This window comes from Mesoplodon densirostris, chromosome 6 (genome assembly GCF_025265405.1).
Source record: "Mesoplodon densirostris isolate mMesDen1 chromosome 6, mMesDen1 primary haplotype, whole genome shotgun sequence".
NCBI lineage: Eukaryota > Metazoa > Chordata > Mammalia > Artiodactyla > Ziphiidae > Mesoplodon > Mesoplodon densirostris.
The window spans coordinates 29878483-30022661 of record NC_082666.1 but is presented as its reverse complement, the minus strand read 5'-3'; the positions used below and the strand labels follow the sequence as shown (position 1 = coordinate 30022661).

General features: G+C 37.3%; 1 protein-coding gene and 1 pseudogene across 3 annotated transcripts; both read right to left on the bottom strand.

The window, feature by feature from the left end:
- Positions 1 to 9917: 9917 nt before the first annotated feature.
- On the bottom strand, positions 9918 to 10398 carry LOC132492118 (large ribosomal subunit protein uL24-like; annotated as a pseudogene).
- Positions 10399 to 55214: 44816 nt separating this feature from the next.
- Positions 55215 to 111192, bottom strand: SMC2 (structural maintenance of chromosomes 2). 3 transcript variants are annotated; one of them, XM_060101113.1, is made up of 25 exons: positions 110648 to 111191; positions 109561 to 109789; positions 108788 to 108937; positions 106650 to 106772; positions 105988 to 106026; positions 102802 to 102912; positions 102552 to 102596; positions 101039 to 101272; positions 100652 to 100801; positions 97462 to 97695; positions 95865 to 96024; positions 95236 to 95353; positions 94104 to 94242; positions 93601 to 93720; positions 86414 to 86618; positions 84337 to 84472; positions 81423 to 81547; positions 74529 to 74722; positions 73349 to 73492; positions 69956 to 70150; positions 67847 to 68047; positions 65384 to 65500; positions 62120 to 62280; positions 58904 to 59051; positions 55215 to 58005 (listed from the first exon to the last, which is right to left on the bottom strand). In XM_060101113.1, exons 2-25 carry the CDS (start codon positions 109726 to 109728, stop codon positions 57847 to 57849), a joined length of 3576 nt encoding a protein of 1191 aa, XP_059957096.1. In that variant the 5' UTR covers positions 109729 to 109789; positions 110648 to 111191; the 3' UTR covers positions 55215 to 57846. The 3 variants fall into 3 exon arrangements, with proteins under 3 accessions (XP_059957096.1, XP_059957098.1, XP_059957097.1); XM_060101114.1 differs by lacking the exon at positions 55215 to 58005 and adding an exon at positions 58049 to 58648 and having other exon boundaries at positions 110648 to 111192; XM_060101115.1 differs by lacking the exons at positions 106650 to 106772; positions 108788 to 108937; positions 109561 to 109789 and having other exon boundaries at positions 110657 to 111190.
- Positions 111193 to 144179: the final 32987 nt, after the last annotated feature.

Genomic DNA, 144179 nt, shown 5'->3' with positions numbered 1-144179 from the left:
ATATTTTTATATATAATCCCTTGTAAATACTTTTCTATGCTTATGTCTTTAAATTTAATGCCTGAGAATAGATCTGGCTGTTACAACAACACTTCTTCATGCTTTTCAGGGACTACTTTGTTAAATTGATTTTCCTGTTTTCAAAGAAAATATTAGTTTTTGTAGAAAATTTAAGTGCTACAGAGTAAAAAGAAACCCCCTCACCATCACTTCCGCTAATCTCATCACCCAACTATAAGAAGAGCCAGTATCAACATTTGGGTGGTTATCCTTCCAGAATGCATTTTACATTTGTAGTTAGTTTACATTAGTAGAGACTTTACTGTGGATAATTTCATATAGATTAAATCATATCATGCATACTATTTTGCAGCTTGCTTTATTAAAAAAAATTAAAGTCATGATATCTTTTAATAGAAATGAATGCAGAGTATGTCCTTATGTGGTTGTAAGTTATTTAATGTCATTTATTAATGAGCACTTTAATTCTTTTCAGTTACTTTTTTTGCTATTTCAAGTTGCAATGAACATTCTTGTACCTTTGCATTTTCACTCTTGTCAGTTTATCTCCTTTTCTCCCTTTAATCTCAAAGTAGTTTTCTCTTAAAATATGACTCAGGTGTTCTCGCCATTTAAATGATATGGCTATAAATACATAGGGTGTTAATGGTCTGTCTCAGGATGTTCTGGACCCCTATATCTCCCCTTGGTTTTCTTTTCTGAGGAAGTCAGTGGGGTCAGATGGGGTCACAAAGTATCATCTAAATGAGTAAGAAGGGAAATGGGGCATTACAACCCCATCCTGTGAGACAAATGGGTACATAATGAATAATTCCATTTATATGAAATTCTAGAAAATGCAAACAAATCTATAGAGACAGAAAGCCAATCATCAGTTGCTGGTGATGGTAGAGGGTGGTAAGAGCAGGGCAGAGGGATTATGAAGGAGATGAGGAAGCTTTTGGAGGCGATGGATATGTTCATACTCTTGATTGTAATGACAGTTTCATAGGAGTATTCATATGCCAAAACTTAATAAATTGGACACCTTAAAAATGTGCAGTTATTGCATGGCAATTATAATGACAAATTATTGATAAATCTGTTAAAATATGACAAAAGGAATATTAATAATGAACACTGAGAGCTTTCAAATATACACAGTTGCTAAATTATCAACTAATATTACATATTTACATTTTGCTTTTAAATTTACAAAGAACTTTAATTACATTTTCCCATTTGATCCTCACAACAGTTTTGTTGAGTACACTGGACAGGCACTCTAATCCCATTTCACAGATGAGAAAACTGAGACTCAGAAAAGTTAACTTGCCCAAGATTAAAAAGCTACAAAGAATTGGGTCTAGACTTTTACCTATGCTGTGCTGACTTTCCATTCTGTGCAGCCTTTATGATAACACATTGTCTCCCCCTCACTGGTTACACCTTTGATCCCTCATTTTCAGGATCTCTAACTTGATACTGCATTAGGCAGTATACAAATCTGGAGCTATCATTATAGAAAAATCAATACCAAAACATACACAGTTTTTACCCCCAAAGAATTTACAGCAGGGACTCAAAGATATATTTGTACACCGATGTTCATAGCAGCACTATTTATAATAGTCAAAAGATAGAAGCAACACAGATGTCCATTGATGGATGAATGGATAAAGAAAAAATAGTGTCTACATGCAATAGAATATTATTCAACCTCCAAAATGAAGGAAATTCAGACACGTGCTATATCATGGATGACCCTTAAGGACATTATGCTAAGTGAAATAAGCCAGTCACAAAGGGAAAACTGTTGTATAATTTCATTTATATGAGGTACCTAGAATAGTCAAATTCATAGAGACAGAAGGTAGAATGCGCTTCCCAGAGATTTCAGGGAGAGAAGAATAGAGACATTGTTTAATGGGAACAGAGTTTCAGCTTTGTAAGATGAAAAGAGTTCAGGAGATGGATGTTGTGATAGTTGCACAACAATGTGAATGTACCTGGTGCCACTGAACTGTACACTTAATAATGGTTAGATGATAAATTTAAGGTTATATGTATTTTACTACAGTTTAAACAAAATTTTAAGGTGAGTTTTTAAACATACTCTTTATATTTATTTGGAAACTCAGAGACCTAGAAAGCATGTGTGGGCTTATTACAAAAAAAAATCCCAAAGTATCAGTTATTTACTTTGTCGCTGTTCTCAAAATTTACTTCTGAGACATAACATAACCTGTTAACAAAATCAGGCTACAGAGAGCCTATCTCCATACAGAGAGGGAATGAAATATAGCATATGAAATGTTCTCTGCCTCATGCCTGCACTCTGACTGGAAATCCCATAATTTGGAGCCTTGCTGAATTGGAAAAGTCAACTACTGTAGTTGGTCAGTTCTACCACAATTTTTAGCTGTAGTTGCCCTTCCTGTTTTCCCCTCTTGACTCCTTCTAGTTCATTCTCTACATAGTAGCCAAAGAGCTTTAAAAATACATTATGGTATTATGCTAAGTGAAGTAAATCAGAGAAAGACAAAGACTGTATAATTTCACTCATACATGGAATCTAAAAAAGTTAAACACATAGAAACAGAGAGTAGAAGGGTAGTGGCCAGGGGCTGGGGGTGGTCAAAATGGGGAGATTGGTCAAATGGGAAAAAAATTTAACATAAGATTAATAAGTTCTGGGGATATAATGTAAAGCATAGTGACTATGGTTAACAATACTGTATTATACACTTGAAATTTGCTAAGAAAGTAGCCCTTAAATATTCTCACCCCCCCACACACACACAATATGGTAACTAACTAACCTTATTGTGGTAACCATTTTGCAATATATATGTGTATTAAATCATAATGTACACCTTAGACTTATATAATGTTATATGTCAATTACATCTCAGTAAAACTGAAGAAAATACATAATTTTATGTCAAGTCACTGCCTAATGTCTTCGTATTTTGTGTAGAATAAAATCTAAACATCTTACTGTGGCATATAAGGTGCTGCACCATCTGGTCCTCACTATCTGGTCCCTTTGGAGCAGCTTGTAGCACTCTCTGCCTCTCTAGCATCCCCTAGACCACTGACATTCTTTCTTTTTTTAAACACATCAAGGTCCTGCCACAGGGCATTTGCACATGCTATCGCCTTGCTTGAAAGGCTCGTTTCTCCACTTTTCAAATGTATTCTTCCTTGTCCTTTGGATCTCAAATATTACTTCTTCACAGAAGTCTCTCCTGAATACCTTATTTAACATGGGCCCACCCATTATTCTCTCTGTTCCCTCTTTGTTAATTTCATGACATTTAACACAATTTGTAATTATGTCATTAGTTGTTGACTCTTTTTCTGTTTCCCCTGACTTGAATCTAAGCTCTTGAAGGGCTGGAACTATATTTAGTTTTGTTCACTATTGGCCAGAGCTCCTAGAAGAAATTTGGCACATAAGAGCAAATCAATACAAATTTGTTGAATGATTGAGTGAATAAAAACAAAAATTAAATACACCCTAAATACCCATCAATAGAGGAATAGGTTTTCTATAAAATACCATTCTATTGTTTAAAAGAATGAGAGATATTCCACATAGTATTGTTAAATGAAAAAAGCAGGTTACATAACAGTGCATTCAATGCAGTAATATTTTTAATAAAAATGTGTATTTATATGTGAGTATATATACACCTATATGTATATATGTGTGTGTATGTGTGTGTAATTCAGAGCACCTACAGAGGAAACTATTAACAATAGCCGAAGAAGGAAATAATACTGTAGAAGGGTGGGAACTGGATGATGAGAGACTTTAGTTTTTTTTTTCCTTTAATTTTGCTAGAGTGAATTTTTACTTCTGTGAGTACATTCATGTTTTTTGTATAATTTAAAAATTATTATATTTTTGTTTGCTGATACCTTTATTTAATATGTTCAATTTAATTTGGGAAATTGGATAATCAATAGGTGTGAAAAGTTACCAGAATCAATATATGGTGCAAATGGGATGCTATATGTAGAGATTAAGTAATTTCAAGCCCCTAAACTAAAATTGTTAGGTAAGAATAAATTTTCAATATTGGAAACACTAGGGGTAAAATAATTACACATTTTTGCTCATTCAAGAAGATAAGTTATGTGCTATTGTCATGAGATTTCAGGCCTGAAATATTGATTTTTTATACCAATAATGAATAAATATATTTGAGAGTTTTACATTTTATTCAGCAGTGCTTCAATTGGTAATGAAAACAGAGACAAGACATCAGAAGATTTTACAACCAAGAAGAGTTGTGTCCATTCATTCGTACACTTGATCAGCTCTGTCACATTTACTCAACTTCCAAAAAATAAGCAAACAAAAAAAAAGAGCTTTGTCTATTTTTATAGTCTGTTGGATCAATGTGGGAAGAATGCATATATCCTTTATATAACTGCCAATTCAAACAGAATTGCAGAAATGCAATTCATGATTGATTCCTGAAAGAATTATCACAAAATATAGGTCAGAGGGAACCTCAAGGATTCCAACCCACTGCCAGCATTTGGAAACTTGCACTTTCTTGCCCAGAGGAGGCACAAGTGCAAGACAGCTTCAGGCTCTCAAGGTTAAGCATCAGACAGCCTTGAAGACTTTGCAGTTTTGAGCTTGAGGCCACTTCTTTTTCCAAGTTCTGCCTTCAACTTCTTTGCCTCAGGAATTAGAGTCTTTTCCTGCATCACTGTCACCTTTAACATTGTCATCACCAACAGATGTGCTTCTTTTCCTAGCCTGGCTACAGAGTAGAACATGGTCTCCCAAGAACCTACTTTCCTTGATATTCTGAGAAGAGTATAGTCTCTGTACCCTTGGGCATGAAATAGCTCAGCAACAATGCCTCAGAGTCACAGGAAGAGCAGGAGTAGTGTAGGAGAGCATCCTATGGTGTACAGGAAAGATGGTGGTATAAAACCATATATAAAATTTTAAGTCTCCATCGGTTCCAATGGGCAGTTTCCAGCTCAGTCTGGATGGCCACCAACTCATTAGTGTTGAGTTCCATGAACATAGATTTCCAACAGGCATTTTCTTATTGAGACAATTTGAATATTAAAAGTATTTTCCCTCAATTCCTGATTATAGGAAGAACAATCTTCTTCCTCACTCCATGATCCCTGCATCTGACCATGAAATAAAGACTATTATTCTCTTGAAAGTATTAGGAGAAACTATTCTGGCCTCCCCGCCTCACTCATGCTCCCCGCAGAAGGAAGGCCTTAACTGAATGGGAGGAGGTCACCAGGGTCACTGACTTCTGTAAGGAACATAAAGGTTATGTTCATATATTCATTACCTTCTCCTCTCCTGGCCCCTCCCTGCAGTAAGCCTAGTAGCTGATTATTTACCAAAAATAGAGCTGATGTTTTGATCCTTCCAAACTCTATTTCTTAAAATGTTCAGAAACGTAGAGGAGAAATGTCTCCATAGAAATGTTCATTGCCTTCATGGTTTAAGTCTCAGATTGATGGATGTCTGTCTCAGATCCACAAACCACCGAGGAATGTGGATGTTTGAGACCGAATGAGGTAACAATACATTTAAGTAATGTTTATTGAACTTAGCACAGAAAAGACACTTACCAAACAAAACTAACAAAAAAATGAATGAAGATATAAATAGCTCATATTTATTTAGTGAGCATAAACTAAGTGCAAGATGCACACACAATTGGTAACATACCACATCAATCAAGGTCCTTTCCAGAAACGAAATTCCACTCAGATGGTTTCAACTCAAGCGTCTTTAATAAAGGGACTATTTACAGAGGACTGGGCAAAGTTAAGAGAACTAACCATGGATGCTGAAGCACCCAGGAGTAGAAATAGGCAAAAGCCATTCATTATGATACTTAGGCCTGAAGGACACAAGGAAGAATAGTGTTGCAATGGCCCAGTAAGAGCTGGCACCCTGGAGGAGGGGCCGTGGGACGGAAGGAGGAGGGTCAGATCTATTGCCGTAATTTGCCAGAACCAGGACCCTTAAGCAGAGAGAAAACAAAGGAGAAAGACCAACTGCTTCTCCTTTTCTCCTGTCTCCTTTCAGTGTGTCGCATTGACCAGAAGCAACCAGAAACTAGCCAGCCAGGGAGTCTGGGTGATGCAATGTGTAAGGATCAGCCTTAGGGCACAGAAGAGGGTAGAAAAGAATAGAGAATGGGTCAGTCAGAGCAAAGTGGGGAGACAGAAAATGGAAAGCAGTCAATACAAATGTGTAAAAAGAATTATCTTAATTTTCAAAACTATCTTGTGAGATAAATACAGTTATTCTCATTGTAAATGTTAAAAAAAGTGAGTAGAGATGGTAAATAAATTGTTCAATTCCTGAGTCCACAGGCTTAATAACTAAACTATTCTAGATGCAGAGTATATGCCCCAAAATGTTTGCTTCAATAATTAATTAAGTAGGAGCTATATTTGATATAATTAGGCATACATTGTCTTTATAAATATAAGCTAATTAACCATAGTAATTATTGGTCTGTAAAAGAGGGATGACTTTTCTCCCCTGAGATACCAAATGCCACTTAATTAGGATTAGGAAACTACTGAAGGAACATTCAGGATTAGAGTTGAAAGGCAGAGGAAGCAGAGATTCACTAGAAGTGAAGAACTCTGAAAGGCAGGTTTTTCTCAGGCAGCCAACAGAGCATAAGTCCTCATTGAGTTTCCACAAACATCTTTCCTCCTCATACCTCCGGCATGATTTAGGCAAACGGTGTTAATCTAGTGCCTGAGCACACAGTTCATGCCCCGACTCTATACTCTTCCATGTGCTATTCCCTGGGCCTGAAATACCTTTGTTCCATTTCTTTTCCTGATCTTATTTTTCAAACTTATTTTTCAACTTATTTTTCAAAGCCATCTCCTCTGTGAAGTCCTCCTGAAGGCTGGGGATGTGTCTTGCACTCCTGTGTACTCCTCATGTCTTACAAATAGCCTGAAACATATTAGACACTCCGTGAATGTATTTAAATTAATTAAACTAAGGAGAGAATAAGAATTGGGTTCTGAAGATTGCAGACTTTGGGGGGAAGCAATATAGAGAGACACAGGACTAAAATGGGGTAGATATTAGAGGTAGATTAAATTGATAAAAAGAGCCATCAATAAAGCTAATTTCGGGCCTCCCTGGTGGCGCAAGTGGTTGAGAGTCCGCCTGCCGATGCAGGGGATACGGGTTCGTGCCCCGGTCTGGGAGGATCCCATATGCCGCGGAGCGGCTGGGCCCGTGAGCCATAGCCGCTGAGCCTGCGCGTCCGGAGCCTATGCTCCGCAACGGGGGAGGCCACAACAGTGAGAGGCCCGCATACCGCAAAAAAAAAAAAAAAATAAATAAATAAATAAATAAATAAATAAAGCTAATTTCCTATACAGCACAGAGCTGGACTGTGTTCCCTTGAAACTGCCCACAGCACCATGTGGAGTTCTGCTCAGTGTCTGCCACCCAAAGTCTCCCTGTATATCCCTTTGTTACTTACTGTTTGAAGAATTATGCACATATGTTTCTTTACCTTTCTTATCTTTACATTTTATCTTCTCTCTTATAATTTATAGCTAAAGTTGCATTGAATCAGTTTGATCACAAATATACACTATTCCTTCCCTAACAGAATGGCTACATTTTACTTTTATTTTTAAAAATTTTAAAGATCTTACTGGCTTTATTCAGTGATTCATGAATCAGGCAGTATCCAGCCTAACAGACGGAAAGGAGCTCCAAGGAGAGTATAGGTGGAAGGGAGCATGAACAAGGATGTTCTACTAGCAAAAAGTAGATTGGCAGCAATGTCACTTTCCTTTAAGGGATGGGGTCTATCAGGCAGGTTACTTAACTAGAGCTGATTACGCGATTCCTGATTGACTGGTTTAAGATTGCATTTCTGGGAGAGCCGAAACTGTAATTAAGTCTCAGTTTGGTGAGGTGGGGCTTAGCATAAGTGACTCCATTTGGGGCCCGTTGTCTTGTTTTTATCAATCCCCCCCCCTTTTTTTTTGGCCACACCATGCGGCTTGCGGGGTCTTAGTTCCCCAGCCAGGGATCAAACCCATGCCCCCTGCATTGGGAGTGCAGAGTCTTAAACCCTGAACCGCCAGGGAAGTCCCTCAATTCCCACTTTTTGATGAGACTCTCAGTCTGAGATGTGATCACAATTTGGCATTGGCATTACTCCCAGCTACTGCTCTAAAGTTCTCTTAAGTTTTTGCTGAATCTCTGTGGTGTTTACAGGTCGCTACACTGGGTTCACTTTCTTTAAGTCAGTCATTCTCTTCATTCCTTTTCTGATGTTCTAGTTTTAGGGAAATCCTTTGCTTGCTGGTTAGTGGTTGTAAACATGCATTTGAAGATTTTGAGAGAATACAAAGCCCCAGGGAAACTACTGTGATTATCGTAAGCGGGATAATTCCTAATATCTGGCGTGTACTTTGGAGCAGAATGGCTACCTTTTAATATAACCTTTTTATGAGTCATTATTCATCTCAAATTTGACATTATTAAAAGCTTCTTTTGCTCCCAACTCCACCCACCTCTCCCCACACCCAGATTTATATGGAGTTGATTGCTATGTTAGCTAAGGCATCAGACAAGGCATGGAAGAGGCTATGATGATGAATAAGATATGGTTTCTGACACTAGGAAGTTTGGGCTGTAACAGGAAGAGTAAGAAAAGATGTGCAATAATTGATCTAAAGAATATAATTTTTGAGGTGCAGAAATAATTGCTAGGGTGTAAAGAGACGAGAGAACTCACTTCTGATAAGGAGAATAGGAAGGGCTACACGAAGAATACAACATCTTTTTATTTTTATCCAGTTTTGAAATTGCCATAGACTTTAAGTTTATGAACCAAGGAGCAGATAGGAGAATGATGGGTTTTTTCCTACCTCTTTTAAAGGGATTAGAAAAGGAATGGCGTTCAAATTTAGGGTGACACTGGAAGAAAGGGGAACACAGTGCATGCCATAGAGGGATGATTTATAAAGTTATTCAATTCAAGGGAAGCAGATGCTCAGAGCCTAACATGACTCAGGAAAGTCATAAATCTCTCCCCTTTTCACCCTGGGCCACCATATTGCACATCAAGAGACACCATACACGTCATATTCTATGTACATGTAAAACAGTCAGGAGCCTCCAGGAGTCTTTTTCCTTATTGCTTTCTCATGAAATTTTAATACCACAAAGATGCTGTGTGTCTTTTATGCACTGTACATATATCTGTGCTTCATACCTAAAAGAGTAAGATTTTTTGTTCCTTCCCTTACCTGCCCCCCATCAAAAAGAACAAATCTTCACCCTCTTGGGAGTGATACCATCTGTGTTGAGAATGCTTGATGGGAAAGCGTTATCTATTCATGTTACAGGGGACATCTTTGTAGACCATAATGTGAATGGTTCTGCTGGAGGGGAGAAACCCAGATCCCCCATACCACTTAGAATCTCCGGAGAGATTAGACAATAATTAAGTGACACTATGACAGGCAAATTTGATTTTTAGACATTTTAATTTCAATCTCAAATATTAGGTTATCTTAGTTGACATCTAAGTCACACCACAGGTACTGAGAAGAATTCCCACATCTTCACAAGGCTGATGAAACTTTCCTGAAAGACTGTAAATCATCCATCACAAGGGCTTTTGAATGTGTAGCAGACTTTAATGAAGGATTAAGGCTGCTGCTGATCCTCAGACTTTCCCACTTAGGACAGCCCCCCTCACTTCCTGATTCTGCATCTCAAGTACCTTCATGAAGATTCATTAGCGTCATTATTCTGAACTGGCTTTGACATATCACTTTCATTCTCACTTTTCCTACTCAACTTTTTCATAGAAGAGGTGAGTATAGAGATTTCTTTTTTTTTCTTTTTTTTTCATTTTAACAGTTTTTAATGAAAGTTGTATGCAAGACTACTTCATTCCTGCATCTTCTCAATTGTTTCTTCCTTATATTTGCCCTTTTCCTTTCCTACTTGGTGAGATTTGACTTTATGTTCGAGGATCTTTTTGCGGTCTTTGTCCAGCTTTAGTTTGGTGATAACCACCTTGCTGGGGTGAATGCCCACATGGACAATTGTGCCATTAGCCTTCTCCCGCTGCACTCGTTCAGTGTAGATGACATATTTCTTCCTGTAAACTTGGACTACTTTGCCAATTTGCTGCCCTTTGTAGTGCCCTTGTACAACCTGAACTTCATCATCCTTCCGGATGGCATGGATCGGACATTGTACTTCTGTCTCAGCTCTTTAGAAAGAGGGGAAGACATAATCTTCCTGCGAATGTGGGAAGGTGCATTGAAATGCCTTTTCCGGTTCTTGCTTCAGTCAGAAGTCACAAAGGGATTGAACTTCATTTCGGCCACTAGCGCTTCAGCGATGGCCACAAAAGGGCGAGATTTATGTTCTTGCTGATGTGAATTGTCTCCCAAATACACAGAGATTAAAATGTGAGAGTGGTTATTGTTCATTACAGTTTTATTTATTTTATTTTATTTTTTTAATTAAAACTTTTTATTGTAGTGAAGTATATAACATAAAATTTTCCATTTTATCCATTTTTAAGTGTACAAATCAGTGGCATTACTTGCATTCACAATGTTATGCAACCAATCATCACTATTTCCAAAATTTTTTCATCACCCCAAGCAAAAACTCTGATGATTAGGCAATAACTCCCCATTCCTCCCTCTTCCCATCTTTAGTAATCTCTATTCTACTTTCTGTGTCAATTAATTTGCCTATTGTAGACATTTCATATAAGTGGAATCATACAATATTTGCCCTGTTATGTCTGGCTTATTTCACTTTGAACAATGTTTTTAAGTTTTATCCATGTAGCAATAGGTACAAGAACTTCATTCCTTTTTACAGCTGAATAATATTCCATTGTATATATATCCTGCATTTTGTTTATCCATCTGCTGATGGACACTTGGGTCGTTTTCATCCTTTGGCTACTGTGAACAATGTTGCAGTAAGCATTGACATACAAATACCTGAGTCCTGTTTTAAATTCTTTGACATATATACCTACAAATGCAATTGTTGAGTCAGGTGGTAATTCTACGTTTAGGTTTAGAGAATTGTTTTCCACCATTTTATATTCCCACCAGCAATGTACCAGGATACCAATTTCTCTACATTCTCACAAATACTGTATTCTTCTTTTTTTATATAGCTATTCTACTGGTTGTGAAGTGACATCTTATTGTGGTTTTGATTTATATTTTTTCTGATGATGAATGATTTTGAGCATCTTTTTAAAAATTATGGTAAAAAACACATAACATGAGATATCCCCTCTTAACAAATTTTTAAGTGTACAGCATTAATGTTATACATAAGCATTAGCACAATGTTGTACAGCAGAGCTCTAGAACTTTTTCATCCTGTGTGACTGATACTCTGTATCCTCCTTATAGTTTGTTTTTTTTGCGGTACGCAGGCCTCTCCCGTTGCAGAGCACAGGCTCCGGACGCGCAGGCTCAGCGGCCATGGCTCACGGGCCCAGCCGCCCCGCGGTGTGTGGGATCCTCCCGGACCGGGGCACGAACCCGTGTCCCCTGCATCGGCAGGCGGACTCTCAACCACTGCCCCACCAGGGAAGCCCCCCTCCTTATAGTTTTAAATAACATTTTTTTCCATTACGGGGAGTCATGTATCATTATAGATATTTTAGTTAAAAATTGAAGAGGTAGTGTTTGGGATTACTAGCCAGATTCTGTTTTTTGCTTTTTCTTCCCATTTTTCAAGTATTGTTCTTTGTAATGCCAAACAACAGCAAAACGCTTTCACTTTTCTTTAATCGAATGATCTGTCTTGAGAATAAATTGGTTTTTCAAGGGCCTATTCAAACATTAAGACTCAGTGGTCACATTCAAGTTTATTAAAGAAAATTCTCACATAGAACACAAATCTAGACTCTGAAACCTCTAAACCTCTGACCCTTGGAAGATGTCAGTGGACCAGGTTCAGGTGATAATCTAGAACCACTGCTGATATTTTCACCAGCCATTTTCCTCCTCGATATTAGCCAGAGACCTGGTCTACACCATACTCATCAATCTCCTTTCTTGCCTCGATTTTTGTGACATTTGATTACCATAAGGTTGGGAGATTTTAGTTCATAAAGTTTAAATGATGTGTCCGCATTGGAAAGGAACACAAAAGTACCCAAGAAACTCTTCACTTTAAAACATCCAGCATTTCGTACAGTGTAATTCCTTCCTTATCCCCTGAAGACAGTTTTGATTCTATCGCACCAGGCCTTCAGTAACTTCAAACTGCTGTCAGCAAAAAGTAAAAATTCCTTAGCATGACATACAAAGTCATCTCAGCCTCATCCTATCTACATTTATGACCTCATTCCAAGCAAGCCTTTCTCTTACTTTTCCTATGTTACTGGGCTTTTCTAAACTAGACTTTTTTTTTTTTTTCATTTCTCTGCCTCTCTGCTTGTCATTCCTTCTGTCTAGAAATTACTTCTCATGCTGATCACCAACAATTAACCCCTGACACCTCCCTTAACAAGTGTTTACATAACTAGTCACCCTTCTCTAATGCCCTCATGCTTTACATGTATCTCCTTCACAGATCTTTTCCAATTTAATTGCAGTTATTTGTTTGCAGGCTCGCTCCTGCAAATAGGCAGTCTCTTTTTAAGGGAATGTACAGTGCCAACTAAGTAAAGTGCTTATGACACTATGCATTTATTTATTTATTAGGCTGAACTATATAAAGCTGCTGATATTTAACCATTTTGACCTAAAAAAATGACAATACTTATATTATTTATGACCTACCTCATTCTAAAAATACCTCTCAAAATCCTGTCGAAAATACACTGAGACAGACAGTATGCTCACCAAACATTGCATTTGAACCTCTATATTTCCTGGCTCCCTTGCTACTGGTTAGGGCCTTACAGCCAGGCCTGGTCAATAAAGCAACAAAAAGGTGAACAGAACTGTGTCCCTTGGTGGCTGAAACAGTGAAAATAGCATGTGCATTTTTCCAGGTGCTCTTCTCTTGCTATAATGACCAAAGTGACTGCATGTTCCAGACAGTGCAGCTACAGATGGTAAAACTTTTTACCTTGGGCTGGTAACTGACACATGTCACAAAGCCCTACACCAACCTATAATGTACATAAGCAAGAAATAAACCATGGTTGTGTTAGGTCACTGGGATTTCAACTTTAATTTCTGGCTAATCTTACATATAAACAAATGAAACAAAATAGACAAGGAAATGAGGGAAAGGGACATAAAGATAGAGAAATAAAGACAGGACAAGATTAAACCCAAAGTTTAATAGAGGGGTACACTGGGAGTTTGGAATTGACATGTACACACTGCTATATTTAAAATAGATAACCAACAAGGACCTAGTGTATAGCACAGCAAACTAAAAAGAAAAAAAAAAAAAAAAAAAAAGATTAAACCCGAAGCACCAGCCATTACCTACAAGAGGTATGATATGTATTTGATTTGAGCTTCCTCGTGGTCCCCAAAAAAGAAGAAACACCATCTCTTGCAAAGTTCAGTGTCTCCAAAAAATGAAAACTAACTTATAACAGTGCTTTAAATTCTGGATATATATTGAATGAATGAACTTCTTACTATCATTATTTATGTGTATACTATATATCAGGAAAATAGAAAATAGCAACATTATCTCTGGAACAATTAAAAGAGTCTTTATGAGAGTGGGTCAGAGAAACCGCTCAACTGTGCTGAACCTCGCCTAACACTAGATCAATTACTTTTCTGTCTCCACAGGTATTAACCTTGAATTGCCAATTAGCAAATGATTCTAAACAAAAGGATGCTGATGTTTCGGTAAACCACTCACTTTGTGCCTGCACCTTTAATACGTTCTTTTTAAAAATACCATTTTAGACAATGCTAAACTGCATGTTAACAAATCCACAACAAAGGATTTTACATTAAAAAATTCTTAGATCAGAGGTGAGAATAACACCTCCAGTAATTTTGTGAGAATCATAGGTCACAGAGACTGACAGTAAGATGTTAATGACTTTATTCTGCAAACTTTTGCTGAAACTAAGACAGTAATTATCTGAGTTGTTATCTCTTCAGTTACACATTTCCAAATTAAGATATAAAGGCAAAATAGTTATGCACTAAAAATATGTTTGTATAAGCATTTGAATTAAAAGGCTTGTGAGATTATGGATCATTTTTATTATCTTCTTTATACTTTGCTTTTTTCAAAATATTTAGTAATAAGCTACATTATTTTTATAAGCAGAGAAATGCATTTTTAAATATATAAAATTAAAACATTTTGGTGTTTTTTTTTTATTAGTCTCTGCTTTACAACAAAGTGAATCAGTCATACATACACATCTGTTCCCACATCCCCTCCCTCCTGCGTCTCCCTCCCTCCCACCCTCCCCATCCCACCCCTCCAGGCGGCCACAAAGCACCAAGCCGATCCCCCCGCGCCGCGCGGCTACCCCCCACCATCCATCCATCCCACGACCGGCAGTGTATACACGTCCATGCCTTTCCCCCGCCCCGTCACAGCCCCCCCCCATATCCCCAAGCCCACCCCCAGTAGGTAAGTGTCTCTATTCCTGTTTTACCCCTAAGTTCTTCATGACATTTTTTTTTCTTAAATTCCATATATATGTGTTAGCATACGGTATTTGTCTTTCTCTTTCTGACTTACTTCACTCTGTATGACAGACTCTAGGTCTATCCACCTCATTACAAATAGCTCAGTTTCGTTTCTTTTTATGGCTGAGTAATATTCCATTGTATATATGTGCCACATCTTCTTTATCCATTCATCCGATGATGGACACTTGGGTTGTTTCCATCTCCGGGCTATTGTGAATAGAGCTGCAATGAACATTTTGGTACATGTCTCTTTTTGAATTATGGTTTCCTCAGGGTATATGCCTAGTAGTGGGATTGCTGGGTCATATGGTAGTTCTATTTTTAGTTTTTTAAGGAACCTCCATACTGTTCTCCATAGTGGCTGTACCAATTCACATTCCCACCAGCAGTGCAAGAGTGTTCCCTTTTCTCCACACCCTCTCCAGCATTTATTGCTTCTAGATTTCTTGATGATGGCCATTCTGACTGGTGTGAGATGATATCTCATTGTAGTTTTGATTTGCATTTCTCTAATGATTAATGATGTTGAGCATTCTTTCATGTGTTTGTTGGCAGTCTGTATATCTTCTTTGGAGAAATGCCTATTTAAGTCTTCTGCCCATTTTTGGATTGGGTTGTTTTTTTTGCTATTGAGCTGCATGAGCTGCTTATAAATTTTGGAGATAAATCCTTTGTCAGTTGCTTCATTTGCAAATATTTTCTCGCATTCTGAGGGTTGTCTTTTGGTCTTGTTTATGGTTTCCTTTCCCGTGCAAAAGCTCTTAAGTTTCATTAGGTCCCATTTGTTTATCTTTGTTTTTATTTCCATTTCTTTAGGAGGTGGGTCAAAAAGGATCTTGCTGTGATTTATGTCATAGAGTGTTCTGCCTATGTTTTCCTCTAAGAGTTTGATAGTTTCTGGCCTTACATTTAGGTCTTTAATCCATTTTGAGCTTATTTTTGTGTATGGTGTTAGGGAATGATCTAATCTCATACTTTTACATGTCCCTGTCCAGTTTTCCCAGCACCACTTATTGAAGAGGCTGTCCTTTCTCCACTGTACATTCCTGCCTCCTTTATCAAAGATAAGTTGACCATATGTGCGTGGGTTTATCTCTGGGCTTTCTATCCTGTTCCATTGATCTATCTTTCTGTTTTTGTGCCAGTACCACACTGTCTTGATTACTGTAGCTTTGTAGTAGAGTCTGAAGTCAGGGAGCCTGATTCCTCCAGCTCCGTTTTTCGTTCTCAAGATTGTTTTGGCTATTCGGGGTCTTTTGTTTTTCCAACAAATTTTGAAATTTTTTGTTCTAGTTCTGTGAAAAATGCCAGTGGTAGTTTGATAGGGATTGCATTGAATCTGTAGATTGCTTTGGGTAGTAGAGTCATTTTCACAATATTGATTCTTCCAATCCAGGAGCATGGTATATCTCTCCATCTATTTGTATCATCTTTAATTTCTTTCATCAGTGTCTTATAATTTTCTGCATACAGGTCTTTTGTCTCCTTAGATAGGTTTATTCCTAGATATTTTATTCTTTTTGTTGCAATGGTAAATGGGAGTGTTTTCTTGATTTCACTTTCAGATTTTTCATCATCAGTGTACAGGAATGCCAGAGATTTCTCTGCATTAATTTTGTATCCTGCTACTTTACCAAATTCATTGATTAGCTCTAGTAGTTTTCTGGTAGCATCTTTCGGATTCTTTGTGTATAGTATCATGTCATCTGCAAACAGTGACAGCTTTACTTCTTCTTTTCCAATTTGGATTCCTTTTATTTCCTTTTCTTCTCTGATTGCTGTGGCTAAAACTTCCAAAACTAAGTTGAATAAGAGTGGTGAGGGCTTCCCTGGTGGCGCAGTGGTTGAGAGTCCGCCTGCCGATGCAGGGGATGCAGGTTCGTGCCCCGGTCCGGGAAGATCCCACGTGCCGCGGAGCGGCTGGGACCGTGAGCCATGGCTGCTGAGCCTGTGCGTCCAGAGCCTGTGCTCCACAACGGGAGAGGCCACAACGGTAAGAGGCCCGCATAACGCAAAAAAAATAATAAGAGTGTTGAGAGTGGGCAGCCTTGTCTTGTTCCTGATCTTAGTGGAAATGGTTTCAGTTTTTCACCATTGAGGACGATGTTGGCTGTGGGTTTGTCATATATGGCCTTTATTATGTTGAGGAAAGTTCCCTCTATGCCTACTTTCTGCAAGGTTTTTATCATAAATGGGTGTTGAATTTTGTCGAAAGCTTTCTCTGCATCTATTGAGATGATCATATGGTTTTTCTCCTTCAACTTGTTAATATGGTGTATCACATTGATTGATTTGCGTATATTGAAGAATCCTTCCATTCCTGGAATAAACCCCACTTGATCATGGTGTATGATCCTTTTAATGTGCTGTTGGATTCTGTTTGCTAGTATTTTGTTGAGGATTTTTGCATCTATGTTCATCAGTGATATTGGCCTGTAGTTTTCTTTCTTTGTGACATCCTTGCCTGGTTTTGGTATCAAGGTGATGGTGGCCTCGTAGAATGAGTTTCGGAGTGCTCCTCCCTCTGCTATATTTTGGAAGAGTTTGAGAAGGATAGGTGTTAGCTCTTCTCTAAATGTTTCATGGAATTCGCCTGTGAAGCCATCTGGTCCTGAGCTTTTGTTTGTTGGAAGATTTTAAATCACAGTTTCAATTTCAGTGCTTGTGATTGGTCTACTCATATTTTCTATTTCTTCCTGATTCAGTCTTGGCAGGTTGTGCATTTCTAAGAATTTGTCCATTTCTTCCAGGTTGTCCATTTTATTGGCATAGAGTTGCTTGTAGTAATCTCTCATGATCTTTTGTACTTCTGCAGTGTCAGTTGTTACTTCTCCTTTTTCATTTCTAATTCTATTGATTTGAGTCTTCTCCCTTTTTTTCGTGATGAGTCTGGCTAATGGTTTATCAATTTTGTTTATCTTCTCAAAGAACCAGCTTTTACTTTTATTGATCTTTGCTATTGTTTCCTTCATTTCTTTTTCATTTATTTCTGATCTGATCTTTATGATTTCTTTCCTTCTGCTAACTTTGGGGGTTTTTTGTTCTTCTTTCTCTAATTGCTTTAGGTGCAGAGTCAGGTTGTTTACTCGAGATGTTTCCTGTTTCTTAAGGTGGGATTGTATTGCTATAAACTTCCCCCTTAGAACTGCTTTTGCTGCGTCCCATAGGTTTTGGGTTGTCGTGTCTCCATTGTCATTTGTTTCTAGGTATTTTTTTATTTCCTCCTTGATTTCTTCAGTGATCACTTCGTTATTGAGTAGTGTATTGTTTAGCCTCCATGTGTTTGTATTTTTTACAGATCTTTTCCTGTAATTGATGTCTAGTCTCATAGCATTGTGGTCAGAAAAGATACTTGATACAATTTCAATTTTCTTAAATTCACCAAGGCTTGATTTGTGACCCAAGATATGATCTATCGTGGAAAATGTTCCATGAGCACTTGAGAAAAATGCGTATTATGTTGTTTTTGGATGGAATGTCCTATAAATATCAATTAAGTCCATCATGTTTAATGTATCATTTAAAGCTTGTGTTTCCTTATTTATTTTCATTTTGGATGATCTGTCCATTAGTGAAAGTGGGGTGTTAAAGTCCCCTACTATGAGTGTGTTACTGTCGATTTCCCCTTTTATGGCTGTTAGTATTTGCCTTATGTATTGAGGTGCTCCTATGTTGGGGGCATAAATATTTACAATTGTTATATCTTCTTCTTGGATCGATCCCTTTATCATTGTGTATTGTCCTTCTTTGTCTCTTCTAATAGTCTTTATTTTAAAGTCTATTTTGTCTGATATAAGAATTGCTACTCCAGCTTTCTTTTGATTTCCATTTGCATGGAATATCTTTTTCCATCCCCTTACTTTCAATCTGTATGTGTCTCTAGGTCTGAAGTGGGTCTCTTGTAGACAGCATATATATGGGTTTGTTTTTGTATCCATTCAGCCAATCTGTGTCTTTTGGTGGGAGCATTTAGTCCATTTACATTTAAGGTAATTATTGATATGTATGTTCCTATTCCCATTTCCTTAATTGTTTTGGGTTCGTTATTGTAGGTATTTTCCTTCTGTTGTGTTTCTTGCCTAGAGAAGTTCCTTTAGCATTTGTTGTTAAGCTGGTTTGGTGGTGCTGAACTCTCTCAGCTTTTGCTTGTCTGTAAACGTTTTAATTTCTCCATCAAATCTGAATGAGATCCTTGCTGGGTAGAGTAATCTTGGTTGCAGGTTTTTCTCCTTCATCACTTTAATTATGTCCTGCCACTCCCTTCTGGCTTGTAGAGTTTCTGCTGAGAGATCAGCTGTTAACCTGATGGGGATTCCCTTGTGTGTTATTTGTTGCTTTTCCCTTGCTGCTTTTAATATGATTTCTTTGTGTTTAATTTTTGACAGTTTGATTAATATGTGTCTTGGCGTATTTCTCCTTGGATTTATTCTGTATGGGACTCTCTGTGCCTCCTGGACTTGATTAACTATTTCCTTTCCCATATTAGGGAAGTTTTCAACTATAATCTCTTCAAATATTTTCTCAGTCCCTTTCTTTTTCTCTTCTTCTTCTGGAACCCCTATAATTCGAATGTTGTTGCGTTTAATGTTGTCCCAGAGGTCTCTGAGACTGTCCTCTGTTCTTTTCATTCTTTTTTCTTTATTTTGCTCTGCAGCAGTTATTTCCACTATTTTATCTTCCACCTCACTTATCCGTTCTTCTGCCTCAGTTATTCTGCTATTGATCCCATCTAGAGTATTTTTCATTTCTTTTATTGTGTTTTTAATCGATGCTTGATTCATCTTTAGTTCTTCTAGGTCCTTGTTAACTGTTTCTTGCATTTTGTCTATTCTATTTCCAAGATTTTGGATCATGGAAATAGAATCTTGGATCATCTTTACTATCATTATTCTGAATTCTTTTTCAGGTAGACTGCCTATTGTCTCTTCATTTGTTAGGTCTGGTAGGTTTTTATCTTGCTCCTTCACCTGCTGTGTGTTTTTCTGTCTTCTCATTTTGCTTATCTTACTGTGTTTGGGGTCTCCTTTTTGCAGGCTTCAGATTCGTAGTTCCCGTTGTTTTTGGTGTCTGTCCCCAGTGGCTAAGGTTGTTTCAGTAGGTTTTGTAGGCTTCCTTGTGGGGGGGACTAGTGCCTGTGTTCTGGTGGTTGAGGCTCGATCTTGTCTTTCTGGTGGACAGGTCCACGTCTGGTGGTGTGTTTTGGGGCGCCTGTGGCCTTATTATGTTTTTAGGTAGCCTCTCTGCTAATGGGTGGGGTTGTGTTCCTGTCTTGCTAGTTGCTTGGCATAGGGTGACCAGCACTGTAGCTTGCTGGTCGTTGATTGAAGCTGGGTGCTGGTGTTGAGATGGAGATCTCTGGGAGATTTTTGCCGCTTGATATTATGTGGAGCTGGGAGGTCTCTTGTGGACCCGTGTCCTGAAGTTGGCTCTCCCACTTCAGAGGCACAGCACTGACTCCTGGCTGCAGCACCAAGAGCCTTTCATCTACCCGGCTCAGAATAAAAGGGAGAAAAAGTAGAAACAAAGAATTAGTAGAAGAAAGAAAGAGAGAGAGAAAGAAAGGAAGAAGGAAAGAAAGGAAGGAAGGAAGAAAGAAAGAAAGGAGGGCGGGAGGAAGGACAGAAAGGAAGAAAGAAAGGAGGGAGGGAGGAAGGATAGAAAAAGAAAGAGTGAAAGGAAGAAGGGAGGGAGGGAGGAAGGAAAGAAAGACAGGAGGGAGGGAGGGAGGGAGGAATGAAAGAAAGAAAGAAAGGAAGAAAGGTGCGGAGGGAGGGAGGAAGGGAAGGTAGGAAAAAAAGAAAGAGAGAAGATAAAGTAAAATAGAATAAAGTATAAAATATAGTAGCGTTATTAAAAATGAAAAAGTAATTATTGGAAAAAAAAAAACGGACGGATAGAACCCTGGGACCTATGGTGGAAGCAAAGCTATACAGAGAAAATCTCACACAGAAGCATGCACATACACATTCACAAAAAGAGAACAGGGGGGAAAAAATTGAAAATCTTGCTCTCAAAGTCCACCTCCTCAATTTGAGATAATTCATTGTAAAAAGAGGAAAGGGGGAAAAAGTCTGAAATCTTGTTCTCAAAGTCCACCTCCTTAATTTGGGGTAATTCGTTGTAAAAAGAGGAAAAGGGGGAAAAATCTTAAATCTTGTCCTCAAAGTCCACCTCCTCAATTTGGGATGATTCGCTGTCCATTCATGCATTCCACAGACGCAGGGCACATCAAGCGGGCCGTGGAGCTTTAATCCGCTGCCTCCGAGGCTGCACAGAGAGATTTCCCTGTCTCTTCTCTGCTCTCACAGCTCCCGGGTCTCAGCCTTGGACCTGGCCCCGCCTCTGCGTGTAGGTCGCAGGAGGGCGTCCGTTCTTCGCTCAGACAGGACGGGTTTAAAGGAGCCGCTGATTCGGGGGCTCTGGCTCACTCAGGCAGAGGGGAGGGAGGGGCACGCAGTGCGGGGCGTGCCTGCGGCGGAAGAGGCCGGCGTGACGTTGCACCAGCCCGAGGCGCTCCGTGCGCTTTCCCGGGGAAGTCGTCCATGGGTCCCGGGACCCCGTCAGTGGCGGGCTGCACAGGCTCCCTGGAAGCGGTGGTGGACAGTGACCTGCGCTCGCACACAGGCCTTGTGGCGGCAGCAGCAGCAGCCTCAGCGTCCCACGCCCATCTCCGGGGTCCGTGCCTTCAGCCGCGGCTCGCGCCCGTCTTGGAGCTTCTTTAAGCAGCTCTCTTAATGCCCTCTCCTCGCGCACCAGGAAACAAAAGGGAAGAAAAAGTCTCTTGCCTCTTCGGCAGCTCCAGACTTTTTCCCCGGACTCCCTCCGGGCTAGCCGCGGCGCACCAACCCCTTCAGGCTCTCTTCCTGCCGCCAGCCCCAGTCCTCTCCCTGGGCTCCGACCGAAACCCGATACCCGAGCCTCAGCTCCCAGCCCCGCCCACCCCGGCGGCCGAGCAGACAAGCCTCTCAGGCTGGTGTGTGCCTGAGGGCACCGATCCTCTGTGCGGGAATCTCTCCTCCTTGCCCTCCGCACCCCTGTTGCTGTGCTCTCCTCGGTACTCCGAAGCTTTCCCCCTCCGCCACCCGCAGTCTCCGCCCGCGAAGGGGCTTCTAGTGTGTGGAAACCTTTCCTCCTTCACGGCTCCCTCCCACTGGTGCAGGTCCCGTCCCTATCCTTTTGTCTCTGTTTATTCTTTTTTCTTTTGCCCTACCCAGGTATGTGGGGATTTTCTTGCCTTTTGGGGGGTCTGAGGTGTTCTGTCAGCATTCAGTAGGTGTTCTGTAGGAGTTGCTCCACATGTAGATGAATTTCTGATGTATCTGTGGGGAGGAAGGTGATCTCCGCGTCTTACTCTTCCGCCATCTTCCTCTGGATCTCCATTTTGGTGTTTTGATCCAGCCTGTTCTCAGTGCTGTCTACGCACCCTCTCTTCCTCATTCACAGCCTTGAACTTTAAAGACAGGGATCGTATCACACTTGCCACTTATTACCCCCTTTACTACCTCTATCTTTCAAAGCGTGAGGACAGAAGTTCTTGGTATAAATAAGCTGGATAGGTCTATAAAATACAAACACCTCTGCATTCCCACCGGCAAAGTTCTTAGAGGAGACCCCTAAGAACTCCTGCTTCAGCTAACGTGCCCCAGCATCTCATCCTCAGCAATGCAATGTCCCTGTCTATTTAATACAATCTGTTATCTCTTTGCTCAAAGCCAAAACCATTCAAACTCTTTCTATGCCCTTTTTATCCATTACTGAAGCTACTCTAGTCGTTTCCAGAAATGCACCTCCAATTCTATTACCCTCTTCAAAGCACATGGCATCTCTGCATGGCAGTCAACTTCTCATACAATGCTTTAACAAAGCAGAGAGAAGAATATGAGTCCTTTTGCATATTAGTTGATATAACATCTGGAACACCCATATTTTCATTTGGTGTTCAATAAGCAATTATAAAATCAATCTATCAATAAATTATACCATATTACAATAATCTCTTGCTCTATCGGAAACTTAGGAAAATAAAAGGAACAGCCCTGTTCAAACCATTAGACCCTCCATGTTTTGGGTAGACAATATTTGTGTGCACTGCACACACACACACACACACAATCCTCCAGGTAGGGCTGAGTAGCTCACCAAACAGTCCTCATTTTGTCCTCCCAAATCTCCAGCCTGTTTCTCCTGAAGTGTAGTATCACAAGTAATTTGTCTCTGATCCAAAATAAAGTCTCTATACTTCCAAAGTTCAGGCCCTTTTGTTTCCATTACTCCTGAGAGCCAATTTATCTCTGCTACAAAGGAGCTACCTGGCTTTTCCCAGAAGAAATGCAAAAGACTACATCATTAATACTTTGATAGAAAGAGCTGGTAGTATATTTAGTTGACACAACCTTCTGGAGGGCAGTTTTGTGATAAATACGATGTGTTAAACTTCTGCATAAACTATGACCACCAAATTTTACTTCTAGTAATTTATCCTAAGGAAATAATAGTGGATGTGTGCAAAGTTTGCTTAAAAAATGTTTATTATAAAATTATGATGTTTCTAGAAGAAAATATTAACAGCTTTTATTTCAAGATTAACAGCTTTTATTTCAAGGTAATATGCTTATGTCTTTTATTTTCTTCTTGATAGGTTTTTTAAATATATATGAATGTTCCTATAATAAAACTGTAATCAGACATAAGAATTCCGTTTTCTGATCTGAGGATAGGCCTTGTCCACAGGCAGTCAGCAGGACTGAGTGACTGATTCAAATAATTTCACCTTTCATGTAAGAGTTTTCCCTCCAGAATCAGAAGAAGGGTGTTGTCAAGCCACAATTCATTTAATAAGTGTTCTTCTAAAGTAAAAGAAGGCCACTAACCCACACTGCTGTAACAAGCAGGTTATTTTAGAAAGTCACTTCCCACTTGAACTATCTGCATTGGGAACTAATTGGGTTTGATTTACTATGTGTCTCAACAGACCTTCCAGCTCACAGTCTAAGCTGTTAGGTTTGCCTTGAAGTCAGTAAACCTTGGGTCCCTCTAGTTCTCAGTCTGGGCCTTGGGCATCATACAAGCATCATTTACCTTGATTGCCTCAGTCAGTGGCCTTTCCCTTTAACTCACTAGAGCTTCTGGGATATTTTCTTTTTATTCTCCACAATAAAATATCTTTCACAATTGAGATCTCAGAGCCTCAGATAAGAAACCAGTTAAGGTATCAAGCCATTTTTCCGTAACTTGAAAAGATATTATTGCTATGATCTATTGTTTTCTTTCAACAAAATTTCCTCTCTGAGATCCCTGTGTATCTCTTGGTGCCTCTGATTATTCCCGATTTTGAATAGCAGCATTATAAATTTAATACAATAGATATATACTGAGAGTTTATGCCACTATTGCTTTGGAGACCATGTGTGTAAATTGAACTGGTACCCCAAATTTATAAAATGTTACCTTCTAAATATGAAGCCAATATTTTACTTTCAATATTTATTTTACATTAGAATTGCTACAATTCACTTAAGAGGCAACTTGGTAAGGAGGAAATAACCTATTAGACATTTAAGTCATAGGTTGGATCCTGGGTCTGTGGGTTCTAGCGAGTCCCCATAGAAGAAACCCCTATATGAACCATGTAAACAGCTTGAAACATCTCATTTCTGGGAAGGCTTGCATGCTATGTATTTTAAGAGAAAAACATCCAAGACAGTAGTAGAACTACCACTTGAGGAATAGGCACCTGAGAATATCATAAGACATCACTTCTGAAAGTGCTCTCCAGCCATCCTTGGAGGCAAAGCCCGTGCTAGCTAACAAAGTGCTTTATGAATGCCAGAATGTTCAGTGAGACTGGTGGCTCCCTGGAAGTAGCTGAGGTTGTAGCAATGATTAGGACAACTTTGGAGCCTTGGGCTATAGCAACAAAGGTATTAAGTGCAGGCCTTCATGGAAGACATACCTATGTGGTTGTTGACTGAGGTTCCCACAGACACTGAACAAAGTTCAAGGAGGCTGTAAAATCATGGAGGTGACATCACAGAGTTTGGCACACAGTAAGAAATCAGCGTTCATTTTCCTTCCCTTCTCATTCTGAGATTACTTTATGTCTAATATTTACTGTATAATCTTCCGATAGCTTTTCTCCCTGAAGCCCCCAGAAAAATATACTGCATCTTTCTCTAGAGTTATCAAAATATCTTCTCTCAGCTAGATACCCTCATATGTTTTGGGCTAAGAAGTGGGAAAAAATGGCCTTTGGAGTCAGAATACCTGAATTTTTCCTCTTTTACTATTCTCTAAGTTTTAATGAATATCTGTGTTAGAGTCATTTTTCTCTAATATGAAGAGAACATTGATTAGAGCAAAGCTCCTGAACCTTGCTCCATCCAAAATATAATGAGAGTAGCTACCGTGTGACTATTGCTGCCGTTCTCATTTTTCAGATGAGGAAAATTTGGCTGTTAAAGGTAAAATACAACTGGACCAAGGTCATGTAGCTAATAAGCAAGAGTTGGAATGTCAACTTCTGATTCTGAAGCTTATGCTCATATCCACTATGCCGTACAGCTCCTCGGCAAAGATGGAAACTTATTCTCTTAGGGAACTATCAAATAATAAAAATCGAGTGAACCAAAAGTCACCTTGCTCGTTAAGATAAGAAGTACACACAATATAAAAATGATAAATCAGTGAACTTTTGTTTACAACCTCAGTGTTCCATGAGAAAACTAAACTCATCAATCTTCCTCCCAACTAATCTTTTCAACATTAATAATTTCCTAAAGTAAATTACAAACTGGGAATTAATTTAATGAGCTTTTCTTCCTAATGACATAAGCCTCATATCATCGTAGTTTCCAAAGCAAATTGCCATTTAAGTTATCAAAAGATGTGGACTGCAGCCCTCTATGGAACTCGGAGTTAAAAACAGAATTTAATAATTAGAATTTATCATTGAAGTGGCCACTTTTCATTCTCCAAAAAAAAAAGAAAAAAAATTAAGTATGTTAACATAGCCATCAGCCTCATTTCCTTAGCAATTTAAGGATGTTTGTTTCTTGTCGTGTGTTACCTGCACCGCAAAACACATGCTGCCAATATAAAATATGGCTTGTATACATTTTTAAATACACAATTATAATTTTCAATGAGCCCTGTACAAGAGGTATACTGCTTCATGTCATTTGCATAAAATGTCAGTCAAACTGGCAACTAGTTCACCCTTTTGCTGTCCTTGATGCAGAGCACAGAATGCTAAGTCCCGCACTGCCATTAGTGATGACAATCAGAATAAAAATCAGTCACCCACTTTTAACTTAAAGAAGAAAAGATTTAATTACCTCTGATTTGTCAAATCATTTCACAGAGTAACGATACCACTAATAAACCATATTAGGCCTACAAAGGGACCAGAATTCCCACCATAACATTTATGGGCAAGCCATTATATTTGAGGAAGAGGAGGATTAAATAAAAAGGTTTGGATACTTTTTTTTTTTGCGGTACGCGGGCCTCTCACTGTTGTGGCCCCTCCCCCCGCGGAGCACAGGCTCCGGCCACGCAGGCTCAGCAGCCATGGCTCACGGGCCCAGCCGCTCCACAGCATGTGGGATCTTCCCGGACCGGGGCACCAACCCGCGTCCCCTGCATCGGCAGGCGGACCCTCAACCACTGCGCCACCAGGGAAGCCCGGTTTGGATACTTTTTAAGTATATTAGTACTTGAAAAGGTTTAAATAACTTGAAGTATCATCTTTCCTGTACTGTCTGTTCATTTGTATTTTAATACCCACTCTGGACAAGATGTTTTGATAATGGGAATGAGCGAACAGTTTAAAAAATTGAGTTCTCTCTATGCTTAGGGATAAGCAATTTACCAGAAGTTTATAGGAGAGGTGGGACTATGATGGTGAGGGATCCTGAAACGTATGAAGAAGGGTTGAGGAAACTGGATTTATTTAGCTTCAAGAAGATTCAGCAGAGGACATGCTAGATGCTTTCATTATTTAAATTTATTAAATGTGGAAGTGGATTAATAAACAAAACAAAGGCAAATTGTCAGAAGACACAAGGGGGAGACTTGGTAAACGTCCGAGTGGTGCGTGACTGTCTGCTCAGGATACCGCTGGAAATATCCAAACATAAGTTGAGGTTGAGAACACTATAGGGGGAAAAAGTATTGTATACAAGAAAAAACTAGGTAGATGGCCAGTAATGTTTCTTTCAGTCCCAAATTTCTCTGTTCTAGAGCTTAAAAAGACACAGACATGAAACTACCCAAGAATAATTTTAGAAGAATATAACAAGAATTAACAAATGCAAAAGAGAAAAATTCACACTGAGTGTGAAGTATTGTCACAGGCTGGGTTTCTCCAGAAGGTGACTGTAAGACTGAGTTTAGTTTGCTGAATGCTTATCAAGGAGCTTTCCTGGGGACAATCCCTGTAGAAGGGACGAAAAGGAAATAGGATTGAACAGAGAGAAAGGTCAAGCTAAGAATTAGGACCAGTGACAACCTCCACCTACTCCAAAAGTTTCTCTGGAGCTCGAATACCCCTTAAGAGTTGTCCTGAGTTGGGCCAAGATGGCCAGGCCTCCATACAATTTTATCAGTCATTCACTGGATGTGATTCCCAGGCAGGAATGTGATCTTGAGCAAGGTTACTCCCTGCAGCTGAGGTCAATCCTGAAAGAGCGGACAGCTGAAGGCTGTCAGCCAGCAGCACTTCCAACAATTGGGGCCTTAAGTCCTGCACTGAAGGGAGATCCAGGGGACATATCACAGTGTCCACCAAATCCACCCTTTGTGCAAATAGCATCCAATTTCTCGATAAACAATCTGCAAGCAACTTCCATAGGATTCTAGCAGACCTCTCTTCTTAAATGAACTTTATAGCAGAGGAAAGTTAGTGGGAGGACAAACTACAGCCCCTGCAGCAGATCTCAGAGCCACAGCTGGTACTCATTGTCTCCCTCACAGCAGACCAGCACTCTCCATTTTAGAGGCACCATCGGTAGCAATATTAGCTCACTCAGCAGTGGTAAGTAAAAATCCATACTCTTGGGCACAAGCACGTACCCCTTTGCACTGTGTGCCCCTTGTGGTCAGGTCCTGTGAACCAGAAGAGTCAGGGATGCGGGGGCTGCTGAGGCCGAGGGCACCCAGGTGTTTCTCATCCCAGGACTCCCATGCCGACCCTCACCCCCCACTCTATCCCCCGAGATCCTGCAATACTGGGCTTCCTCTAGGAAGAGTGGTCGTGGCGGCAGCACCTCGGGCCCGCTTCTGCCCTTCTCTGATCCTCCCTGACCCCTAGCGCGTCCCAGTGCGGCCTCTCCCTGCCCCTCCAGCAGGGCCCCTACTTACTCCCCGCTAAGCTACAAAGCGCAGCCAGAGGGCTCCTGTTTGCCTTCCTGGGAAGCGCCACACTCCACCGCATTGCCCCCACCTGGCCCTGGGCCCGGCCCTCAGGTGCCACTCGGGGTATTCAAAAAAGGGGAACATTTGCTGACCGGGAGGCTTGGGTGGAGCCAGCTGCCCCGTCGCGGCGTGCTGGCGGTAGGGCTGAGTCAAAAGGAAGGGCGGCGCTCAGACGCCGTTCTGGGGAAGGCTCGAGGAGCAGGCAGCGACGGTGTCCTGAGACGAACTCAAGACCCCTCGCAGCTGCTGGGAGGAGAAGCTGCCCCGAGGATGCTCTGAGCCCGTGCTGTTGGATTGCTGCGGCGCCATTGGACCCTGCTAGAGGTAAGCCTGTGCCGCCGCCGGTACCCTGGGGCTTTGGCCCCCGGCGCACTGGGCAGCCTGGAAGGGGATGGACTCCCCTGCTTGCCTGTGCTGGTCTCTGCCGTGACCAGGTCTCAGAGGTTCCTGCCCTCGCACTCCCATTGGGACCAAGCCTTGTCCCTCTCTCTTTGCCGGGACCATGGGGCGGCTGCCGTCGCAGTGTGACCCTGACCGTTGGGTCAGGGGGAGTTTGTTGTGGGGAAATCCCTTTGCCATGGTTTTCGGAGATTGCGCAGGTGCGGGCAAGGGCAGGAGGGAGAGGCGCTGTGTAACAATGGCGGACTACATGTGGCGTGTTCAACAGCGGGCTAGCTCATCAGGGACCTGTGCTTGATTCTTGATAGAGCATTTTTATCTTAAAAAGGACTGTTACGGGACCCACCTGACTTTGGGCGAGTCTGAGAGAGCTGAGCTGATGACGTGAAGTTGAGGCTGTAGTCACTTGGTACCCCGCGGTTAGGTGCTCCATCTCAGCAAGGGCACACGGGGAATTGTTTTTCTGAAGATATTAAAGTCTCTGCTGCAGGTGGTATGGCCTTGCCCTGTGGTTCTGGGTTGTGAGTATCCCATTGGGAGGTTGTCATAAATTCCACATGGTATCGTTTCCCACAGCTGGTAATGCCACAGGGTCTGCCTCGTTTGTTTTAAGAAGCAAGGCTGCCTCCATTGAAGCCTGGCCTCGCTACGGAGCTTTTCCTCTTTGGGTCCCACTCAAAGCTTCCATGTCATTTGGTGTACATGTCAGTACAGTGTTCCCGGTTATTGAATGCCCTTGGAATCTGAAGAGCCCTACCAGTCATCGTGCCTGTTTCTTTGTATTGGGAGGTGCAAGACGCAATAATTTATCTTTTACTTTGCAATGTCCTGGAATGCCTGTGCCCACTACAGTTTCACTGATGTGGCCTACCCCTGAGTCGTTAGGGTTTATCTCCCACTCTCTGGAGCACAGGTATCTTACCAAGGTCTCTGATATGCCACTTCTCACTCATCTCGCCCAAATAGCATGTGGTCATTGATATAGTGGATCAACATGGTATTTATTTTGCAAGAAGTTAGACTAAACTCTAAATTTGTACTGTTGCCTGTTATCTGAATTCAAACTATTTTTGATCCCCTATCCCGATAGTTATGGGAAAGAGTGCATTTGATAAATCAATGGCTATATTCTGTGTACCTGGGGCTATTTTAATCTGCTCAAGCTAAGATATCCCACCTGGCATGGTAGTTGTAATTAGGGCTATTCCTTGGTTGAGTTTGCCATAGTCTAATGCCGTTTTCTAGAATCCATCTGGTTATTGCAGAGGCCAGACTAGTGAAGAAAGTGTAAAACTGGCTGGAAACACCAACTCTGTATTCTGTAGATTGTTGAGTGGTGTGCATCTCCATCAGTCAAATGGGATGTAGTATTAATTTTTTTTTTTTTTTTTTTGCGGTACGCGGGCCTCTCACTGTTGCGGCCTCTCCCGTTGCGGAGCACAGGCTCCGGACACGCAGGCTCAGCGGCCATGGCTCACGGGCCTAACCGCTCAGCGGCATGTGGGATCTTCCCGGACTGGGGCACAAACCCGTGTCCCCTGCATCGGCAGGTGGACTCTTAACCACTGCGCCACCAGGGAAGCCCTGTAGTATTAATTTTGATTTGCTGCGTTGGAAGGGAGTTTTACAGTATCAGAAGCTTCCCTTTAGAATTTCACACCGTAACACCTTTTACCCCACAGGCCAAGCATCCATTGTAGGTGTTGTGCCATTACCAAGGATGCCTATTCTGACTATATTTGGGACCAGGAAAATGACCACTGGTGGGTTCAAGCACCCAGTGAATCCTTTGACACAGTTTTCATTTATTACCTGGCCTCTATAGGCCCCACTTTGACAGATCATGATAATACTTTAGACTTCCAGGCATCAATTTAATTCAGACTCTTTACCCATCATTCCATAAAATGTTTACCTTCCCCTAGGACACAATTTTCCTAGCACATAATTGGGTCTTCTTTGTTAATTTAGTCTGAAAATCTTTGTCTTTTGGTGTGTTTATACTATTTTCATTTAATGTAATAATTGATATATTTGGATTTTGGCTCACCATTTTCTTATTCTCTTCATCTTTTTTTTTTCTATTTCTTGCCTGATTTGTTGTGGATTATTTGAATATGTTTTAGTATTCCATTTTAATTTATGTGGCTTTTTGATTGTATGCCTTTATTTAGTTTTCATTAGTGATTGCTGTAGGGATTACAGTATATACACCTAATTTTTCAGTCTACTTAAAGTTAATATTTTACCTCTTCAAGTGAAATGTAGAATCCTTATGGCTACATAGGTGTCTTTACCCTACCTGCTTTATCTTGCAGTTGTCATGCATTTACATGACAGGAAGTTGTGGGGAGGGACTAGGACATGAACAAGAAAGTAATAAACTAAAGAAGAAAGACTAAGCAAGAAGGAGCAGTGCAAAAGTACCTAGCTTCTTAATATTGATAAGTTCTACTAACAGAAAGACAAATTCAATTCTTAGGGATTTTTTTTGGAGAAGTTTTCATTGAAATTAAAGCTCGTGTTTTCATTCCTCCTATCAAATGTAAAATATCCACACTAAACAGGCTCCTTATTTCATTCATCAGTATGCTGCTTTTCAATTTTGGCCATGGCTAAGAAAGGCTTGGAGGCTGACAAGTTGGGATGGGGGTGGTGCTTTGGAGAAGATATGTATGTTTAAGATCAGAAGACCCATCAAAAACCCCATCAGACAATTTTATAATTTTTGCTTCCAATAGTCATAGGTTTTAAAGAACTAAGGAAGTTTATTTTGTATATTTATTTACTGTTTCTGTGTTTCTTCTTTCTGAAGTTCCAAGTTTCCCTCTAATGTCATCCTTCTGCCTACATAACTTCTTTCTTTTAGAAAAGGTCTCCTGGAAACAAATTCTCTTTGTTTTATTTCATCTTAAGATGTCCTTATTTCTCCTTTATTTCTGAAGGCTATCTTATCTGGATATAGAATTCTGGGAAGATAAATTTTTCTCTTTGAACTTCAAAGACATTTTCCCACTGTTTTACACCCCTCATGGTCTCTGGTGAGAAATCTGAGGTCATTCAAGTTGGCATTCCCCTATATGTGATATGTTGCTTTCCTCTGGCTAATTTCAAGATTCTTTTCCTCATTTTTAGTTTTTGTAGTGTGACTATGATGTATTGGGATGTAGTTTTCTTTGCATTTATCCTGGTTAGATGTCACCAAATTTCTTGTATCTGTTTAATTATATCTTTCACCAAATCTTGGAAATTTTAAGCCATTGTTTCTTAAAATAAATTTTCTGCATTGATTTTTCTCTTCTGTCTTTCTAGGATTCCACTGATGTATATGTTAACTTTCCAATCTGAAAAAAGTTCCAGTTTGGAAAATTTCAATTGCTCTGCCTTCAAGTTAATTCTTTCCTCTGTCATATCCATTATGCAAGTAAGCTATATGTGCTTTTTGTTAATTCCATTATTGTATTTTTCAGTTCTAAAATTTCCATTTTTTTCCTTCTTTATAGTTTCTACTTCTTTTTTGAGAACTTCTATCTTCCCATTCATTTCAAGAATATTTTCCCTTCATGAGGCATGATTATAATTTCTGCTTTAAATTGTTTGATAACTCCAGCATCTGAGTCATCTCAGGGTTAGCATATGTGAATTTTCTAGCATCTGTGAGTTTTATTAAGATTTTACAGGTACTTGTATATCAAGTACTTTTCAATTGTATCCAGAACTTTTTGAATATCATTGTTAAATTCTTCAGAGAATGTTGTTGGCATTTTGTTTTAGCAGCAACCAACCTCATTAGTTTCAGATGCAAGTCTTAACCTGTATCTTGTGGGCTATAGTTTACATGTCAACGTAGTTTTCAAAGTTTATACAGTGCTATTTGTGCCAGTCTGGGAACTCATCAGTGGTTTAAACTCTAGTGTAACAGCACATCTCAGGTTAATTCCATGCTTATGCAGTTTAGAGGGTAAGCCTGTGGCTTTATACACAGATTTAGGGATCCCTTACTACAGATCCTTCCTCTCTGTGATTTCCCCCATACTCTCTGACTTCAGGAAATCCTTTTTGCTGACCCTTTAGCCACTGGGCTGAAGTTTTAGTGTCCTGTTCTGTTATTCACTTCCTTTTATTGGGTCTACCTCAGCAGCAAACTGGTGAGAGAAAAAAGAGAGAGAAAGATAACCTGAATTTCCCCCACACTCTTTGGACCACAGGAACTTCTCTTCTGAGTTCTTTTTATCAGAAAGAAGAATTTTATCTCATAGTTTTAGGTGCCCGAGTGGCCACAACTCCTATACTTGCTATGCAAGTGCAGCTTCCTGACTGGGGCTTGCATAGGGCTGGGCTGGGTGAGTTTTTTTAAAACTGGAATTTCCTATGCCAATCAAAACCACAGTGAGATATCACCTCACACTCCTAGGAACGCTGTTATTAAAAAGGCAAGAAATAACAAGTATTGGCGAGGATGTGGAGGAAAGGGAACCCTCATATACAGTTGGTGGGAATGTAAATTGATGGGGCCACTGGGGAAAAGAGTATGGGGTTTCCTCAAAAGAATTAAGAATAGAACTACCATACAATCTAGCAATTCCACTTCTGGGTATTTATTCGAAGAAAATGAAAACACTAATTCAAAAAGGTATATGCACCCCTATGTTTATCACAATGTTATTTACAATACCCAAGATATGGGAACAACCTAAGTGCCCATCAATGGATATGAATGGTAAGGAATATATGGTATACATTTATACGGTGGAATACTACTCAGCCATAGAAAGATAAAATGTTGCCATTTGCAACAATATGAATGGATCTTGAGGTTATTATACAAGTGAAATAAGTCATATAGAGGAAGATAGATACTGTATGATTTTGCTCATATGTGGAATATAAACAAATAAATAAACAAAAAAACAAAAGTAAATAAAACATAACAAAAAAACCCCACATAGATACAGAGAACCAAGTACTAGTTACCAGGGGTAGGGGCTGAGAGGAGAATGCAATGGGTAAAGGGGGAAAACTGTATGTTGACAGATGGCAACTTAATTTTGGATGGTGAGCATGCTAGTGTATACAGAAGTCAAAATATAATGTACACATGAAACATATAATGCTATAAACCAAAGTTATCTCAATAAAAACAAACCCACCCACCCCCCCAAAAAAACTTAAATTTCCTGTACAACTATTCTATAGGGCTCCCTTTCCTCATTCTCTGGACAGAAAAAGAGAGAATTTCTTGGTGATTTTTCTGCTTATACTCACAGATTTGGGATGTCTTAAAACCTAAGATCATGGGAGTCATGGGAAAAGAAAAAAACAAAACAGGTGACTCAAAGCTGTATTAGTTATTCTTCATGTTTTTTATTTACCTCCCAAATCTGCTTGCTGTTATTTACTTTTGAGAGTTCTCAGTTAGTGCCTTTATGCATTTTGATGAGGGGTTTTAGTTTTAATAAGTTTGGGAGAAATAGGGTGGATTGTGTTTACTCCATCTTGATGAGAATTCAAACCTCAAAAAACTGAAGTTTGAAAAATTTAGAAATAGATTAATGTGAACCTCACAAAAGAATGTTACGTATTACTAAGTCATTACTATTCTGATAAATTAGGGTCATGACATTTAAGAAACCTAAAAAATAACTGTAAGGAGCATTCAATAGTTTTTTTTTTTTTCATGTTAGGCCCTTTTTACTTGGCTGGATTTGAATTATCCTGTAGTTTCTGTTCTTCTCATGCATTAAATGATTTCATCACTCCTTGACATAATAAGGACTGGAAGTGGTTTGTTTGACAAATGATTCATTTGACCTATTTATGAATAAGTGGAATTGTTTGACATTTCTACTACAAAGAGTAAAGGTCTTTTAATTTTTCTGTATTATTTTTCTTCTTAAGTGAAATGACTTTTTTTTTTTTTTTGTGGTACGCGGGCCTCTCACTGTTGTGGCCTCTCCCACTGCAGAGCACAGGCTCCGGACGCGCAGGCTCAGCAGCCATAGCTCACGGGCCCAGCCGCTCCACGGCATGTGGGATCTTCCCGGACCGGGGCACGAACCTGTGTCCCCTGCGTCGGCAGGCGGACTCTCAACCACTGCGCCACCAGGGAAGCCCCGAAATGACTTCTTAAATGCTAAGAATTTTAGTCATTTTTGAGAATAAATTGCTTTATAGCAAAAATGGTTTTAACATCTATATTTCATAGTAAATTACATAATAGCATCTACATGCTCTATGCACAACTTAAAAAATTTTAAATGCATTATAACAAGAAAGAACATTGGCTGTAAAACTACCCCTTGATGATGCACTAAATTCTAAATTAAATACTTTTCATAATAGAAAGGAACAATTTAACTTTTAATAATGGCCACACCTCCTATAATTTCTACATTTTCAAATTCACATGAATATTTTAATCTTGATAACGAAATTTAAATTTTAAAAAATCTTTCTCTATTCCACCTCTTACTAACAATCATTCTAAGCAAGTTACTTCGTCTGTTGTTGCTGCAGCTTCTCTGCTATAACATTGGAACAGCAGCCACCACTTTACACGACTGTTGCTAGGATTCAATGAGGATACAATGTCTGTGAAATTGACAAGCATAGTAATTTGTAGTCACTAATGGTTCTAATGTGGTATTGCTTCTCCATACTACCACCATACCTTCTCATGATCAAACTCACCCACTGTCAGTAGATGACATTTGTGCTATTCTTGGTGTCCCCGGCTGGACCAAGTATAACCCCTCTGATCCCATCATGTGGGTGCTCTTAGTAGAATCCTCGTGTGTTCTCCATTTAGAAGAATGTACTGGGTGAAAACATTACTGTCAGTTTCTTAGTGACCAGTTGTTTTTAGGAAGGCTATCAGGACAAGCTTGGTAATGGTGACATTACCAAGCTGAAATGAGCCAAAGGGACAATTGAATTATTTTCAGGAGTGCAAAGGGAATCATGCATTCAATATATATTTCCTGAACTCCAACTGTATACCAAGAACTGGGCTGAGATCTAGAAATTAAAATGCAGAAAAAATATGCCTACCCACAGATTTGTGGAAAAATTAGAAATCCCTAAACTAGATTATAAGTCCTTTCAGGATAGGGATCTTGTTTCATTCATCTTAGTGTTCTCAGCATTTAGCAGACTTTCTGACATATGATAAAGTAGTAAGTTAAATTTTTGAGTTAACTTTCATGGCTAATTTTTATTTCTAGGTAGCATCATCTTTAGCATACCCTGCACCACCCTCCTGATCTAAATTGAGTCCCCAGAGTCCCCAGGTATTCCTGTCACAACTTTCTGACAGGAAAGGAATGACAATGGAAATCCTTTCCTATTTCTATTTCCTTATTGGTACACTAAGACAGGAGACAGACAGACACACAGCGGGGTTAAACACTATAGAAACCTCTTCTAAAGTAGTGCTTTACTTTTTAAAATCTATTTGTATATTTTTAGGGTCACACCCTTTCCACAAAATATAATCCCAATAGTAAAAACTGAAACTGTTTTGATAGACTCGGGACAGGATTTCAAAGCCTCTTGGCTTCTCTCAACCCCGTGGCAGTATATCTAAGGAACCCTGTGGAACCCAATTTGAAAACCATCCTCCTAAAGAGGTACCACTACTTGTCATATCAGATGCGAAGAGTGTCCTGTTGAACGGTGTCTGCACAATCTAGCTTTTCTTCAGTGCCTCCCATGTTCTTTTATGCAAAAATCTTGTCAGAACAACGTATGATCATTACCCTGAGCAAAAATCACAAATTCTATTCTTTGTTACATTTTCATTAAAATAGTAAGAGTCAGAGGCCTGCCATATAACAAAGGAGTTCGTGATCCTATCTGTCCTGAAAGCAAACGTATTCCTCGCAGCTCCTACCAAGTCTTTTGGGTTATAGGGAGGGTCGCAGCTCTGTGGAAGATTTGCTTAAGCCTCCCTGTTGATTATGGTTTCTCTAAGTATGTTTCAGTGAGATATGGTAAATCCTATTCTCTCTTCACTTCCTCGTTTTAATCCATACAGCTCAGAGTTCTCATCTCGAAGGGCTCCATAGGAACAAATACAAATACAGGGAGCAGATTAAGCCCATTGTCTGAGGGAGTAGTGGGAAATAATTGAGTTTGAAATAAGAATGTGGATTAAAATATATTACATATTCAAAGGGTTTTAAACTGCTGAGTAGAGCCCCCACTCTGCCCTACCAGGAAGCCTGGTCAGAGAGCCCAGGCAGACGAGGAGTCCATCTTACAGCCCTGCCCCTGCAGGAGACGCCAGAAGCCCTGCCCGGCTGTGGAGCCTGAACCCGGCTCCACCTGAGCAGGGAGCCTTAGAGCCCAGCCTATGGTACCCCTTCAATGAGCGTTTCTTCCAACACCACCAACCAATTAACTTAGTTCTCTATGGACACTGACCTAATGTCCCACAGATTTAACTCAATTCTGACACTATCCACCTGGAGGTAGCATTAGATTCCACAGGCAAAGGGCTCAGTCCCAGATGACCGCCCCCACTTCAGATGCCAATCACAAGTTCAAGTCATTACCGATGCTTCTGACTGCCTGGTTATAAATCAGAGGTCCCCACGACCCCCTCCATGGGTTTGATTAATTTGCCAGAGCAGCTCACAGAACTCAGGAAACCAGCGTACTTACTAGATTACTGGTTTATTACAAGAGGTATTAAAGGGGACAAATGAACAGCCAGATGAAGAGATACATAAGGTCAGGTATAGGGAAAGGGTCACAAAGCTCACGTGCTCCTGAGCTCTCCCAGCACCTCCACCTGTTCACCAGCCTGGACGCTCTCCCACATGCATCCTTTTGGGTTTTTACGGAGGCTTCATTACATCGGCATGATTGATTGGTTATTGAACTCAGTCTCCAGCCCCTCTCCCCTTCTCAGAAAGGAGGTTCCAACACTCTAATCACAAGATTGGTTCCCCTGGAACCAGTCCTTTATCCTTTGGTTACCTAGGGGCTTTCTAAAAGTCACTTCATTAACATAACAAAAACACATTTAGGGTTCTCATCATTTAGCAGAAAGGGGTTTAGGAGCTCTGTGCCAGGAATGGGGACAAAGACCAAATACATATTTCCTATTATAAATCACAGTATTACAAATGCCCAACCATGGGGGAGCCCAGCCTACAGCTCCAACCAGCAGCCAAGCCCAGGCTAAGGCCTTGCAAATGCGGAGTAAAGCCTGCTGCCTCACCCAGGCAGGCAGCCCAGCCAGTGAGCCCACCAGGCCACAGAGCACAGCCTCCAGCCCTGCTCAACAGCAGGGTGTAGCTGGAGGCCCCGCCAGATCAGGGAGCCCAGCAAGTTACCTGAGGCCCCGCCCAACGGCAGGCCCCTGCCTGATCTCCAAGCACAGCCTCAGGCGCTGTCTAGTCATGAAGCCCTACCCACAGCCACACCTGAACATGGAGCACAGCCAATGGCACCACCCTTTAGGGGAGCACAGCCGGAGGCCCCCAACCAAGGAGTGATTCTGGAGACAGGAGTGCAACCCCACCCACCCAATTACACTGTCCAACCCAGGGCACCTCCATGCCAGGGAACACAGTCTGTGACTCTGCTCAATCAAGGCTGAGTGTAGTCCAGCTAGGGGCCCCGGCTGACTGCAGAGCATAGCCAGTGGGCCCACCTGACCATGGAGCCCAGCAAGTGGCCATCCCCCCACCCCACCTCAGAGCACAGGCAGCAGCCTTGCCCAGCTAGAGCCCTGCCTGTGTGTGAATGCTCCCAGCTGACCCATCCAGCATCCCAAGCTGAACGGACTGGTGAAGGTCTTTCCCTGCTGAAGCAAACTTGTAAAACTGGAAGAGGAGATTGCTTCCCCAAATGTCATGAGATGTTGTTCAAAGAGTACAAATTTCCAGTTATAAGATGAATAAGTTCTGGGGATGTAATATATTACATGATGGCAATAGTTAACATCGTATTTTGTATTTGAAAGCTGCTAAGAGAGTAGATGTTAAGTGTTCCCACCACACACACACACACACACACACACACACATACACACACACACACACATACACATACCAGAACACAAATGGTAATTATATGAGATGATAGATGTGTTAATTAACCTTACTGTGATCATCATTTTTGCAATATGGACATATATCAAATCACGTGTACACCTTAAACTTACACAATGTTATATGTTAATTTATCTCAAAAAAACTGGGGGAAAAAGTAAATAAGTGTTTAAATCTTTTTATTATGTCCGTACTAGACTGGCAGTTGGACCAGTGGGGGAAAAAATGGAGAAAGCTTGTTGTTTGATGCCTTCTGTAATTCATAATTCATTTCAGCACTTCCCTCCCTCTTTGCTCCTCTGTTGCCTCAATCCCCACTTCCCAGAAACTTCTTTCTCCACCACTGCCCACTCTCTTACTCCCCAACAACTGCTAGAATTGATTTCCCTTGGTTTTAATCCTTAGGCTTCATTGGCAACCAGAATACCTAGTAGATTAGTGATAAACCCTGTTGTCCCTTAGACTCTGAGTTGTGACCCTCCTTATTCACTTCCTCCTTGGCCCAGTTCCTGGGACTGAGTTTCCTTCTTATTTGCTATTCATGTTCTGCTTTCCTGAGAATGGTGTTCTGTAAATGCCCAGGACTACCTCCCTTTACAATAATGTTTCCCCTCCTGAACAAGTATCCGGGAGCTGACACAGTCCCCAGCCTCTGGGTAGATGTGTTCACTCTGATTAAGCTATATTCTCATGATTTGTTCTCCCTTCTTTACTATGTTATACTTAACAAGATGTTTATTAAAGTAAAAAACTTTAGGCAAAAACAAGAGGGCTGGGTCCAAAACACCAAGGATTTAGAAAAAGTTTTTATGTATCTTACAGGGACAAGATTTGGGAGGAGACTGTCTACATGCTCAGAGAAGTTGGATAAATTGTTCTGTTAGGCATTGGAGAGAGAGAGAGAGAGAGAGTGTGTGTGTGTGTGTGTGTGTGTGCGTGTGTGTGTGTAGAAAGAAGGCAAATAGCTAAAAAAAAAAGCCCTCAGAGGTGTCTTGCCTTTAGTTAAACCCAGCAATGATTTTTACAAAATGCTACCCGGTACTTTTCTGATGAGAAGCTTCCATATTACTCTTGTGACTCCAGGGGTTCTGTCATATCTGGGTTTCCCTTGCTGTGCCCATAACTGCCTAATTGGCATCTGCAGGTGACAGAATAAGGACTGTGCACCCTAATGCCTTCTAAAAAATCAGCCTATTTCAGGGTCAGTTTTTCTAGGCCCTGCCCCACTTCCTGTGCCCTCCTGAACACCTATCTTGTACTGACCCCAGTATGCCAAAACCAGCAGAAATTTATAGCCATGTCAAATGTTTTCACACATAATATAAATGTTTCTGCTCTCTGATGTTGAGCAGGCCATAAAACATATTCAGCACTGTTATTTAAAGTTCAACTTGACCTGAGTCCCAGGTAGGCTGGGGTGAGAAAATTCAGACATGAAAAGGTTACTAGTAATTTTTATGGATCAGGAAAGCTCATTTAAGTGATTAATCTGGAGGACAAGAGTAAAAACTATCTATAGATAAGTTATATCACGACAAGACAGTGCACTGAATAACCCTAATCTACATAAACTATGCTACCGTGGAAAAATTTTATTCTTTTTCCCTTAGGACACTCTGAGGTTATTATGAGCCATATTTCTGAAATATTGTGGGATTTCATTTGTTTGTTTATGGGCTTATCCCCTATTCACACAAAGAGGAGTACAGCGTTTGAGCAAAGGAAAAAGGAAACCGTATTATAGAGGCCACATTTTGAATTCATTTTATTTGAGACTAGAGATAGGTGAGCTATAGGTATTCATGGTGTCTTGTTTATCTTTGCCAAAAATGGACTTCGTAAACACCAAAGTCTAGTGACTAACAGTTCTAATCTTTTTTTTTTTTTTTGGAGTTAATAGGTGGCTGTATCATGATAGTTTTTTTTATTAGTTTCTGCTTTATAACAAAGTGAATCAGTTATACATATACATCTGTTCCCATATCCCTTCCCTCTTGCGTCTCCCTCCCTCCCACCCTCCCTATCCCACCCCTCTAGGTGGTCACAAAGCACCGAGCTGATCTCCCTGTGCTATGCGGCTGCTTCCCACTATCTATCTACCTTACGTTTGGTAGTGTATATATGTCCATGCCTCTCTCTCACTTTGTCACAGCTTACCCTTCCCCCTCCCCATATCCTCAAGTCCATTCTCAAGTAGGTCTGTGTCTTTATTCCTGTTTTACCCCTAGGTTCTTCATGACATTTTTTTTTCTTAAATTCCATATATATGTGTTAGCATACGGTGTTTGTCTTTTTCTTTCTGACTTACTTCACTCTGTATGACAGACTCTAGGTCCATCCACCTCATTACAAATAGCTCAATTTCATTTCTTTTTATGGCTGAGTAATATTCCATTGTATATATGTGCCACATCTTCTTTATCCATTCATCCGATGATGGACACTTAGGTTGTTTCCATCTCTGAGCTATTGTGAATAGAGCTGCAATGAACATTTTGGTACATGTCTCTTTTTGAATTATGGTTTTCTCAGGGTATATGCCTAGTAGTGGGATTGCTGGGTCCTATGGTAGTTCTATTTTTAGTTTTTTAAGGAACCTCCATACTGTTCTCCATAGAGGCTGTACCAATTCACATTCCCACCAGCAGTGCAAGAGTGTTCCCTTTTCTCCACACCCTCTCCAGCATTTATTGCTTCTAGATTTCTTGATGATGGCCATTCTGACTGGTGTGAGATGATATCTCATTGTAGTTTTGATTTGCATTTCTCTGATGATTAATGATGTTGAGCATTCTTTCATGTGTTTGTTGGCAGTCTGTATATCTTCTTTGGAGAAATGTCTATTTAGGTCTTCTGACCATTTTTGGATTGGGTTGTTTTTTGCTATTGAGCTGCATGAGCTGCTTATAAATTTTGGAGATTAAACCTTTGTCAGTTGCTTCATTTGCAAATATTTTCTCCCATTCTGAGGGTTGTCTTTTGGTCTTGTTTATGGTTTCCTTTGCTGTGCAAAATCTTTGAAGTTTCATTAGGTGCCATTTGTTTATTTTTGTTTTTATTTCCGTTTCTCTAGGAGGTGGGTCCAAAAGGATCTTGCTGTGATTTATGTCATAGAGTGTTCTGCCTATGTTTTCCTCTAAGAATTTGATAGTTTCTGGCCTTACATTTAGGTCTTTAATCCATTTTGAGCTTATTTTTGTTTATGGTGTTAGGGAGTGATCTAATCTCATACTTTTACATGTTCCTGTCCAGTTTTCCCAGCACCACTTATTGAAGAGGCTGTCCTTTCTCCACTGTACATTCCTGCCTCCTTTATCAAAGATAAGGTGACCATATGTGCGTGGGTTTATCTCTGGGCTTTCTATCCTGTTCCATTGATCTATCTTTCTAACAGTTCTAATCTTTAAAGTGTAATAGTATTTAATTGCTCTGATAAAAAGTTAGGTTCTAAAAATGTTTAGAAGTATGTGAAGCATTGTAGTTACTCTCTTTATTCTAAACCCATACTAAAGAAAATGGATTATTCACAAATTGTACTAAGGTGCTAGGAAAACATAGATGAAAATATTATTCTTGAACTCAAGTAGTTTATGGTCTAATTTTGGGATTTAGAAATATAAATAAATACAGTTCAGAGTCAAAAGGGCTATACTAGAAGAATGTTCAAAATCCTAGAAGCACGAAGAAAATCATGACAAAGCAAGTTATGCGTAAGTTGGGCTTCGAAGAATGAGAGTTCATCAGGAAGAAGAGCTGCACGAGGGCTGGGGCATGAATGAACATGCCTATCACGTTATGGCTGCAGCGAAGGACCTGGGGGTGAAGGAGTTGTGTGGTGGAGACTGAACCTGAAGCAGAGACCACGGTTACAATATCACTGTGCTTGGATACTTAGTTTGTGGATAACAGGGAATACATATAGTTTTAAAAGAAAGACGTAATTGGACCATCCTTCATTTTAGAAGAATACTGGAAGTAGTGTGAGCAATGGACTCATGAAGAAATAGACAAAGGACAGAGACATGTTGCAAGGCCATAGCAAAAATCTAAGTAGTAAAATTTACTGTCACATTTAACATATTTTCAGTGTTGGAAAGGTCTTATCAAAGGCAGAATTATATGTTTGCAATTAAATTTATAAATGCTTTGAAAATTATTTAACAAACATTTACTAGATACCTGCGTCATGTAACAGGCATTGAAAAAACAGAAATATATAAGGATGTGTGCAAATATTTAACTATAATGATGTTCATCACAAAGTTACTTACAACAAGACCTGGAAACAATCAGAGACCCACAATTATTAGATTGGCTAAAAATATCTATTTTTCTATTTTATACACACACAAACATATACACTATACATATATATATAGTATATGTATACAATTTATTTTTTAAAAGGCACATTTTTGTACATTTTCTTCCCTTTTACAAAATATCATGAACAATTTCCATAATTATTTGCCATCTGAATGTAAATGCATTCCTTCATAGTTATAGCATATATGTATACATGTAACACACACGTAAGTATTGAGATATCATATAAAAATGTGTACTATAATTATGAATGCATTAAGTAATACACATAATTTAACATTTTATAGTAAAAGAACATGAAAACATTTGCAAACAACATAGGTTGTTCAAGAAAAAGTTGTAAAAATATGCACCTTTTTAAAAAAGAGTATATATTCCATACTTACAGAAAGAAATACCAAAAGTGTATACATGACAATGTGAATTGGTTATAACTGGGTAATAACATTGTGAGTGATTTTTATTGTCTTATATGTGTTTTCAGTAGTGAACTACATATTTTTGTAAAGAGAAAATAGTTTTGACCGGATATAGTCAAAACTTGTCCATCTCTTTATGAGGTTGCAAAGGCCAATAAAACTTGCACAAACTATTCTATGACCTATGAATGCAAGGTGAAATGTGAATATGTTTGCCTGGCTATACATGATGGTTACTTATAAACTCTTAGCTAGCAATATCTGAATCTTACCTCTGTCCACACTATTCCTGCATTTCTGAATGTTACCTTAGCAATACACCAGGGTTGTTTATGTCAGGCTAAGTCAGCCTGTCCTCAAATTCTTGGCATAGAAATCTTGATCATAAATCTAGATTGCATCTGAACAGCATGCACTTAATGTTTAAATGCACACATAGAGTTAATTTGGCCCGTGGAGCTGACTTTTTCTTCAATAGTATGTCAGTAAATTGGGAGCTAAATTGTTTCTAATTTTATTTTAATACTTCTAATAAAATTTAGAGCCCCAATAAATTTAAGGTACCATAATTATAATAAGCTATTATTATAAAGAAATTTTATTTTGCATGAAATACAGATTTGTGACCACTTAAAAATTAGAATGTAGACTTCTAGTGGAAATGTACATAGTAAACATCACTGTGCTGTATAACTTCTTTGTTTTATGGAACTCAACTGCGCTTTGTAAGCCTAACCTAATTTGAATTCTTTTCAGGTAGTTTGTCAAACAAATAAAAAAATTAGAAAGAAGGAAAAGCATTTAAGTTAGGCACCACTGGAATACAATTTGGACTATATGCAATTTTAATTGCTTTCTCAAATGGTTATCAATTTGACTGAATGTAGGATTCATCTGTTACAACTTTTTTTCCGTGTAGATTCTATTTAAGTATCTTTTGATATATAATATTGTGAAGGAGATATAAAGGCCAGTCGGAGATTTTTCCTTCATAAGACATTTTTGCCAAAATGCTAATGAAGTTCTTTATTCACACTTAAAAAATACATGTTTATACCTTACTTACATTTAATTTATATATTTATATATTATTTATAGATACATTAAACATTAAACACTCAGTGAAACCTTTTAAGCTCAAGCCTTTATTCACTTCAGAAAAATATTCTTCCCTTACATCTTTATTTTCTAGGAAATTTGTTCCTGACACTTCTTTAGGAAGAGTATTAGGCCCCTTTTGGCTAAACTCTGTTATTTTCAATTACTTATTTTTCTCTTTTTATGTCCTTTTTTTTTTTTCAGTAACTAAAAGAGTACATTTTCCATAATATTGATTTGGTTTTTCAGACTGAGCTTAACAGTTTCTAATGTAAATTTTAATTTTATTTGCTTTTTAGGATCATTATATTTTTTCTTATCTCATGCAGTTTATTTTTATTTGTTTGCTTCTCAGCACAATTTTATTCCAGGCTCTTCTTTCATTTAATCATATCTTTCTTATTTCATAAAGTTTATTTTGTTTCATAAATATTGAGAGAAAAGGAAGCACCTAATTCCTGATTTTCTTGACTTATTGCTTTAAAAGTTTTAAAGTGTATTTTCTCTACATTTTAAGTAATTTATTCCTTTATTTTATGTTGCAGAATCATGTTATACACTATATACTGTTAAGTGATTTTGGGGGGGGTAATTTATTTACTTTACCTATTAGAAGTGTCTGACAGCCTAGTGCTTACACATATATAGGCGGTTATTTATTTCTTGGACATCCTCACTATACGCTTTCATTACTCTTAGAATCTTACTTTCATTTTTAGATGGATGGCTAATAAATTGATATAAATGTGTATGATCAGCTCAGATGTGGCTGACTGGGAAACAAAATAGAGTCATGGATAATTCAAGCAGGGAAGTTACATATTATTCACTAGGCTTCTTCTGAGTTGAATCAATTTTCTTTACATAACTTTCTTTGTGTCCCAGCATCCAGGTCAGATACAAACTACGGTGGTTTCTAGTTTCTTAACAGTGTTATCCACATAAACATTATTTTTAAAACATGAAGTATACTACATAACAATATATATACTTATCAATATTATGGATGAATTATTTGAATATAAAAAACACTCATAAATACCACTATCCTTTGTGATTTCATGTTTTGCACAGTACCTTCCAAATCTTTTATGTACTCTTTTAAAATTTTATATAGGAAGAAAGAAAGTAAACATATGTAGTATTCTCCTAGAAGCAATCATAAATAAGGAAAAAATGCACATTTGTGTTTTGACCAAGAAAGCCTTTCTAAGACAGCTGGGACCTACAGAGTTGTGTTCCTCCCTCAGGATATAATTTTCTTTCTTTCTACCCAGAGGGCAGTGAGGCAGGTCAGTGGACCATGGCAAAATTGATTCAGTATTGTCTAAACAGAGTTCAAAGTATACAGAAGCTATGCTATTCATTGTTGAACCTTAAATAACTAGATGTATGGAAAGCCACAGAAAACTTGACATGAAACACTGCCTTGAATTCTTTTGTAAAAATAATTGAATGGCCTCAGAGACAAACTAATGTTCTATGTTTACAATAAGAGTGACATAAAAGAATATCACCAATGAGAGAAAAACAAGTGTGAACCAGTACTGTATCATTCAATTGAGTCTTGTCATAGGCTAAAGTTGATTTGCCTTGTATAGCTTGTGAGAAGTCCACTATACAACAATGATAGATGGATTACAATATTTAATTGAGGATGCAAATAAGTAGAATGCATGATGGAATTTCTTCTTAAACCAATTAAATAGAAAGGTCACTTCCATATATTGTAGATCAAAAAGAAACCTGCTCAAATAGAACCTTGAAACTTTATGATACTGACACAATGGAAAGGGAATTGCTAATATTATTTAGGAAAGAAAGACTGAAACAGAAGTGGTCCAAAGGCATTATTCTAGAAATAGGAGTGTGGGTGGGGAGGGGGGAGGACTAATTTTCTTTTTAATGTTTAGATATAAAATATAAATTGAGTTTCTTCTGCCCTGCACATCCATTTTTCTTATAACTTAGAATAAATAAAAAATAGTTGCAAGATGGCGGAGTAGAAGGACGTGCACTCACTCCCTCTTGCAAGAGCACCAGAATCACAGCTAACTGCTGAACAGTCATCTACAGGAAGACACTGGAACTCACCAAGAAAGATACCCCACATCCAAAGACAAAGGAGAATCCACAGTGAGATGGTAGGAGGGGCACAATCACAATAAAAATCAAATCCCACAACTGCTGGGTGGGTGACTCACAAACTGGGAACAGTTATACAGTTATGTGGAATCTAGAAAAATGGTACAGATGAACCGGTTTGCAGGGCAGAAATAGAGACACAGATGTAGAGGACAAACATATGGACACCAAGGGGGGAAAGCTGGGGGTGGGGAGGTGGTAGTGGGATGAATTGGAAGATTGGGATTGACATATATACACTAATATGTATAAAATAGTAAGTAATAACCTGCTGTATAAAAATAAAATTCAAAAAAAACCCCACAAAAACATAAAAAAATAGTTAAAATAAGTTTAATGATGTAATTTAAGGTTTGAAAATGAGAGAATATCCAAGTGTAATTCTAAAAGTCCTGCACTGCTGTTAGTGCTTTCTAATTTTGTTTCATATGCATGTAGAATGGAAAAGCTATATGTGGTTTGAGGCATTTTTTGCTTTCTTGGGAAATGGCAAATAGCAGAAGTGTTCAACATATAACTTCCCCCACCATGTTTTCTAACAAGAGTGATCTACGAACTGATGCCTCTCCCTCTCCAAATAATTGCTGCCTTCTCACTGTATTTTCTGAGTCATACCAAGCAAAAAGATGGTGCGGGTTTTAATAAGCTCACTTTGAAACATTTTAATATTAAATAATATATACATGCTGTAAGAAAACACCAGTTGAAATGGAGTGCTTTCAGGTGCAAACAGGAATTTGTATTAAGAATGATAATTTGGGTGAGAAGCTAAAAACTAGAACTGAAATATCTCTGAGCGTGTGTTCACAGGAAAAAAAAATGTAAAAACATGAAGACTGCTAATTGCAATTTCAGTGGAATCTGTCACAACCTGCACAAGGCTAAAACAGGTCTTTGCACCAGCACGTTAATTTGTTGTGGTCATCTGAAAGATTCAGTGCTAAGAAATTCTTCCATTGTGGTAGTTGCTACATTTATAAACTTAATGTGCGACAAGCCTTTTTATCTGGATTATTTGATAATGTTCCCTGTGACATGTTGGAGAGCATCATTGCTTTAAGGGATTCTGCAATAACTAGATTAGTTGGCATTATTCTCCCAAAGTTTGGATGTTCTTTTAGAGAAAGAAAGCATTTATGAGTCGAATTCCTTATTAGAATATTTTTACTTAAAAATATTTTTACTTAAAAATATTCTAAAGGTCCAAATTTCCTTCCCAGACAAGCAGAGGATGCAAGGCTTAGCCTGGGCTGTAGTTCTAGAGACAGGCTGGACCTGGAAGTGAGGTAGGAACAGGCCTTTGGGGGAAAAAAAAAGCTAGTATTGGGGGAAAATTGTCCTGTAGAAATACTGGCAAATGATCTACCTACAAGAGCATGCCATTAAACACCAAAAGGCCAGGCAAAAGTGGGAGAATCAGGTTTGTCAGCAAGACTTGAGCGGATAGGTTCAGGAGGGAAGGAGTGCCTGAGGCAGGCGTGAAAGGATGAGAGGCTCCTGAAAGTGACTTGTTGATTCTGACTCTCTCTAAGGCTTAAGAACCTAAGCGGAACCTTATTTCCATCCCGGGTTACTGAGTTAGGTTTGTTGTCATTGTCTGTAGTTTAGACAGAGCGGGAGGCACCAAAAAGTGTAGTCTATTTAATGTGCCTGGAGTTAAATAGTTAGTAAATTGACGATTTTCACACCATGAATTCAAGTTTGAATTTATCAGACTTCCAGTTTAGTTAGAGACGGTGCCTTTGTAATAAAAAGCAAATCAGAAGGCCTAGATAGCTTTAGGTGTGGTTCCTTTTCCAACAGTTTTGCCTAAAATGCAGGAACATCTTTTACCTGCCTTTGTAGTATTTTTCTCCCATTCAGGAACATTTAAATTATGTCTCTGGTTATTGCTCTTGTTAGAATTGTGCTAAATTTTCTAAATTCTAAATGGGGCTACAGCCACTTTGAATAATTTTTGTCCGTTTTCCTTTTATATTTTAGGAGTTTCAGTTTTATTCTCCTGATATCTGATTAGATTTTCTAGCATCAATTTTCCATTCAAATTAATTTGTTAAGAGGACAGTTGAGAGTCAAATAGACTTTTCTCAATCCAGTCCTAGACTGCCTTTCCAGCTTTGTTTTTTAAAAATTGAGGTGAAACTGACATATAACATTACATTAGTTTCAGGTATACAATATAATGTCAATATTTGTATATATTGCAAAATGATCACCACAGTAAGCCTGGTTAACATCCATTGCCATACTTAGTTATAAAAATTTTTTATGAGAACTTTTAAGATCTCTTATCAAATTTCAAATTACAATATAGTATTAACTATAATCACCATGCTGTACGTTACATCCCCGTTATTTATTTATTTTATAACTGAAAGTTTTTACCTTTCGACCGTCTTCACCCATTTCGCCCATCCCCCACCCCTGGGAACCACCAATCTGTTCTCTGTGAGTTTAGGGTTTTTTTGTTTTGTTTTAGATTCCACATGTAAGTGAGATCATATGGTATTTGTTTTTTCTGACTCACTTATTTCACTTAGTATAATGTCCTCAAAGTCCATCCATGTTGTTGCAAATGGCAAGATGTCTGTCCTTCTTTTTCATGGCTGAATAATATTCCAGTGTGTGTGTGTGTGTGTGTGTGTGTGTGTGTGTGTGTATCACATTTTCTTTATCCATTCATCCATCAATGGACACTTAGGTTGTTTCCATACCTTGTCTCCATATGCTAGTGGGAATAGGGTTTAACATGTTTTTTGTACCTTATATGTTTCAAGAAAGGACAAACATGTACCATTGTCTAATTTAATTTTTCTATCATCTTATCAGTTTGATATTATCAATTTCACATTATGAAAGAGGCATAATAAATAGGTTGCATTACATTTGACAGTTTTACAGGACTTTGTGAAATTAAAAATTAGACCCAAAATGGGAGAGCTATTCCAGCTAGCTTTCCTTAGTCCCAAAATAACAGGCAGGAAGAGTGTTCTGAAGCTGTCACCTTTCAGGAAGGTGGAGAAGCTTTATCCTACATAAAGTATAGTAGAACAGAGATGTGAAGTACTAGTAAAAATGCTGTGAAAAGAACCTTGCCTTTGTTAGAGATGATCCTCTATACAAATTATGTAAGTATATCTTTGATATACTATAGTGCAATCTTTTTCAAACTGCAATTTGAGGATCTCTGGGGAGCAATCTCAGGATACGTTCTCAGGTCTGTAATGCCTTCAGTTAAATTTTTGTGCTTTTATTTTGGTAAGTTTAAAAATACATACATACATATTTGGGGCTCATCTCAACAGCTTGCACATTAAGCATTGCATGGTGATTTTATTTATACTTCTATAAACAATCTTTTTAGCATGAAGTAGAGGTATTTTAATAGGCTATGAAATAAAAGAACCGAGGTGTTCTTAATATGTACACCCAGCAGGTGATGAGAAAATGACATTATAGCGTGCCGTACAAGGTTTTATAGTGGTGAAGAGTGAGGAAAGTGGTGGGAAAATGAGTCATTACAAGATTCTCATTAACATGCTGCTCTTCAGAGTCTCGCTCTAAGCATTAACTATTTCACCTTTACCTGCATAATTAGACATTATTGAGCTAAACTTTGTTTTTGTGGTGGTACTTATTTTGTATTTTTTGTTATTTTACAGTTTTATGAGAATGGAAGGCAAAAGGAGTTCATTTCAAAGTCATACATATTTAAGTAAATCTTGTGTGTAAAGTTTTTTTTCCTTTAAACAGTTTTTACATTTTAAAATATTTTAGAAACAGTTGTGTAGTTGAAAGATCATGAACCTTGGCGTTAGACATATTCAAATTCTGATTTTGCTACACCTTAACTGAGGAGGTAAATTAACTTCTCTTAGCCTGTTTTCTCATCTATGAGAATGATCACAGCAACTTTGTTGTTACATCAGGTAACAGGTGAAACTATGTGCAATGTATGCTTGTTTTCTTCCTTGCTTTTCTCTCTTTATCCTGAATCTACTTTGCCTTCTCACGTTTTCAATAGCAACCCACCAGGGAAGAGCGTAGGCTGTGGATTGGCAGTGCAGTGCAGTTTTGGTACATGTAGCCCTGGTGGAAATTACTTGAGAGAGGGAGTGGAAGATAAAGCTAATGTATTGGAGTTATTTATAAAAGTAAATTATTCATGCTCTTTCTGGTCCCCCAAAGCACGGGTAGTCAGGGTATGTTTAACACCTGCCTCCTTATGCTAAGCTGGAAGCACTCTCAGGATAAAAGTCTTTTTGAGATCTTTCTTTTTCTTTTCTTCAAATTAACATCTGCTGTGGATTTTCAATCCTAAGTAATTAACAATGAAGCAAACTTCTATACCTAAGTTACTAAGGGATTTAAAATTATGCCTTTGACTAAAGTTGATGTGAAATAAAACCCTTTCAACTTTGGACTACAACAGTTTAGACAATTTATATACTTTTCACACCTACAAAAACATCAGTATAATAGGAAATAATAGATAATATATAAAAGTGCTGATACCATCAATTCTTTTAATGCTTTGGAGGAAAAAATCTCTAGCATGAAATCCTGGCTTATAAAATTTTACTGTGACACTTCATTAACAAGCATGGTTACATGACAAAATCCTACTAGTAACTTTTCAGAGTGACTGTGGGTCCATCTATCTCATTCTAGTTAGATAATCCATACAGTGTGATAATGAGTTAATGGTCTATTCCATCTTTAACTTTTATGATTCCTTATACTCATTAAGCAAATAATCTTTGAGATCAAGGCACTAATAGGTTACGAGCTCTAAAGTGAAGCACTCAGCAGTTTATAATCTACTAGAAGAACTAAGACGTGTTCAGTTACTACAACTTTGGACTATTTTTTGATGCCATTTGAAGGGGATGGGAATAGAGAAGTATCCATAGAAGTGGTGACTTTTGAGCAGAATCTTGAGGAATGGGTACACTGTCGGTAGGATGGTACAGAGTAACTGTTCCACGTGGAGAGAAGAGCATGCGCAAAAACGTAGAGATAGAGAAGAAAGCTGTGTTTAGGAGTGGCAGCTGTTGCAGATTGGGTGGGGTAGGGCTCCTTCATACACAGTTTAAGATAGGCTGTGATTAGAGGGCTTAGAATGCCAAAATGTCTAAACAGGGCAGCAGTGTGCACTAGGACCAATATGCAGAATGGAGCAAGAGTGAGCCTTGAGATTTAAAAGAACTTTAGATACTTAATGACCATCAGGTAACAGAGCTCATCCTATAACCCTGCTAAGTGGTAAAGCCTCAGGCCATTGAAGAAAACTCTGGTCCTTAACTGGTGGCAAGAAAAGGGACCGCTTATGCCTACCATTCTGTCACACTTTTAGGGATTAGTAGCCATACTATCTCACTAAACCCTTAGGACTACTCTGCAATCTTTGTTCTCTACAATGGATTTAAATATATCACTCCTTGCTCCCACCCATGCATGACATGTGACATAAGAATCTCACCTATGCAAAATAATGTGTTCTCTCAGCTCCAGGTACAAAGCAAGGAGTATACCTACCTTACAGTTTGTTACATCATAATGGCTAGGAGTATGGCTCTTCAGCTAGACAGTCTGAGTTTAAATCCTGCCTCCACCCCTTTCTACTTATACAGCTTATTCAAGTTTCCTGTCTAGAGTTGAGAATAAATACATAGTTGGGAAGGGGAGGAGTATTAGATAATGTAGATATTCTTTCTTGAAACTAACAACAAAATGCAGCAAGTGACAGCTTCTTAAGCCAGTTGCTCTGTGGAATCTGAAACTGTATCAGAAGTTCTCCTGCCAGGCTTCCCTGGTGGCACAGTGGTTGAGAGTCCGCCTGCCAATGCAGGGGATGCAGGTTCGTGCCCCGGTCTGGGAGGACCCCACGTGCCGCGGAGCGGCTGGGCCCGTGAGCCATGGCCGCTGAGCCTGTGTGTCCAGAGCCTGTGCTCCGCAACGGGAGAGGCCACAACAGTGAGAGGCCCGCATACTGCAAAAAAAAAAAAAAAAAAAAAAAAAAGTTCTCCTACCTTCTAACACTAGAATCACTGGTCTTTCCTGTAATTAGAATGGCTATTTTACCCATCCATGATTTTGTAACATCACACATTAGTCACTGGAAAATACCATTCACTGAGTTATGCAGATCTTCAAAATGTTAACACATTTCATAATACAATATCTAAAAAAAAATCCCATGTGTTAATATTACTACCAGTGTTATCAGAGAAGTCTAGTATTGAGAAGATGTCAAGTCCACAATGAGGAATACAAGGTTGCCAAAATTCTAATTTTCATTTGAGAGCTACAATTTTATTATTTGCAACAAAGATGTCAGGTTCTTATGACAGGCTTACTTTGTTCATTTTTGACAAATGTCTACCAAATACCATAGACTTAATAACTATAGTTTGTCTTAGTCTATCTGTTCAAGTACAAATGGAATTCCATGAAAAGGGTTACTTCAGACCCCAACTGAAATAACTGCATTTCTGAAAAAAAACATCATGTTTTGATATGTGCTTTATACATAATTCTCATTTTATCACTCAGGTTATTGAAGACGTGTACTCAGGATGTTGAGATATAACTTTTACAGCTTCATTAAATACACTCAAGTGAAACTGCCATTTTTAAAAAATTCAAATAAATGGCAGTGAAGAATGCAATCAGTACTACTTGTACAGTGTGTGGCACTGCCTTGATTTATGCCAAGTGACAGCAGTTTTACCTACCATTGCTTTTGCACCATTTATGCAAATATCCAATGTTAGTTATAAGTTCTTTATACATCTTATACTCAATTCTGTCAACTCTGTACACTGCAAATAATTTTTCCTAGTCTGTGGTCTTTTTGTTATCTTTTGAAGAGATTTTCAATTCAATTTTAATGTTCCATTTGTCTTTTTTTTTTTTTTTTTTTGCGGTATGCGGGCCTCTCACCGCTGTGGCCTCCCCCGCTGCGGAGCACAGGCTCCGGACGCGCAGGCCCAGCGGCCATGGCTCACGGGCCCAGCCGCTCCGCGGCACATGGGATCCCCCCAGACCGGGGCACGAACCCGTATCCCCTGCATCGGCAGGCGGACTCTCAACCACCTGCGCCACCAGGGAGGCCCCATTTGTCTTTTTTTTATGGTTTGTTTTTTGACCTAGGAAATCTTTGCCTAATCTAAGGCCACCAAAATGGTCTTCTAGAAGTGTTTTAACTACTTTTGGGTCTATGACTCATTTTTAGTTACTCTTCATGTATGCTTGTTTTTCCAAATAAGTATGTCAGTATCATCTTTTGAAAAACTTGAAAATGGCTTAACTTTTATAGATGTTGTTAGATTTGGCTTGCTAATATTTTCAGGATTTTTGATCCTATGTTCATGAGGACCACTGTCCTGTTATTTTCTTGTTTTGTAATGTCTTTTGTCAAGTTCTAGTATCAGACAACACTGGCCTCATAAAATAAGTTGGAAGTATTCCCTCCCCCTCTACTTTCTGAAAAACTTTGTATAATTATGCTTGGTATTATTTCTTCGTTGAATGGAAAAATTTATAAGAGGAACTATATGGGATTGGAGTTTTCTTTGTGGGAAGATATTTCATAATAATTTCAATTGTATTCATAGATGTGAGGCTATTCAGGTTTTGTCTCTTGTGTCAGTTTTGGTGAGTTTTATTTTCCTAATTGTTCTGTCTTAAGTTGTCAAATTTACTGGCATAAAAATGGTCATAATTTTGCATCCTTTTAAGTAAGGTAAGATCCATAGTGTCAACTCTTCCTTCATTCCTGATATTTGTGATTTGTAATTTCTCTGGTTTACTTGATTGGTCTAATTAGAGATCTACTGATGTTGTTGCTCTTTTGAGAAACAGATGTTGGTTTCATTGATTTTCTCCATTCTTCTGTCTTACACATTGTTGACTTTTACACTTTATTATTTCTATCTATTTAATTTGGATTTATTCTTATCTAGAAAAAAGATTAAGAGAACTTTAGACCACTGAATTTGTATCTTTTTAAATTTTCTAATAGAAGTACTTAAATCTATCATTTTCTAACAATTTTTTTTAAAATTGAAATGATACAAAGTATGAGCCCTGACCATAACAAAATTAAACTAGAAATCAGTAAAATAAAGCTCCCTGGAAAATCTCCAAGTATTTGGATATTAAGAAAAACACTCCAAAAAAAATTCAATAGTCAAAATGTAAATTAGAAAATCTTTGAAGACAATAAAATTGACAAATCTCCAGCAGGACTGACAAAGATAAAAAGAGAAAAGACACAAATTACCATTATCAGGAATAAAACAAGCGATATCAATTTAGAACTTGAAGACATCAGAAGGATAATGAGGAAATGCCATAACCTCTATACACTAATTTGACAGTTTAGATGAAACAATTCCTCAAAAAATACAAGTCACCCAATATAAAATAGATAATTTAAATAGCCCAATAACTATTAAAGAATCTGTACTCATTTTACCACCCCCCCTCCCCAATCTCTAGGCCCAGATGGTTTTGCAGGAAAATTCTAAAGAATTAACACCAATTCTATACAACCCTCCAGAAAACAGAAGAGGAAACATTTCCAAATTCATTTTATAAAGCTAGTATTTACCCTGAAACCAAAAAGTAGAAGAAAAAAAACAAAAACAAAAAACCCTACAGAACAATGCCCCTCATGAATATTCACAGAAATCATGATCAAACTATTAGCAAACAGGATCCAGCAACAGCTAAAAAGAAATATACATCATGACCTAGTGGGGTTTATTCCAAGGATACAAGGCTTGTTTAATGTTCAAAAATTAAGCAATGTAAATTTATAACATTAACAGGTGTAAAGAAAAAGTCATCTGGTCATATCAATGCAGAAAAAGCATTTGAGAAAATTCAACACCCATCCATGACAAAATTATGATCAAACTTGGAATAGAAGGGAACTTCTTTAACTTGATAAAGAGTATCTACCAAAGGCCTAGAGATAACATTATATTCAGTGGTGATAGATTGAATGCTCCTAATTTTGGGGAAAAGGCAAATATGCCAGCTCTCATCACTCTTATTTGCAAATGACATGACTGTGGGAGTACTGGCCTGTTAGATTACTCCACCACATGGAAGAGGGATTCTCAAGTCTTTGCTTTTGCATTTGCTGTTAGCATACATGAAATACCAAAACAAAAATACAAGGAATCCTTTCTTCAAATGTTGGCGGTTCTTCCTAAAGATAATTTTCACATGTTGTGCATACTAGTCATCCAGACCTCTTTTAAATTTACTATGTACAATTAATGCAGATGTTTGAGCTGTCAGAGAGGTAGTGTATAATAGGTTCTAGAGACCAACTACTAAGATTTGTATCTTGGCTCTGCTATTCACTAACTGTATGAACACTGTGGGCAAGTTTCTTAACTTCTCTGCTCAATTCAATTTCGTCAGTTATATAGTGCTGATGACAACAGTTACTTACCTCACTGGATTATTACTAGGATTACTAGGATTAAGTGTGAAAGTGTGCAAATGAAAATAGTGTCTGATGTATAGAAAAAGCTCAATAAATATTAGTTACTCATATTATTGCAGATGTTTGAAACAAATGTTCCCATTCCCCTTAATGTGTTCCCTCTAATCAAAGAATAATGACATTACTCACAAAAATTTAATGTTTGGGGATTTCCAATACAAAGCAAACAAATAGAAAACTTGTTAGCAGAGGAAACAAAATTAGTACATATGCAAAATATTCAATCCCGTAAGTTACTTATAATTCAAATAGCAATTAAATACCATTGTATAACTAGTAAATTAGAAATATTAAAATTAACAGCCAGGTCTGACTAGGTTTTAGTCAACAGGCATACTATATTGGTGACAGTGTGAACTGATGTAATTCTTTTTGGCAAATGATTTGCAAAACATTTGAAAAGAATTATACTTACGTCTATTGCATGTGATACTGGACTTCCTGTAACTCAGCATTTTCAGCTTTGTCTCCTTCTCCTCCCACAGTGGACAGAACTAATTCCATATTGTCTTTCCAATGTGCCCCACAGTATTGGTTACCTGGGTGTTATCTGACATGCTCAGATATGATATGAGGATGAAGGATGAGAAGTATTAAACCCAGGCCAGGAAGTATGAGCATACATTAGGAAAAGAATACCACAAAGAACTGAGACTCAAGTATTAAGAAATGTGGGGCCAAAATAACATACCCAAGGTCAGATTAGATCATGTCAGAACTTTCAAGATTTGGAGTTTGGAACACATGGTTCTAGGGACATACTAAGAGATACTAAGAACCATATATAGTATTCTTACAGTGTTTATTAGTGCCATCTTTTGAAATCTTAAAGGAAATTCATGGTTTTAAGCTGGAAAGCAGAGGACACTAAGAAATATAATAATCATCAAATTTTGAGTCCTTTTGGTAGAACAGATGGATCTATTTATTTATATATATTAGCTCCTATATTCTCACTCACCAATAGATTGTTATTGATTGGATTATGAAAAGGCTGACAAAAATCTTTGAAATTAGGAGACTTCAGATAAACTTGCAACAGAGAGCAGCATGCAACATACCTTTCTCCCAAGATTTTATTAAAATACTCATATTTTTAAAAAGACAAGACTGCACAGACCAATTACTAAGCATACAGAAACATGATATTCAAACATCATTAAAATGACAGAAGTCTTTTAAGATCTGCTTCCCATCTGAGTCTAAATCAAGGATTTGGCATTGTCCTCAAGGAACTAACCACAAATAACTCAGTCCATGCCTAATAGCTTTCTTTGTGTTCCTTTTGTTGGTCCAGCTACTTGCTTTATAATTCTTCCTTACCTGAATGACATTATTAGCAATAGAAAACACACAATTATTACCGTAGGAATTAGCTAATTATTAAAAGCTGATTATCAGCTATATTTATACTATAATTTAATTTCATCTGTTTCTTTGTAATTTTGCTTTTACATACAAAATTTACCACCAAATATGTATCTCTGGCTCCCTAATATATAAAAGACTTGTGTAAGAAAAAACATTTGATGACATACATAAAATCACAATCCCAGTAACTGGACCATAGTTAACACTAATTCAGAACAGAGGAATTTATGCTCATTTATAAGTGATTATATAAAGGAAGAGAAAATGGGTTAGGTAACAAAATGATTAAATTTTTTATATGAACAAATTACATGAATCCCAAGTTCTTAAAAAGTTTATGTTTAAAAAATAAGTCAAGGTGAAAGAATAAATTTGTACTTTTAACTTCCATATGTGATCATTTGGGTCCTTTTGCCTTGGATTTGGTTTCCTTCGGAACTTTTCCATTTTGACACTGAGTAAATCTGGCTACTGTAGAAACACCATCCACAAACTTGGTTTTGAAAAGGACGTTTGCATTGTTGAACATACCTTCCTTTAGGGACACCACAATGAACTTTAGGGAAAAAGAAAAACAGCATAAAAAGTACTTTTGGCAGTATCCTTGAAGAAGTTCACTCTTTTTATACTGAGGTTAAGAATCATTTGGAGATACTGTGATTTTGTTATTGCTTTAAATGCGTGGCTCCATGCATATGCACATCCTCAAATGCAAGTAACAAATAGTTATTATTAGGCACCTCAATGAATTCTTTCCATAGGCAGTTTTAGGAGTCTCTTAATTTTACTTTGAGTACTTCATTACCCAAGTTACTATCTTCTGCTGGTTGGCTGCTTGTTGCTATCTTCTCCAGTTAGTATCACTAGTCTTGTTGCTAGCTCTAAATGCCACTGTTAGCTGCTAAAAAACTGCCACAATAAATACACAGTCTATGATAACTATGGTAAGTGAAGCCTCCCAGAATTGTTCAATGCATTATCTATACAATCATATTTAGTAGCCTTAGTTCATGCAGCAACAGTTCAATAAAAACAAACTGTTTTTAGCTTCAAGGGTTTTTTAAATCACTTTCTAGGAGGAATGAAGAGTACCCCATCAAGTGCCACATGATTTTCTGATATATTTTTCAGGTGTATCCTTGAAACAGTCTTGTTTTGATTGTGCATCTTCTGGCAGCTAGCTAGAGAAAATAATTACCCTAAAAAATTCCAAATTACAAAAAAATTAGATTCTCATGTTACAACCTATAATTTATAATTCCAGGCTCTTTTCTTTAATAAGAGACAAAACCCTCTTTCCTTCTATACCCATTTGAATAGAAATATATTTAAAGAGATACATAACACCTTAGTATTTCCTCAATCCTGAATATCTTATTTATATTGACCATAACTAAAAAATAGTTTTAGAAAACAAACACTAGAACTATTCTGAGACTTTTTTTGGTTCTTACCTGAGAATGTGTGAAATGAGTACGTAGCATCTGTCCAATATTCTGAGTATGAGAAAGATCCAAGGCTGCATCTACCTCATCCAGGATGTAAATTGGGGCAGGTTTGAACAGCAGCATGGACAGTATTAATGACAAAGCCACTAAAGACCTAAGAAAAGAAGGCCGAAAGAAAAGCTGTCAGAACTTGATTTTACCACTTTTTACCAAAGCACTGAAGCAAATCTGCTATCCTGTTACTATTATGAATAGTGCCGATTTAGCTGAAAGATAGTTATAGAAAAAAGAATCTTAAGTTTCAAACTTGAAAACTTTTGTTTCATTAAAATGTTTTTTACTTTAGCTTTCCATTTTTCCCTCTCTTCAACAAGTTTTATTTTGAATAAAACAGGTATATATTCTTCTTTCCTGTCAGATAATTAGGATGTTATATTTGGCAGTCAGATAATTAGGATGTTATATTTGGCACCTAACTTTAAGAAAAGATCATATTAGTGTTAATAGTTTTCTCTTTCTCTCCCTAAAACTCTTTTTCAGTTCTTTTCTACATCCCCGTTAACTATAGCTGTTTTTGTTCTAGTCTGGAATGAAGAAATATAACAATTCTTATATTTTTCTTAAATATTTCATTAAAAAGCCTTGTTTATTGTAAAACAAATGTTTAGAATTATTTAAGAATAGTATTAAAATTACAGTAACATCTGTAGCACACTTAATTCTATAACTTCAAATATCTCCTGGCATGCAGCACTGCAGTAAATAGTCAGTCTAATGCTTACTGTACTCCAATAGGGTGTTTAATAAGAAACATGTAAGTGGGGAAAAAAAATTGTGTGTATAAGTAGAGGGGGTCTAGGAAGGTGAAACCAAAATTTCTAGCAAAGGAAATGAACTAAACAGTACAATAAAAACCTAACAAATTGATCTTCACTGCTATAGAGGGTAGCTGAGGTCACTCAAGAAACCTAAAATTACTTTTCAGTGTCTTTCTCTGTACCAAATATTTAAGGCACTGAGCTTAAAAACAACTCAACAGTTAAACTACTATGCTGGATTATGGTATATCTGAAAATAAGTTTATATCATCTTAATTATGGAAATAATTTTTAGGTTCCAGTAAGAAAATAGGCATACATTCTCTATTTTCCTCAAAAAATTTTGTAGGACTTTGGCAAAAACAATTAAAGATGCTGTGATCTAAATTGTGGAATTCAACTTTGATTGACAGGCAGCAGAAGCTGTCTTTTTTGACTTAAAATATTTTGGAATTTTATCAATAATGAAAAAGAGTGGACTTCTATTCATAAAAATGACAAAATATTTCATAAGAGAAATTAACAGGTCTTAGTATTTTCTACATCCATAAGAGAAGAGTTACATGATGGCATAGAGCACATGAGAACAATTCAAGAACTGTGGACTGTACATCCTGCAGGGGAAAAAATACAAAATTAATAAGCATCTTCAATTATATTGATAGTCACAATTTTCTCTCAGGAGGTTTTAATTATTTGGCTCTCTGAAGTTAAGAAGTTAGGCCAAATGACTTTCTAAGTTTCTCTCAATATACTGATTGTCTGAATCACGTGTAAGGCTGGGAGAAACTTCCCTGAAGCCCAGAACATGCCATTTCCAGTACTCTTCTTTCATTTATGTAGATCCAAGTTTCCATTTGGTATCATTTTCCTTTCACCAGAGAACTTCCTTTAACTTGTACAGTTCTGCTGGAATCAAATTCTTCCTTTTGTTTTTCTGAAAAAATATATTGCCTTCAATATGAAGAATATTTCTACTAGATACAGAATTCTAGGTTGACACATCTTTCTTTTAGCACTTTATAGATGTTGTTCCAGACTTCTGGCTTGCATAGTTTTTTGGGTTTTTTTTTTTTAACATCTTTATTGGAGTATAATTGCTCTACAATGGTGTGTTAGTTTCTGCTTTATAATGGCTTGCATAGTTTTTAACAAGAAGTCTAAAGTCATTCTTCTTTGTTCCTTGGCACTTAATATGCCTTTTACCTCTGACTGCTTTTAAGATTTTTCTCCTAATCACTGGTTTTCAGCAACTTTATATGACATGCCTTGCTGTGTTACTGTATGTGCAGGAAGCAGGTGTGTGCATTTATCTTACCTGAGGTTCACATAAATCAAGTATGTGGGTTTACAGAAGTCATCAAATCTGGAAAATCTGGGGCCATGATTTTTTTATGTTTTTTTCTGTTTTACCTCTTCCTCTCCCTTTGAAACTCCAATTACATGTATGTTAGATCTCTCAATATTGTCCCAAGGGTCACTGAAGCTCTTTTTGTTTTTACAGTTTTGTGTTTCTAAGCTTGGCTTGGCTTGAATAGATTCTATTGATATGTTTTCAAATTGAGTCATCTTTCTTTTATTCTGTCGAATCTGTTGTTAATTTTATGCAGTAAACTTTTCCTTTCAGGTATATTTTTTATCTCTAGAAGTTCCACTGGATTCTTCATTGACAGCTTCCATTTCTCTCATCACATTCTTTTTTTCTTGTAAGTAGTTAATGTAACTCTTTAACCTCCTTGTCTGCCAGTTTCATCACCTGTCAGTTCTGGGTCTGTTTTTCCTCTAGGTTATGAATCATATTTTCTTGATTTCTGTCTAGTAATTTTTATTAGATGCTGAACACTGTGATTATGTTGTTTAGTCTCAACTTTGTTGTCTGTCTTTAAAGCATCTTGGGCCTGCAATGAACCTTTGCTAAGGGGTGTCTAAAATAGCCTTCACTTTAGGGGTAGTGAAAATGTAATTCTAATGTGTAGCTCTCTGGGGCTTCCCCAAATTCTAATCTGTTTCCTTCATTTAGTAAGACTACTGGGCTTTGTGTGGGTTTCCCTCCCTGCATCTGCAGTCAAAAAATTGCTCCTAGGGAGAAAGCTAGGGTAAACACTGGACTCAGCATCTTTGTTTCATTTCTCTCAGGTATCTCCTGGGTTATCCATTTTCCAATGTCTGAAAGTAATTGTTTCTCATGTATTTTGTCTAGTTTTCTAGTTGCTAATCCTTATTTCTACTTTGTTGCCTACTATGTTAATCAAATGTCCTAACTAAAATTTGTAGTCTCACATATTAGGCTCCTTAAATTCTACATGCAAATATAGCAAAGCAAATCTGAAATAAAATTAGGAGGCAATGAGATGTTGGACTCTAATAAAATAAGAGGATTATTGCAAAGGGATTACTTACTCACCTCTGACCACCACTAAGTTCAGTTAGGTTTTCTTTCCAAGTATTTCCTAAAGCAACCTTAAACTCCAGACCATCCAATACATTTTGCCCTTCTGGTGGTGCAAGCATAGCATTAGCACCGGGCAAAAGAGTGGAAAAAATAGATCCAAAGTCCTTGTTCACCTGGATAAAAAAATGATATTAAAATATCAGAAGGTTTTCCAAGAACCAAATGATGTGTATATATGCAAACCAGCAGGAGCATTTTGTTGTCTGTTACCCTAGCTCTGAGGTTGGCAAGTTATGGTCCATGTGACAAATCTGGCCATGCCCGTTCATTTATGTATTGTCTATGGCTGCCAGCAATATAGTCTAGTGGTTGCAACACAGACTATATGGCTCTGAAATACTTATCTGTCCCTTTACAGAAAGAGTTTACTGAGCTTTGCTCTAACTTCCAGGGGAAACTAGAGGCTATACCTCTAACTCTACCATGAAGTTTTGATACAACAAAAGGCCATGGTTGCCGGAATCCTCAGAGACACACAATTGGATAATATAGGAGATTGAACTTTCAGCTGGAGAAGAAAAACAAAAACTTTTTGGCATAAAATGTTCTCTTAAAAAATTTGTTTTCTGCTGACTGGTATGGTAAGGCCTGTGGTTATCAGCTAACTTTAAGAAGGCTAAGATCAGGGTGAAGTCTAGGAGAAAAAGAGGCATGAAATCAAACCAGATCTGTTAAAGGTGTTCAATGGTTCTTTTCTATGCTTCTTCTCAAAGCCAAAGAAGTTAAGGTATCAAGGGACAGGAACAGGATTGAGCCCCAAAAGAAAAAGGCTAAAGAAGCTATTTGGCCTATTCCCATAAAGGCTCAGCAGAATATTACACAGAGATTTAGGACCAATATTCTAGACTGTAACTGAGTAATTTTTGTGCATACACACTTGATCAATGCCTTGAGAATTCAGCCATCTGTCTTCAAAGACATGACTAATAATCTTAGAGAGTTCAGCAGACAAAATTGAGAATGTATACATGCACACACACACGAGGATTTGACATCCATGTTCTCTAGGGAAATCTCCACCTTCAAGTATAAAATTCAAGTGCAAATACACTTTTTATGAATATTTGTAGTAATAAGGAAATCTCCTAGACATAAACAGTCTCCCAATGTAAATTTACTAAGGAACACATATCTTAAGAACAACTGCACACATGCTAATACCCTACACAGAGAAAGTAGATTCTAGTTTTATCTGGGATAGATTTCCAGAGCTAGGCAAGGTTCATCACAATGAGGAGAGGATCACTGTCTTTTCTAGGAGAATGACTGACAGAAGATAGCATAGTATTTATACACACCCTGTTCTTTTTTAAATTTTTTGACCAGGCAGGAGAGAGGCAGCTCAAAACTAAGACTACTAATTGCTACTAAATCCCAAAGATGACCATGGATCCCATGTGGAAATTCCTCCAAAAGGGAAAAGACAAACTTATCAGTTAATGGGTAGAGAAGAATATAGATAAGAAATAAACTGAATTTTGAAATTCCAATAAGGCTAAGAAGGAAACAAAAAAGCAAAAACACAACCAGTGCCTAAAATACTCTGGCTTTGTGAATCAACTATACTTGAAGCCATAAGGAAGTAATGTAATGCTGATAATAATAGTACCTACTTCATTAGGTTACTTTGAGAATTAAGTGAGAAAATTAATAGGAGAATAGTGCCTGACATATATCATAAGCACTCAATAAATTTACTTGCTTTGGGAGAACTTTAGAGACTGGGGAAAAATCAGTTTAAAAGATAAATTTGTACTCACACTAAATCCAGGAACCATGGGGAAAACAAAAGACAGGATCTCTCAGATCTAGTGTTAAATCCACATATTGTCCAAAAATAATGGGGCCAACTTTTTGCAAGCATTTTAAAAAAGACAAATACTACAGGGAGACTGAACAATGAAAATAAGTTGTAGAGCAGGAAAAACAACGCAATTGAAAGACATAATTGTTCTGTCATTACCAAAAATAAAGTTCCCGAAGAATTAAAAAGAGAAAAAGAGGTAAGGTGCCAGTTAAATCCCAGAGGCCCAGGCTTGTTAAAGTACCAAACAGCATAGTAACTATGGAATCTTTTGAGGAGGAGTCTTTTTCTATGGTAGATACAGGAAAACTTCACAGAAGAGGCTAAGGAATTATCCTAAAGGAGACAAATCTATGCAGCCAGGGAAGTAGAAATAATAGTAAAGAACCTTGAAATCTGCCAAAGTTGTCATAAAACAAAACAAAAATGGTAATCGGGCTTCTGTTGCATATGAATCCTGGAAATGAATACTGAACTTCCTTGTGTATTACCCAGTTCTACTTCTTAAAAAGCAACAAAAGGCAATTTTAACTTTAGTTCTAATTAGGAAAAGCGAATTCCACCTTTTCTACCTTTTGACTGTTAGGATATTAGGCTATTTCACCTTTCTAAGCTTGTTTCCTCATTTGTAAAATAGAGATAATAATTATCAAAGTTATGGAATTAAGATAATTCATGTAAAATGACAGAACTGCTCTTAATTATAATATAATTATATAAAATTAATATTACTTTATAATTATGTAATTATTAATGTATAAAAATCCTTTGCTAAAAACCTAAGAATGCCTAATACTTATGAATTCTGAAATGCAATTAATTTATAAGTGGTAAGAAATACACAATCTTGCTATAGAAACATTCTTAGAACTAATATTTGACCTCTGTGAGTCTGGGCAAGAGAAGCTGAAGAGCTAAGAACTGAAGGGGTCCTTTGGAGAGATTTTCCAACAGTTAGAGCTTCCCCAATGTGAAACAGATAATGCTTCCAGTTTTAAGCAGAGGATAAGTGGGACTATAGCAGATATTTGGAAGAAACCTTAGATACTGTCCAATATTAGAACCTATGATCTCATAAGAAGGAAAGAGGGTAAACAGTAACCCAGACCCGGCAAACGATGTAAGAAGGAAAAATGTAGAAATCTAGAAAATTAGAAATTTAATATAGCTTAGGAAGCAGAGAAGTAGACTATGAGAGCATGATGGAATGACACAACTTACCTTTGCAAATCAGTAGTAAAGTCCAAAAGGACAAAATGCTTTAAAAAGCCTGCAAGGTTTTAATTAAGGTCTGAGCTGTGCTTCAAACAAAAATTAGCTATTACAAATTCATCTTAGAGTACAACCCTATTGACTTTATCTTTCATCCTTTCCTCATACAGAATAAATGATACAATTTTTGGCTCAAATACCTTTTGCCAAGCAATATTTAGGGCTTGGTTTTTCTTCTGGTCAAGGTCTTCTATAGTTGCAAGGATTTTGGATTTGTCATTTTCTACAATTCTCTTCTTTTTCATCAAGTCATTATACTAGTAAGATAAAAGGCATACTTAATTGGGAAAACACAATTTCCTTTATATTCTAGAATTCAGTCAAGAATAAAGAGATTTCATTATTTTTGTATGCAATATATACAACTCCTATTTACCAAAAAGATATACTACATTGAGTTATAATGTAAGCCAAATTAAGGAAAGTAAATATATCATCTATATGTAAAATTCAATTACTATAACTGAGAATTTATAGGACAAGCTGTTGAAATATTTTGACTCCACTAATATTCCCTTATCTTCCTAGCAGCCAAGGCAAAAAGAAAATTTGTCATATGTAAACTCAAAAGTAGCCCTGCATGCTTAAGAAGCAAGGTCAGTCTTAGCAGTGACACATATAAAATTTTAATTCTTCACCATGATGTATAAAGTCCTACATAAATTGGATCTTATTTATCTCTGAATTTTTGGCATCACACTCCTCCCCAGCCTCCAGCCATATGGTCTCTTTTTTTCAGTTTCGTGAACATAATAAGCTCACTGTATGTATGTAGCCTTATGGCCCCTGCATTGTTCTTCCTCTATTTCTGACATAACAGGTGCCTCAAGTTTCCACTCAAACATCACATCCTTAAAGTAGCCTTCCCTGGTTAATGTAGAAATTTACTGAAAAAAATTCTGAGGGAGGCAACAGAGGGAGAATAAACCATGAGCAGCAGCAAAACTTTCTAAAAATCCTTTTAACTTATTTCTCCTCAAAGCCTCACATTTCAAGGGGCTTCAAATTCTCCGTGAAAAACTCCAAGGAAACTCTAGTTTCCTTGCCATCCCTCTCCTTTGTGGAGAGGAGGTTTTAGGAGCTTGGCCATATTTTTATCCTATTCCTTGCTAATTCCATACAGTTTCTTATATGTGGTGACACAAAATATAACAAAAAACAAAAGGCCAGCTGCTGATGAACAATAGAGCCTTCCTCTCTGGTAAAGAGATGGGAGTTGGTAAATTCTTTTAAAAAAATATTAGCCCCAGTTATCATTATCTAATGGAAGCAAACAAGTAAAAGTAAACAAGTTTCATGATGTTAAGCAGCTCAAATTCAGAAAAAATATTTCCTTTCCAAAAAGGTGCCATATATTGCAAAGCTTTAATGGAGAAATGTAAACCAGCAGGAACATTTTATAGAGAGATCACAGCATGTGCATTATTAGACTGTTCAGCATCTAACATAATATAGACTCTCTGTAGACACTAATGTCAATAACAATTTTTAAAAACCTGTTACCAAAAAATTTGTTAAAAGTGATTGAGCTCATAAGTATTTCCATCTTTACAGAGCTCTCATTAACTCTGTTATACAAATTCAAACAGAATTTTACAGAATTAAAGAAGGTATAATATAAAATTACTCAGATTGCTATTTCCTATGGAGCCATCAAGAATAGGAACTGCTTTCTCCTTTGGGTTTTCCTAGGGACATGCAGACTATAAAAGGTAGGGGAGATGGATAACATTATCAAGTAACTGAGAGCATTAAAACAGAGAAGATGCTGCTGCATTTACAGATTAGTAAAACAGTGTTTATGTATATAACAATCTTAGCCATTTACTTATGTGATGGCTCCAGTATATACTGGAGTCAAAGGAAGACAGGAGCTATGGAGTGGCTGACCGTGAGGAGGCAGACAGCAGGACACAGGTGTCCCCCACTTTTTGAAAGTTTGCTTTACACCCCTACTTTTATAAGAAAAGGTAAAAAGCACAAATAGTGTTCAGCATGTGTCTTGCAGTGGCCCTTAGAGAAGCAGCACACACCCCGAGAAGGGAGAGTGGCACCATCAAGCTCCTCACAGGGAACACCATTAAGCATCTCAGCATTAAGCCACCAGAGCTTTGAACTGTGTCGATGAGCATCTGTGCTTTATCTCAGTTTATTTTGTGCATCTGTTAGCAAGGTGTGCCCTAAGGTAATTGCTTCTTTGCTTTATACCATTTCACAGGAATAGTTTCACAGGATTGGTGCTACTTTTGGACAGTGGGGGAAACCTGCACTCTATTTTTCAAAATCTTTCAAAAAGGCAAGTGAAAGAAATGATAGAAATGTGAAGAGCTAACATGACCAAAAATGTTGTTTTTATTTACATCAAAAATAAGAAAGGAGTTGGAAAAGTCATTCAAGGTAAAACAGAATATATAACTGATGATGCAAAAAGAATGAAATAAGAAAAGAAATAACTGAAAAGGGAGAAAGAGAAAATGCAAAGAAAACAAGTTATCAAAAGCATCAAGTAAAAGATTGACTCTAATAATTGCCTCAGGTTATATGAAGCCATCAATGCTACTCATATTCTGAAGTGGCCAAATAGTCATAGCAAAGTGACTTACCCGCTCTTCAGCTTCTGTCAGTACATTCATAGCTCTCATATTGACATTTCTTCCTAGTTTCTCCTTCATTTCTTGCAACTTATGAAGTCTCTGACCAGCTTCTTTTGGGTTGTTAGTTTTGAAATCATAGGTGCTATTGGGTTGCCCAAAGAGGTGTTTCTCTGCATTAATCCAGTCATAATCTTTCAACATTTTGGACACCTAGCCACATGTGATAATGATAATAGAATGATATCATTGCTTACAAACCTTTATTTAAAAATTAGTTTCTTAAATATTTACTAATTTTAAACCAAACATTTGGGAAAAAAATCCCACAATGACACATTTGGAAAAAGTGAGATTCACTGTTGACAGTGAACCTATAAGTATGAATATTTTTACCTGGAGGATAGGTAAGAAACTTGAGACTATATAGAAAAAGATCTTCCAATTACTCAAGCATGAGAGTAAGAGCCAACTCAAGAGAAATAGTTACAAAGTGTGTGTGTGTGTGTATACACACACATACACATATAGAACATCTCCATTATAATGAAATACAAGATGAGGCTCCAGATTTTACCAAATTCAATCTATTGCTTCAAAAAAACAACTTGTGAAAGTCAAAAGTCTTATAAGAATACTTAAGTCAAAGATCTGGTAAAATCATGGAAGCCTAATCCTGAGTGATATCTAATAATTCTTCTGGAAATTATAATCTAAGTAAAAAACTGTCCTAAGTATTGACTCTATCCCCTTGCCACCCTCTTTTGACAAGGCACAGTAAAATACTTCTGCATATAATATAACCAATTAAAGTTTTTTTAATTATAGTGCTTAAGGAAGACTTTCTTCTATTAGAATTGTTCAAGGTTGGTTCTGACTGGTAGAATCTAATCCTCATGAATTATCCTTATTAATTCCATAGGTACAGTCTCACCACTAGAATCCAAAGTAAAATAATCATTTCTTTCCTGCTGATCTATAAGCTCTGTGAACACATTCTGTGTTCATGTTGCTCATTCTTATATCTTTAGTGCTTGGCATAGTATGCAATAAATATTTGACAAACTATGTATTTCAAAGAATCCTTGACTTTTTAGCAGTTCCACTTACAAGTCCTTCCTTCTACCCCCTTCCCTTAACTGTAAATAAAATCCCCTAGCAATCACCAATACTAGCATTTTCAATTATAAAAAAACATTAACAGTAATATTAGCATTGGTAATAATTCAGTGAATCCACTAATAGGAGGCTACTAGGAAAGCAATACTAATAAAATACTAGGATATTATGACGTGGCCATAAAAAAATGTTTTTTAAACCAAGTAATGAACCTGAACAGATACTCATGGCTCTTTCAGAGAGGGTGGAAGACTGTTTTGTATGTTCTTATCTTTTTGGAATTAAATCTCTTGTATTTTTATGATGTTAAAAAGATTTAAAAGGCACCAAACTGTTACACACCAGTAAGAAAACATGCTGAGTGAATTACTAAGACCACATAAATGCAATCTCTTAACTAAACAACGAATTTCTACAAAACCATGTATTTTCTCTAAAGTACTTAAGGCACTGTGACACATAAAAGAAAAAAACTTCAAGAGTGACCAAAAAACTCTGGGATAACTTCAAAAAGATAACCGCTTGGCAAAACATCAGATTTCAAATGAGGCTGCTAAAACTGACTATACCCGATCCTCATAAGGGCATCCAGAAACCATTTAAGACGTTATTTTAGAAGTTGCCTGTGTATATTTCTCTGTGAGTTCCCTAAATTCAATTTGCAGTAAGGTAAAGAATATATATATTATTACTACTAACACATTAATAACTAGTTCTATGAGCAACTGGGGATAAAAACCAGTCATTTCCATAGGAGACCACTAAATATTTGGTTAAAAACATCTTGGAGATGGAATAAACACCTGAAATTAAATTTAAAAATAAAACATTTTTGCCTCTTGGTGATTGCTGAGGGGCAGTTAACATAGTTGTAAGACTCAAAATTATGTTACACAGTAGTTCTGCCATTTATAGTAAGGTCTTCATTGAGCAGTTTACCAGAATATTTCAACACAGAGGCAAAAATGTGCTCAAGGGTAAAAACGAACAACATAATCGTGCCTTTGCAGCAGCATCTTCAGCTTCCCGTTTATGTTTGCTGATGTTGTGGTCCAGTTCCTTGATTTTAAGCTGAAATTCATTGTTTTGCTCCTTATGTTTTGCTACTTCTGCATATTTAGCTTTAACTATGCTGTCTTGGGCTGTTATCACTTCTTTTTGCTTGGTCACCTCTTCTTGAGCTTTATTTACTAACTCCTAAAACAGATAATTAGAAGACAACATATAGCAAGGTAAGATGGAGACATTTTTAGTTTACTGAAAGATCATCTAACAGACTTCTGGGCAAGATGGCAATGTGATTACAGACAGGTAGTCATCTAACCCTCTACATTTTATATCCCCATTAAAATGACTAATGAATTTACAGGTAAGTGAAAACTTGTATTAACACTAGAAAAAAAAAAAGGATGGGATGTATTGTTGTTCACGCTGAAAGCAACAATGTTTCTGCAAGATACAGTGTAATTGGGATCACCTCAGGGAGGGGGACTACCCCCCGCCCCGGGAGGTGGTCCTGCGCCATCCGCCTGTGAGGTCTCTCAAAAAAGTGGCATTTTGGGGAGTTTACAAGATAATCTGACAGACTCCCAAATGACATTTCTTAGGAGGGGCAAAGAACAGGGGTGGAAGCAAGTAAGCTGGCATTTGTTCCTTTCCCTTCTACAGAAGTAAGCCATAGGGACTTTACCAGTGGCAGTAGAAAGTCAGTGTTTCGTTCTAGCAGAGGGATCAAAACGGAGATAGGGAAGAGGAAGAGAAACTTTTTTGAAGAAATGGATCTGTGGCACAAAGGAAAACTCCTTGCTTTGACTCTTACTATCCCCCACCTCCCGAGGCTGAAGTCATTCAACCTCCAAAGTGATAATGACAGCTGGGATTTAGTCTATCAACTCTCACCTCCTCCCCCTCAAACCTCTTTGCTAGATCTTAAAAGTCCTTCTGGTAAAGATATGGTCACAAACTCACACAAATGTCTGAAAACAAAAAAACCTAGCTCGACTCAGATTTAGGTAGAGGGAAAACAGATAAGTAGAACAACCTGCTAAAAGACTCTGAGGAAGAACAGATCTCTGTAAGTGATGAAAAGCACCAGTAAAAATTTAGGAATTTTTTAGGCATGCTCATTAGAAAACAAGATCATTTTGAGCAGTAAACGATACTTGACATTATGGTTAGGTTATGAATGTGCCATAAATGCTTTAATTTCCTTATAACGTTTAATTTGTCTCACTTAAGGTCCTTTGCAGGAGGAAGATAAGTCACAGCATTCAGCTAAAAAACCCAAAACAAAAACCCATGACAAAATCGTGTTTATGAAGAAGATTCCCTCATGCCTACAGGTTGAAGATTGCATCGCGGGTATGACTGTTTCAATCTTTACAATGTTAAGAAAAAACAAGGAAATCTATCACTTAAAATTGAGCAAAAATAAAATTTTAGTTTTGTTTGAACCTAATTAGTTAGTAGGCAATTTCTCTTCTTAGTTCCCTGAGAGTGTCCTTAGTTACTCTTATCAGCAAATGGAAACAATTTAGAATGTAAAGACTGAAAGAACCACCTTTACAAACTAAGTGATCCACTTTATAGTTTTCCATAAAGAGAAATGGATGCCCTCTTAATAGAAATATGTACATGTTTTGGTTTTATCTTTATTTAGATAAAGGAAGAAGTGGCTTATTTTACTTCCACATTTCTCTTTAGAAACATGACATCTAATTTTTAAAAATTCCACAACATGATGTCCATGAAAGATGGTAGAAAATATGGAGAAACGAGATGAAAAATGAGATTAAAAGACAAGTCAGAAGGCAGAAAGAAACTGTAGAAAGTGTAATCAGCAACACAAAACACAAAGCTGAAAAGCATTTTCTATCCCTTATCTTCAAAAAGAGTAAAGAATTGTTATTCTGCTATTGGTATGATAAATAATGTGTTAAAAAAAAAAAAAAAAACTTGAATTTAACCACAAACAGAATTAAGAGGAAGGAACTACTTTCTAAAACACTGCATGCTACAACAATTAAAACAATCATCTCAAGGGAAAAACAACAGAAAATGTAAAAGCTGATGACAAAAGGCAAAAACAAACTTTACTATAATGTAGGTAAAATGGATGGAACTCCCCTGTTAAAAGCTGTTATATTTTAGTTAACATGAAGATCAATGATATATTACTTACAAAAACAGTATCTATATAGCCACACAGCAGAACACTTAAAAATGAAAGTTATATTGAAAAAACAAAAGTGGGTACCCTTTGTACAGCATGGTGACAATATTTAATAACACTACTGTATATTTGAAAGTTGCTAAGAGTACATCTTGAAGTTCTCATCACAAGAAAAAAAATTCTGTAATTATGTATGGCTACTAGACTTATTGTGGTGATCGTTTCACAATGTATGCAAATATTGAATCATTACATTGTACACAGGAAACTAATATAAATGTTATGCTAATTATATCTCAGTTTTAAAAAGCAGGAGTAGAAATAATATGAAATAAAACAGAATTCAAGTTCAGAATTAAAAAAAGGGTTAAGAGGGTATCCAATACTCATGAGGGACCATTTCTAATATTTGTAGGTAACAGAAATGTCTTCATAACATTTGAAAGCCCCTCAGCCCCAAATCCACCCTTTACTTCCTGCTTCTGAGATGGGGACATTTCTCCCTTGCCAGATGCAACAGCATGAAGCCTCGTCAGTAAAGGATGCTATAGGGTCACTGTAGAAGGAAGGGGCTTTACTTCCTGGTCCAATGTGCTTTTCTCAAAGGCAAGCTTGTCGTGCAGGGGCTAGCAGCTTTCATGGCTTCCCCTGGCATCCCAGCTTGTCCGCAGGCTGGGCACCTCCCCATGGCATCCTGGAAAGCTATTTCCCAGCAAGTGCCCCTGTGTAGCACTTTCCTATGCATGATTTCCCCTAGTACTCCACCAAACTCCACCACCAGTGGGCCACAGTTATCTTCTCCAAGTAGATGTGGTTCTCAGCCCTGCAGGTAAAATGGGGCTCCTTTCCAGATTTGTTCCTTCCAAGGGTGCACTGCCTCAGCCTTATGGGTAACGCTGTTCCCTGTATCTGCTGTTTGTATAGTCTTTAGAGTTTTCTTTATCTCTTAGCAATCAATGCTGCATCATTCCAAACTCCTGTTATAGTTAATAATTTTTATTTAAACTTTGCCTGGTCAAACTACTGTGTAGTTTTTGTCTTCTGAATAGACCTGGACCAAAACTATTAGTAATATTTCAGGTCTTTTTCTGGATTGGTAATCATTTTAACTCATCATGACAGGAGTGAAGAGACTGAGACCTCTAAAGTCAAACATCTTCAAGCCACCATTTCAGAAGTAGATTAACATCTGTAATTTCTCTAATACGGTTAGTAAATCTTACCTTATTTTTAGCCACTTCAGCTGCCATTACTGTAATCTGACCTTCATAGGATTTGATAGCTTCATTTACAGCTTCAAGCTGTTGTTCATTGGATGCATGCTCTCTCTTGAGCTCTTCTAGCTCCAGGGTGATAGCTTCAACTTCCTATAAGAAACACAGCATCTGGGCATTCAACAGGTTATTAACTACTGAAAAATAAATACATGCATGTCAACAAAATTAGTAAGATTCTCAAGCAAGTAAGACCCATAGCTTAGTTACTCAACTACCAAAACATGTAAGCTACTTCCAAAGAAGAAAGAGGAAGGGAAATTTATTTTTCTATATTAAAAAAAAGACAAATGTACATACAATTTTTATGGGTTCAAAGAACTTTGTATAAACTATATCCTTTATCCTTTTATTCCTATAGGGATAAACAATATACAGTTCTACATAGCAGACAAATTAACAGAGTTAAAGCCTTTTAAAAACAATTATTCAGTGACAAAAAAATTAGTTTCTTAACTTTCTTCTTTCCCATTATAGCCTTTAGTTCTTTAGAAAATACTGTGCAAGCTATGAAAGAATCATAAAGTGGGTTAAAAAACAAACAAACAAAAAAACTATGAACAAAAGTTAGACTTAAGTGAAATTGTACAGAATAGTGATTGAGCACAGCCTCTGTAGACAGAAAAACGCAGGTCAAATTCCAGCCTTGGCACTATCCAAAAGATATAATCAGATATCACCAGTCTATGATCGAATAGCACTTTGTATATATAACATGCCTGGTCTTACATCATTCTTTCACAGTGTATGTATGTTCACAAAGATGATCAAACAGAAATGTCAACAGTGAATCTCTGATACGACACAGCTCTGCGTACATGATATAAGCTTTGTTCCACTCTTGAATGAAACGTTTACCAAAAGGCAACTTTGCTCTTTCTCCAAAATTAGCAAGCCAATGCAACCCCTATTCAAAATTACCTAACACTTAATTCCAGGGTTTCAGAGTAAAGCATATTTTAATTTGACCCATAAGATGTGTAATGTGTCTCCTAAAGAAGTACATCTCACTTTTGGATTTTGTGATAAATACCGATGAATAAGGCCAAGGCCAACCAGTGGTGCTCTACCACCTTCAGTTCTACTCTGATGTTAAAAGATTAGTTCCATTTCAAAACAAAGTTATTACCTGTTGTTTTTCTTTCATTTTCTTGGTAGAAGCATCTGCCTTAGTTTTGGCACAATCTAGTTTTTTCTGTGCATCCTTCAGTTCTCTCTCTCTTTCAGCTTCTGCGTTTTTCATTTTATTCTCCAATACTTCATATTTTTCTTCTGCTTTTTTTTGAATTTCTTTGGTGTTTTTTAAGGTCTCCTCACTTTCCTCTGCATCATAAAGCAGATAAATATGCCTATGTGAGGTCTTCCAACAACTATTAACAGGTATAGATATTAATGGCTTACAAATTCAACTTTTAATAGAAGAAAAGGTATGGAAAGTTGGAGCCAAGAGTTAAAAAAAAAATCAACTGTTCTAAACTTATTCTAGAAATGGTATATTGAAACACAGATCATGCCTAAAAGCCATACTTGAAATATCTAATGATCTGTAAAGAAATTATTTCCAATCACATGAAATTGAGTAACATAAACTTTACCTACAACTTAACTTATAAAAAGATCACAGACCATCTTTTTTTTTATATGACTGTATGCTTCCTAACATCAGAACTGAGTGTGTAACTAACTATGGTATTTTCTTTTTATTTTAGTTAAAAGAAAGCTTACACAGCAAGGTCCTTTTTGACCCACCTCCTAGAGAAATGGAAATAAAAACAAAAATAAACAAATGGGACCTAATGAAACTTCAAAGCTTTTGCACAGCAAAGGAAACCATAAACAAGACCAAAAGACAACCCTCAGAATGGGAGAAAATATTTGCAAATGAAGCAACTGACAAAGGATTAATCTCCAAACTTTATAAGCAGCTCATGCAGCTCAATAACAAAAAAACAAACAACCCAATCCAAAAATGGGCAGAAGACCTAAATAGACATTTCTCCACAGAAGATATACAGACTGCCAACAAACACATGAAAGGATGCTCAACATCTTTACTCATCAGAGAAATGCAAATCAAAACTACAATGAGATATCATCTCACACCAGTCAGAATGGCCATCATCAAAAAATCTAGAAACAATAAATGCTGGAGAGGGTGTGGAAAAAAGGGAACACTCTTGCACTGCTGGTGGGAATGTGAATTGGTACAGCCACTATGGAGAACGGTATGGAGGTTCCTTAAAAAACTACAAATAGAACTACCATATGACCCAGCAATCCCACTACTGGGCATATACCCTGAGAAAACCATAATTCAAAAAGAGACATGTACCAAAATGTTCATAGCAGCCCTATTTACAATAGCCTGGAGGTGGAAACAACCTAAGTGTCCATCATCGGATGAATGGGTAAAGAAGATGTGGCACATATATACAATGGAATATTACTCAGCCATAAAAAGAAATGAAATTGAGCTATTTGTAATGAGGTGGATGGACCTAGAGTCCATCATACAGAGTGAAGTAAGTCAGAAAGAGAAAGACAAATACTGTATGCTGACACATATATATGGAATTTAAGAAAAAAAAATGTCATTAAGAACTTAGGGGTAAGACAGGAATAAAGACACAGACCTACTAGACAATGGACTTGAGGATATGGGGAGGGGGAAGGGTAAGCTGTGACAAAGTGAAAGAGCGGCATGGACATATATACACTACCAAACGTAAGGTAGATAGCTAGTGGGAAGCAGCCGCATAGCACAGGGAGATCAGCTTGGTGCTTTGTGACCGCCTGGAGGGGTGGGATAGGGAGGGTGGGAGGGAGACGCAAAAGGGAGGGGATATGGGAACATATGTATATGTATAACTGATTTAATTTGTTATAAAGCAAAAAATAAAAAATAAAAAAAACAGAACTGAGTGTGTAACTAACTATGGTATTTTCTTTTTATTTTAGTTAAAAGAAAGCTTACACAGCAAGGTCCTTTTTGACCCACCTCCTAGAGAAATGGAAATAAAAACAAAAATAAACAAATGGGACCTAATGAAACTTCAAAGCTTTTGCACAGCAAAGGAAACCATAAACAAGACCAAAAGACAACCCTCAGAATGGGAGAAAATATTTGCAAATGAAGCAACTGACAAAGGATTAATCTCCAAACTTTATAAGCAGCTCATGCAGCTCAATAACAAAAAAACAAACAACCCAATCCAAAAATGGGCAGAAGACCTAAATAGACATTTCTCCACAGAAGATACACAGACTGCCAACAAACACATGAAAGAATGCTCAACATCATTAATCAGTAGAGAAATGCAAATCAAAACTACAATGAGATATCATCTCACACCAGTCAGAATGGCCATCATCAAGAAATCTAGAAACAATAAATGCTGGAGAGGGTGTGGAGAAAAGGGAACACTCTTGCACTGCTGGTGGGAATGTGAATTGGTACAGCCACTATGGAGAACAGTATGGAGGTTCCTCAAAAAACTACAAATAGAACTACCATATGACCCAGCAATCCCACTACTAGGCATATACCCTGAGAAAACCATAATTCAAAAACAGTCATGTACCAAAATGTTCATTGCAGCTCTATTTACAATAGCCAGGACATGGAAGCAACCTAAGTGTCCATCATTGGATGAATGGATAAAGAAGATGTGGCACATATATACAATGGAATATTACTCAGCCATAAAAAGAAATGAAATTGAGCTATTTGTAATGAGGTGGATAGACGTAGAGTCTGTCATACAGAGTGAAGTAAGTCAGAAAGAGAAAGACAAATACTGTATGCTAACACATATATATAGAATTTAAGAAAAAAAATGTCATGAAGAACCTAGGAGTAAAACAGGAGTAAAGACACAGACCTACTTGAGAATGGACTTGAGGATATGGGGAGGGGGAAGGGTAAGCTGTGACAAAGCAAGAGAGAGTCATGGACATATATACACTACCAAACGTAAGGTAGATAGCTAGTGGGAAGCAGCCGCATAGCACAGGGAGATCAGATTGGTGCTCTGTGACGGCCTGGAGGGGTGGGATAGGGAGGGTGGGAGGGATGGAGACGCAAGAGGGAAGGGACATGGGAACAGATGTATATGTATAACTGATACACTTTGTTATAAAGCAGAAACTAACATACCATTGTGAAGCAATTATACTCCAATAAAGTTGTAAAAAGAAAGAAAGCTTACAGTTTACTTCATAAGCAAGCTTACTTAGTGTTCCTTGCTCCTTTATTTTTATTCAAGGAATCTCTTATTAAAGTAGAGAAGCACTGTGAGAACATGTCTAGGATGAAGCATAGTAAACATATTACCTCTAAATTTATAATTTTAAAAATAAAAAAGTAAGATGATGATAGAATGAGCATGTTATGGTCACAACTGACATACGCTGTTAAGCGTTAGGACCTAGGTACAAATATAACCCTAAAAGCCATGATTAGACAATTTCCTATACTACTTTTCATTGTAGAAATGTCATTCCAAGAAATCAAAAGAGAAATAAAAAAATACTTTGTCACAAATGAAAATGGAAATACAACATACCAAAACTTACATCATATGTAGCAAAATCAGTTCTAGCTATGAGTGAAGTTCATAGCAAAGTTCATAGCCATAAATGCCTACCTCAAGAAACAAGAAAAATCTCAAACAGCTTTACACCAAAAATCTGTTGTGTTTCTATACACTAAATAATCCCATTTACAACTACATCAAAAAGAAAAAGAAACAAAGCCCAAAGTTAGCAGAAGGAAGAAAATAACAAAGATCAGTGTGGAAATAAATGAAATTGAGACTAAAAAGAAATAGAAAAAAAAATTAATGAAACTAAGAGCTAGTTCTTCAAAACTGCCAAACTTTTAGCTAGACCTAAGGAAAAAGAGACTCAGAGTCAGAAATAAAAGATGAGATGTTACAACTGATACCACAGTAATATAAAGAATCATAAAAGGTTACTATGAACAATTTTACACCAACAAACCAGACAATCTAGAAAAAATAAATTACTAGAAAAGACAACCTATCAAGATTGAATCATGATGAAACAAAATCTGAAAAGAGATTATAAGGAGATTTAGTAAGTAATCAAAAACCTCCCAACAAACAAAAGTCCAGGATTAGACGGCTTTACTGGTGAATTCTAACAAACATTCAAAGAAGAATTAATACCAATCCTTCCTTCTCAAATTCTTCCAAAAAGCAGACAAGGAAGAAATTGTTCCAAACTCATTTTGTGAGGCCAGCATCATCCTGATATCAAAACCAGACAAGGACGCCACAAGAAAAGAAAATTACAAGCTATTATTCTTGATGAACACAAATGCAAAAATTCTCAACAAAATTTTAGCAAACTGAATTCAACAATACATTAAAAGGATCATACACCATGACCAAGTAGGATTTATTCCAGGGATACAAGTATGGTTCAACATCTGCAAATCAGTCAATGTGATACATAATATTAACAAATGAAGGATAAAGTCATTGTCATCTGAATAGCAGAAAAAGCATCTGAGAAAATTCAACATCTATTTATGATAAAAACTCAAAATAAAGTGAGTACAGAGAGAACATACCTTAACATGATAAAGGCTATACATGACAAGCTCACAGCTAACATCACACTCAATGGTAAAAAGCTGAAGGCTTTTCCTCTAAGATCAGGAAGAAGATAAGGATCCTTGCCTACTCTCCACTTTCATTTGACATAGTGTTGGAAGTCCTATAGCAATTGGGAAAGAAAAAGAAATGCATCTAAACTGGAAAGGAAAAAGTAAAACTGTCACTATTTGCAGATGACATAAATAGAAAACCCTAAAGACTCCACCAAAAAACTGTTAGAAATAATAAGCAAATTCAGCAAAGTTGTAGAATACAAAATCAATATATAAAAAATCTGTTGTGTTTCTATACAATCCCATTTACAATTGCATCAAAAAGAAAATACCTAAAAATAAATTTAACTAAGGAGGTGAAGGACATGTACACTGAAAACTAGGAAACACTGATGAAAGAAATTGAAGACCGAAATAAATGGAAAGATATTCTGTGCTCACGGATTGGAAGAATATTGTTAAAATGTCCATACTACCCAAAGCAATCTACAGATTCAAGTCAATTCCTGTCAAAATTTCAATGGCATTTTTCACAGAAATAAACAATCCTAAAATTTGTATGGAACCACAAAAGACCCTAAACAGCCAAAGCAATCTTGAAAAAGAACAACAAAGCTGGAGGAATCATACTCCCTGTTTTCAAACTTTATTACAAAGCTAGAGTAATCAAAACAGTATAGTATTGATATTAATAACAGACAGATCAATGGAACTACTGAATAGAGAACCCAAAAATAAACCCACACACACATGGTCGATTAATTTATGACAGAGGAGTCAAGAATATACAATGGGGAAAAGACAGTCTCTTTTATAAATGGTGGAAGGAAACTGGACTTGCAAAAGAATGAAACTGGACCACTAAGACCATACATAAAAATTAACTCAAAATGGATTAAAGACTTGAACATAAGACCTGCAACCATGAAACTCCTAGAAGAAAACACAGGTGGTAAGCTCCTTGACATAGGTTTTGATGATTTTTTGGATTTGACACCAAAAGCAAAAATGAACAAGTGGGACTACATATCAAACTAAAAAGCTTCTGCACAGCAAAGGAAACCATCAACAAAATTAAAAGGCAAACTACTGAATAGAAGAAAATATTTGTAAATTATATATCTGATAAGGGGTTAATATCTAAAATATATTAACTCATACAACTCAACAGAAAAAAACAACCAAATCCAAAAACAGGCAGAGGACCTGAATACACATTTTCCACAGAAGACATACAGACGGCCAACAGGTACATAAAAAGATGTTCAATACTAATCACCAGGGAAATGCTCATCAAAACCACAATGAGATATCACTTTGACCATTAGAATGGCTGTTATCAAAAAGACAAGAAATATCAAGTGTTAGCAAGAATGTGAAGAAAGAGCACACTTGTACACTGCTGGTGGGATTGTAAATTGGTGCAGACACTATGGAAAACAGTATGGAGGTTCTTCAAAAAATTAAAGATAGAACTATTGTATGATCCAACTTTCCACTTTTGAGTATTTGTCTGAAGAAACCAAAGACACTAACTTGAAAAGATATCTGCACCCCCATGTTCACTGCTGCATTATTTACAGCAGCCAAGACATGGAAACAACCTAATAGTCCACTGATGGATGAATGGACAAAGAAACTGTGGTATATACATACAACAGAATATTATTCAGCCATAAAAAAAAAAAAAGGAAATTCTACCATTCGCAATAACATGGATGGACCTTAAGGGCATTATGCTAAGTGAAATAAGTCAGAGAAAGATAAATATCATATGATCTCACTTATACGTGAACTCTTAAATATCCTAGCTTGTAGATACAAAGAAAAGATTGGTGGTTGCTAGAGGCAGGGGTGGGGGAGGTGAGTGAAATAGATGAATTTTTAATTTTATAAAAGAGAAAAAAAAATGAATGAAAATACTAGTGAGGGAAATAGGCCTGTGAATATTGTCCTAAGGAACAAGACAAATTTAAAACTACCATATACAATTAAATTCTGATTAAAGGTATAATATAGGTTCTTAAAATTTGGGACAGGTAGCTATAAATTGAATTACACATTAAAAAATTCTATATAACAAAAATACTATAAACATAAAACTAAAAGACAAGCACATAACAAAAAAGATATTTGTAATGTGGTGACCTATAAAAAAAATCAGGACTCTTGTGTATGAGAACAATAAAAACAAGCTATGAGCAACCCAATAAAAAAAGGGCAAATTAATAGAAAATTATTAAAATATTTAAATTGAAAAATATTTTTTAAAATTAAAATATTTAAAGTAATTAATGCAGATAAATATACAATAAACACAAGAGCTGCTAAATACCTAAAGTAAGGTTATCAGTAGAAACAGATTAGCACAGAATGTTTTTGTCTTACCAATGATTTTTTTAAGAGCATCTAATTCTTCTTGTTGCTTGTGATATGAGCTTTGCTGAAGCTTGGTTTGTAATAAATCTGCCTCCTCAGTTTTCATCTCCCACTGCTGTTTTAGTTGGCGATACCTTAAGAAAGAGAAGTTTATAATAAATGACAACAGTTTTTCTGATGTTAGAGACATGCTTTTAAATAACAGGCTCTTACCCAAAACAAACTCATACAACATAATATAAGATGCCACTGGTTACAAGACTCGTTTTGATAACTTCCGCATTTCTGAGGCATCAATTAAACTCGTTTGACTTGGTTACTGAAGGTAAACAACCCTAAATGACCAAGACCAATTATAACTATCCAGAGAAATATTCTTAATTTTAGAAAATACTAATAATCTTTGAATAAATAGGTTTCCTTAAAAATAACTCCTCCCACTGATCCTTATCAAAAAGAAAAACTCCATAACAGCTCCCCATCACAGAAATAGAATACATAACAATTATATATTTCAAAAATTTTGTTATCTATTAATCCCTAGTTTCAAATGTTAAAAAAATAATATTGTTCTCTACATTTTGTAAGGAGACTGGTAGTTTAAAATGGCACAGTACTGAACTTAAACATTTGCAAAGCACTTTTTTTGCAAACCCTATAATTCTCCCCCAGTTCTGGATGCTTCAAGTTATTTCTTTGGAAGGTATTTTGCTAATTCAGCTGCAGTGAAATTTTAAATTACAGTAAATTCAAAGGTTGCTTGTCACTAGAAATTCATGAGGTTTGAGGAAAAAGTAAGGAAGCAACTTATAAAGCATAAGTACTCCCTTGAGTATTCTTCTCTGAGACTGCTTGACAGCATAATTTTAACTTCAGTCATTTTCCAACTCATTTAAAAATGTAAAGTGTAGAAATGTGAAAAAAGATATAAGCTATTTTCCTGATATGGTCTATGAAAGAATGGCTTTAGTTGACCCTTCCACTCTCATTTTTCCAAATCTATTTCTCTTCCTTAACCTCTGGGCCACAATTAGTCTACAAGACAACTCTGCAGAATAAATGATCCAGTATTGCTCAATAAAGTTAACAGTTCCAAGCCAAATGTGACCACAAACTCATTGCCTTGACAGAGCTTCCACATATCAAAGAAATCTTTTTGTATCTTTCTCACAGAAAAAGTTCATTCACTTTATGGTTAAGGTATGGTAATGAAGGTAAAAGGCAGACTTTACATGTATATAATGTTTGAAAGTGGGCATTTTGATACAATTTACATCTTCAAATGGCCACTTTGACTTACTGTAGCAATCTCTTCCATATAATACTGTGTCCCAAAGAAGTCTTGGTACCATTCTAAGTTTTGATGATTTCAGAAGATGAATGCCAAAAGTTTACCAAAAAAAAAAAAAAAAAAAAAAATCAAGTTTTTTTAAATTAATTTATTTATTTTTGGCTGCGTTGGGTCTTCATTGCTGCACATGGGTTTTCTCTAGTTGAGGCGAGCGGGGGCTACTCTTCATTGCAGTGCGTGGGCTTCTCACTGTGGTGGCTTCTCTTGTTGCGGAGCATGGGCTCTAGGTGTGTAGGCTTCAGTAGTTGTGGCTCGCGGGCTCTAAAGCACAGGCTCAATAGTTGTGGCGCACTGGCTTAGTTGCTCTGAGGCATGTGGGATCTTCCCAGACCAGGGCTCGAACCAGGAAAGTCTCTCATTTCAAGGTTTTTATCTCTCTCGCTCTCTTTTTTTTTAAGCTTTATTCAGTATTGTGAATTCTAAATAAAATGTTTGATTTTAATTTTATCTCAGTTCCCATTTGCCATCTTCAGAGTGACTAGAAAAAAATTACAATTAAGCTCTCAAATACTGTACTTAGTAAGTCTGTGGCATTTATACTCCTGAAGCTTTTATAGCAAGTAAGGACTGTTCTCCTGGATAACCACATGGCGAGCTCACTCACATCATTCTGGTATTTATTCAACAGTCTTCTTCTCAGTAAGGCTTTCCCTGCCCACCCCATATAATATTTCAACACCTCTTTCTTTGCCCTGGATAGTTCATATCTCCTTTACTATTTTACTTTTTTCTTCTTAGAACTTAGCATTATCTAACATACATTTTACCAGTTTAACTTTTTATATTGTCTGTTGCCCCAGCTACACATATCAAAATAAGATGAAGAGATATATGTTTGACTCCCTGCTATATTCCCAGCTCCTCGAAGAGTACTTGGCATGAGGCACACAATAGTAAATAACGTTAAGTGACAAAAAAAGGTTACATTAAATAGCATGGTACCAATTTTGAAAAAAAAATGGCATACACATATTGTGTCATACACAAAATATGCATCATACACAAACAGAAGTAGTGTTGAAAAGTACGCATACATACCTATATCCACACCCACACAGAAAATACACTGTAAGTAAACACTTTAATTCTAGCAGTGACTTTTGACATAACTTGTTTAACTTCTCCATAGTAAACTTAGAGATCTTCAACATCTACAGGACAGCCATAATGCTGCAAAACTTAGTGAAGTCACCTGATTGATGCTATATCACATCATTTCAAATCAAGGACTCAAATATCCTCTGGCATCAACCTCTAGAGTATCTATGGATTTCCTCACTAATCCCAGCAGAATGTTAACAGAGTGTATCTCAGCAGAAAAAGGGGAACATTTGGCTGATTTTTCTTTCCTTCTTTTAATTAGCTTTCCCCAATTTCTTAAAACAAAGACACTATTTATATTAAAAAAAACTGATAAACAAGTTATCAATTCACAACTTATTCAATAATACCAAGGTTATTATTTAAAAAGTCAGAAGTATTTCTTTAAATAAAATTTTCTTTCATCTTCTACCATGCAAATCTTTGACCAAGAAAATTTTTAAATACAGCTTAATCCAACCAAAGTCTTACTTTTCAGCAGTGTTTTTAAGACCTGCTAATTCCTTTTCTAGAGCCTGTAGCTCATTCTCCTTGATTCTCAGCTCATCTTGAACATCTTTGAGTTCTTGAAACTTGGTTAAAATAGAAGCTGCCTGGGATCGGGCACCTGACAGAGGCAAATTGAAACAGGCCTTTGACACCAAGTTACCATGTACTTAGTAAGCAATAAAAACTTTTCTGAGAGAATTATACTTGAAATAATTCAACAGCCAATCTTTAGTAAGTTTATGAAGCTACAGAATTCACTTCATCATTTGAATCGTAGGGCATACATACTTGATAACAAATACTTCTAAGTAGATGTGGTGGATTATTTATTCAAAATAATCATTGCCCTTGCCGTCTGGGCCCATCCCTCCCAGGCCCATTTCCCTCTCTACTGTCATCAGGCTTAGCCATGTGCTTTGCTCTAGCCAATCAGTGGGAAATGTACCTCTTCTGAAAGGAAGCTTTAAGAGGCAGCACATAATTTACCATGTTTTCCCCTTCCCTTCCCATGAGAAAAGTATGTTCAAAAAAGGGACTTACTTCTCAGTCAGCCTGGGTCCCATAATGAGAATAACAGGGAGCAGAGACAAGTGACCCACAGATAATGTAGCATAATTATGGAATAAACTTGTAAGCTACTGAGATTTGGGAGCTATTTATTACCACATCATAATGTGGTCTAAACTCGATGTAGCAGTGTAAACTGGTTTCACCTTACATGCACTATAACTGGCAGTAACAGGCTGACGTGTTAGGTTGGCAAGAAAACTCTAGGTTTGATGGGAGGATGCAAAGGTCAATTAGCAATGCTATTGTGAGCACTTTGTTTATAGATATGGGGTTACATATTTGCCATCTCTTAAGCAGGAATTTTAAAAACCTCCAATTCAATGAAATCTAAAATGTTTCTTCTATTTTAGATATTTAAAAATATTTGGTCTCTATCTTCCAATTGCAGATGCTAGTCATCTTGTACACTGGGGAACTTGATACTTTATCATGGAATTCATTATATTGGCTGTTTTCTTGGCCTAGAAAGAAATTAAGACACTTGATATCTCAAGAGGCATCCAAGTCTCTTGGTTTGGTTAAAAGCACAAACTCTGTAATCAGACCACCTGAGTTCAAATTCTGAGCTCTGCCACTTACCAGCAAGTTACTTAATCACTCTATACCTTAGTTTCTAAAACTGTATAATGGAGATGATAGTAATGTTTACCTTATGGTTGCTATAAGGATTAAATAAGCTAATCATTTAAAGTCCTTAGAATAGGGCTTTACAGAATGATAGAAATGTTCTATATTTGCACTGTCCAATTACCCACTAACCACTTGTGGTTACTGAGCCCTTGAAATATGACTAGTGCAATTAAGGAAATTATTTTAATTTTATTTAATTTTAATTATCTTATTTTGGTGTAAAGAGCCACATGTGGCTAGTAGCTACTGTATTGGACAGTACAGTCTTACAACACTGCCCAGTACACAGTAAGTACTATTTAGTGTTTGTTATTTATTACATGGTCACTTGACACAGATCTGGAAACTCAGTGTTGCAAATATTAGAACAAGAAATATATGGTCATTATCTAAGAATTCCTTACTTAAGGCATTCAGGCAGATTTAATTTTTTGTTTTACTTTTGACAGGAGCAGTAACATATACACAAATTACAAGTTAACATGTTTCTTAAAGGAGAAGTGGGTAGTTAAGCTACAAATGTTCTGACTAAAAAGACTTCATATCCCAGTGACTAGAATATCTTAATAAGACAAAAAGCAAGAGAAAATAAACAGGAATAGACTTAAGATGAATAAGAAAAGCTATAGGACTGATTACTAGCCTATGAGTTCCTTCAGGACAATGACAGTGTATAATTTCTCAATTAATATTAAGCACCTGTCACAAAGTAGGTATTCAAAAGAAAACTCGATCCTTTGATTAGGAATAAAACACTGGATTAAGTCATTCCAAGCCCAATATTTCCTGTTTAAAAAAAAAAAAGCCCCCATCCTATTTACCACACAGAATTGTGAGGACAAAATGATATAAAACCTACCTCCACTCAACGTCCCGTGAGGATCAAATACATCACCTCCTAGAGTCACGGTTCTAGTCATTATCCTTTTATCGAAAGCTACCTTTTTTGCATTATCCATATTGTCACAAACAAATGTTGTTCCAAAGACAAATTCCATTGCTTTCTGAAGTTCTGGTTTGTATTCAACCAGGGAAAGAGCCACACGAACATTATTAGGGCCAACCTAGGGGAAAACAGTTATGTCGTGATACATATTACTCCTTTCCTTTCAAATATTATTTTATAAAATAGTAAGAACTGCCACAACAGAAACTGAATACCTATCCAGCACTACAGCTCCTTTTGAATTTTCTAAAATGCTATAGAAAACTCAACACTTTTAGAAAAAAACAATTCTAAGTTTAAACACTGAAAAATCTAAGTAAAATATTTAGCTAGAATACCAATCATTATGAGAGTTTCAATCAAGCAGAAGCCACTACCAAGTTTCTAAATTCAAAGTGGATTATTTTAGAAAATGAATTTTTTTAACATCTTTATTGGAGTATAATTGCTTTACAATGGTGTGTTAGTTTCTGCTTTATAACAAAGTGAATCAGTTATACGTATACATATGTCCCTATATCTCTTCCCTCTTGCGTCTCCCCCTCCCTCCCACCCTCCCTATCCTACCCCTCTAGTGAACATCCTTTCTTAATTAAAGTACATCAATTTCTGGATCAACACAATTACATAAAATGTTTTACTTCAATTATTAACTTGGTTGTTCCAAAGTGAATACTTTTTCATTCAAATAAAACATGCTAAGGCAACCACCTGCTAGTTACAGAAATAAAAACAATAATTGAGTAAAAAAAAATCTTTTTTAAATCCCTCAATCTTTTATTTTGATCCAACTGTCTTTTCTCAACCTTTGTTTATAATGTCTACCTCTGCCCACATTTTTAGAACAACTTAGCATACTTTATGGAGCTTAGTAGTAGCAGAAATCATAATGAAGGCAGATCTATGTAACATATGTTCAGCAGTGTCCTCTGACATAGCAGTTACCATTAAGTGGGTCTGGCTGAGGGATCTGGGTAGAAGTGTTTTAGTTGTTACTTAAAACCCCAATTGACTTCTAACACTGGAACTTGATATAGGACTAAAATAACTTCCAAAACCTTCTAGACCCTAAGGTGATTTTTCTAAGTAAAGGATGTAAATACTAACCAAAAATACCACCTTTCAATTACTCTGTACTCATCTTTATTCTTCTGATAGTAAACAATTTTCATTGAAGGTGTCTCAATTTCAAGAAATTTACTGACTATCCATTTGGTATCTTAATTATACATGAATTTTCAGGTTTCATAGTATTTTCTTTTCAACTCATGCACTTGGAATGTCTGTTCAATAACTGATATCACTGCTGAATCTTATGATTGGCTTCACGTTTTTACCAAATATTATGCAACCACTACAGCCTTTTAAATGTATTTCCTTGTACTCATCTGTTTACTAGTAACCACACCACTTTAGATCTATCTCAGCAGCTGACTGCATATACTGGTTACCTGCTTTGTATGTTCATAGGTTGGTAAGCAATCTAGAAAAGCTCTAATAGAGAAGCATCTCTGCAAGATGGATGGATACCTTCCATAACGGTTGTCACTGCAGCCAGTTTAAGTGTGCCTGGCATGAAAAAACCTGAAGAATTCTTGTATTTATCTATAAGCTCTATAATTCTATTTGGAAATCAAAAATTTAACATTTAATGCCACCTGATAGTCATGTGACTTAGGTTTAAAGACATTCTAGAAGATGGCAGAGTAGGGTGACGTGGAACACACCTCCCCACAAATATATCAAGAATACATCTACAAATGGAACAATTCTCACAGAGCACCTTCTGAATACTAGCAGAGGACCTCAGACACCTGAAAGGACAAGAAAGATCCCCATGTAACCAGGTAGGATGAAAGAAATAAAAAAGAAAAGAGGAAGTAGGATGGGACATGTACCCCTTGGAGGGGAGCTGAAGGAGAGGAGAGGTTCCCACACCTGGGGAGATATCCTCACCAGTGGGGAGATCAGATGGGACAGAAGGGGAGCTTCGAGGGCTCACAGGGAAGTGCAGCAACCAGTCTGTGACAGGCAGGAAAGAGTGAGACCTACACGGATGGTCCGTGCCACAGTCCTGCACGCCCCAGCCTGAGACACGTGTGGTGGTATGGACAGGGGCTGGGCGCTGGAATGTGGGGTTTGGAGAGCTGACCTGCAGAGAGGACCACTTTTGTCTGCATGGAGTCAGCCTGAAGGGACAGGAGCAACCAGGAATGTTCGTGGAAGAAGCCCCAGCCACCACAGAAGCAAAGCACTGTTGTTGAGCAGTGTGCGAAGGGCACAGCCGCCACGGCAGCCTCTTTCCCCACGCACTGGCACCTGCCGCTGCAGGCATTACGAGGGGCTCCCGCCTGGGCAGCCCACACATCCTGACCGCTGCCCTGGCCCCCTCCCACCTGGGCAGGCTCATGTGTTCAGGGGCAGCCTCAGGAGCAGAGGCTGGTAGGTCTGAGCCTCAGGGGCCATGTGACTAAGGAAGAAGAGCTGACATCTCTCCTTGCAGCTTTGTGAACCATGGATTTACACCTCTGCTGCCGGCTTTGTAAATTTACCACCTGCAGAATATCCAAACAGACAACGAGTGCTCCTGCAGCTGAGACAGGTCTGGCTTTAGCAGCTGTGGGCTTTGTGCGGGTTGAACCAGGCCAGAGTCTGAGCTGCCTCCATAGGTCCCACAGCAACTCCATGTGCATGACTGCTGCAGTCCTGGCACCTGACTTCACTGGATGTGCATTGGTGGCCTGGTGAAAACAATGCTTTAGAGACACCAGGGCCAACTGCCAGCATACCCACAGTTAAGAGGGGACGAGAGCAGGGCCAACAGCAGTGTACTTTGTGAGCCAGCACAATGGGTGGAAGGTGACACAACAGAGCACAATCACAGGTGAACAGCTCCAGAGGAGGAATACTCAGTGGTTTCTCTCCCAGTGGGAGAGAAATCCTGCCTACCTCACACCGCAGATCAGAAACACAGCTCAGAAACAGATCTGGGGGCTTCTACTCCAACAACTAGGGAGCAGACCCTGCCCCTGACGGCAGTGACAACCACAGAGGAAAGTGGAGGACCGGCCCAATATCCAGTGCAGGCTCTAGTCACCACAACACTGGGCACTGCCACTGAATGAAGAAAAAACAATGAGAAAAAATGAGGACAGTCTCAGAGACCTCTGGGACAACATTAAATGCAACAGCATTCACATTATAGGGGTCCCAGAAGGAGAAAAGAGAGAAAGGGTCTGAGAAAACATTTAAAGAGATGTAGCCGAAAACTTCCCTAACATGAGAAAGGAAACACTCACTCAACTATAGGAAGCAAGGAGAATCAAATACAGGATGAACCAAAGAAGGAACACACCGAGACACATGATAACCAAATTGGCAAAAATTAGATACAAAGAAAAACATTAAAAGTAAAAAGGGAAAAGCAACAAATAACATAGAAGGGAACCCCCATAAGGTTATCAGCTGATTTTTCAGCAGAAATTCTGCAGGCCAGAGGGAGTGGCATGATATATTCAAAGTGATGAGAGGGAAAAACCTACAACCAAGAAAACTCTACCCAGCAGGGCTCTCATTCAGATTCAATAGAGATCAAAAGTTTTACAGACTTTCTGCAGGTTTTTTATCATAAATGGGTGTTGAATTTTGTCAAAAGCTTTCTCTGCATCTACTGAGATGATCATATGGTTTTTCTCCTTCAATTTGTTAATATGGTGTATCACGTTGATTGATTTGCGTATATTGAAGAATCCTTGCATTCCTGGAATAAACCCCACTTGATCATGGTGTATGATCCTTTTAATGTGCTGTTGGATTCTGTTTGCTAGTATTTTGTTGAGGATTTTTGCATCTATGTTCATCAGTGATATTGGCCTGTAGTTTTCTTTCTTTGTGACATCCTTGTCTGGTTTTGGTATCAGGGTGATGGTGGCCTCGTAGGCATAGAGGGAACTTTCCTCAACACAATAAAGGCCATATATGACAAACCCACAGCCAACATCGTCCTCAATGGTGAAAAACTGAAAGCATTTCCACTAAGATCAGGAACAAGACAAGGTTGCCCACTCTCACCACTCTTATTCAACATAGTTTTGGAAGTTTTAGCCACGGCAATCAGAGAAGAAAAGGAAATAAAAGGAATCCAAATCGGAAAAGAAGAAGTAAAGCTGTCACTGTTTGCAGATGACATGATACTACACATTGAGAATCATAAAGATGCTACCAGAAAACTACTAGAGCTAATCAATGAATTTGGTAAAGTAGCAGGATACAAAATTAATGCACAGAAATCTCTGGCATTCCTATACACTAATGATGAAAAATATGAAAGTGAAATTAAGAAAACACTCCCATTTACCACTGCAACAAAAAGAATAAAATATCTAGGAGTAAACCTACCTAAGGAGACAAAAGACCTATATGCAGAAAATTATAAGACACTGATGAAAGAAATTAAAGATGATACAAATAGATGGAGAGATATACCATGTTCTTGGATTGGAAGAATCAACATTGTGAAAAAATGACTCTACTACCCAAAGCAATCTACAGATTCAATGCAATCCCTATCAAACTACCAATGGCATTTTTCACAGAACTAGAACAAAAGATTTCACAATTTGTATGGAAACACGAAAGACCCCGAATAGCCAAAGCAATCTTGAGAACGAAAAACAGAGCTGGAGGAATCAGGCACCCTGACTTCAGACTATACTACAAAGCTGCAGTAATCAAGACAGTTTGGTACTGGCACAAAAACAGAAATATAGATCAATGGAACAGGATAGAAAGCCCAGAGATAAACCCACGCACATATGGTCACCTTATCTTTGATAAAGGAGGCAGGAATGTACAGTGGAGAAAGGACAGCCTCTTCAATAAGTGGTGCTGGGAAACCTGGACAGGGACATGTAAAAGTATGAGATTAGAACACTCCCTAACACCATACACAAAAATAAACTCAAAATGGATTAAAGACCTAAATGTAAGGCCAGACACTATCAAACTCTTAGAGGAAAACATAGGCAGAACACTCTATGACATAAATCACAGCAAGATCCTTTTGGACCCACCTCCTAGAGAAATGGAAATAAAAACAAAGATAAACAAATGGACCTAATGAAACTTCAAAGCTTTTGCACAGCAAAGGAAACCATAAACAAGACCAAAAGACAACCCTCAGAATGGGAGAAAATATTTGCAAATGAAGCAACTGACAAAGGATTAATCTCCAAAATTTACAAGCAGCTCATGCAGCTCAATAACAAAAAAACAAACAACCCAATCCAAAAATGGGCAGAAGACCTAAATAGTCATTTCTCCACAGAAGATACACAGACTGCCAACAAACACATGAAAGAATGCTCAACATCATTAATCAGTAGAGAAATGCAAATCAAAACTACAATGAGATATCATCTCACACCAGTCAGAATGGCCATCATCAAGAAATCTAGAAACAATAAATGCTGGAGAGGGTGTGGAGAAAAGGGAACACTCTTGCACTGCTGGTGGGAATGTGAATTGGTACAGCCACTATGGAGAACAGTATGGAGGTTCCTTAAAAAACTACAAAGAGAACTACCATATGACCCAGCAATCCCACTACTGGGCATATACCCTGAGAAAACCATAATTCAAAAAGAGACATGTACCAAAATGTTCATTGCAGCTCTATTTACAATAGCCAGGACATGGAAGCAACCTAAGTGTCCATCATTGGATGAATGGATAAAGAAGATGTGGCACATATATATACAATGGAATATTACTCAGCCATAAAAAGAAACGAAATTGAGTTATTTGTAGTGACGTGGATGGACCTAGAGTCTGTCATACAGAGTGAAGTAAGTCAGAAAGAGAAAGACAAATACCATATGCTAACACATATATATGGAATCTAAGAAAATAAAAAATGTCATGAAGAACCTAGGGGTAAGATGGGAATAAGGACACAGACCTACTAGAGAATGGACTTGAGGATATGGGGAGGGGGAAGGGTAAGTTGTAACAAAGTGAGAGTGGCACGGAGATATATACACTACCAAACGTAAAATAGATAGTGGGAAGCAGCCGCATAGCACAGGGAGATCAGCTCGGTGCTTTGTGACCACCTAGAGGGGTAGGATAGGGAGGGTGGGAGGGAGCGAGACGCAAGAGGGAAGAGATATGGGAACATATGTATAACTGATACACTTTGTTATAAAGCAGAAACTAACACACCATTGTAAAGATATTAAAAAAAAAAAAAAAAAAAAAAAAAAGCTTTACCAACAAGCCAAAGCTAAGAGAATTTAACAGCACCAAACCAGCTTTACAACAAATGCAAAAGGAAATTCTCTAGGCAGGAAAAAAAAACCAAAAAGGAGTCCACAACTAGAAGCAAGAAAATCACAAATGGGAAAGCTCACCAAGAAAGGCAAACATAAAGTAAAGGTTGGAAATCATCCAGACACAAATATGATATCAAAACCAGCAACTGTGAGAAGAGTACAAATGCCAAGAAATGGGAAATGCATTTGAAGTTAAGAGACCAGCAACAGGAACACTCATAGATTTCAAAATCAAACTTATGGTTACCAAAGGGGAAACGTGAGGGGAAGTGATAAATTAGGAGATTGGGATTAACATATACACACTACTATAAATAAAACAGATAACTAAGAAGGACCTACTGTATAGCAGAGGAAACTCTACTCAATATTCCATAATCACCTATATGGGAAAATAACCTGAAAAGTAATGGAGATATATATATATATAACTGAATCACGTAGATGTACACCTAAAACTAACAGAACATTGTAAATCAACTATACTCCAATAAAAATTTAAAAAATAAAATAAGGACATTTAATACTACAACTTTAAAATATCAAAGGGTATTTTAGTCTTCCAACATTTCTATTCTCTCTCCATCTAATTTAACAAAAGCCAACTTATTCTCTTTGGTATCTTAACTTTTTAAAGCATGGTATCACAATAAAATTTTGTGCTTTGATATATGATTTAAATCCCAATTTACTTCAAAGGACAAAGCTAATGTCCTGTAATTTTAAAAAAAAAGTAAGATGCAGATAAAGCATATAAAAAAGACTTACAAGATTCTGAGCAATCCTCAGAGTTTCTGGAGCAATACATCTGGCTGAAATTTTATTGAGTGGAATTATAGTGTATCTACGCTTCAATTCCCCCTTTTCTAGTAGCTTTTTTCCAGTAACCTAAAACATTGTGCATTAGAAATGAAAAAAATATTAATGACAGAGAACATTTAAATGGAATGAGTGCAAGTTTAGGAATCCATAATCAAATAAATGCTGAGTGCCTACTATCCTGAACAATCAAAATTCTAAGATCGATAATATGCATTCTGGGCTCCTGAGTTAGCATTACTCAGCCATAATAAAGAACGGAATACAGTTAATTAAATATAATCAATAACATAATAAAAAAGTCATTAATTCTATAGTTTTACCCTGTAAAGATAAGCATCCAGCCTTAGGAGAAGCTTAAAACATCAAGAAAGTACCCAGTTCTACTAGGAGCACATGATTTTTCAAGCTAAACAGCAATTATAGGTTTTCTTTCATTAAAATCAATTTACCTCTGTGTCTACTACAACGTTGTAGAGTCGGTCCCCGGCCACCAATTCTAAAGCTGTGGTTGCAGATGTATCTTTCACACTAATCAGTGAAGCTACAAGTCCTTTCACACAATTTCTGTTCCAGTTCTTCTCTGGATCCCTAAAACAGAAAAGTGGACAAAAATTAATCTTAGATAAGAAAATAGAAAAAGTTGTACTTTAGTAGTCAAGAGCTCTTTCTGACAATACATTAAAGTGATAGCATAAGAATCATATAGTTTTAATGAAACAAAAAATTTCAAATGTCTCAGATGACTAGCCAGCTACAGGCATACCTTTTATTGTGTTTCACAAATACTGCTATTTTTTGTTGTTGTTTTGCTTTTTACAAATTGAAGGTTTATGGCAACCCTGCATTGTCAGCTGATAGTATTTTTCAGTAATAAAGCCTTTTTAAATTAAGGTATGTACATTGCTTTTTTTTTACACATTATGCTACTATACACTTGACTATTGTTTTAAGATCAATTGAAAGATCTTTCAGTATATATGTTTTCAATGTAACAAAATAACTTTGATGTTCTAATCTTTGTAATACATATATTAAGTATTCCATGAAAAAAGAACCATATACGGGCCTCCCTGGTGGCGCAGTGGTTAAGAGTCCGCCTGCCGATGCAGGGGATACGGGTTCGTGCCCCGGTCTGGGAGGATCCCATATGCCGCGGAGCGGCTGGGCCCGTGAGCCATGGCCGCTGGGCCTGCGCATCCGGAGCCTGTGCTCCGCAACGGGAGAGGCCACAACAGTGAGAGGCCCGCATACCGCAAAAAGAAAAAAAAAAAAAAAAAAAAAGAACCATATAGTAAAACAAACTGTAAAATGTTAATGTTTACAGTTATTTAATATTAATGATATAATAACTTTAAAGGAACTTTCCAACTGAGATTAAATTCCCCTCATTTTGGTTTTAAGATTAGTGGCATTAGTAGCCTTAAACTTCACAAGAATTTCCCCTGCCTACAAATCTGAAACATTCAAAAAACATTTAAGGAAAAAATATCAATTAAGGAAAAGCAGCTTACAATAACTTTCATACAAAAATATGTCCTGGTTATTACCATGATGTTAGAATTCAATGTTTAGCTCTCTTACCTGTAGGCAAATCGAAGATTGGGAAACCTGGCCAAGAGAGCTTCATATGTTTCTTTCAATCTACTGATATCACGAGATAGCTGCCTGTGCCTTTCCAGAAGGCATTCCTCCTTGTTTTCTGAACAATAAGTCATAAGTAAATTGAAACCAAGTTTTAAAAACTCAAATATTCTACTGCTTTAAGGAAAATATTAGTAACCTCTATTTCCAAAGCATTTCTAAAAGCAAAATACAAACTTCTGGTAAGTATTATTAATAAAAGCATGCTTGACATTCAAATTTCTATCAAGTGTCAAGTAGACATATTTCCAACACATAACACCATTTTCATGCCAAGAAACAACATATGAATTGGATACCTACTAACGTAGAAATATATAAATAACATTTTTGAGTTTTCAAGTGGCACTTCAGAGTGACTGAAGCAGGAAATTCTCAGTATTGAGCTTTCGAAAATTCAAAGGGTTGATTTATACTTATTTTTGTGACTATATTTATAAATAATTTCTATACTAATACCCATTAATATTAATGGGATAAAATATTTCCTACTTGCTATTTCCTTTATTTAAGGAAGTTTCTATCAATAATCACTACTTCCTAATGATTTAACATCTTTAAAGGCCAACCTTCATAATTTAGCTTTTTCATTTCGGCTTCAAGTTTTTCTCTAAGTTTCTTCACAGCTTCTAAAGCTTCTTGATCCTTCCTATAGCCCCCATCCATCTTCTTAATTTCTGTTTGTTTAGTCTTTAATTCTTGCTGGGCATGTTTCAACTTCATCTGAGCCTATAACAGAAAAATGTAACAGACTATATGAGGCAGACACTGCTAGTGATAAAATGGCCACAGATTCAGACTGCTTTAAGAGACATCAGCCTTGAAAATGTAACTGTTTGGTCACTTGGATCAATATCTCAATAGATCAATCATTTCCCAATGTTTTCACCTCAAAACACTACTCAGAATATAAATGAATAAAAGCTCCAATCATTAAATAATTTGCAATTTAAGTCCATATTTTTAATATTTATAAAACTGACATCAATGAGCTCAAAAATTATATCAAAGAATAACTGTCATTAGCTGGTTAAACTAAAAACAAAATAGAAAGCTATTTCTATCACTTTCTTCCCTCCTTTTCCACTTAGATATGCATGCTTGCATTTATGTATATTTGTGTTGTATAATTAACTGTACAACTGTATTGAACAATGAGAAATAAAATTATACAGGAAAAGGAAGCTAAACTGACAGAAAAATTTAAAAGCTATAAGTCTGATACTTAAATGCTAGTTTATATAATTGAGCACTATTCCTTAAAACCATGAACTAGTATTCTAAGATCTAAATGAATGTATACTTCCTTTAAAACTGAATGGTGGACTTTTCCCAATATAAAATAAGTTAACAAAAAAAACTGACCATCACCTTTTTTGTGACCATAATCTTCAAATGAAAAAGTTGCAAATATATAATAGAAAACATTGAATGGGATTAATACACACACATCTGTGTATATTTTTAAAGATGAGTCCTCCATTAAAAAACAAAAGAATGTGCATGCGTATATATACATTTTTTCTTTCTGCCATCAAAACTCCTGCGTTCATAGGACTTCTAAGCTGCACAACTATCTAAACAAATATGAAAACAATTTTATAGATCGAAAAGCCATTGAAGATTATGAAATCAGAGTAGGGAAACCAAAGACTGGAATGGGGGTAAATGGGAGGTAGAGATACTTCCAAGGAGGATACTACAAAGTTTCAGAAACAAAGTTTTAAAGAACTAAGTGTGGTGGACATAGAAATGAAGACACTTTTGTTTTCCTGTTAAAGCTTAAAACTTCAATTTTATGATGTCAATAAAATAGCAAAAAGATGAAAACAAACTAACCTCAAATATTCCATACAATGCTGAAAGAACAGAGCATTTATGGCACTTATAATTTCAATTAATCTATAAAGGTATTTTACGTTTTATAGCATCTTAAACTAACATTGTCAACAGTTAGCAATGAACATATTTGAATTTCATTGTTTTAGGTGCTAAAGAGTGACAGAATATAGTAAACAATAAACAAGTTCCTTGATATTGATCTGATTATTTTCAACATTTTATAACAACTGCCAAAGCATAATGTGAAGGAGCTTCTCAAAAAAAAATGAAAATAAAAAAGTGAATAAAAACTGCAATCACATAGTGCTTACTGTCTATATTTACCTGTTTGGCTTCTGTCTGAACTTTACTTATGTCATTTTTACAGGCCATCATTTGACCAGCAAGAGTTGCTTCTGCTCCATCTTCATTACTGGACAGGCCAGCGGAAACAGCATTGAAGTGCTGCTGTGCAGCAGCCAAAGCTTCAGCATCTTTATTACTTGTTTCTTGAAGGGCACTCAGCCCATCTGTCATCTTTTTAACCTCTTTTTCCTTTGCTGCTAAAGTTTTAGAATCCTTTAGGAAGAGTTTCAGATTGGAAAGTATTATATTTTCGAAAACCATCCATTTTCTTAAACACATATACCTTTATGTCATCAGATTTCACAGCAATTTGAAGTGAACATGGTACTTTAACCATCATAACTTTATACTTTATTCCCATTTTGAAATTCAGCCTTTCTCAGTTTTTAGGATAAATGTACCTCTTATCCTAATAATACTTTCATTCCATACGTTATAGTCAAATCTGGGAGACAGTGAACTAAAACATCATTGCAAATTTAAATAAACCACTTGAAAAAACTAAAAATCAAGTTCTAAACCTATAAAATTGAAATAACCACCCTACCCAAAGCTTAAAAGTAGAGATTTTAGGATTAAGAGCATGTATTTGAAAATATAAGCTATTAAAGGCCATAAATTTAAGTGTTAAATAATTATGGGAACAGCATTACTAACACTTAACACCTTTTAAGTTCTAGTAACCAGGTATCTAATGCTATGTAAGATACCAGCACTGAAAGAAAAAAAAAATCTAGTCATGTTTACATGAAAGTGACCAGAAATTTTGGCTTACTTAATTCATGATTCACTGGATATTTATTAGATATGTACCAGGCATTATTCTAGACATTAAAGACACAGGGTCCTCAGGGAGCCTACATTTCTAAGGTGGAAGACATAGTAAACAAATAACTAAAGCAAGGTAAAGGGACAAGAAATGATGGGACTACTGTTTTAAGAATGATGAGGGAAGGCCTTTTGTGATGATATTTTGAGCAGAAACCTAAATGAATCAAAAGGAGTGATCACGCTAATACTAGGGGGACAGCATACTTGGCAAGCTCTGAGGAATATGCTTGGGTGTTAGAGGAACTGTGGTTGGAGCACAGTGAGCAAGTAAAAGCAAGGTAACTATTAAGGACACTACTGAGTATCCCTCCTGGGACATGATAGCTTCAACCAGGTTAGCAGTGAAGGAGGTGTGAAAAGTGGCTGTATTCTGGATATACTTTTAGAGTCAACAGAATTTGTTGATGAATTAGATACCACAGAGTTTGAGGGAAAAGGGAAAATTCAGGAGGACTCCAGGTTCTGGAGTGAACAGCTAGGTTAATAGTGGTATCATTTACTTACATGAGGAAAATTCAGTAACTCAGGCAGGTTTGGGTAGGTAGGGAAAATTTAAGAGTTCTATTTTGGTTATGTTAAGTTTTAGACTTCTAAAGTCATCCATATAAAAATGTCAATTAAATAGCTTGACAAATGAGTCCTTCAAAGAAGGAAACAAGGCTAATTATTGATTTGAAAGGCATCAATATATAGACGGTATTTAGGGCTATAGGGCTGGATGGGATCACCTAAGAGATGAGTGTATATAAAAGAAGTCTTAGCACTAGCCCTGGGGCATGCCAGCATATGTATTTTGATTTGTATTTCCAACCTGGATTCAAGGTTCATATATTCAACTATCAAACCAACATCTCTACTTAGATGTCTAACTGGCTCCTCAAGCCTATTATCCTCCACTCAGTAAATGGTAACCATATTTCAAACTGTCAAAGACAAATCTCTGGAGTTATCCTTCAGTCCTTTTTCACAGTCAAAAACCAATATGCTGGCACTACTTACAACAGCCAAGACATGAAAACAACTTAAATGTCCATGGACAGAGGAATGGATAAAGAAGATGTAGTGTGTATGTACACACACACACACACACCCCACACACAATGCAATATTACTCAGCCATTAAAAAGAATGAAATAATGCCATTTGCAGCAACATGGATGGACCTAGAGATTATCATACTGAGCAAAGTAAGTCAGAAAGAGAAAGACAAATACCATATGATATCATTTATACGTGGAATCTGAAACATGACACAAATGAACATATCTACAAAACAGGAAGACTCACAGACATAGAGAACAGACTTGTTGCCAAGGGGGAGGTGGGTGGGGAAGGGATGGGTTGGGAGTTTGGGATTAGCAGATGAAAACTATTATATATAGGATGGATAAACAACAAGGCCCTACTGTATGGCACAAGGAACTATATTCAATATCCTGTGATAAACCATAATGGGAAAGAATATGAAAAAGTATATACATATAACTGAGTCACTCTGCTGTATAGCAGAAATTAACACAACATTGTAAATCAACTATACTTCAATTAAAAAAAAAATCTACTGGGTCTGTCTGCTGGACCTATCCTTAAAATACACATAAATTCCCACAACTTCTCTAATATCCCAACTTCTATTCCATTTATCCAAGGGCTATCACCTGGACACCTACTACCTGGATTCCCTGCTTCTTCCATTTATCTTTAGTTTATCCTCAAAACAGCAATAGTCCTATTAAAAAAACGTCATGCTTCTGCTCAGCCAACTCCAGCAACTTCCCATGCCACTCGGAATAAAGGTCAAAGTCCTTCACATGTTTTGCAAAATCACATGTGATCCTACACCCCATTACCTTTTTGCATTTCTACTACTTAGTGATAACCAGCTACACTTAGTTCTTTACTTTTCCAGTACCTTAGGCACTCGGGGCAATTGCTGTTCTTTTGCCTGGAACATCTTTCCCCACGGCCTCCCAATTTATCTACATTGTTCTCTGACCTCCTTCAGGTCTTTAATGAAATACAGCCCTTCCAATGAGACCTTCGATGGCTACCCAATTTAAAATCCCAAACTACACCCGCCTCCCCTATACTACAACCCTCTCCACTGCTTTATTTTCTCTCCACATCAGTTATCACTATATAACATATGATATTTTTCACTTATTTATCTTCTTTATCATCATTTCCCTCACTGGAACAAGGACCTACAAGGTATTTTGTCCATTGCTACATCCTACCCCAAATAATTACCCTTGATCCATAGCAGACACTCAATAAATATTAACAGAATGGATAAATGTATACTACTAGAATTAAATTACACTTCTCGTTTGCTTACCTCTACCATATTTTTTTCCAGCTCTTTGCGTTTGTTCTCTTCACTTGCCAGATTTTTCTTCTTGAAATCAAAGGCACTTTGAGATTTGGTATTAACTCGCTGAGCTTCTGCAAGAGCATCTTCTAAAGATCGGAGTATACCTCCAATTTCCTATAATCAAATGCACCCAATTCAATCAATGTACTTAAAAATTTGTTCATGGTGTCCTTTTCTTGTATAATTTCTACATAAATTATTGACTTTTTATAAGCTATTTCATTATTATACTTTAAGATTAAGAAATCGATACAGAAGACAATGCCCAGTAAATCCTAAATAGTTATTGTATAATATATAATTTAATATTTTTTTCAGAGTGTATATTCTATTCTTACATATATGCCTGACCTTATCTTTTCTTTTTTCCAACTCTTCTATTTCATGACTAAGTGCTTTTATTTTTTTATCATTTTCAGACAATTCTTCTTGAAGCTTCACAATTTTATCCTGCATTTCTTTTAACTCCTCAGCGGAGCGTTCTTTGGTATCTTCAGCCAGCAAAAACTGATAAGCAATATATAAACGACTCAAATGTTCTATTTCTCTCATAAGCTTTTGGTACTCCAAGTAGGAAGATCTTTCCTGAAAGAGAAATCACCAGTAAAGTATAACTCAAAATTCATATTTTTAAACAAATTTGGAAAGAATCAAAATACAGCAACATGTATAAAATTTCCCATTACATGATGTAATGGATTTTGTCTTAAACTGAGTGATCATGGATTATAAATTTTAGGAAGATTTAAATAACATTACAACTATGGTTAGATAGCATAATACCATCTCTAGTGAATCCTTTGTGGTTATTTCTTCTCAAATATAATCAGGCAGTTGGGATTAACAAAGAAATGCAGACATAAGATTCACAGACTGGCAGTAATAAGAAGTCTATATAAATACAACCTACACAACCATGAATGATGCACTATTAAATGTACTTTGTAGTAGTATTACCATGATGCCCACCCAACAGTCATTCATGTAACTATTTATAAGTATTTGCTCACACATTACTAAACTTGATTCCCATTAGGACCTACTGGGACAAAGTAACAAAATAACAAAAAGTTCCTAATTTGAACAAATTCAGGGTGATTAAATGACCACTCTATATTATTAGATTTAGAAAGAACTTGTCAAAATCAAACATGACATCTAGGTTTAAACTCATGATCTAGTGTTTTCTACTAAATCATACATACAAAAGCCAGAACCTTCAAGATCACAATTTTTCAGTTTTTCCAATAATGTCTATGCTACTATATGGATTCAGAAGAGAGCTTGAGAAATATCAAACTTTAATGAACATTTAATAAATTCCTAAATACATAATTTAAAACCAATGTGCTATAAACACATTCTTTCACTGAAACACTAATTACAATGTCAGAAGCTGCAAAGATTATAGAGAAAACAGTCATCTGTTTCAATACCTTTCATTTACCAACTGCCTTGACAGCAGCAATTATAATGACAGCCCCCTCTTATCGGAGAAGTTATTCACTCTACCAAGAAAAGTCAGAGAGGGCCATATCTTTATGAAATATTATTCCATTCAATTCTAAGTGTACAGGAAAATTTAGACTTACTTCTCTTCAACAAAGAATTAAAATCTGGCATATTTTCTGAGATTAAGACAGGCAATCTATTTACAAAACCATTATGACTTAATAGATATGAAGTACATTGTCCTCTACAAGCAGAAGGCCGAGTATGGACTATCAACTCTAATGCCTTATCTCATCCGCCAGAATAATTCCTGAGAAGTGGTACACATTTCATCCCCATGTGTATGATCGTGGATACATCACCGATTTTGAGAGACATACTAGCTGGCTGTTCTCACATATATAGTACATACCTCTTTTAATTTCTGAATGGTTGGAGTAATTTCTTCTTCAAGTATCTGGAAAATAAAGGAAGATCATATTTTTCAGTATGTGAAGTACCATTAAAGAAATTTAAAAGGGAGAAGTAGGATGTAAGACTAAGGAAAACTGAACTAAGGCTAGGCGGGGGCGGGGGGGGTAAAATTTCCCTTTTTACAGCAGAGAAACTCTAAATGCAAAAGTACTCTCTTCTCTCAAAATATTTTATATAAATTTAGTTACCGTCTTAATTTCTTTCAGCTTAGCCTCCTTTTTTTCTATAGTCTTCTGGGCAGCTATCTTTTTGTATTCATACATCCTGGTTCCAGCTGCTTCTTCTATCATGGACAAAATCTGGAAAGATGGTTGTATTAATGTTTTCAGAATCCAAGACAATGAGTCTCATTGGAATTTACATTAAGGATATTATTTAATGCCTTAACCTAAGTATCTTAACAAAATTATGGATCATAAAAGTACATAAAATTGTACATATTAGCTAATAACCCTAACATTCAAGAAACATTTCTGGCCTTCACGCCAATTCTAAAATCAAACTTTATGCCACACTGAGATTCCAGAGTACATCTCCTTTAAAACTGAAGCCAATAATTCCTTCCTCCTCTTTTCCTTCAAATACGAGTCTTAGAAAAAGTAAAGGCTAACAACATTCAGTTTTCATTTTAGAAATTTCTACTTAAAATTGTTCCAAATGAGACTTCAGCCATTTTGTTCCTACAAGGATGAAGCATGGCCTAACATCTGCATTCCAACTGTGGCACATGCTTTAAGAACTTGGGAAAGTAACTTAATTTTCTCTGTGCCTCTGTTTCTTCTTCTGCAGAGTACTGATAATATCTCACAACATTGCTGAGAAGTAAACATGAAGTAAAATAATTCATGAGAAGTACTCTGAAAAAGGCAAATATTAATTACAATTTTGTAAGAAGGACAATTTTGCTAGCACTCCTTTTTCAGAAGCTTCTAGTCACCATCAACCCCTATCTCAAGAGGATTATTTCTCTGAAAACCATTTTGATTTCTATGTATTTGACAGGTTTTGAATTAGAAGTTTTCCCTTAAGATGTTATCTAAAGAAAATAAGCATGACCTATGGTCAAACCAGACTAGTATTATCAAGTATCAGTCATCTTCTTAGTTCTTCTCCATAGAAAACAAAATACCAAAAGAGCTTTTGCTCTTATACAAAACATTCATTCCTTCATACCAACTCTTCTCAAGGGGGCTCTAAGAGAAAATTAAGTCTTAATGTCCTAAGCAATCCATTGTATGTAATGAATTAATTTCACTCAGATCTTTTCCTATAGGATGACATGGAACACCAGTTGAGAAAGGCTACTTTATAGAGGCAAAATTTCTTTTAATACCGTATCGGGCACATAAAACTCCTAGACATCAGTCTTGGCAATGATTTTTTTTTGGATTTGACACCAAAAGCAAAGGCACTAAAACCAAAAGTAAACAAGCGGGACTACATCAAACTAAAAAGCTTCTGCACAGCAGAGGAAATCATCAACAAAATGAAAAGGCAACCTACTGAATGGGAGAAAATATTTGTAAATCATATATATAAGCGGTTAATAACCAAATACACAAAGAACTCATACAACTCAATAGAAAAAAATCAAATAAAAAAATGTGCAGAGGGTATGAATAGATATCTTTCCACGGAAGACATACAAATGGGCAGCAAGTACATGAAAAGATGGTCAACATCACTGATCATCAGGCAAATGTAAATCCAAACCACAATGAGATATCACCTGTTAGAATGGTTATTATCAAAACGACAAGAAATAACAAGTGCTGGTGAGGACGTGGAGAAAAGGGAATTCTTGTGCACTGTTTGTGGGACTGTAAATTGGTGCAGCCACTATGAGAAACAGCATGAAAGCGCCTCAAAAAATTAAAACTAGAACTACCATATCCAACAACTCCACTTCTGGACATTTATCTCAAAGAACCAAACACACGAATTTGAAAAGTCACCTACACTCCCATGTTCACTGCAACATTAGTTACAATAGTCAAGACATGGAAACAACCTAAGTGTCCACTGATGGATAAATGGATAAAGAATATGTGAGGGCTTTCCTGGTGGCGCAGTGGTTGAGAGTCCGCCTGCTGATGCAGGGGACACGGGTTCATGCCCCGGTCCAGGAAGATCCCACATGCCGCGGAGCAGCTGGGCCCGTGAGCCATGGCCGCTGAGCCTGCGCATCTGGAGCCTGTGCTCCGCAACGGGAGAGGCCACAACACTGAGAGGCCTGCGTACCGCAAAAAAAAAAAAAAAAGAAAAAAAAAAAAGAAAATGTGATATTTATATATATAAATAAATTAAATAGAGTATTATTTAGCCATACAAAAAGGAAATCCTGCCATTTGTGACAGCATGGATAGGACCTCGAGGGCATTATGCTAAGTAAATTAAGTCAGACACAGAAAGACAAAAACAGTATAATCTCACTTATATGTAAACTCTTTAAAAAAAAAAAAAAAGTGAACTCATAGATACAGAGAACAGATTGGCGGTTGCCAGAGGTGGGGAAAGGGTGGTGGGCAAAATGAGTACAGGTAGCCAAAGGTACAAACTATAAGTCCTGAGGATGTAATGTATGGCATGGTGACTACAGTTAGTAATACTGTACTGCATATTTGACAGAATAAATCTTAAAAGTTCTCATCTTAAAAAAAAATTTTAGGGCTTCCCTGGTGGCGTGGTGGTTGGGAGTCCGCCTGACGATGCAGGGGACACGGGTTCGTGCCCTGGTCCGGGAGGATCCCATGTGCTGCAGAGTGGCTGGGCCTGTGGGCCATGGCTGCTGGGCCTGTGCGTCCGGAGCCTGTGCTCCGCAATGGGAGAGGCCACGGCAGTGAGAGGCCCGAGTACCACAAAAAAAAAAAAAAAAAAAAAAAAGAAAAATTTTACCTGTGTGGTGACAAATGTTGAGTAGACCTACTGTGATCATTTTGTGATATATACATATATTAAATATATGTATATATATAGAATCATTATGTTGTACACCTGAAACTACTTTATGAATTATATCTCAATTAAAAAAAATAATTTTTTAAAAATTTTGCTTAACAAGGTCCTAAGGCTTTTCTTTTACTTCTTTTAAGGATTCTCATTTAATCCTCAGAACAGACCCTGAGGTAAGGATTATTGGCTCCAATTTATGAATGAGGAAAGTAAGGCTCAGAAGGTTTATGTTACATAACTTAAAAAAAAATGGGGCACAGTGTTAAATATTAAAAAACAAAACTATTTTCTCTACTAATCATTCTTAAATGTTTCCAAGAATTTTAATAATGGAAAAAATTATGTTAAAAAAATTGATTACCTAGAAGATTAAGACAATATCTATAATTACTATTTTTACTGTCCTTAAAGAGTACTCTTACCTCTGGAGGTTTCATATTCAACACTTTTGTAATTCGGCCCTGAAAATAAAATTGGCAAACTTACTATGATAATAACAAAATACAGAAAGAATAACCTAAAGACATACATCTTTATCTGCACTGAAGCTGTTGTATCTTAATACACCAATCGTTTGGGAGTTATTTCTTCCACCTACATGAAAAGATGTTTCTTTTATTAGATTTGAGACCAAAGGTAGCTTATAACTCTAGAATTTTGTTACCCACTTTCTCACGAGTGATACAAATTACATAAGTTATTAAATGATACAAAGTTAACTCGACCATATTTCCGAGACAGTTAATATTAATGATGTAGAAGTCTCCAATTCTAAGACAGGTTAAGTATATAAATTAATGTTAGCATAATTATTGAACATTTCTTGATTTTTTTGGAACAATGGCCCTCCAAGATAAGTCAAAGAAAATTACTTCCAGACATTCTTCAAAATTCAAATGTATACAATATACTAGAACACGTAAGTACAAAAAACTAACCCACATTTCTTAACAGGTGCCCAAACAGCAGGCTAATAGTAAAATAAAAAATGAAAAATCCAGACAGAAGCACTTCTCTTATAAGTTAAAAAATAAAAGATGTCAAAACTATTATGAAAGAGATATAAAGACCACAAACGAAATACCTGCATGATGAGAAAGTGAGGGTTGTTAACATTAAGGCCAACAGAACAAAAGAGATCCTGTACTCTGGTATTGTTTGCATTTACTCCATTGATTAAATATTTATTTCTGCCACCAATAACCACCTAAAAAGGAAAGAATTTTAAAAGATATAAATGAACACACACATCTTGAGCTATGATGATAAATTCCCAAATACATTATTTTTCATGTTTGTTCTGTCCAACTAATGGTAAACAAAATCAGTATAGGGTAAATAATAAAGAAAGTGTGACATGGTCAAAAAAGAATATGAGACTGAGTCAGGATAATTGGCTTCTAATCCAGGGACTTTTGCTAACTAGTTATGTAACCAAGCACAAGCCTTCTAACCTCCCCTGCAGTGGATTAGGTCTCTAAGGGCCCTTCTAGCTTCATGTTTCCAAGTATGTGTAGATTGTAGTTTCTATCCCTGATCACCCTCTTTCTACAATTTTCCATACTCAGTGGTTAACCCCTCTTCCTCCCTTTTGATTTCCAAAGGAAAAGAAGTCAGATACTGAAAATGAAAGGCAAATAGTTTAATATCAATCCTTGTCAAGATGCTAAAAGGGATTAGTAAAAGACATGACTGGAAAATACTTGAAAGAAAAAGAGTAACCATGGAACTTCGGCATGGGTTTAATAGGAACAACTTATACGAGATACCAGCTTATTCACACTCTACTACAGCACTTGCATTATCATTTTTTGGGTATGATTGTCTCACCCATATTTTGAGGTCCTTAAAGACAAGGTATGTTTCTCATTCTTTCTATCTGTATTTCCCAGTGCATTCAACAATGCCCAGCACACATTAAGCACTTAATAAATATTAAATAAATATTAATTCACTCCTTTTCCCTGACAGGATTACGAGGGTGGTAGATTATTTATTAATATATTTGAACAACAGTCCTAAATACCCATAAGTAATTTGAGACACTCTTTATAACGAAATTATGGTGAAGATACAGGCATATGGATTGCATGAGGACAGGAATTTGGGGTAGATTAGTAGCAGACTTACTTAAAATCCTTAAAGGGTTATTATTTGATAGATGCTTAATGACAGAGAACAGGATTCTGTCCCAATCTAGTCAATCCCCCCCCCCTTTTTTTTTCACCAGAGGCTTTCATTAAGAGAGAGGGAAATCTAAGTTACATAATGCTAAGTTGGAGAGTAAATGCGAATTAACAGAATTTTTTAAAATAAAACTTTGACAAACTGAAAACAGTCTGACTATAATAAAAATGATTTTAAGGGACAGATGTAAGGTCCTCCCTTGGTTTCAAAAACCTGATTAGATACAGAACTGGCAGTATGTGGCTAAGTAATAACACACATGAACAATATAGAGTGATTTTTAGTAAATCAGATATGAATTCACAATGTATCATGAACTCTCCAACATCATATTGAGAAAAATAGAAGTAGAGTACTTAAAATAAAAGAAGCAACAATTCTGCTTAATCCTGTCGTAGCTAGACCAATTCTGGTATATGCAATTTGAGGTGCCAAGCATTAAAAAAAAAAAAAAAAAGATATAAAAAACTGGAGCAAATTTGTATTCAATGTGATGAGACAACTGAAAGACCTATAAACAACTAAATATCAATTGAAAGACCTAGAGATTTAGCTTAGGAAACGGACTTACAGAACACTTAAATATTGAAATATGGAATAAATTAGATTTACTCTTGATGCTCTCAAGAAAACGAGGATTAATGTGTAAAACTTGAAGACAGCACTTTGGCTCAATATATAGGAATAACTTTCTAATTAGACCTTTCCAAAAACAGAATGGGTTACCTCAGAACATAGAAAGATCCCAAGAGCTACAGGTGTTCCAGCACAGAGAGAGAAGACTCAAGTGTGGTTCAAGATTTAAGCATGGTTGAGTGCTTGGACTGATGGATTTCAGATCCCTTTCAATCCTCTTGGTACATGGCGGAATTTGCATGATCAAAATTTAACATAAGGAAGATATTCTTAAGGAACCTAGTCAGTATTTGATCCATCAATTTTGCTAATAAACTTTCTTTCTCCAGTAGTCACATTGCCAAAACGCACATCAGACCTGCAAGTTTCTAGGTAACCAAGTATTTAGTATCCACTCACCTGCCTTGTTACTGTAATTTCATCATGAACCTCAAATCCTAAAGGACTCTGCTTTTTGTCAGAATTATCAAAGGTGATTGACACGGAGGCTTTGGTAATACCAGCCTGCCCATTTTTGTAAACTAAATCTTGTAAATTAGAAGCCCGAACCTAAAATAAAGGAAAAGTTTCAGTTACAAAACCCCATACTACGCAAAATAGCACAAAAAATGTGCTTCTTGCTGTTGGAAAATCACCCAAGTAGTATCCGTTAAGCAGCCAAGGATAGGCAGTGGCATTCATAAGCAAGAAGAGCAAAGAAAATGGGTAACAACCTGAAATGGGCACCTTTCTCTATAGGACTTTTTCAACCCTGAACAGAACTGTTTTCTACTCATTTCTTAACAAAAGTTCATTTGAAAGATTTAAGAAAAGACAGTGTCTAAGAATTTCACTATTCATCCAATCCCATTAGAAGGTCCTGAAAAGACATTATAATGGGGGGGCGGGCAGGGATGGGGTGAGGGTACAACTCTGAAATGAGAATGCCTGAGTTTCAGTGTTGCTCCAAACATCTTAAGAAGATGAACCTTAGGCAACTCCTCTAAGTTTCTATTTTCTCACCTAAATATGGAGTAATAATACCGACCTTTAAAGGACTGCGGTGAGGTATAAGATATTTCACATAAAAATGCAAATGAAGAGGATACTGGCACTAGTATCCAAGTGCAATGAGGATTCCCTCGAGGCTCCTCAAACTTAAATTCACATAAATGAGAAGGTTTACACTTTACCTGAGACAGGTTGGAGATGCCCAGCAAAAAGCAGATGGAGTCCAATATGTTGGATTTCCCACTACCATTTAAACCAGTGATAGCATTGAAGAGGGGGTCAAAACCATTGACTTCAGTCCTCTGAGCATAGGACTTGAATCCCTCAAGAATGATTGACTTAATGTGCATTTTCACTACTGACTCCGACAGGCAAACCTCTGCTAGAAATCAAGCAAGCCACAAAGCAGTTCTGTACAAAACAAATAACAACACGTAAGTGGAATGTAAAACTGGAACCATAATAAATGTAGAAGACTGAAACATAAGAATGACAGCTCTATAGAAATAAAACTGCCAAGCTACTTCCTCTGATGCAAAGGTATCTTTCTTTAACTTAAAGATATACAGGTGTTAGTCTCTAGTTAGAACTTAATTAAACCATTAATTTAACCTGGAAGCCAACCACTTACTTCTCCAGGTTCATTTTCCACCGTTATCACACTCTAGGTAACGTAGGCTGATTATTTCACACCGCATCCCCTTTGCCCATAATGCCCTTCTCCCGGATACTGGCATGGCTCACTCTCGATTCCAACACTCACGTTTTTGCTCAAACGTCACCTAACTGGGGTCCTTCCTGACTTCCCTATATAAAAGAGCACCTCTACCCACCCCCTCGTTCTGCTTCCTTTTTCCTTCATTGCACTTAAAGCTGACACTAAACAGTACTTATTTACTCCTCTATCCAACCTATCACAATGTAATCTCCGTAGCATCTTCGCCTATGTCCACCGCTGTATGGCGGAATAGTCCTTGACTCGAGGGCGCGGGATGGGGGCGAGGGAGGGTTCGTAAATATTTATTAAATAGATAAATCCCACATAAAGAGATGAAGCTTTTTGCTTTCACTCAGGCTCTTTCCTCGCCTCACCAGGCCTTTCTGTCAACACTTCCTCGCCCTACTTCAATGGCAGGAACTAGCCATTCTGCCAGGAACCCCTTAGAACTAACTTTAGTCTGAGGTCCCTTGCTCCTCGACTCCCCAGCCCCCGACGCCCATCTCCGGCCAGGAATGCCAGGCTAGGCCCAACCGGCCGCGCGCACGCACCTGCCTCACCGCTGCGTCAGGCCGCCTGGGCTTGCGGCGCCACCAAAGCTCTTCCTAGTCACTAGGACGGAGAGTGGGCCAGCCTTGCCCGGCTTCGGGCGCTAAGAAGCGAACTCCACCATAGCTGCTACAACACTCAGCCCGCGCTCAGCAGCGGAGAGGAACTATTTATGCCTTTGAATTTAGGCGCGAGCAAAGGACCCCACCTCCTCTGCCTATTTCATTGGCTGGTGCCTCAGAGATGCCTGACTTCCATTTTTCTCTTCCATCAAACAACCAAAGTGACAGGGAGATAGAAAAGAAGGTCGCGACGGTGCCGGCTCCGGGAAAGCGACGGCTTGGGCCTGAGGACTAAAGGAGCTGGTGGCATACTTTGAGCTCGGCGTCCGGCACACCTCGGACAGCCCCGCACCTCCGCCTCGGGGCCTCGCGCTCGCCGGCCCCGCCCCGCCTCAGGCCCCGTTGTGCGGCCGCCGCGTTCAGAAAGCCCTGCCTTCCCGCGGGCCTGTGGGGGCTCACAGGTGCAGGCCGCTGTGTGGTCTGAGAGCAGCGGAGGCAGGGTGGCTTCGTACCGGTCTCCTCGCTCTGCTTCAGAAGCCCCGGAATCTCCCCATACTGGCGCAGATTCGTCAAAAATGGAAGCTGCCCCTTGTTGGGACTGGGGCAGCGCCGACCGAACTTGTGAGGACTGTGGGTCGCGGTCTGGCTCCACCCCTCGCCGGCTACGAAGCCTGGCGGGCCTTTTCATCTCGGGTTTAGTGGCCGGAAGGGACGATAGGCGCGCAGCCAGAGCTATGCAGCGCCCAGGGGAGAAATTGAGTGGGGCCGATAGTAGGTGCTGGACGAATAGGAGTTCCCCTCCTTTCACTGAAAAGCTGTAGAATGGTAAGCAATGGCAGAACTAACATTTCAGAGAATTTTAGGGGGAACACCTTGTAACAGCTGATATTTATTGCGTTTCGTGTGCCAGGCTGCGTTCCAAGGGCTTTTTAAAATCCTCGTAGCAACCCTATGAAATCCGTGATATTGCTCTCATTTTACAAATGAGCAAACTGAGTCACAGGTTAAGCAACTTATTCCAAGTAGTAAGCGGAGCAGCGGAGATTTGTTCCCACGCAATCTTGCTCCAGAGCACGTACTCTTAATTACTTCTCTTCGTATATAGACTCCAGTACTAGTAATAACAGATCCTGTTATCAGTGTGTACTTTTCTTAAAAAAAAAAAAAAAAAGGCCAGTTTACTCACAGTTAAGGATATTGATACTAATGAGTTAGGAAGGGCTTGGCTTCATAGTGCCCTATGGTGCTGTCTATTCCTAGGTGATGTATAAAAAGATGGTGCAGCCAGTATGCTGTTTTAGGTTGTATATTTAAAGTTGTTTTCTTCTCCCCGGGTTGGCTTTGCAATATTCAACACCAGTCGAACTACCAAGAATTACCAAGAATGAGGCAGTGTTTTGAAGTTCTTTCTCTACTTAAGAGAATAAGTTTTATGAAGTTTTTTGTTTGTATAAGAAAGAATTCATTTGTTTATTCTCATCCCACCCACTTATATAAGTCAGTCGTTACAGGCCTAACATCATTTAGTCAAGCAGTTATCTCTGTGTACTGTGATTCCTTCATCTACACTCCACAGCTCTTCACTTGTATTGATTCTATTCAGTCTTAATATACATTTCTTTTCAATTCTGTCCTCTTCATCACTGTGAATAAAGAATTTTAATTTGCCAACAAACCCTAATGTGGATTTTACCAAGTTGTGAGATAAACAGTTCTTTGGGGTGAAAGTGTAAGTGTTAAGACAGACATTATTAGCCTTTGCACTATTTTAATAAGTTAATAACTAGCTGATATTATTTAAGTCAAGTGGATAAAAAATACATGCAAATACACTTGCTGGATAAGAACTTCTGGGTAGTTATAAAAACAAACACATCTAACTACTACCAAAAGTAATTATTAAAATGAAAATTCCTTATAAAAGGAGAGATCTAGAGCAACTTTAGTCTTAGAACACGTCAGAAGCACGAAGGAATTTCCGTTAGTACAGGTGAACTTGAGGAAATCACTAATGGCTGACTTACAACTGGCCCCTGAGATCACCACAGAGAAGTGGAGAACAAGGCACAAAGCTGCTAAAACCACTCTAATGTGGAGAGGTTAGGGCTGGAAGTAAAGATAGACTGTAGGGTGGATATAGTATAAATAGAGCACTGTTCTTGTTTCATCACCGTGTATCAAAAGCTTTTGAAAGCTTTAACACTGGCTGGCTAGTGTAGTCTTCCTCCTTATGTAGAAGGCAGCAGCACCAGCAAGGACACTGATAAAAGCCATAAAACAAGACCTGGGAAAAAGATTGGGTCTTCTACTCTTCCAGGGCACTGGGAGGGACCGTCTTTCCCTGGGTGCACTTTTCAAATTTTGGAGTCCTACAGTAGTTCTTCTGTGGACCTGGGTGAATCCTCTTTCCCTGGAATTTAGGACAGAAGGAAAAAACTGAAAGAACTTTACCTTCATTGCAGAAATAAGGAAAGGTTGATTCATTTTGTTGAGAGATTCATTTTTGGTTCAAGGGGATGAACTGAAGTTCACACTGCAAAATTGTATTGAGTAGCAGCACATTTTGAATACACCAAGTATAACCTGACAAACTTGGAAAGAAATACAGCTGAGCATAATTTAAAATGAGGAATAGAAAAGGAGTTGATTATATTCATTCACTTGTGGGATCTGCTTGGACACATTCATTTTCATTTCAATGACAATATTCTTTTCAGTACTCCATGTCCTGTTTGGTGCCTTGTGAAATCTGCCTGTAGTTTCATTATGATTTCTATTATTTTGCCTCCTTAGTCAAGTTAAATATCTTTGTCTTCTCTTTCAGGTACTTCTAATATTTCCAGCTTTTGAGTTCCTAACTCTTACTGTTTACAGCTGTGGCTGACTCTTAGTCATAGTGATTTATTTCCTCCTGCGGTGCTGTTCTGGGATGGGGTTGTTTTGTTTATGGGAGTCTCTTATGCCCTGAGTTGTGAAAGCGTCCTTTCAGAGCAGTTACACATTTGTTTCTGCCAGGGTTCTTTGGCTCTTAAAGATCTGGGAACATTTGTAAATGATTGTTTCTCAGTTTTTGGTTCCTGAATTATACAGATATTGTAAATTTATATCTGTTGCAGGTCTGGGGTTTTGATTGCTCAGGAGTAATCTTTTGTTTTATTCCCCTATCCAAAGCTCCAGGCAAAGAACAAATTTCCTTGCCTCTTACCCAGGCTAGTAGGTGGAGTTTTTCCAATCCCAATGACTGGCAGATCTTTAAGGCTCCAGGTTTTACCTAAGGGCCTAGTTCCAGCTTCTCTGACTCAGTGAAGCTCAAGAGCCAGTGCTTGTGCATTAGAGCCCAGCCACTGGCTTCTGAGCCCTATAGCCAAGTGTAAAATAAATGTTGGAGGGCTGCCTGTCAGTGCCTGCTCTTCAAATTTTCAATTTGTCTCTGGCACTTAGAATTTTCTAAGTGTTTTTTGTTTTTTGTTACCGTGCTTGATATATGGTTTACATGACAATAGTTATGTTTTACCCAGTATTCCTATGAGTTTATAAAGGGAATTTTAGTCATCCAGGCTAGAGGAGGTCTTCCCATTGACCTTTCATGAAGCACATCAGGGATCTTTGTTTTGTTCCTGCTGAACCTTGCTTCCAGATTCTCACATTCCACATCCAAATTAGCTTTTCCTAAAAAACAGGGAAAGATGTTTGGTACTAGCGCTTAAGAAAATATTTTCATGCACTACTCATAAAATCCAGTGTCTATGTACTTATTTCACATTTGTTCAGTTTTTCCAGTTCTCCTTGGCTTTTATCACTTCCATACTAGTTAATAGCCAGCGCTACTCATCTCATTGCTCTTCTGCTTTGCCACACCCCTTCCATTATGGGAGGATTATTCATTCCCCTTTCTCAAATATCATTCTCATTTCATTGTTCTCCCTTCTCACAGTGGTCCCTTATTACTTTTTATTTCAAATCCACACACATCTGCTTGACCTTCCTCCATTCGTTTCCTTTTACTACCAACTCAATTCTTACTAGATTTCACTCTTAGATTTTTTCCCACAAGATCTGCCCCTCTGTAATCAACATTTCCTCTCTGTTAAATTATTCAAATTCGTACTTAAATTTCTACTTCAACAATACTTACTAGCCACCAGTCTCTGCCCTCTCTAATGTCCTACAAAATATATGTTTCTATATCAGAAATATGATATCTCTTTACTGTGTATAAACTTGGTGAAAATTGCCTACAGAATTAATTCTAACCTCTTTAAGGTGGCATGCCTGGCCTTTCATAATTTATTCTCAACCTTGCTTTCCTAGACTCATCTCCTGCAGCTTCTTCCTTAGATTACCATGTCATTTGTTGTTCACTACTGTAAACTAAGCACCAACCAATGACAAAAAAAAAAAGTGTTCGATAACTTTTTAAATGGACAGATTAATGAATGTTTGAATTCAATAGGCATTTATAGAATGCCTACCTTATTCTGAGAATTGTACTATGTTCTGGGATACAAAGATGAATAAGATGTGGGCCTGTCCTCAAGGAGTCCGTAGTTGAATAGAGATGACATGTATAAAGACATTAACCAGAGGAAGAGTGAAAGGCATTATAAACAGAATAGATTGCACAGGCAAGGGCATAGAAGATAAACATAATGTATGAGGCAAGAAGTAGCAAGATTTAGTGTAGGAGATGCACAGAAGCCAGATTATGGAGCATTTTATGTGCCATCTTAAAGAACTTTTTGTCATTCCTGAAATATTGATGTTCTCTTCTTTGTTGTCTTCTTTGTATCTTTGCCCATGCTGAACTTGAAATGCTTATCCCTTCTCCATATCTACCCCCGTGTGTATTTCTACTGATACTACAAACCCCAAATCTTATCCATTTCTGGGTGACTTATTTGCAACCTTTTCTGTAATCCCTTAACCCTTTATCCAGACTTTTCTTCTGACCTATATTCCTATTGTGACATATCTTTGTGACACAGCACATAGTAGACAATATTGGTTGAATATGAATAAATTTAGGAGATTCATTTGCTGCTTTCTGATCAAGGTAAAGGGAAAGAATAGATTTAAAAAATAAGAAAGACTTGGAAAATATTGAATTATATGACATGATCCACAAACTAGTCAATATTATAAGATTCAGCAAGTTAATGGTGGTGATTATTTCATTGATCTAACACTGAAAACTTTTTTCAGCTTGCAGTGTTCTTTTTGTGTAATACCACCAGCGACCACTGTGACATTCATAAGGCTGAGGAATCTATCACGAAATGAACATTACAGCTTTTGGTTTCACAGAGCTCTCAGCGCCATATACTTTCCTCAGTCCTGCTCTTTTGACCCGTAAAGTAAAAAATAGATTGGATTTAGCATAGGTAGTAGTGCTGAGCAGGGACAACAGGAGGAAAGTTTCCTTATTGGGCTGGTTGGTGGCGTCTTCTTTTTTATTTATTTATTCATTCATTCATTTATTATTTATGGCTGTGTTGGGTCTTCGTTTCTGTGTGAGGGCTTTCTCCAGTTGCGGCAAGCGGCGGCCACTCTTCATCGTGCTGCGCGGGCCTCTCACTATCGCGGCCTCTCTTGTTGTGGAGCACAGGCTCCAGACGCACAGGCTCAGTAATTGTGGCTCACGGACCCAGTTGCTCCGCGGCATGTGGGATCTTCCCGGACCGGGGCACGAACTGCGCCACCAGGGAAGCCCCCACGTCTTCTTTTTATAGAAAGAAATGTTGCCAGCGATTCTGCTTGGAAGACTAATTTAGAATAATTTTTATTTTGTATATTTTTTATTAGTTAATGGGATCTAGAAGTGTAATAACCTGGTGAGAATTTCTCTGCAAACGGCAATCAAATTAGTCTTATTCATGAAACTCATAAATAAGCTATAATTCAGCATCTTATGTCTAGGGAAAATAAAACTGGGGTCATGCTGTTTAAGAGGATAAGGGGATTTAACGGAACACTGGGGGATTAACTGGAAGCTTAATTATGATTTAAATTAGAGGTCAAGCTGTGCAATGTGTTTTCTTTTTAGGGGAAAATCTTTGGGGAGATAGAATATGCTTGTTTAAAGAAGAAACAGAAAGCAAATGAAAAAACAGGCTGCATTTTCTGTTTTTCTTTTAAAATTTCAAGCTGCTGTTAAGTCAAGTTGCCCCTGAGTTCCTGATGATGGCTGTTGTGAAATTTCTTTGTTTTACTTTCTTTGTGTTATTCTTGCCCTCTATTCCAGAGCGGTTATTTTACTTGACAGTAACAAAAAGATGTAGGCAGCATATCTGCCAGCAAACTAATATGGAAACTGGAGAATAAGGTATTCTCAACTTTTCTAGAATTGTGACATCCTATCATTTTAGGCTGACTCACATCAAATCAGCAACTTCTACAGATGGAAGGGCCCTGGAAGAATTATAGCCACTCATTTTGCAAATGGGGAAATTAAGGCTTCTGATGATTTTCTTAAATTTATTCTTTATCTCAAATAAATTACGGTCTAATGAGGAAATAAAATAGGTATATGAATGATTTTAATTCAAAGTATAAAGAAATTGCTTTCCTGCGAAATAAAAATTAAAACAGATTATCAGAGGTTGACTCTGTAGGTAGGATTTTTACTTGTAAAATAACAGTTAGACAGCCCAGACTTTTACTATCTGACATTTCCCTCTCCCTCTGACAAACACCTCAATAAGTAATAGCACAACCACCATGCAGGATTCACCTGTGGGTGCAGATAGAGTTGGGTGGGGAGTGGGGACAGAAAGCCTGAGAAGGAATTGAAATGATCTGTTCTCCCTTTAAGGCTCTGAAATAAGGCCAAGTCAAGAATGGAACATTTAAACAATCCTTGACTAGAACTTTAAGAATAATATTGGGGAAACAACCAATAGAATATGGTGAAAAGAGAGAAGACTCTAACAAGACACAACATGGGTCAACAAGATAGTCTGGGACTCACAGGCATAGTGTCATCTGTGTGGGACCCCAGAAAAACAAATGGCACTAGAGTGTCCCATCGGAATCCCTCCTGTTATTCCCCCCGACCCCACCATCTTCCATCTTAGTTTCTCTATGCCTTGCTTGAGAAGCAACCCTACAGTCATTCACTTAAAGGACCTTTTCCTCATATAAGGCAAACTTGTAACACAGGATTGGTGCAGAGTCCCAGGGAAGCCCAAAAGAAGAAAAAAGTCATGGCTGGGGACATCATCAAGAGGTACATCCTCAGAGGATCTTCCTAAATGGTATTTGAGCTGAATCCTTAAGGAAAATTATGCCTTTGACGGTTGGAGATAGGGAAACAACAGTCCAAGTGGACAGATCATTTGGGGACAATACAAGGAGGTAATGGTTTTGATAGGAGATAACCCTGTACAGGCTTCCAATAATTTTACTAGAAATTTATACCACTCTTATAGCAGGTGCTGTGCCATACCACTCAGAATCCTCCTTCGGGTCGAGGCATGAGATCCTCCAGTTGCCAGGAGTGTTGGCTGCAGATTGCTTACAGCTGAGCCTCTTCCCCAGCATTGTCCTCCACAGAAGGAAGCTGCCCAGCTGAAAGTTACGCCTCCTCTTCTGTGTTGGCCCCTATCCAGTGACTTGATGCAGGGACACAAAAGCCCCTTTGCTTCAACCAGGACAACTATAAAGGGCCATCTAAAGAGCTCCCCATGCCATCAGTTGAAGCCTTGTGACTGCATCGCAGTGCGGCTTCTCCCTCTGGCCAATTCTGCTTTCTGCACTAGGTCACAGGTGTTCTGCACAGCACTCCCAAATAAACTTACTGCACACAAATCTCTGTCTCAGTCTACTCTTTGGGGAACCCACCTAAGATAATGCCAGATAAAATTTGGGATACTATAGGCTATTTTAACAGAATTTAATGTAGAGTTTGGAAAGCCTAAAATGTGCATATGATTCAGTCATTAGAAGTGCTGACTCGTGGTCTCTATGGTAACAAGTTGGCATCTCAAGTTAAGTGCTGAATTACTAAACCGATTTATATTCCACTGACAAAGAACTGGAAAGGAAAGAAATCATACCTGAGCTGTGATTCTTCTGCTCTCAGACTTTGCCAAACCCATCAATCAGTTCTGGTCGCTAAGCGTTAGGTGCTCTATCAGAATGGCTATATCAGGAAGTTATGCTGTGGGGAAAAAAAATAAAAATTACCAAGGGCTTAAAAACAACGACTTATTTCTTGTTCATGCTACATATCCATTGCAGAGGGAGGAGGCATTTCTTATTTTCATAGTCAGTAAGGAAGCCAGCCTAATAGAGCAGCCACTACCTAGAATCTTGTAGATACCTGCTAGAGGGAACAAGAGCTCTGGAAGTGCCTAGAACCAGAATTTAAAATGCTCCATCCAAAGTGACACACATCACTTATACTCACAATTCACCACAGCTATTTATGACAAGGGGCTCAGGAAATGCAATCTCAAAATGTGCCTGGAAAGGTACAAGGAGAAGGGGAGAACTGGACTATTTGGCAGGCTGCACTAACAACTAGGGGAAAATCTTGGAATCTAGAAAATCAAAAAAGAAAAGAAATAGCAGGTTAAACTGATAGTTGAATTTTCAACTTTCAATTAAATGAAAAGCATCTTAGTAGTAAGTACTCATTGATCCTTTATTATCTTTCAAATTACATTTGCACTGTTGGATTTTATATTTATCTATTTTGAAAACATGTATTAGGTATCTGCTATTTATGAAGTGCTATGATGGTTACTCTTAGGGCACAACTACAAAAAAAAATCTCTGGATCTGTTTCTTTAAAGACATATCTAGTTGGAGATATAGGCATTCAAATTATATAGGGGAAGAGAACAAAGAGAAGACAGGTGCGGGGCAGGCCGTGTTTAGTGAGTGTAAAAGAGGCTAACTGTTAAGTGCCGAGTTTCCAGGTTTGAAGCTGGAGTGGACAAAATTGTGCCTTCTACAAATATGCTTGAAAATAACCTGCTGATCTGAGCTATACAGAGGGGCTAAACAAAAGTAAGTGTTACATTATCGCTTTGAAGTCCACTTCTTGATTTCCATTCCACACCTCCCATTCCAGATCCTTTATTTGTATTTTAAAAAATTCCATAGATAATGCCACAAATGTTTATGTGGTTAGGACAAATGATTGTGAACTGAAAGGTGATATCATTGCTCCTTGAAATTAAGAGCCCTGCTTTTTTGGTATTCTGTACAGTCCCTTCCAAGTTAATGATGATTTACGGTGATAATTATAGTAAGTTGCTCCTCTAATGCCTAGTTTACATTACTATTAAAGTTATTTCCACAACATGCTCATGAGTTAGGTTCAGGAAGTTTTAATAAAATTATTCCCATACCATAGATAGAGGAATTGAGGCTGAAAGAAGTAAAATAATTTAATCATAATTGCAATTATCTGTAGCTGTGAACAAATCACCCTAAAACAGTGGCTTAAAATAATAGCGCTCATTTCTTTGCTCACCTGAGGGTTGACTAGGATCAGCTAGTCAGTCCTCACCTGGGGTCTCTCAAGCAGTTGCCATCAGGTGATGGCTGGGGCTAAGTCACCTCTAAGGCTTGACTCACATGCTTGATGCCTGGGCTGAGAAGTCTGTAACATCCAGTGTGAGAGCAGTTTGGGCTTCTCAGCCATAGCTCTCTCCGTGGTCTGCCTACATGGGCTCTCCACATTGGGTGTGGGCCACCCTGGGAAGGGGCGTGAACTGGGGAAATGTGGTTCTCTGCAGCTGAAGCAACCCCTGAAGGTGGTGACAGCTGAGGATTGTCTGCCAGTAGGATTCCCAGCAAGTGAGGCAACAAGTTCTTCATTGAAGGAAGATTACTTACACTGGTTCCAAATCCAGTACCCTCCATTTTGTCACCCATCTCCACTGATGTAACACCACTAGTCTGTTGACATTAATAAATGTTAATTGTGAATTATATAGTGAAAGTAAATAATCACATTGGGACACTGTTAAACAATTACATAGCACTCTGCATGTACATCTATTATGGGAATATGCCATACCTTACTAATTTGTAGGTATCAATGTGAGCACATCAACATTAGCACTCAAATCTTTCTTGCTTCAAGCTCCCACATGCTCCTCAACAATTCTAGGTCCTTTCCTTTCAGAGTAACCATCCTCAAACATATATGGGAACACACAAGAGATGGGGACATATGGATTATGAATCAGTCCAGGCAGCCACTTGCTGTCAGCCTATATGTATTGCTCCAATCCCTAATTCCATGCTTGTGGCAGTGGAGATTCATTGCTGGGCACCAAGCTCCAGACTCCTATATTCCACTGCTTAATCAACATTTCCATTAATATCAAGTCAGCATCTCAAATTTACATGTTCAAAACCAAACACTTGGTTTTGCTCACTAAAAAATCAAAAAATTACTACATTTCAGTAAATGGCATAACCATTCTCCAAAACCTAGAAGCCATTCTTGATTCCTCTCTTTCCCATGCTGTGTATGAATACCTAAAATTCCATTACTTATTTACTCATCTACTTGTTTATTTCCTATCTCCTCCTCCTAAAATTTTAGTTCCACGAGGTAAGAAAATTCAAATGTTTTGTCCCCTAGTGTGTGTCCAGCACTTGCAAAAACTTAGGACTATGACTTACATAGAGGTAAGGCACTAGGCAAATATATGATGAATGAATTTGTGAAGAAATTAATTAGCTAATTCATTTCTGTTAACTGAGTCAGGATTCCACAACCACCAGCCTCAAAAATTCTACAGAAATGCTGCTCCAAGATGACACATCTCTGCTCTAAGCAGAGATACCTCTCACTGGCCTTAGAATCTGACCATTTTTACCACCACAATTTATTGAAAACGAGCTACTCTCAAGATTTGCTGATGTCACAGCCAAGGTTGCTAGTATAATAGGGATTTCCCAGCTGCTGCTCCAAAACTGTTTTGCCCTTATTTTAACGGTATCATGTCCAGTGATCTATGATGGCATGAGCCAGTATTACTGCTGCCAATATGCAAGTACCTCTGCACTTATGAAGTATGTTATGTTCAGTTGTAAAAAGAAGTGTTCCACAGCAGAGTTATTTGGGTCCCAAATCATTACTGAGTCTAGTGAAACAAACCTTTCAATTGACACACAGCCCTTTTTATTCTCTCTGGACGTATACACAATTCTAGCTGGGTTAGAACGGATACAAATAAAAACTTAACACTGAAAGGGGCCCATCTCTTTTCAGACCAATTCCTTCTACTCATAAAAACAATTCTCTTGCTGAAAGGCTATTGTCCCTTACCATAGTCTGGCTCCAGTTTATCAGAGTCCATCCTTCTTTCCTTCCTTCTCTCTTTTTCTCCTTCCTTAACAAATATTCACAGAACACCTATTCTGCTAAGTACTGAGGAAAGAAAGATGAATTAGTCTGTAATCCCAAGGTACAGACATATACTTGGAAAGATGAAAAAAAAATGCTTCATTTTATGACAAGTATATGTTCAAGCTACAATGGGTTACAAAGACAGGAGAGGTCAATTATTATTGAGTAATTAATAAAATCTTAATTCAGGAGGAGAATCAAGTTGTGTCTGGCAATATGGTTAGGTTTTTTTCCTTCAGGGTGATGATGAACAGTTGGAGGTGAAAGGAGAAAAGGGGATACAGGCAGTGGGAGCAAAACACAGATAGGCAAAAACACAGAGGTGTGGCCTAACTTGTGACATACTGTAATGTAAGTCAGCCTAAGTTGGACACCCAAAGATTTGTCTTTGTCTTCAATTAAAAATGTATTATGGGGGCCTCCCTGGTGGCGCAGTGGTTGAGAGTCCGCCTGCCGATGCAGGGGATATGGGTTCGTGCCCCGGTCTGGGAGGATCCCATATGCCGCGGAGCGGCTGGGCCCGTGAGCCATGGCCGCTGGGCCTGCGCATCCGGAGCCTGTGCTCCGCAACGGGAGGGGCCACAGCAGTGAGAGGCCCGCATACCGCAAAAAAAAAAAAAAATGTATTATGGTTCAGATATAAACAATTCATACAGGGGAGAAGGCATCCCTTTATTTCTCTTTTATAAATTTTTCTGGTGGATACTTAGATTGGAGAAACAAAGATATTTTAATAGTAGTTATCTCTGTTTAGTAGGATTTTGTAGCTGAGTTTTATTTTGTCCTTTACAGTTACAATTAGAAGAAGTTAGTATGATAGTGGTAGTGCCACTTGCTAGCAGTATGACACTGGGCAAATAATCTCTTTATATTTAATTTTTCACCTTTGTCTTATCTGGAAATTGGCAGTGTTGAGCCAACTTTTTGAGGATCCTTTCCTGCTTTGAAATTCTGTGGCTGTAAGACTCGACAGGGGGTAGAATACTGAATGCAGAGGACCTATATAATATTGAGACTAAAGTCCATATTTACACAGTATTATTTCTAGGAACACATTATAAAACCCAGTTTTGCAAATGCCAATAAAATCTCAGAGGAAAAACTACAGCAACTAAAGGGAGTCATTTTGGAAAAATGGTATAAGAAAAAGAACATTTTGCTAAGAAGCAGAAGGACTGGGTTACAATCTATGGTTTGCTAGTTTCTCGCTGCTCTGAGAAAATGCTTTCCCTCTCTGATTCCCAGTTGTCTCTCCTGGAATAAATGAGGCTGCTGGGAATTGAAGAGGTTAATGTATCATTATATCATTATAATGATATATCATTGTAATGTATCATTATAATATCAGACAAACTTGATGCTACCTGGAAGATCAAAATCAGAACAGTAGGCAAAATAGACTTATCACTTTCTGGGGGATAGGAGGGCAAAATCTGGTGTCTCTTGGACTGTAACACAACACGTACCAAAGGTGTCTCATTACAAAGACAAGAGGAGCTTCTCAATATATAGACTTTCTAGGAGAACTTGGGAGTGGAGGGGTAAGAATGCTTAACTACTGATTCCCAGGCTACAAAATACCAAGAGCCTTGCCCTGTGGGATCCATATGTTTATTTGCAGAGGATTCATCTGGATATGGTCAGTCTTTAACCAATCAAACATTCCTTCCATATGGGAGCAGAGAGAGGTCCCATTCTCAACATTCCCAATTTCTTCCTCTCACAAAATAAACATCTTCCTTGCTGCAAACCATGGTAGACCAACTGATATGTTTAATCATGATCCATGATCTTGATGAGGAGTCTGGCAATTACCATAGTTGAGTACTACACTGATGTCTGAGTTAAGAGACACATTACAGGTATTATTATATGATAATAAGAAAGCACATAACTTATTACAGAAAGAAAAATGTGGAGAATGGGAACTCTCAACCACAGCAAATGAATTGTGAACTGGTAATATCTAGTCAAGTTGAAGGAGTATATTCCCTATAACTCAGCTGCTCATTTTCTAGCAGAGAAACTCTTCTATGTGTACAAAAGGAGATATGTCCTAGACTTTTTGGCAGCATTGTTTGAAAAGGGGAGGAATCAGAAACAATTGCAGTGTCCATCAACAGGAGAATAAATAGTGCAATATAGTCATAAAATAGAATGTTACAAAAATAATGCAGACAAACCTGAGCAAGACATATTAATATGGATAAAGCTCACAAAGCAATTTGAAAAGTAATACCTATAACATACCATTTATATATATATATATAATTTATAAATATAAATATAAAATATATATAAATATATAGTTTAAAATTCTCTTGGAAATATTAGTTTTCTCAGATTATTGTTTCAAAGCTCTTTGACAAAATAAGGTGGTTTCTAAAACTGTAAGTGAAGTCAGCACATTTGTTTGGCTACTAAACACAATGTGTACTTTATTTCAGCAAGTAAAACTGACGAGAATGCATTCTCACCATGTCTGTCCATTGAGGCAGTGAAGTTTGAAGGTGTTATGTTCCTGTAGATTTCTATTATAGTAAAAATCCTTCAAGCATGAGAAGTGTGTAGCCATACTGATTTTCTCCCAGCATGCGATGCAGAATTTATATACTCTATTTTCTTCCCATAAAAGAAAATCTATTGCCAAAAATAATGGTCCTGATCAAATTATATACTGAAAATGATCAAATACCTCCTTTCAAAATTCCCACTTTTTATATGACATAAAAATATAAACTAGGAAACAGAAGTTTAAGGAAAAATGGTTAAAGTTGTCATAACTTTTAGCATCGATCTTTATTTTGCTATATATTTTACATAACTTGAGTTAAATATAATTTTGAGGCAATAGTGCATCTATTTAATTGCATATTTTTATTAAAATGTTTTTAAAAAATCTTTTTCAGAAAGTCTTCTAAATTATATATTTGTATAATCCATTCATTTGGTATTTCTTGTGGACTTTGTGCAGGGTATGGCAGGCCGAGATGTGTAAGGAACACGTAACTTAGCATGTTGAGTATACATATATATTTAAAGCATTTGCTACGTACTTTTCAATCAGATATCCTATTTCTTAACAGCTCTGAAATGTAGATATTCCCATTATGCTGATTTTGGCAGCTCCTCCCTTTAAGAGGTGGACTCTATTTCCTACCACTTGAATCTGAACTTCCCTTATGATTAGTTTTTGGCCAACAGAATGTGGTAGAACTGACTGTCATTTCTGAGCTTAGGCTCTAAGACACACACTTGCTCTCTCTTGGAACACTCACTGCCATGTGGAGAAAGCTCAGGCTAGCTTAATGGAGGATGAGAAATTATGTGGAAAAAGTCTAGCGGTCCTGAGACTTCTCTACATCATCTATTGCTAGCCAACCACCAAATACATGAAAGACTCCAGCCAAGACCAGTAAAGCTGCCTCCTTGATACAAGTCTCATTGCAGATACATAAGTAAGTACAGCCAAGACCAAAAGAACCACCTAGCTTACTCATAGACTGAAGAGCAAGAAGAAATCTGTACTGTTTTAAGACACTGAGTTTTGGGGTGATTTGTTACACAGCAGTAGTTAACTGACACGCCAATCTTTAGAAAAGTGACATAACTTAGACTAGGGAAGAGTACTGAATCACACCTGTACAACTTCAAAGCCCATGTTCTTTCCATACACTGTGTGGAATAAAAATAATGAAGTAGAAGAGCAGAGAACAAAGTCGTATAGCTATTCCAAAGAGGTAGGGGTTACTTTGACTGAAGTAATTAAGAAATCTGTCATAAGGAAGATATCTTTTGGATTACGCCCCTAATAGCTGGAGAAGGAGGTTTGCAGTTGAAAATAAGCTAAGGTGCAAAAGCAAGAAGGTGTAAATCATGTTCAAAGAATGGCAAATGAGTCTGTTACCCAGAAAGTACAGTTAGTGTAACAGAGCACTGGGAGATAAGGCCTCCAAAGTGGTTTTTATTTATACTGGGTTTCTAAAATTCAGGTGAAAATTTATATGGAAAGGAATATTCTTTGGTTTATAAGCAGAAATAGAAATTGGTTGAGAGTTTTGATTACATGGATTATAATTTATTCATATCTTAAAATATACTAATGTTAAAGTATAATTTATAATAGAAAATTAAGGTTTAAAGAAGAAAATATACTTACCCATTTAAATAACTCAGTATAAGTGAAAGATCATAGCTGTAGAGAGAGACAACATTGGATATGAAATTCACCTTAGCCATTTACTACATGGACCTGGACAAGATACTTAACTTCTCTGATTCCTAGTTTCCTAACCTGTAGAGTGGAGAAAATGGATATCTATTTTATAGGATTATTGGCAAAATTAGATATAAGGTATATAGAAAAAATATACCACTTGATACATAGTAGCTATTTTTTACAAAATTAGCATTTAATACATTTTAAAAGTCCCCTTAGAATCAAAGTGTTAATAGCAACCTTAAAGTGACACAATCATGAATAAGCTCAGTGGTACTCTTAAGTTCAGGGGTTCCTCATACTTTACTGATATGGTTTCTTAGATTATATGTCAAATAGAAACACCTATGCTATTCTGTAATTATAGAGCTTGCACCTACCCACGTCCCCAACTTAATTAGTATCCCTACTTCCTCTATAAGATGAAATGCAGAGTGATACATATCATGTCCCAACATCAGAAAATATTGAATTAGTGATTTTGTGGTAAGAATAAAGTATAATACAAATCCCTATCAGACATAGTTAAAGAATAAACCAGCAAATTGGAAAGGGTCTAAAAGAGGGATGGGATCATTTTCCCTTCAGAGGATTATTAGCTTCCTTTATAATCTTGTCATTGTCTTAAGAGTCCTTATATCAGGGAGATGCAATCTAGAAGGGGATAATGAGTCCACATACCAATAATCACATAGGGAACAAAGTTTAATGTGACTATTTATTAAAGAAGTAAAATCAAATGATATATCTTTTTACAACTATTAAATTACCTTATATGAGCAAGTGAGTGTGTGTTGAAACTACTGCATTAATGCACACTACCCTGAGTATAAATAGTAGTAATTTTTTGAAAACCAAATAGCAAAAAAAAAAAAAGTTTGAAAATTTTCAAGTTTTTGGACCTCTCGTTGACATTTTTGAGACTATATTATTTTAAGGAAAAAAGAAATCACATGCAGAAGTACTCATTGCCAACTTAATTATAATAGTGAAAACTTGAAAGCAGCTTAATGTCTGAAACTGAGAAATGGTTCAGTAAAAAGCAGGATATCAATATGTACACTATAAACCACCCATTAAAACATATTGTTGTGAAGAACAGCAGCATGTAAAAATGCTTATACATACTGTCAAGTGCAAAAAACATTAAAGTGTGCACTACTTTCAAATGCATAAAATTTGTTTTCTTATGATAACGAGAACATAAAATATGAAAACAAAGGATTTTTTAGTGAGGTGGGATTGCAAGAGATTTTAATTTTTATTTATATTTTTCATTATTGATAAAATGCTTCCTGTGCTATAAACAGAAAGCAGAATTAGAAATTGATAAAATGGAACTAATTACTCCCATGTCAGACCTTGGAGGCACCTATAAGTTGATTTTTTATAGTTTATCAATATCAGTGTAATTTCCTATTTCCAAAAATGCTTCATCTCCTTTATTCAACAGATTCAATTAAATGTACTTGAAGCAGTAAACTGACATCAATATGAAATAAATGCTATGAGAATAATAGGCTTGGATTTATGTAGTCTGCATTGGGTAGAGTTTAGAATGAATGATAAAACAATTATTCACCAGTTCTCAACACTTCAATACATCTTAGACAGGGAAAAAGGAAAAAATGAATTCTGGAAAATGGTGTTTTCAATGTCTTGTGTGTTATTTTTGAAAAATGAGAACACTTTTTTTCAATAATAATAGCTGTATGGATTTTGGCTAATTATACCATTCACATTCCCCATTAAGTTACACAATTCTTTATTAAAAATATAGAGTTCTTTTTTCTGTCTACACCACAGAAAGAACCATCATAATACTGAGCATTTTAAGGAATCATTTTTATGTGCTGAATGCTGATTTTTAGGAGATTTTGGTCTGAATGCTAGCACTAACTTCTGAAAGAGGTATCACCTGATTTGAGTTTATCTATAAATTAATAGTAATTTCTCTCTTCTCAGAAAAAGGTATGACAAACTATAAATTAATGAAAAGAACTGTGAATTCATTGAAAATATGTAAAATAATAAAATTGCATTTGCTGCCCTTTAGAGAAGTATTAATAAATATTGAAAACATTCTATTAGAAAAAGAACTATATCTTTCTATTCCACATATTAATTCCTTCTGCAATTCAATAAATATTTATCTGGGCCCAATAATCACTATGCTCTATGCATGGAATACAACCATAAAAATGGCAAAAATACTGTTCTTTATTCTAACAAAAAAAAGGCAGATAAATGAACAGCCAATAACTGTACAGATCAATAAATTTTATGGTAGGGTACCATGGCAGTGCTATGGATTTAATGTTTGTGTCCCCCCCCCCAAATTCATATGTTGAATTCCTAATCCCCAGTGTGATGGTATTTAGAGGTGGAGCCTTTAGGAAGTAGTTTTGAATGAGGTCATGAGTATAGAGCTCCCATAATGGCAGCCAGAGCTAAGACAGAAACTGGTACGAAGTAGGGTTCTGCTCTAACAAATAACTGAAAATGTGGAAGTGGATTTAGAACTGGATAGTGAGTAGAGGCTGGAAGAGTTTTTGAGGTGCATACTAGAAAAATCCAATGTTTCCATAAAGGGATTTTTTTAAACATCTTTATTGGAGTATAATTGCTTTATAATGTTGTGCTAGTTTCTGCTGTATAACAAAGTGAATCAGCTATATGTATACATATATCACCATATCCCCTCACTCTTGCATCTTCCTCCCACCCTCTTTATCCCACCCCTCTAGGTGCTCACAAAGCACCGAGCTGGTCTCCCCGTACTATGCGGCTGCTTCCCACTAGCTATCTATTTTACATTTGGTAGTGTATATATGTCAATGCCACTCTTTCACTTCGTCTCAGCTTAACCTTCCACCTCCCCGTGTCCTCAAGTCTATTCTCTAGTAGGTCTGCGTCTTTATTCCCGTCTTGCCTCTAGGTTCTTCATGACCTTTTTTTTTTTTTTTAGATTCCATAGATATGTGTTAGCATACAGCATTTGTTTTTCTCTTTCTGACTTACTTCACTCTGTATGACAGACTCTAGGTCCATCCACCTCACTACAAATAACTCAGTTTTCTTTCTTTTTATGTCTGAGTAATATTCCACTGTATATATGTGCCACATCTTCTTTATACATTCATCTGTTGATGGACACTTAGGTTGCTTCCATGTCCTGGATATTGTAAATACTGCTTCAATGAGCATTGTGGTACATATCTCGTTTTGAATTATGGTTTACTCAGCGTATATGCCCAGTAGTGGGATTGCTGGGTTGGATGGTAGTTCTATTTTTAGTTTCTTAAAGAACCTCCATACTGTTCTCCATAGTGGCTGTATCAATTTATATTCCCACCAACAGTGCAGAAGAGTTCCCTTTTCTCCACACCCTCTCCAGCACTTATTGTTTGTAGACATTTGGTGATGGCCATTCTGAACGATGTGAGGTGATAACCTCATTGTAGTTTTTTTTATTTTTATTTATTTATATTTTTTTTTTGCAGTATGCGGGCCTCTCACTGTTGTGGCCTCCCCCGCTGCGGAGCACAGGCTCCGGACGCGCAGGCTCCGGACGCGCAGGCTCAGCGGCCATGGCTCACGGGCCCAGCCGCTCCGCGGCATATGGGATCCTCCCAGACCGGGGCACGAACCCGTATCCCCTGCATCGGCAGGCGGACTCTCAACCACTTGCGCCACCAGGGAGGCCCCTCATTGTAGTTTTGATTTGCATTTCTCTAATGATTAGTGATGTTGAGAATCCTTTCATGTATTTGTTGGCAATCTGTATATCTTGTTTGGAGAAATGTCTATTTAGGTCTTCTGACCATTTTTGGATTGGGCTGTTTGTTTTTTTGATATTGAGCTGTATGAGCTGCTTGTATATTCTGGAGATTAATCCTTTGTCAGTTTCTTCATTTGCAAATATTTTCTCCAATTCTGAGGGTTGTATTTTCATCTTATCATTTCCTTTGTTGTGCAAAAGATTTTAAGTTTCATTAGGTCCCATTTGTTTATTTTGGTTTTTATTTCCATTTCTCTAGGAGGTGGGTCAAAAAGGATCTTGCTGTAATTTATGTCATAGAGTGTTCTGCCTATGTTTTCCTCTAAGAGTTTTATAGTGTCTGGCCTTACATTTAGGGCTTTAATCCATTTTGAGTTTATTTTTGTGCATTGTGTTAAGGACTGTTCTAATTTCATTCTTTTCCATGTACCTGTCCAGTTTTCCCAGCGCCACTTATTGAAGAGATTGTCTTTTCTCCATTGTATATTCTTGCCTCCTTTGTCACAGATTAGTTGATCATAGGTGTGTGGGTTTATCTCTGGGTTTTCTATCCTGTTCCATCGATCTCTATTTCTGATTTTGTGCCAGTACCATACTCTCCTGATTACTGTAGACTTGCAGTATAGTCTGAACTCAGGGAGCCTGATTCCCCCAGCTCCGTTTTTCTTTCTCAAGATTGCTTTGGCTATTCGGGGTCTTTTGTGTTTCTATACAAATTGTGAAATTTTTTGTTCTAGTTCTGTGAAAAATGCCAGTGGTAGTGTGATAGGGATTGCATTGAATCTGTAGATTGCTTTGGGTAGTATAGTTATTTTCACAATGTTGATTCTTCCAATCCAAGAACATGGTATATCTCTCCCATCTGTTTGTATCATCTTTAATTTCTTTCATCAGTGTCTTATAGTTTTCTACCTACAGGTCTTTTGTCTCCTTAGGTAGCTTATTCCAAGGTATTTTATTCTTTTTGTTGTTATGGTAAATGGGAGTGTTTCCTTAACTTCTCTTTCAGATTTTTTCATCAGTAATGTATTAATTTTGTATCCTGCTACTTTACCAAATTCATTGATTAGTCTAGTAGTTTTCTGGTAGCATTGATAGGAGTCTCTATGTAGAGTATCATGTCATCTGCAAACAGTGACAGTTTTACCTCTTCTTTTCTGATTTGGATTCCTTTTATTTATTTTTTCTTCTCTGATTGCTGTGGCTAAAACTTCCAAAACTATGTTGAATAATAGTGGTGAGAGTGGGCAACCTTGTCTTGTTCCTTATCTTAGTGGAAATGGTTTCAGTTTTTCACCATTGAGGACAATGTTGGCTGTGGGTTTGTCATATATGGCCTTTATTATATTGATGTAAGTTCCCTCTATGCCTACTTTCAACACCCATAAATGGGTGTTGAATTTTGTTGAAAGCTTCTTATGCATCTATTGAGATGATCATATGGTTTTTACCCTTCAATTTGTTAATATGGTGTATCACATTGATTGATTTGTGTATATTGAAAAATCCTTGCTTTCCTGGGATAAACCCCATTTGATCATGATGTATGATCCTTTTAATGTGTTGTTGGATTCTGTTTGCTAGTATTTTGTTGAGGATTTTTGCATATATGTTCATCAGTGATATTGGCCTGTAGTTTTCTTATTCTGTGACATCTTTGTCTGGTTTTGGTATCAGGGTAATGGTGGTCTCATGGAATGATTTGGGAGTGTTTCTACCTCTGCTGTCTTTGGAAGAGTTTGAGAAGGATAGGTGTTAGATCTTCTGTAATGTTTGATAGAATTCGCCGGTGAAGCCATCTGGTCCTGGGCTTTTTTCTTCATTGGATAATTTTTAATCACAGACTCAATTTCAGTGCTGGTGATTGGTCTGTTTATATTATCTATTTCTTCCTGGTTCAGTCTCAGAAGGTTGTGCCTTTCTAATAATTTGTCTGTATCTTCCAGGTTGTCCATTTTGTTGGCATAGAGTTGCTTATAGTAATCTCTCACGATCCTTTGTATTTCTGTAGTGTCACTTGTTACTTCTCCTTTTTCATTTCTAATTCTGTTGATTTGAGTCTTCTCTCTTTTTGTTCTTGATGAGTCTGGCTAATGGTTTATCAATTTTGTTTATCTTCTCAAAGAACCAGCTTTTAGCTTTTTTGGTCTTTGCTATCATTTCCTTCATTTCTTTTTCATTTATTTCTGATCTGATCTTTATGATTTCTTTCCTTCTCTTAACTTTGTGGATTTTTTGTTCTTCTTTCTCTAATTGCTTTGGGTGTAAGGTTAGGTTGATTATTTGAGATTTTACTTGTTTCTTGAGGTAGGATTGTATTGCTATAAACTTTCCTCTTAGAACTCTTTTGCTGCATCCCATAGGTTTTGGGTCATCGTGTTTTCATTGTCATTTGTTTCTAGGTATTTTTTTATTTCCTCTTATTTCTTCAGTGATCTCTTGGTTATTTAGTAGCACATTGTTTAGCCTCCATGTGTTTGTATTTTTTACAGTTTTTTTTGCTGTAATTGATATCTAGTCTCAGAGCATTGTGGCTGGAAAAGACACTTGATACGATTTTAATTTTCTTAAATTCACCAAGGCTTGATTTGTGACCCAAGATATGATCTATCCTGGAGAATGTTTCATGAGCACTTGAGAAGAAAGTGTATTCTGTTGTTTTTGGATGGAATGTCCTATAAATATCAATTAGTCCATCTTGCTTAATATGTCATTTACAGCTTGTTTCCCTATTTACTTTCATTTTGCTTGATCTATCCATTGGTGAAAGTGGGGTGTTAAAGTCTCCTACTATGATGGTGCTACTGTTGATTTTCCCTTTTATGGCTGTTAGCATTTGCCTTATGTATTGAGCTGCTCCTATGTTGGGTGCATAATATTTACAACCGCTATATCTTCTTCTTGGATGGATCCCTTGATCATTATGTAGTGTCCTTCTTTGTCTCCTATAATAGTCTTTATTTTAAGGTCTATTTTGTTTCATATGACAATTGCTACTCCAGCTTGTCTTTGATTTTCATTTGCAGGGAATATCTTTTTCCATCCCCTCACTTTCAGTCTGGATGAGTCCCTAGGTCTGAAGTGGGTCTCTTGTAGACAGCATATATACGGGTCTTGTTTTTGTATCCATTCAGCCAATCTGTGTCTTTTGATGGGAGCATTTAATCCATTTACATTTTATTAATTCCATTTACATTTACATACATATAGATAAGGTAATTATCGATATGTATGTTCCTATTCCCATTTTCTTAATTGTTTTGAGTTTGTTATTGTAGGTGTTTTCCTTCTCTTGTGTTTCCTGCCTAGAGAAGTTCCTTTAGCATTTGGTGTAAAGCTGGTTTGGTGGTGCTGAACTATCTCAGCGTTTGCTTGTCTGTAAAGGTTTTAATTTCTCCATCAAATCTGAATGAGATCCTTGCTGGGTAGAGTAATCTTCATTGTAGGTTTTTCTCCTTCATCACTTTAAATATGTCCTGCCACTCCCTTCTGGCTTGCAGAGTTTCTGCTGAAAGTTCAGCTGTTAACCTTTCAGGGATTCCCCTGTATGTTATTTGTTGCTTTTCCCTTGCTGCTTTGAATATTTTTTCTTTGTTTTTAATTTTTGATAGTTTGATTAGTATGTGTCTTGGTGTGTTTCTCCTTGGATTTATCCTGTATGGGATTCTCTATGCTTCCTAGACTTGATTGACTATTTCCTCTCCCATGTTAGGGAAATTTTCAACTATAATCTCTTCAAATATTTTCTCAGTTCTTTTTTATTTTCTTTTCTTCTTCTGGGACCCCTATAATTCAAATGTTGGTGTATTTAATGTTGTCCCAGAGGTCTCTGAGACTGTCCTCAGTTCTTTTCATTCTTTTTCTCTATTCTGTTCTGCGGTAGTTATTTCCACTATTTTATATTCCAGGTCAGTTATCTGTTATTCTGCCTCAGTTATTCCACTATGGATTACTTCTAGAGAATTTTCACTTTCATTTATTGTGTTGTTCATCAATGTTTGTTTGATTTTTAGTTCTTCTAGGTCCTTGATAAACGATTGTTGTATTTTCTCTGTTCTATTTCCAAGATTTTGGATCATCTTTGCTGTCATTACTCTGAATTCTTTTTCAGGTAGACTGCGTATTTCCTCATTTGTTTGTCCTGGTAGGTTTTTACCTTGCTCCTTCAGCTGCTGTGTGTTTCTCTGTCTTCTTATTTTGCTTAACTTACTGTGTTTGGGGTCTCCTTTTCACAGGCTGCACGTTCGTAGTTTCCATTTTTTTTGGTGTCTGCCTCCAGTGGGTAAGGTTGGTTCAGTGGGATTTGTAGGCTTACCAGTGGAGGGGACTGGTGCCTGTGTTCTGGTGGATGAGGCTGTATCTTGTCTTTCTGGTGGGCAGGACCGCATTTGGGGTGGTGTTTTGGGGTGTCTATGAACTTAGTATGTTTTTAGGCAGCCTCTCTGCTAATGGGTGTGGTTGTGGTCCTGTCTTGCTAGTTGTTTGTCACGAGTGTCCTGCACTGGAGCTTGCTGGTCATTGAGTGGAGCTGGGTCTTAGCATTGATATGGAGATCTCTGGGAGAGCTCTTGTCGATTGATATTACATGTGGCCAGGAGGTCTCTGGTGATCCAATGTCCTGAACTTGGCTCTCCCACCTCAGAGGTTCAGGCCTGATCCCTGGCTGGAGCACCAAGACCCTGTCAGTCACATGGCCACGTACGTGGGGAGTTTTTTGCCTTTTTGGAACTCTGAGGTCTTCTGCCAGCATTCATTAGGTGTTCTCTAGGAGTTATTCCACATGTAGATGTATTTTTGATGTTTTTGTGGGGGAGAAGGTGATCTCCATGTCTTACTCCTCCACCATCTTGAGGCAATCTCCCTAAAAAGGTATTTTGAAAGGCAATCTGTTAAGGGCTCAGGACTGAATGATTAGAAGTGTAGGGAAAGCTTCCATTGTCTTGAAAAATACATTAATAATGATGTACAGGATGGTGGTTAAAATACAGATGGTAAAGGCCATTCTGATGAGGTCTCAGATGGAGATGAGGAATGTGTTACTGGACAATGGAGAAAGGGCAATCCCTGTTATAAGGTAGCAAAGAACTTGGCTGAATTATGTTTGTGTTCTAGTGTTTTCTGGAAGATACAATGTATGAGCAATGAAATTGGACTTTTAGCTAAGAAGACTCCTAAGCAAAGTGTTGAAGGAACGGCTTGGTTCCTTCTGACTACTTATAGTAAAGTATGACAGGAGAGAGATAAATTGAAGATGGAATTGTTTAGCAAAAAGGAAGAGAACTTAGAGATTTGGAAAATTCTCAGCCTGTTCATACTACAAAAAAATATACAAAAAACAAGAATACCAAGGTGTGTCTGAATGACTTTTTGATAAGGAGATTAAGTGTGGGTGTGAACCATGGATGCAATCAACCACCTCAACAGAGGCCAAGAATAGAGATGGAATTATGCCAGCAAAGACACTGCCAGTTTGCACTAAAAGGGACAGAGAAAGTAGGATGAAATGAAGGAAGGCTGATGGATTTCTTATACCCTACAGGACCGGACCTTAGAGTTCTTTGGCTGTGAACTTGTGCTACCCTTCAATAAAAGAGAAGGAGGGCCCTAAGGGTGATTCAGATACCATCAAGGTCAAACCTTTTGGTTTTAGTTCCATTTAAAAAAATTTTTAGGGGAAGATATTGAATTTTTTAAATTTCTTGTGAGTCCAGTAATGTTTTAAAGATTATATACATACATAAAATATCTAGTTGTTTATCATTTAGAGAGCCCTTCAGAATATCTTGACTCTATAGGATTATAAATAGAAGTCAGCTCATCAGCTGAGTCAAAAGTACATCCCCTGCTACATTTTAATAAGAAGAAAACCAAAAATAAAGAGGATATATAGTCTGTCCACAACTATAGAGCTAGGAAGTGTCATAGATAGGATGGGAATCCAGAGTTGTCTGTACTAAAGTCCATGCTGTTTCTATCAAATCATGTTCTCACCTTCTGTAGGGTATATATAATGGGAAATATAAGGCATTATAAAATTCTTGTATATTTGCTTTTACATTATCTTATTTGTAAGAAATCAATTGTTGATTTTATTAGGAAATCAGAATATTTTATTGTCAAAGTACCCGACCATAGCTTATACTTGAACCTTCACTTACTCTTTCTTTTATACTAACCACACTGAGATTTGCGAGAGCAGGAGTTTCTGCTGCTTTGTCAGGATTCTATGGCTCCTTGTATTCTGTTTGTAGTCACTTGTGTGGTCTGTCACATTTTAGCAATTAGAGAATCTAGATGTAGTTTCATCAAACCACTCCCCAAAATCACAGCTAGTGCTTTCCTGTAATTGGAGTACATTAACATTAAATGTATTAATTTGAAGTCTTGGATGAAAGATTTCTATCTAAAGTTTTTTTTCTCCTCATACCCATTTTGTGATTCAAACATCTTGAGCATGTTGCATTATTGTGTGATTTTTTTTAAGTCATAAAAATCTACACCTAATTTGACATGATTTCTTTGACAGTTAATAAGAACACATTATACAGTTTAATGAATCTGCAAACTAAATAATGGTTGTAGTGGGTGTGAAAATAGGGATATTTAAATACATAAGGAAATTTAGCACACATCCCAGTGGCCATGTAAATAGACTCCTGGTTCTTTTATAAATTGCAAATGCTTTCTTGTGCAGAAACACAGTGAAAAATATAGTCCTGCATCCACATATATAGCTCATTATCATACCTCAGAATGCTCACTGCATGTCTATTATCCACTTAAAAGCTCCATTAAAACACCCACTCTGTTTCAGCTGCAGGTATACAAGTCAAAAACTAAGTCTCATTTGTCACTATTTATTCTCAGAGATTTAAGACAGCTGTATTGATGAGGTGTATTTAAGATCACCTCTCCAGTTATTTGATAAAAAGCTTTCAAATATGACCCTGTGTCATATAAAATTAATATTCAAAAACTCATTATCAGCATGAATTCTAGAAGAGACCCAAAAGAAATGTCCATGAAGAAAAATAATTGTAGATAATGGACATTTGGTGGATTGTACTGTAAACTTACTATAAGTAATGTAACGTAAGCCTTTTGGTGTACTAGTTGTTTATTGTCATTTACAATCTAGGTGCAAGGACATCTATGTTCAATAACTTACATGAAAGTAAAATAATAAAGAAGATAATACATGCTGAGAAACTAATATTGAGCTCCACCTTAGGGTCAAATAAAGAAACCATAATACAGAGACTGTTGACATTCAGAATGTGCCACGGAGATGATGCATTTTGAAACTTGGGTTTTAAAATAAAAGGCTGTGATATTCTCTCCCCTTTTCATTTGGCTTCATCTATCATTTATTTGGATACCACTGACCACTTTATTGTTTTATAATTGCTATGTTGCCATTAAATAGGCAGATATAGCAATATATGAAAACACAGTCAGAATGTGTTAGGTTATGCTTCTAAAATGAACACAAAATGAGTGACTAGTCATATGGAGATCAAATAATTATTTGCATGCGCTGTGCCTGACTTTTGGATGTATGCCATGAGATGAACTGTGGTGTCAATTTAGGTGAGCTTAGATCCAACCTCCATGCAGACACGTGCTTTCCCACATTTAAACATAAAAATGCATTACTATCTCAGTCTATTCCTCTACATTTTTTTGCAAATATAATTATTGGGAATTCAATACATTAATTTTTTTCAGCATCCATATGTAGAGCTCATTATGATACCTCAGAATGCTCACTGTATGGTGGCTCTTTCCTGCCTCAAAAGTATTCTGTGTGTACCTGATGCTAAAGCCATGTTGGAACCATGATATTATCACGTCTCTTCTGTGCCAGTGCAGTGGATGGGTTGAAGGTTGTTATATGAGTCTGAACCAAAGAAATGGCAGTGAGGATAGAGTGGATAGAATAGGTTCCAGAGATATTTGAGTAAAGTTGACAGGAATTGCTGATTGATTTGATATAATGAGTGAGAGAACAGGCGTTGCTGAAGATGACATGAGGTTTCTGGCTTGGAAACCAAGGAGTGATAGTTCTATTAACCTAGATAGATAAAGGATAAGACTTAGTATGCCTTTAGATGTTAAGGTAGTATGGTCTAGAAAACAGTTGAGTAGGGATTCAGCTCAGGTAGATTATAAGGACTAGAGCTAGAGCTATATATTCAGAATCTTAGTTTATAAATATTATTTAAATTCATGGGTCTAAATGAGGTTAAAAGGTGTGGGAAGTTTCTCTAAATTATTCTTCATATATTTTCTTCCTCTTTGTCATTTATTATACATCTCTGGGTGTTGAAAAGCCCAATCCATTTACCACGTACCCAACTGCTACTGAATGTTTCTACCTGTAAGCCTTATAGGTACCTCAGACACAGAATATCTAAAATCCAGCTCCTATATTTACCAAATCTAATCCTTCTTTTCCATTCTTTATTTTCAAAAAAATAAAAATGAAAGCATCCTCCTTATCACAGAATTAGTGAGTCACTTAGAATCCTGCTTTTTATTTAGTATTCCATATCTAATCAGACATTCTAGTATATCTTCAGTTTATTACCTTTTCTCCATTCCTATTGATAATTTTAGCTAATGAATATTGCATTCATTGACTGGATTACAGAGATAGTCTCCAAGTTGACTTATGTGCTTTTGGTTTTGACCCCTCCAATTTATCTCCATCCAAATTGTGATTGGAGTGAAAAACTCACAGTGCAAAACTAATTGTGATATCCTTGTGCTTAAAATCTCTCAATGGTCATATCATTCAGGATAAAATTTAAATTCCTTAGCTTGATATACCAGACTCTTCACTGTTTTCCACCTGACTACATACTTACCTTTCCTCCCTATATTTTTCCTATACACACCGACACACACACACATATGTATATATTAATATATATGTATATATATATACACATATATATATTTAATTAGTTTCCTATTGCTACTTTAAAGAATTACTAGAAACCTAGTGGCTTAAAACCAGACAAATTTGTTCTCTTACAATTCTGAAGGTCAGAGGTCCAAAATATTTTGGCAGGGCACATTCCTTTCAGAGAATCTAAGGGGGAATCTATTTCCTTGACTTTTCTAGCCTCAAGAGGCCACCTGCATTCCTTGGTTTGTGGCCCATCCCCCCACCTTCAAAGCTAGCATTGTGGTTTCTTCAAATCTTGCTCTTCTCTGATCTCTGCTTCTGCTCATCTTCTCTGATCTGTCTCGTTCCTCCCTCTTTTCCTTTTAATGACCCTTGTGATTAGATTGGACCCACCTGGATAACCCAGGCTACTATCCTTATCTGAAGATCTTTAATTTAATCATATCTGTAAAGTCCCTTTTTCCCTGTAAGTTATCATATCCACGGACTCTGGAGATTAAGGTAAGGACATCTTTGCGGGGAGGGAGGCATTCTTCTGCCTATCACATACATGCTTTACAGTAGCTATTAGAAACCATGTTGTTGCCTATCCCTGGAATGCCATTCACCTCATTCCTGTTTTAATTAACTTCAGATTTTCTTAAGAGAGAACACTCAACTTCAGGTTTCAATTCTTTTTCCTTGTGGAGAATCACACACAAACAGTAAGGAGAATAAGACACAGAAGCACATTCTCTAAATATGTACTCTAGATAATGTCTAACTCTAATCTAAAACATATGAACATGGAAATGGGTGGTGAAATAGCATGTGATTTAACAGAATAAATAAATTCAAATTTAAGTGTTTGCAGAGAGAGACACTATGAGAATGAAGATTTTTTTTTTGCCATAGCATTTGGAAAAGGCCTAAAGAATTGGAAGTATTAGTTACAAAAGCTTGGGAGAGATTAAGTGGATGGAGTAGATAAAAATGAGAGAATGATTTGAAAATGTACATGAAGACCAGCTATTGCTCCAGGCTGTCAACCCAACTCAGGTGTTTCAGGTACCTAACTTTCCTCCACATCCTGTAAGAGACAAGAAATATTTTTTTCTGGTGAAACAGAACTAGAGAGTCTCTGGGCCAGTCAATGTAGGGGGTCTCAATGGCAGATGTAACAATACAGAAGGGAGTGTTAAGCCAAGCATAATCAAATGAATTGCCTTCCTCCGTTGTTTAATAGATACTGGAGCTAATTTCGACATAGACACGGCTGGTCAGCCCTGTGTAAGCCTGACCCATTTGTACTCCTAATTTCACCCCAGTGTGCCAGTCAGTAATTGTCCTCAGCATGCCTTTCTATTTCCCATCTGTCTTTGGCTTGCAACTATTTTCTTTGTAGAATAAAAAAAATGTGAGCAAAGAAAAATTAGTATGAATAACTATTCTTAGTAGAAAAACTCATTCACTGAATCTATATAGCAACTGGTAATGTTATATACAATGACATTGTAGAGTTAAAACACAAAAACTAAAATCATCACACTAATTACTAGGGCAAACACTAAAGACGTGTTTTTCAAGTTCTTTCTTCAAACAATCTCATACAAAGTATAATAGATAAATACAGAGAACTTCTGGCTGAAACAGAGGCAGAATCATAGTTGGAGGGAGGAACATATCCACACAATATTCAGAAAACATGCCTTTTAGCACTAGTAGTTATCAGGATAAAAAGACATTAGAGTTTGCAGTGTGAAATAAGCAATGGAGATATCAATGGTCAGACAATGAGACACTTCAAGAAAGTCATTTTTCTCTTTGCTCCTCTATCTTCTAAAGGCACAAGATTCTTTCAAAGGATTGCTTTATATGACTATGGCTTCCCTCACTGTGTTATACTCCACGAGGGAGCTCTTAGCATCTGTCTTAAATAATATTCACTCAGTGCTTCTTTGTTCTTTTCAAACAATGCTATAAAACCTGAAATTTCTTCATGTTGAAACTTATAACATTGGGCTTTTGACATTTTAATTTGAGGATGTTGCTTCATGGCTGGTGAATTCAGTGTTGGCAAACCTCATCGATTGGGTCGAAACAGATTTAGGGAAGAATCTAAAGTATTGGATATTTTAAAAACCCACTTGTTTTACTTTCCAGGAAGCTGGATGATAGAATATGAGAATGTAGTTTAAGAGAACGCTTTGAGAAATAGGCTCAGTGAATAAATAAAAACAACTGTAATTAGCCTATCATCCCAGGTATTACATATAAATGTAAATGATGCTTTTAAAGCACCATTGAGGTTGCTTGAAAGTAATTTCTTCTTTGAATTAGTTATAAACTTTAAGTATTCTGTTCACAATGGTTTTCCTCTATTAATTTGCTTAACAAACCATTTCTTCATCATTAGCACAAAGGTAAACTTCAATACAATTAAGAATATTTCAAAATTATGGTAATCTATACAAATGAATTTCATTTTGTCAGGGCACAGTAGGTGTAAACTTAAATGTCAGAAACAGATATTGGCTTTATTATTTCTATCTGATCATCCAAGAACTATCATAAGTGTCAGTATTCTCTCAGTATTCCTTAAATATTTTCTCCTTTACATTCCCATATGTGGCTGACCGTGTTGTTACTCACCCATCTCCCCTGAGTGGTGGACGTGTCCTATACCTGTGCATGTGCATCTGACAGTTTCCCATCTCAAGTGCTTGCATCTCTGCTTCTCTGCCTTAGGACTTTCTCCAGTGCCACTGCTTGGAGTGGAAGGAAGCCCAGAAGTGCTGGGGATTTAACACCCTGCAGGGATAATCTTCAAGCTCTAAGCGATGGGAATGGGTAGATAACTACTCCAGCTCTGCCATCTGCTGGTGGAGTAGTTCCTCAGAGGCGCTCAATGGGATTAAGCATCGGTTGCCCAGAGTACCTGTTTATTAATGCACCATTTACTGGTGTTTTGCCCTTCCTTGTCTCACTCTCTGCACCCTCTCACTGTACTTTTTGTATTCATTTTGTAAATAACCTATCCACATCCAGTTCCTTTAGGGAAATATAAATTCAGATAGTTTAGCACTTCAATTCTGAATTCTTTATGGTCTTATTAGATTTTTCTTTATATTATATTATTTATGGGCATTTGTTTCTTCTACAAACTTGTGAGTTCCTCAATTTACATCCTAAAAATTCTATATTATTAAACATAGCTTTTGACTTTTTTGTTGTTGTTGTTGTTGTTTTTAGCGGTACGTCGGTCTCTCACTGTTGTGGCCTCTCCCGTTGCGGAGCACAGGCTCCAGACGCACAGGCTCAGTGGCCATGGCTCACGGGCCCAGCTGCTCCACGGCATGTGGGATCCTCCCAGACCGGGGCACGAACCCGTGTCCCCTGCATCGGCAGGTGGACTCTCAACCACTGCGCCACCAGGGAAGCCCGCTTTTGACTTTTAATCCAAAAATATTAAGTTACCAGTATATTTAGTAAAGGTGACCTGGGTTTAGGTAATCAATTACCTGGGTTCCAAATCCTGATTCTATCATTTAATGACTGTATTTGTGAGCACTGTTCTGTGCTTCCAATTTCTCATTGGTAAACTGGAGATTAAAAACACCTGCCTTATACGATTGTTCTGAGGATAAAATAAGAAAATGTACAAAAAGTTCTTAACACAGTACCTGGCATACATAGGCACTCAGTCAATGTAAGTAAGTCCTTTCCTGCCTCTCCCTGCCTTTCACTCTTTTGCTAAGTTCAATTTTTTCAAATAAAGTAACTGGAACAGGAACAGAATCTCAAGCTTGTTTGAAATACAGCATGCTAAATCAGAGGCGTTTCATATGAGTTAGAAGTATAACAATAAACTGATACACGTTTCTGTATTTCTCCCTATTCCTTTTAATTCAATAAGGAATTTAGCATCATATATGGCAAGCTTCCATATATCTCTTTAAAGCGTCTGATATTTATTGTAGAAATACACTGCCAAAAAAATAATTACTTTGGCCAACAGGTTACCTAGGGCTGATGTGTGCAAAAGAAGTATTGCATTATTTGTAGCATATGTTTGCTAGTCAAAAAAAAAGATGTTGATCATTAAATACTCATTTTTTCTATTCTTTATTTTAAAATAGTGATTTGAGGACTTCCCTGGTGGTGTAGTGGTTAAGAGTCTGCCTGCCAATGCACGGGACACAGGTTCAAGCCCTGGTCCGGGAAGATCCCACATACCGCGGAGCAACTAAGCCCGTGCACCACAACTACTGAGCCTGCGCTCTACAGGCTGCAAGCCACAACTACTGAGTTCACATGCCACAACTACTGAAGCCCATGTGCCTAGAGCCTGTGCTCTGCAGCAAGAGAAGCCACTGCAATGAGAAGCCCGCACACTGCAACGAAGAGTAACCCCCGCTCGCCACAACTAGAGAAAGCCCATGCACAGCAATGAAGATGTAACACAGTCAAAAATAATAAATAAAATAAATAAACTTACAAAAAAACTCTCAAACTAAATAAAAAACAATTAAAAAATAGTGATTTGAGGACAAAAAAGTGATTTAAGTGCAGTGCCTTGAAATTATAAAAATATATTATTTAACTTACTATAACTAGAGATAAAGAAATATTTTCAGAACTTCAATTTAAGAAATATTTCCTGCATATGCAAAATTCTGTGTCATGTCAATGGAAAAAAAATACAATGTAAGAGCTGTAAGTCGAGATGCAAGCATCAGCGTTTATAAAAATTTCTCCTGAAATATACCTAAGTATCTGAGGGCCTGTTTTGTACTGTAAGTCAGTGACTGCAGTGGCTAATAACTTAATCTTTGTAGAACCAGATGGCAAGTGACATTCCTTTTGTTTACAGTCAGGTGCAAGCATACAGAGAAGAATAAGTGTAGGGGTAAGATTTAGAATTGTACATAATAGGTCAGCAGCCATTTTGCACTATGGACTCTGGTCTGAAGAGCCAGGTGTGAGGCCTCTGCCCCAGGCACCAAATGAGTGAGTGAAACTAGAAAGCACGAAGCGGAAAAAGAAAGGGGGAATTCTTTGTAAAATATGAAGAAGGAAAACTCCTTGATCCAACAGACTGGAAAACTAACTCAAAGAACATATTGAAGAAGATCTGAAAGGTAGGTCAAGTCAGGATTTTCATAAAAAGTGTCAAAGAAAACAGGAAAGAGAATTATAAAAATG

Excerpts from the sequence above, each read along its gene's own strand:
- SMC2 (XM_060101113.1), bottom strand. The coding sequence starts at position 109,728 with ATGCACATTAAGTCAATCATTCTTGAGGGATTCAAGTCCTATGCTCAG. Across the intron at positions 96,025-97,461 it reads TTCAGACAGAAGCCAAACAG|GCTCAGATGAAGTTGAAACA; the intron begins GTAAATATAGAC and ends TTTCTGTTATAG. Across the intron at positions 73,493-74,528 it reads AAATGAAAGAAAAACAACAG|GAAGTTGAAGCTATCACCCT; the intron begins GTAATAACTTTG and ends TGTTTCTTATAG.